The sequence below is a fragment of the Aquila chrysaetos genome, chromosome Z (genome assembly GCF_900496995.4).
Source record: "Aquila chrysaetos chrysaetos chromosome Z, bAquChr1.4, whole genome shotgun sequence".
Classification (NCBI taxonomy): Eukaryota; Metazoa; Chordata; class Aves; order Accipitriformes; family Accipitridae; genus Aquila; species Aquila chrysaetos.
In genome coordinates, this window is record NC_044030.1 from 29,004,121 (window position 1) to 29,148,299 (window position 144,179).

General features: G+C 39.3%; 2 long non-coding RNA genes across 2 annotated transcripts; one reads left to right on the forward strand and one right to left on the reverse strand.

Moving 5' to 3' along the window:
- The first annotated feature begins 34,601 nt into the window (after positions 1 to 34,601).
- LOC121232701 lies at positions 34,602 to 51,445 on the forward strand. The gene is made up of 3 exons (XR_005931628.1): positions 34,602 to 34,612; positions 36,152 to 36,155; positions 51,361 to 51,445. It is a non-coding gene; the product is annotated as an uncharacterized LOC121232701 (long non-coding RNA).
- Positions 51,446 to 65,031: 13,586 nt separating this feature from the next.
- On the reverse strand, positions 65,032 to 68,688 carry LOC115336552. Its single transcript, XR_003921821.1, has 3 exons — positions 68,631 to 68,688; positions 66,020 to 66,068; positions 65,032 to 65,127 (listed from the first exon to the last, which is right to left on the reverse strand). It is a non-coding gene; the product is annotated as an uncharacterized LOC115336552 (long non-coding RNA).
- Between the last annotated feature and the right edge of the window lie 75,491 nt (positions 68,689 to 144,179).

The window sequence follows — 144,179 nt, forward strand, 5'->3', positions numbered from 1 at the left end:
TAAAGAAATAGAAAACTATATTGAGGAAGCTGAGAATATACATAAAATGTCATTGTCAGTTTTGCATGTTTTTCTCAGTTCTGTCAACATTAATTCTATAAAAATAGGTCTGAAAGATAGCTTTCTGAGATGGCATTAATGAATGTTTGGATTATCTCACTTGGGAAGAGGTTAATAAAAGTTGTATGAAAGGCTTTCATAAGAGGGGAGATGTGAAAAAGCAAGATGTACAGTTGGACCAAGAAATTGTGAAAAGAACCACTATAACCTAAAATCAGTCTTATGGAGAAGTCCATTGTTACTCTTATTTGTTATATAATAAATACAAGTCAAAGAAGTATTCTATAAGAATAAAAACCTAACAGACAAATATAATTGGACAACACATTTTGACACAGCTGTGAATTGATTTAGTGATAAAAGCTCCTGTTAGAGCAAAGACCTTAGTTGTTTTCCCTAGAAGATTAGGTATTTACATCCAGAAGCTACCAAAGAACATTTACAGCTCTTCATTGAAGGATAAAATTTGATCTTCAATTGATTAGGTTTAAAAAGCAACTTCTCTGGTTTTCTCACAGTTGCTTCTGAAATTTCTTGGCACACATTCCTTACGACTCTTTCAGTATTTTCTACACCTTATGTAGCTGAACTTATAGTTTTTGAAACTGGGGAAATTAATAAAGAAAAATATTCTTAAAAATTACAAGTCTTTTGTCCTTTACAGACATATCTGCCTGACTTGCACATTTTTAAATGGGCAGAGTCAATAGGCTTGGATTCTGAACTTCGTACAAATATACAAACTTCACTTGAAGTAATGGTACAAGTAATGACAAATTTATTGTAGGCATACTTGATTAAAATAGCAGTATAGATATGGAGAAAACAAAATATCTTTATTATTAGATTCAAGACAACTTGGAGAGAGAGGAGAAAAAGAGAAAAGGGGGGAGAGGGGAGGGGGAAGAGGGAAAGAGGGAATGAAAGACATAGAGAAAAAAAGGTTTAAAATCAGCCTGAAGACAGTTTTCTGGTTGTCTGTCATAACTGTGAACAAGGACTTGGAGGATTTTGCTGTATTATTTTAATATTTCTTTTGTCTTTGTAAAAGAAGACACAAGTTCATATTGACAGTGATATGTTATGAAAAGGATAACTTGCAACCTTAGGCGCCAATGAGAGGCCTTAATTCAAAAGCCAGATAGGTTTATGCACGATAAAAAGCTTCTTTCTTTTAGTTTAGTGCAGAAAACATTGTCCCTGTAAGGCTGATGGGACCTGGCAATCTTTGCCTGAGGAGACATAGCCTTCACTTTTTCCAAAATCTCTAGGACCAAGGAAAGACATTACAGAGCCACATTTTCAGCAGATGTTATTGTCACAGACACACTGCTAGAGTTGGAGATGGGAGGTATGGCCAAGCAATCTGCTTCAGTAAGGTGCTGTGGAAACAAGCTCTATTTTTATTTTTTTAAATTGTCTTTGGAAAATAATTGTCAACAAAAATGTGGATGAAAATACAGAAAGGCCCAGACACAAGGTTAAAAAAACCTATACACAGAGCACTGGTCTTTTTCTAAGCAACATGGAAGGGATTCAAAGAACAAAAAGCTCATAGAAGAAAAAATATTGACGAAATCCCTAAGTCACGCTGTATATTTAAGCATACTTAGACCACAGATGGACTCAAGATTTAGGGTCTTGGCTTTGTAGTGTTTGCTGTCTAATTAAGCTTGATTTATCTACATGGTGCTTTTGTACCTCATCAATGGTATTGAAGTACAGATTAATAAGAATGCACTGCCATCACTTTAGTCCAGAGAAAAACAAGTAGAACTCTTCATCTTTGTTCCTGCATTGAAGGGAACTTCACTTTGCTAAGTTCTGAAATCCCCTTTATTGAGATCATAACCAAGAAAACAATTACTGAACAGGTATAAGAAACAAGGTTTTCTTTCCTGAGTGAAGTCTCACATCGCTAACAAACTGCTAAAGGTAATTTACACTATTGTTGCCTCCTCTTATTTTTTTCTGAAGACAATATAAACATGAACACGCTAATGAGTGTGAGGATAAACCTTCCTGTTCTGCAGCCACCAGGCAAGAATCCTTCAGGAGCTCTAAATGAAAACTGCAGAAAAAAATGTTATTCATTTGAATGCCACACTTATGTACTGACTAAAAACTAGTTTTGGTTTACAAACGTAAATGTATTAGAATTGCCTCTACTTTATTCAGAACATACACTGAACCAAGATTTTGAAATAAGCAGTCTAAAATAAATTATCCAGTGGAATCAATGCACAGGATGATACCTGGTAGTTCAGAAGGAGTTTTCCTGATCCCAGCATTCATGAGAATTTATTTTCCTATGGCTGTCTCTGTGCCCCTCCAGCTTTCTCGCTGGCTGGGCATGGAGAAGCTGAGAGATCCCTTGACATTAGTCTAAACACTACTAGCAGCAACTGAAAACATCGGTGTTATCAACATTCTTTACATACTGAACTCAAAACATAGCACCGTACCAGCTACTAGGAAGACAGTTAACTCTATTCCAGCTGAAACTAGGACAGTATCCACCCCTTATTCTATACCATTGACGTCATGCTCAGTTCCCATACCTTTAGTTACATCCTGGTCAATCATTATCAGCTTTTCCATCCCTTTGAGACATATGAACAATGATACATATATATATATATGTATACATACACAGAGATATCATTCCTTTAGTTTATGGGTTATGTTCATTAAATGTTCGTTGAGTTTATTTAGTTCCTGACTCTGGGCTCCATCTGTCATACCAGTCTTTCTGGGCAGGAGGGATGGTGCAAAGTCCTCTCAGTCGGTAGAGCAGAGTTGGGCTTCAGTGCAGTGTGGCGAGCAGTTGACATTGGACGCAGCAGGAGGATGGTGTGCACCGTTGGATTGTTGCATGCTGGAGTCAGTTCTGGTTCCATCACTACTGCGCTTCATTCAGTTTTATCACAGTTTTTTCTTGTTTAATCTAAGTGATTCTTACTATAGTACTATGGATATAGCATATAACAATTATAGTAGTGATAACATACAGTAGCAGGGTTATATAGCAACTAATATAATACATTTTAATTCTGGCTATTCTCACCCAAAATCAAATCCCCTTGAGGCACACATCGGACTTCCCCATCTTTTTACATCAGCCACCAAGTGCACCCAGGCCTTTGAGCAAAAGCAATCCCATGAATGGGTTTACCTTTGCCTGAGGCAGGAGTAACCCAGACTGTCTTCCCTAACATATTTTTTATGTGCACCACAGGGACTTTATCCCCTTCTACAGTACGTAAAAGTTCTGACTGGGCAGGGCCACCCTGACTGGCAGATTCTCTGGTGTTGACTAACCAGGTGGCTTTTGCTAAATGTGTATCCCAATGTTTGAAAGTTCCACCCCCCATTGCTCTCAATGTAGTCTTTAACAGTCCATTGTATCGGTCAACTTTCCCAGAGGCTGGTGCGTGATAGGGGATGTGATACACCCACTCAATGCCATGCTCTTTGGCCCAGGTGTCTATGAGGTTGTTTCGGAAATGAGTCCCGTTGTCTGACTCAATTCTCTCTGGGGTGCCATGTCGCCACAAGACCTGCTTTTCAAGGCCCAAGATAGTGTTCCGGGCGGTGGCATGGGGTACAGAATATGTTTCCAGCCATCCGGTGGTTGTTTCCACCATTGTGAGCACATAGCGCTTGCCTTGGCGAGTTTGTGGGAGTGTGATATAGTCAATCTGCCAGGCTTCCCCAAATTTATATTTCAGCCATCGTCCTCCATACCACAGGGGCTTTAACAGTTTGGCTTGCTTAATTGCAGCACATGTTTCACATTCATGGATAACCTGTGCAATAGTGTCCATGGTCAAGTCCACCCCTCGGTCACGAGCCCATCTGTATGTTGCATCTCTTCCCTGATGGCCTGAAGCATCATGGGCCCATCGAGCCATAAATAGCTCACCCTTATGTTGCCAGTCGAGATCCACCTGAGCCACTTCAATCTTGGCAGCCTGATCCACCTGTTGGTTATTTTGATGTTCTTCAGTGGCTCGACTCTTGGGTACGTGAGCATCTACATGACGTACTTTTACAACCAGATTCTCTAGCCGGGACGCGATATCTTGCCACAGTGCGGCAGCCCAAATGGGTTTACCTCTGCGCTGCCAGTTGCTCTGCTTCCATTGCTGTAACCACCCCCACAGGGCATTTGCCACCATCCATGAGTCAGTATAGAGATAGAGCACTGGCCACTTTTCTCTTTCAGCAATGTCTAACGCTAGCTGGATGGCTTTCACCTCTGCAAACTGACTCGATTCACCTTCTCCTTCAGCAGTTTCTGCAACTTGTCGTGTAGGACTCCATACAGCAGCCTTCCACCTCCGATGCTTTCCCACAATGCGACAGGACCCATCAGTGAACAGGGCATATTGCCTCTCATTTTCTGGCAGTTTATTATACAGCGGGGCTTCTTCAGCACGCGTCACCTCCTCCTCTGGCGACATTCCAAAATCTTTGCCTTCTGGCCAGTCCGTGATCACTTCTAAAATTCCTGGGCGACTGGGGTTTCCTATGCGAGCCCGTTGTGTGATCAGTGCAATCCACTTACTCCACGTGGCATCAGTCGCGTGATGTGTAGAGGAGACCCTCCCTTTGAACATCCAGCCCAGCACTGGCAGTCGGGGTGCTAAGAGGAGCTGTGTTTCAGTACCAACCACTTCTGAGGCAGCTCGAACTCCTTCATATGCTGCCAATATCTCTTTTTCAGTTGGAGTATAGCGAGCCTCGGATCCTCTGTATCCTCGACTCCAAAACCCCAGGGGTCGACCTCGGGTCTCCCCGGGTGCTTTCTGCCAGAGGCTCCAGGTAGGTCCATTCTCCCCGGCTGCAGTATAGAGCACATTTTTAACATCTTGTCCTGCCCGGACTGGTCCAAGGGCTACTGCATGAACAATCTCCCGTTTAATTTGTTCAAAGGCTTGCTGTTGCTCAGGGCCCCATTTAAAATCATTCTTCTTCCGGGTCACTTGATAGAGAGGGCTTACAATCAGACTGTAATTTGGAATATGCATTCTCCAAAAACCCACAACACCTAAGAAAGCCTGTGTTTCCTTTTTATTGGTCGGTGGAGACATAGCTGCTATTTTGTTGATCACATCCATTGGGATCTGACGACGTCCATCTTGCCATTTTATTCCTAAAAAGTGGATCTCCTGTGCGGGTCCCTTGACCTTACTTTCTTTTATGGCAAAACCGGCTTTCAGAAGGATTTGGATTATTTTCTTCCCTTTCTCAAAGACTTCTTCTGCTGTGTTGCCCCATACAATGATGTCATCAATGTATTGCAGGTGTTCCGGAGCTTCACCTTTTTCCAGTGCAGTCTGGATTAGTCCATGGCAAATGGTGGGGCTGTGTTTCCACCCCTGGGGCAATCGATTCCAAGTGTACTGGACACCCCTCCAAGTAAAGGCAAACTGTGGACGACACTCTGCTGCCAGAGGGATTGAGAAAAACGCATTAGCAATGTCAATTGTGGCATACCACTTGGCTGCCTTTGACTCTAGTTCGTATTGAAGTTCTAGCATATCTGGAATGGCAGCACTCAGCGGTGGCGTAACTTCATTCAGGCCACGATAGTCAACTGTTAGTCTCCACTCCCCGTTAGACTTTCGCACTGGCCATATGGGACTATTAAAGGGTGAGCGAGTTTTGCTGATCACTCCTTGGCTCTCCAGTTGGCGAATCAACTTGTGGATGGGAATCAGAGAGTCTCGGTTGGTGCGATATTGCCGCCGGTGCACCGTCGTGGTAGCAATTGGCACTTGTTGTTCTTCAACCCTCAGCAACCCCACAATCGAAGGGTCTTGAGAGAGACCAGGCAGGGTAGACAGCTGTTCAGTGCCCTCCATCTCCAATGCAGCTATACCAAAAGCCCATCGATACCCCTTCAGGTCCTTAAAATACCCTCTCCTGAGATAGTCTATGCCAAGGATACACGGAGCCTCCGGACCAGTCACAATGGGGTGTTTCTGCCATTCATTCCCAGTTAGGCTTACTTCAGCTTCCAATACAGTTAATTCTTGGGATCCCCCTGTCACACCAGAAATACAGATAGGTTCTGCCCCTTTATAACTTGATGGCATTAGAGTGCACTGTGCGCCGGTGTCTACTAGAGCCTTGTACTCCTGTGGGTCTAACGTGCCAGGCCATCGAATCCACACAGTCCAATAGACCCGGTTATCCCTTTCCTCCACCTGGTTGGAGGCAGGGCCCCTCTAATTCTGGCCAGAGTATCCGGTATTCACTTCTCGTAAAATTGGCTCAGAAGTCCCTTCAAGAGGATCAGAAATAAGATCAGCCCTTCTACTCTGTTTGGAAACTGGAGCAGCATTTTTCCTAGTAGAATCCCCTTTTGTGGTGGTTTTTCCTCGCAGCTCACGTACCCGTGCATTTAGGACCGAGGTAGGTTTTCCATCCCATTTCCTCATGTCCTCTCCATGATCACATAGGTAAAACCACAGGGCACCTCGCGGTGTGTACCTTGTATATTCTCTCTCTTGGGCAGAGGAGTGCTCACTCCTAATAACTGAGACATTGGTCCTTACAGGTGGGCAATAGGACATATCCTCTTTGAATTGTTGGAAATCCTCGGACAGCTTCTCCACAGCCGAAATGCAGGCTTGTAGGGAGGAGGAGAGATTTTCTTCGTATTGACGGAGTTAGCGAGCCACTTCATCCACTGTCGGTGCCTCTTCATCTTTCCAGGTCATTATTGCCAGTGAGTTGGCATAGGACGATGGTGCGCTCCGTACAAATTTCCGCCACATGGGTCGTGTGCATTGGACTTCGTCTGGATCTTTGGGTAATTGTGGGTTGTCCGGGTCATGATGAATCGTCTCTAGCACAGCTAATTCCCTCAGATATTGGATACCTTTTTCCATGGTGGTCCACTTGCTTGATTGACATATAACATCTTCCTTAAAGGGGTACCTTTCCTTCACACTTGACAAGAGTCGCCTCCAGAGGCTGATGGCTTGTGTCTCTTTTCCAGCTGCCTTGTCAATGCCACCTTCCCTGGCAAGTGATCCCAGCTGCTTGGCTTCCCTACCTTCTAATTCCAAGCTATTAGCCCCATTGTCCCAGCATCGGAGTAGCCAGGTGATAATATGCTCACCTATACGGCGGCCAAAATCTTTTCGCATATCCCACAGCTCACTCAAGGATAGGGACCGGGTTATTACCTCTGGTTCTGCCTCTTCCTCCTGTTCCCGTGATGACCCTGGTTCACCTTCATCCTTTGCTAAGCGAGCTGATTTTTTTGTATATTTCTTTTTCTGTACGGGGGCAACCGATACTGGTGCAGGTTGATCCGCTGGTTCAGTTGCAGTATCACTCGCCGGGTTTTGGATAACCGCAGCGTCTGTCGCCAAGGTTTGGGCAGCAGCAGTGCTCGTTGCCGCGGCTGGAGGGGCTGCAGTGCCTGTTGCTGATGTTTGGGTAGCCACAGTTCTCGTTGCTAGGGCTGGAGGGGTCACGGTGCCTGTCACCAAGGTCTGGGTGGCCGCAATGCTCGTCGCCGGGGCTGGAGGGGCCACAGCGCCCATTGCTGGGGTTTGGGTGACCGCAGTGCTCATCATTTTGTTGTTAGGTCCAGAGACCTTCTCTTCCCCTTGAGAGTGCTGAGTTGTGTCGAACAGGGCTCGATAGGCATGGGCCAGGCCCCAGCACGTTGCAGTGATTTGTATCTCTCTGGAGCTGCCGGGGTGACAGCATACCTTTTCCAAGTATTTCACTAGTTCTTCTGGATTCTGCACTTGTTCAGGGGTGAATTTCCAAAACATTGGAGGTGCCCACTTTTCTAAGTACTTGCCCATACTACCCCACACACCCTGCCACTCATAATTATCCAGCCTCGGGGCAGACCTCTGGGTGATCTTCTTAAATAGTTGTTTAACCTTAAACAAGAGCTGAACCACATTCAGGAGCATGCTAATTCCCAGCAATAGGGCTAGGACCGTGCTGGTATCAACATCCCAAGAGTATTCAAATTTTTCAAAATTCCCAAACACCATTGTAACTGGACTGAAGGAGAAAGGAGAGGGAAAGAAAGGTATCCCACTCATAGACTGGTTTTCCAAGGAGGAAAGGTAAATGGTATAATTATTAATAGTTTCCCACAGATGGCTCCCGCCGTATAAAGGTGACAATGCTGAGTGCAAATACCGGATTAATTCCACAACTGATGACTTTATCATACCATAAACCAGTGTTATACAACACATCAAAGCGAAAACCTTAATCCACCTCCCACGGATGATAAGCAGCAGAAGAGGGACTACATACAGCAAGCGAGGTGATACATAACAGAACTTTAAAACCAGAGCAACAACTCTAACACATAAATCAACATAATGACCAGCGACTATTAGACCAATATAATGAATGTTTATAACAATTTTGTTTTAACAAGCTTTGGTCAGGTTTGTCGTTATCTCAACCCTTCGAGCCCCACGTTGGGCGCCAAAATGGACTGTCGTGGTTTAACCCCACCCAGCAACTAAGCACCACGCAGCCGCTCACTCACTCCCCCCCCCACCCAGTGGGATGGGGGAGAAAATCGGGAAAAGAAGCAAATCCACGGGTTGAGATAAGAACAGTTTAATAGAACAGAAAAGAAGAAACGAATAATGATAATGATAACACTAATAAAATGACAACAGCAATAATGAAAGGATTGGAATGTACAAATGATACACAGTGTAATTGCTCACCACCCGCCGACTGGCACCCAGCTAGTCCCCGAGCGGCGATTCCCCACCCCCACTTCCCAGTTCCTATACTGGATGGGACGTCACATGGTATGGAATACCCTGTTGGCCAGTTTGGGTCAGGTGCCCTGGCTGTGTCCTGTGCCAACTTCTTGTGCCCCTCCAGCTTTCTCGCTGGCTGGGCATGAGAAGCTGAAAAATCCTTGACATTAGTCTAAACACTACTCGCAGCAACTGAAAACATCGGTGTTATCAACATTCTTCACATACTGAACTCAAAACATAGCACCGTACCAGCTACTAGGAAGACAGTTAACTCTATTCCAGCTGAAACTAGGACAATTATTGCTGTTGTCATTTTATTAGTGTTATCATTATCATTATTCGTTTCTTCTTTTCTGTTCTATTAAACTGTTCTTATCTCAACCCGTGGGTTTTGCTTCTTTTTCCCGATTTTCTCCCCCATCCCACTGGGTGGGGGGGGGGAGTGAGTGAGCGGCTGCGTGGTGCTTAGTTGCTGGCTGGGGTTAAACCACGACACCCACCCACAGGGGCGGACCCTTTAGATATAAAAGAAGGGAGGACTAGTTCTCGGCACACCCTGTGGAACTGGATCTCTATCCTGGCTGGAGAAACGCTGGACTCAGGACTGGTGAAACCCTTTTCTTCTCTCTTTCTTTCTCTTTCTCTCTTTTCCACTGTCCCTACACCTCATCCTTTTAAACATAAACTGTTGACCAAGTCTGGGAGTAGGAGTGGATCTAGCTGCCCCTGGGCTCTTCTTTGAGACGGAGTCCAGAAAGCAAGGGGGTCCACTCTGAACCTCGTGACTCAATGGGAGGTCTCTCCTTCTGACACAGTTTCATGTTCCTTTTTTTCTGTTTCTTTTTCTACACCTCCCTTCTCTTTTCAAACAGCAGCTTAATGACATGATGCAAGGTTCATATTGGTAAGTTCACTTGTACTTGGGCAAGGTTAGCTAGGTTGAATAAATGTTGATTGTTGTTTGAACTCCCCTGGTGTCATTTCACCTTAATTCTGACAAAGGAAATCCACGAACCTGAATTGCTCCAACTTTGGGATGCTACACTACTCTTTTTCTCATACTTGAAGAAATGAAGGTATAGCTACAAAGAATAGAGCAGCTACAGTCAGGTCTGTGACTGTACAGTCACACTACAACTGTGACTGTGTAGCGGCATGTAATTTGAGTGTGGCCCTCTAAATGACAACAAAAAGGCATGTGGATGCATTTTTAAAGCAACATAATCAAGTGTTGATTTATTTAATGACTCTGCAAAATCACTGAAATACATTTTATTAAACAGTTTCTCATCTATACTGACATTTGAAACTGTAATTCTAACTATATTTAATTTTGTATGATCAAGTATAACCCATATCCAAAGTCCATATACAAGAAAGGGAAATATTGTATTGCTTTCTTCTTATACTTTAAAAGTTAAAAAAACAATAGCATTTATTCTTATAGTGATTAATGTGCATACTTGCAATTTCTTCAAAATGCATCTATGTTATTCACTATACAGTAAGAAAAAAATGCACTCTAAGCCAAGTCTTCCATCAAGCTTCCTCTGCCACTTATGTCATCTGATTCTGTACCATGGAAAATTAGAGTATAGAATCAAAACGCAATTTGCAGTGAGCTGAATAAAGAATTCTGAAGCATAACTGGTTTTCCTATAAAAAATAGAAGTGCTAAATAATACAGCTATACCTTGTTATTTAGATTTTACTCTGCATTACTCTGAAGGAAAAAAAGCCAAACCCATACAATGCCTTATAGGAATGTATTGATGCCTCCATGAAAAGGTTAATTATTGAAACATGCATTAAAAAAGATTAGCATTGATACAAACATATATCATTCTTCAGCTGAAAATGATTTGCAGTTCTCTTAATATAGTGCTTGATTCTGTTATGTAGAAGAACTGTCTGTCCTAAATGTGTAGTAGTTAAGTGAACACTATATCCTGGACTAGCATTTGTCTAGGATAAATATTGAGAAGAAGGAGATTATTCTGACTGCAATCTTGTTTTGTACTATTGTTGAAAGTACAATGTAATTTAATGTAGTATAATGTAATTGCAGTGTAACATAGAATCATACAATAATTTGGGTTGCAAGGGGCACCTGGCGCCTCGTAGCAGGCCAGCTTCAAAGTTAGAGACTGATTTGAAGCTTGATCAGGTCACTCATGAAATTTTCCAGTTGAGTTCTGAATACCTCCCTCCATCCACTAACTGCTCTAATTCTAGAAAAAGCCTTAAAAAAAAGTATCAAGGCTTATAACTGTGATAAGCATTTACTATAACAACGAATAAGGTTACAGTTTCAGGGGAAGCAGCTTGTCTCCCCTTGATAGTCAGATTATCAGAACATTTCTTTACTCTTAAAAGCTCTATTGTCCTAACAGATAATAGTTTAATTTGTCAATTTTGCTTCTTTGTGCTATGATAAGCACATTCCATAAGCAAGTCTGCAGGCAGGTAAAAGGATAAAAAAAAAAACTTAACTAATATCATGTCCCTAGCAACTAGTACCCCCTTATACTACAATTCTGATTTTAAGTGAGACAGTACTTCTATGATTTGGCTGGGCTAGAAGTACATGTTATAAGACAAAGGTTGCACAAATACAGCCTCCCTTCAGCCCAGCGTAATAATTTGCTTAGGTTATATATCTCAAAACCCAATTTTAATCAGGATTTTATCGGCACCCTATAGAATAGTGACCTTCCTAGTAGTTCACAGAAATGGAAACAAACAAATTTGATGTCTCTTTTTTTACAAATGCAATGAAAAGCGCTTGCTACAGCAGTGACACTGCTTTCCTTGCGGTGAGTATTTCAATATATATTACTTCAATGATTCAAACCAGTTGATGCTGGAGATGATGTTACCGAAAAGCTCGGAATGAAGAACTTATCAACACCAATTTAGTGTAGATAAGCAGACACTTCTTTATTGACGGCCGGGTGCGCGGGCGAGTCCTCTCACGAACCACGCACACCTGTCACCAAAACAATACACCTTATATTAAGACTTATTGATGCATATTCATTAGATTTCCAATAAAAGTTATACATACTCATTAGACTTCCGGGAAATCATTAGCATACGTAAATGTCCTTTACGCAGGTGCACTGAAGGTCTCTGGTGGTCCTCAGGAGTCCTCTGGTGGTCTTTCATAGTCTTCCTCACTCGTCCGTTTCTTGACCTCTCAGGTGTCTCCAAGCAACAAACTGGTGTCCATAACGGTTTCCTTAGTTTCTAAAACAAACACTACAAGACTACCAATCTTTGTCAAAACTTCTGTGGATAAATGATTTTGAACAATACTTATGGTTACACATTATACATTTTCTAAGCTCCTAAGTTCCTAAGGCTACATTTCAAACTTAACACTCCCATACTTATGCTTCACAATTTTCTACTTTTTAGTCAAACCAAACTGTTTTATAATCAGATTTTAATTTCTTTATCTTGTTATCTAAGTTCTAAATGTTCCTACTAGATGATTTTAGCCAATTTCTCCGACCTTGGTACGGGGCTATACAGGGGATTTCACAACAGACACTGGTTGGTGGTTAAATGTATAAAATACAACATACATATGATTTTGCTAAAATGTTAAAACTAAATATGATTAATTCTAACTAACAACAAATCAATGACAAATCAGTAACAATGAGACAAATATTATTTTTATCCATTCACATATTAGTGACTTTATCCACTATTGACTATCACGTATACCAACAGAAATATATTCAAATCTCTTGATTTTGTGTAAAACTGCACATTTTAACATCACAAGTACAATTTGCATATATATATGCACCTATATCGTGATGATATATGTACATAGATATGCATGCGTATACAAAGAAACACTTAATGAAAAGAAAAGAATGGAAAAACTATGACTTTTTATAGAAAATTTATTCCAGTCAATCCACACTTATCAAAAATTTCACTGAATAATTCCTCATAGGAACAATCAGTGTAGTCCCATTCTAGCCACATCTGGGGAATCTCCAATAGCAACAATGGAAAATGTTCATGAGTGACTGTAAAATGGGCAATAACTGGTAATATTGAAGCTTTTTTAAGCAGAAAGGAAACCCAGATGTGTAGGCTAGAAGGGTTGTCAAGGAACGTGGCTGGAATATTTAAATAACATATTCTTTCCAAATATTTGTGTAATTCTTACATACTGATTCCTCAGAACTGCTTCTGGTTCATTTTAGTTTCAGTTTGCTAAAGGTTCCAAATCTAAGATGGATTTCTTGAGAAAATTTGTGGCATTAGAGAATAACTGCAGATAGTGAAGAAGTTGAACAATTATAGATGTTAATATACATTATAACGTAGATTTCACGATATGTAGGCATGTTTCTGGGACTACATTTTTCCTGGGCTGCTGTTGCATGTTCAGTGAACTAAATGGTTTCTTGTTTCATTTTTAGTAAAGAAAAATCTTAAATCTAAAGTATGTTTTGTCAAGATCTGCATTAAGTAAATATCAGTAATTTCAGATGCAAACCCCCTTTTTAACCAGAGATTATTAGAAATTCTTAAATGAAGTATATTTGAACATCTGAACATCCTCATAGGTCATAAGCAAACCTGTCTCTGTCCTAAAGGAAATTTGGGGTTACAAAGCAGAAGGCTCTAGCTTCTGGCAGTTTTTTGAAATGCTACATTTATACCATGGGTCTCAAGAGAGTACACTATGTTCCAAGTGTGACCACCTGCCCAGCTCACACCTCAGTCTATGTCAGAGCAAGACCCCAATAAATTTCCCTTGCTCTTCCTTCTCCTCCTTCTCTGCCTTGGTTTTATCAGTAAAGAAGCTTAAACATGGGGCAGAAGAAAGACAGGTTGCAGTTCTCTGGGGTCCCTACTCTAGGCAACAGAAGGACTAAAACTTAGGGACTTGCCACAGGATGCAAATATTCTATGTCCTGGAGGCTCAGAGCCAAAGAGAATCAGAACCCTCTGTCTCAGGCTAACAGAACCTAACCATATCAGTTATGGTGAAGTAAATATTTCTCATGCTTTTTCATTTTCCAAAGATTTTTTAGTTAAACTCTTCAGAAAGAACACAAACTATTGCCAAAGAATTTTTGTAAGATCAAGGATGTGAATGCTACCAACCCTATATTTCTCACTTTATAAATCTGGATTACAAAACAGAAAGCTTGCATGTACTCTGTTAAAGAAATAATTTCCTTATTACTTTCCCCCACATATATCAGAACACCTCAGTTGCTCACAACTATCAAAAATTAGAATTAAAAGACCACAGAATAATGCATAATTATAGCCTTTCTTATAATTTCTTACTAGTACAAACATTATGCCCACTTTAAAACTGAATCAATACTAAAAAGCGATAAACGTGGGGTTTCTACCTACCAAATTATGTGACCTATCCTTAAACTGTAATTTACATCACACGCTACATGCAGTAAAATAATTAAGATCAGTTTTGTAGTCTTTTCTCATAGCTTTTTATTGTTGTCTCAATCTAATCACTACATGATCCCCTCAGAAAAAGAGCTATCCTGTGAAAAAATACGCTGTTTTCTTGGGGTTAAGGAAGAACTATAGTTGAGTTCCAGTTAGGTTTTTAACAATGTTTTAGGATGCACCAATAACAAATCAATGTATAAACTCAATCTTTATGAACAGAACCTAATAACTACATGCACAAATGTTAGTTGCTTATGTGCTTTTCTCTGTTTTCATTTTACCCAAAATACAGCAGCCTTGGGAAGACAGTCACCATTCTCAGGAAGAATTCTTATGAGGAACTTTTTTTGAGGGTCCTGTGACACAGAAATGGTTCTGCATAATGTGGCGAACTGGCAGCAAGAATTCTAGGTTCAAGGAGCTCTTATCTGCTGTAGCTCTTACTATGCATGGCAGCCAGTTCTGCAGTGGCTTTTTCCATGTTAACATAAACAATGTATGTAAGTGGAAAGCAGATGGAAAAGAACAAAAGTTATCAGCACTGCTATTCTGTGTCTAAAGTCAGTCAGGTCCCACCTGACCTTTCCTATCATACTTGTGGCAAACTCCTCTTCTGTGGAGAACCAATTTTCTTTCTGGGGAGAAATTTTCTTGAGTGGGTGGACAACCAAGGGCTTATGACCTGAACATGCTACTTATTGGGTGTATTTTAAAAGCCAAAAACACTTTTCTGTTCTGCTGCATTAAGCCAAATTGCACTGCAAGCATGTTCAGCCAGTGGCAATACAAGGGATCATCATATACATTCCTGGTCTACAAGATCCTACAAGCAAGACTAGCATTTTTGAGCCAGTCCTTTCCTGCCATAAAGGCAATGTCATGGGAGCTACAGCAACTTCACTGTTGCAGTAATACTTGTCACACAGCTCCACAGCCACTCTGTGACATGTTGGAAGACAGAACATGCCTCCTTAATCTTGTCCATCTGGTTACTTAAGCTAGAAAGTCAAATGGCAACATTGCTTAGTTAATTAAAAATTAGTAGGCACAGAAAAATAGCAGCTGATTTAGTTCTTTTAATCAATAATTTCTTTGCAAAGTAAAAGAATGGTTTTAAATCCAGTGCAAGGACACTGTTTTTAGTAAAACAATTCATGGTAATCAGAATTTCGGTTGAGTTCACACATCAAAAGATATGACAAGGGAAAGAAAATTTGGACTCTTTCAAATGCTGAAATTATTATTTTCTCTTCCCTTATCTTGCAGAGAATGTGCTGCTGGATATATAAAAAAATACATACATCAGTTCATTATTTTGATTTTGTGTAATAAAATGCAATTTGTTGATAAGGCACTTCACAAAACTGGAGTGACAGTAGAAACAATCAGGTTAAATCAGCCACAATGAATATGTAATTTGGTCAGATATGTTGGAGTTACTGACATTTTGCTAAAGTTTCATTATGTTTCAGCCAAAGCTAATAATTTCATATTATTTTGAAAAATACCTGGAAAATGCTGCAAGAGTTAGAAAAAAGAACCGCCAGGTTCTTTATTGAATAAAGCTTGTTAGGAATAAAAAACAAAATACCCCATCCAAAACATATCATTCGTCATGCGCACACCACACACTGTCTGTTGGAGGATAGGTCATTAAATTATCTTTTAATTTTTTCAGCTTCATCTCTATTCCCTAGCGGCAGGAAAGGGTTTGATCTGTTTCTGCCTGCAAGAGATTGCTGAGTAGTCATGGTTGCTCATCAAAAAACTGAGATTCTTTCTCAAAGCTGTGGGTGTTTTTCCTCACCTAATTGGAGATTAACCATAATGTCTAAGAGCTGAAACAGCAAGTTTCATGAACTTGTTTAGATTTTAGGTTATTTCTATTAGTAATTCCTGAGACTGAAAGCACATCTAGGGCTGGATTAGTAGGTCATGAAAGATTTTAAAGGATGTAAATTTTGTTTTCTTGTGAAATTTCATCTTTGCAAACAGCAATGGCACCTAAAAGAATCAATCAAATGGGAAATCCATGGATGGCTAAACAACGTTCAATACATCTTTACTAATGCAGAAATAAACTGCCAGTAAAGAGTTCTTAAGAAAAAATAGCATATTCTTAGAGTTTTTTAAGAACAAATTCATCTTATGCTTGTTTTACACCACAGACAGTTTTCCTTGTGCAACACATAATTCCAGATCTTTGCAATAGCTACATTTCCAAACCTAGAGTGAACACCAACCCTGTTCATCATTAAACTTCCCTCCAAGTTCCACTCTCTATTTTTGATTGGAGATGAGTTGGCATAAATTTTTGGTTCACAATTCATTTTTCAGTGAAATAAGTATTGGTTAAAACAGACCTTCTGAGCAGAAAAGTACATTTTTCCAAGGTTTTTTTTTTTTAATGTAAGTGAAGCAAAATACATTAAAATGGAAGTATTTCAATGGTTAGAAGACAGTACAACCAATATAAGCTTTGCTTCAATTAGAAGGTGTTATTTCCTTTTGGTTGTTAAAGTTTTAACAAAGGAGCAATCAGCTTTCCTGAAAAATTAAATCACTGGTAAAAAACATCTTTTGCTCAGTGGCTTATCCAACAAGATCAATTGCATCACTGTTGTCTGGTGGGACACAGTAGCTTAGACAGGTTCTTGGCATTATTGTTGACAATGGCCATCTGAAGCTCAACAGGTGTCAAAGTATGCTGCACCCAGGACACATTCTGACTTACCTTGCCACGTCCAGCTTATTTCTACATGAAATTTGTATGGCCAAGGTGGACAGGCTGAGATATAAATAAATGAAGATATCTAACAGGATTGCTATCCACTGGATTCAGATTCTCATGGAATATTTTTCTTTTATCATGTAAGTCTCCTGCTGCAGAACTGAGCTCAGCAGATAGACTTGGGTTATTTGCATGTTTCAGTGGAGAAGTCAGACTATGTGTCATGAGAAACACTAATCAGGAAATAAACACAGCCAGAACCTGAGGCAAATGGACACTGTACACAATGTATAGTTACAATGGTCTCAATGTACACACAATTTATTTTGATTCCTACAAAGGAATACTACGAAGGAGGTATGTCTGTATGAGGTGGAACCATTTCTCATTAAGCAAGAATGGAAAAGTACCTAGGGTTAATACTCTTGCTACACATACAATATCTCCATACACAGTTTTTTCTCAAGCTTTTTAAACTCCTTTCTGTCACCAAATGCTTTTTTAGGAAAGAAATAGCAAGACACTGTGTGTACCCATTGTTATTCAGTGAAAGTCAGTAGGCAATACTAGAGTAAGCTCAAAAGAGTAAATGGCATTTAAAACACATAATTTCCCTTCTTACTCTTCAGCAGTTGTGTTCTATATAAATTCAAACCCTGATTGACTACAATGTACAGTCACATGCTAAGTGATCCACTGTGATCTGAAGGGTTTGTTACTGAAGTAGGTAAGACAGACAAAAGATGAATGCAAAAATGGAGCAGAAGGAGATGAAGTAAATTAAGTAAATCTAGGAAGGCACATCTGGGACTACAGTGCAAGTCTCTTCGTGTAGTACTGGACTCTGTAACTAGTAGGCCAAATTGAGGAAAATCTCCAATTTACCCAACTGAGAAACCTGATATCTTCACATGAATTACAGTTAAGCTAAACAGAACCTGAAGAACACCAACAGTTTGGGATTTGTTTGTTTGGTTTTTTTTTCATTGTTTCCCTTTCATATCTTCAAATAAAGAAGACTTGCTGGGTTTTGTGATAGATTGCAGGATACTATTGATATAAACTACATTTACACACATTTCAGTCCAAAGACAGGTAAACAACATTTGTACAAGAATACGTAGACAAAAAACTATTCTTATGTAAACATACAGAAATCATTGAAAATGTGAATGTAAAACATTCTGACATAATTTTTTCAACTGAATTTTATTTTGTCAGATAACTATTACACAATGCTTTGTATTAGAGTTGGAAGTGTGAATATAAATTATATTAATTTTCTCAGAGTATCTCAACCACGAAGGTTAATGTGTCAAGTTATAATTTTTGCTTACTAGAAGAATTTCTTTTGTCAAACCTATCAGCATATTTACTTCCACAGTTATATTGTTATTAAAAGTTAACATTGCATTACAGTTTGAACAGCAAACAGCCCATAAGAAAAACACATTACAGTACCTCAGGTCTCTGAGTGAAATCCTTTCTTCACTGAAGTCAATGGCAGCTTGTTACAAGGTTCACTGATGTTGATTTTTCCTTGTTTAAATTAGTGGTCATGATTCAGTTGTTCATACCTACTCTAGATCTAAATATTAAACGTTTTATAATTTTTGTAACATAATTGTTTATATTACAGAGACTGAGCAGTTGATGAATGTTTATTTGTTTGGTGATTTCATGGCCCAAAGATCAATGCAATAATAAAAAAAAATGTTCAAGGCAATTTGATTGTTTTACCACAGATATTCTCACGTTTTCTCCTGAACCTTTTTCAGAAGCACAATGGTGTCTCTGAACAAATAATTCTAAAGAAAAAAAATAGCGGAACAGGTGGATACCAGCACTCACTTGCACTTGCCTGTCACAGGCATGTAATAAACAGATAAACAGTGATTGCATACTCAAAATCCAAGAATGATAGGCATTATTTCTAGTGCCCTTTATTCTTCATGGAACATTTTAAATTCACAGCCTCTGTATTCAAACTATAGAAATCAATTTTGTTGAGTTTTAAATCCAGGCCCCGTGAATATGTGAAGTTCTTACTATACTTGGAAAGATGTCCTCAATTTTGTTTGTTGCTAAGTAACTAGGTTTGTGTGCAACAGAGGATGCTGAGATCATTACAGAGAAGAGGAATAGGACTTATCACTGCTTAGCAAAGTTATTTAGAGTGACTGAGATAGTAATATTGATAAAAAACCCAGGAGGCAAAACAGCCATATACATGAAAACAGAGCTAGACAAAGGGTCCACCTAGGCCTATAATCTCTCTATTAGTGCCCAGGATGGCATCTCTTGGTAAGAATATAGGAATAGAGTGAGCATATAGTAATACTTAGTAAACTTTCCCAACTTCCATCAGTCTGCAATTTAGGAACTTCATGAGCCAGAAGATGATATCTTGGTATGCGATAGCTTTTAATGACTTATTTTCTGATGAATTTGCCAAGATTCTTTCTGAACTCCTATAACCATAAACAATACAACTTATATAAAAAAAAATTGCAGCCAAACTCCATGTTGTGTGAGTAACTGTTTCTTTCTTTTTGTTCCAATCTGCCACCTGCTAACAGTGTCTCTACTACCTATTTTATAACAGGAATTAAACAATAGCTTTCTAATTTACCTTCTCTATCTCACTCAGGATTTTACTGAGTTAGTCCTATCTGTATTATGGCACCCATTGCAAAAAGGAGAAAGAAGCAAGGTCAGTTATTACTCTTTGCAGGAATAAACACCATTCCTCATTGATCTCGGATTCACACAAAACCAGTGTAGCAAGCTAACTGTACTTGAAATATTCTTCCTTTCTGTTCAGTAACTTGCAGATCCAAACAAAGGGCATTTGCTGCATTTTTCCTAGCCAGCAGCCTCTCACTTCTCTCAGATTAAAGGCCATCAACTTTCTAGTTTTACCAATTCAATTCTTCATGTGACTGTGTTCTAAATCGTGTCTGTTAAAAATTCAGATGTTTTAAAGCCTCCAAAACCAGGTTTCATTTTCTGTTGTTTATTCCTTTTAAGTGTGGATGCTTAGGCAACCAAAATTACAGTAGATGTGGGGAGGAAAATCAGAGGGAAGAGGAAAGAACAGAGCTGAAAATCAGAAAGGGTAGAATCTTTAAGCTGGATCTGCAATGAACACAGCACTTACTTAGAAAGTCAATAATATTGTGGAATTCTATGTTGTTATATTGATGACAGGAAAAATGCTGTCTGTAGTAGTGAACATGTTCATGCAGTTATAGGAATATACATACCATTAGAAGCTAATTCTGCTAATGAGCTCATCAGGAATTGGCATATCAGGGAACAGTTACATCCACAAAATATGAGCTGAGTGTACACCACTGGAGAAATTTGCTCTTTTTTTCAAAGAAGTTGCTGCAGTGAAATAGCTGCTTTCATAATTTAAAAAAGAAAACATTCCATGTTTTTCTCAGCAGTGTGATTGTACTGGTGTAAACCACTCAATTCAAACTGACAGAAGAAAATAAAAGAAACCATAGAAAGGAATGTCTATTCATTATTTACACCTCAATTTATAAAAATAAACTTATCAAACTCTCTAGGCATATACATCAATTTTGAAACCATAGAAGCTAAAAGACAGCTAAATCGATTTTTAAAAGATAAGTCAAAGTTGAAGGATATTCTTGAGTCATGGATGAAATTCTTATCTGATGGTATCTAACAGGTAAAACTGGGCCACCTAAGTGTTTGTCTCGATGCACCAAAGCATTTCACCAGAGTAAAGCATGTCGTAAAGTCTATTACTGTTCAGAAAAGTATTCAGTGAATTTTTCTCAGAAAAATACAAAAGCACATTTTTACATACACTCTTTTGAATTGTTTTGGAAATATTTCATTAGGCTTCTTATTTCCAATCATTTGATTATATCAAGCAATAAGACGTCTGTGTTAGCTTTAACAATGAGACTGATTTTGAAAGTCATGTTATTGGCTAAACCAATAGTTTATGTCTAAATTGCAGTGTCCAAAAAACATTAATGTTAGTTAATGTAACTAAATATCAAAAAACTGGAGCAACAATCAATGTTCATTTAGTTGCTGTATTTCTCCTTTTTTCATCTGTATGGTCTATATCAGATAACCTGTACCCCATTAAAAGTAGTATCCTTAAAAATAAGTTTTTAGGTAGTCTTTTATGAGGTAAATTAAAAAACTGATGCAGGAGGACAAGTAGGAGAAATGGAGCAGGTCTAGGAGATCAAAGGTAGAAAGGTTATTGAAAGTGAAAGTATGGTAAACTTGTATTATCTCAGTGTATTATAATACCTAAGTGCAGTATTCTGATTTTAGCCCTTACTCCTGATTAATTACGGGTTAAAGTTTGTTGAAAGGCAAGTTGTAACAAGCTCAATCCAGGCACTTTTCTGCAAAACTTTCAGTTTGCAGAAGAATAAGCTAAGACCATCACACATTTTGAAAGGAAACCACAAATTTCACCTATCTTTTTCTTCTTTTTTGCTATTTCTAGAAAATAAAACAGTAATAAAATTTCTTGTATGGAATTAATAACCAGGTTATTTACTATCTACTGTAAATGTGCACCTGATGAGGATGAATTCACACAATATTTCAAAATACAGAAAAGAAAAAAAAAAAAAAAAGAAAAGCCTCCAGAAGCTGTATTGTCTTCTATACATATCCTCATAAGTTTTTACAAAACAACCAGGCTTAAATTCACTTCATGCTCAGTCATATTCACATAGCTCTAGTAATTCTGTTCCACATAATCCAAGGAGCAATCAAAGGTCACTCTCCTGCTCCTTGGATTCCAAGCCAATCCCCTGACAAGGTTATATATTTCCACCTTTCTGTTGCACATGATAAGGTCTCTCCATTCCCACATGACACACAATCCTGACACTTAAAACATAGTTCTTTTTTCTAAGTAAGCACCAGTTATGGAAGCATAGCAATATAAAAGTCTTTGAAATGCAGTGGAGACTGGGTTTTCATTTTGCAATCAGATTTGATATCATGTAATAAAAGGCTTTTTTAGTTTTAACATTTGATCTTAATGTTTAAAGGAATATGAAGTCCTGAACTTGTTTCTCAATCTGTATTTCATTTCAGATCTCCCTAACATATAGCATTAAAAGAATCCTTGTTTAGAATCTTCCCTGCTAATCCTGCACAGCTGCTGTTGCTTACTTTAAAATGGGAGTGCATTTTTTGCCACTTTTGTTAGAGTAAATCAAACTGTAAGAGAGCTAAATGGAACACTTATTTATCATACTCTTATTGCACTAAGAGAATGACAATGATCTGGTATATTGATATACTCAGCAGTAAAGCGAAATTGAAACATTCTTCAAAGTGGAAGGCGGACATGGCTGAAGACCATTGTGTTCTGAAAACTTCATTCTGAATTTCAGACTTGTTACAATTAGAGTAAAGCATTCAATTAGTGAGAGGAGATTTGTATTTCAATCAAATAGCAGTAGATTTAATAGGATCTGGGACAAGACATATAGGTGACTTGTGCCCAGAAGTACTCTGGAGTGGGGTTCTCCTCACAGAATTACTGTGTAGGAGCACTGTAATTGATCACATTTTTTAAAACCTGGGTTCCACTTTTAAGTGAGTGGAAACTATTCAGTTAGCTCATAAGCAAGTGTTGTGGTTTAACCCAGGTGGGCAGCTAAGCACCACACATGATCACTCACTCCCCCCGGTCTGATGGGGGAGAGGGTCAGAAGGGTAAAAGTGAGAAAACATGTGGATTGAGGTAAAGACAGTTTAATACAGAAAGCAAAAGCCACACACATAAACAAAGCAAAACAACGAATTAATTCACTACTTGCCATTGACAGGCAGGTGTTCAGCCATCTTCAGGAAAGGAGGTCTTTATTACACGTAACGGTTACTTGGGAAGACAAATGGCGTAACTCCAAACATCCTCCTCTTCCTTCTTCTTCCCCAGCTTTATATGCTGAGCATGACGCCATATGGTCTGGGATATCCCTTTGGTCAGTTGGGGTCTGCTATTCTGCCTGTGTCCCTTCCCAACTTCTTGTGCACCCCTCAGCTTGCTCACTGGTTGGGGCAGTATGAGAAGCAGGAAAGGCCTTGATTCTGTTTAAGCACTGCTCAGCAATAACTAAAATATCCCTGTGTTATCAACATTGGTTTCATCAGAAGTCCAAAACATAGCACCATACAAGCTACTATGAAGAAATTTAACTCTATCCCTGCTAAAACCAGCACAGCAAGGAACCCTAGCTTTCAGTCCTAGCAGATATTTATTAGTGATAAAGGACTGAGTTCTGGACCTGATCTTTCATGAACAGTGGAAAGATGAATAATTGAAGTGTGCATTTAAATTGCACTAGAAATTACTGTGATCATACTCTTTAAAAAGGGTGAATTTGCACACAGGGATGACCTGCTGAATACATAATTTTGCCTGTTCATCTGCATATAGCTCTTCTTTATATAGCGGTCATAACCAGCTGCATGCAGACATGATGAATGCAATAGTAAGAATGTATTTAAATATGATATAAAATCCTTATTTCAAGTAATCTCTGTTACAAAAGGCTTTTTGACCATGCTATCCTATACATTCATTTTGCAGTTAATACCATATAACACTAAAATATTCAGGCAATATCTCATTTATTGAGAAAATAAATATCAATTTCTGTTAGCTTATAGGGAGTCCAATTTCACTGGGACCTTACCTGACACACTGTTTGATTGCTGTAACATTGAACAAACAGTCTGCCTATTTTCCCATTTTACAAGACTCATTAAAGAGGATGCTGAGTTAGTGTAATAGGGGGAAACTATGAAGAAAATTGATACTAGCAACATGAAACGGACCCTTACCAGTTCTGCCAGAACTGGATTTTCACCACTGCTTTTTAGACAGTATTTATTTCCAGATGAAATATTTAACTTCAGTGCTGATAATTTTTTCAAACATTTTCCGAGCATTTCAGAGATGGCCAAATGAAGACCATTCACCTAATATGTGATGCATGTCTTCTGAATCCCATCTCTCTTCCATCCAATACCACTTCCACTTAGCTGGTTAGAATGAGGAACTACAGAGACTACTGATGAGAAAATCAAATCCCAGGACACTGTATCTCCAACATACTGTACTCATTCTTTAAGCAGTGGAAGTTCCGTAAGTTCAGAATCTTTATGTCTTCACTTTGTAGCCACAGAGTATACCAGCCTTTCTCTCCAGGTCAGTTTGCAAAACTGGCTGAATATTTCTGTATACTCAAATTTAATTTGTTCCAACTTTTCACTTTCCTGTCATGTTGAGGCTTTCCGAGTTGTGGAGGAAGAGTAACAGAACTTCTAGAATTTTAACATGACCTGGCATAAGACTCCTTTCAAATTTTCCATGTGGAAATTTTCAAAGTGCAGTAACCAGTATTAGTGACATACTGCCAGCACTCTATTTCTGTGGATTTATGACGGAGGAAACATAGGAAGAAGGTTCTTTATCTCCTTACATACTTCATTATATTCAGCTAGCACAGAACACATTCATGCCTCACAAGTGACAGATGATCAACAGAACATTTCACAGTATGCATATTAGACTCCAACTGCCTTTGATCAGAGGATGGGAAGAATTCAGAATGCAATAAAATTATATGTTTATGCACACACTATGTTATATTTCTTTTATTAGTAGAAATCTAATTAAAATTTCACTTCCTGTAAAGTTTCATCTCTAGTTTATATCTTGGGCAAATAAATGGGACTTGTTAACACACACACACACACACACACCAGGTCCTAAAGAGATTGAAAATTAACTAAGTGAAATTCAGCTCATAATAAAGTGAACCAACCTTATATGAAATAGGTGAATAAGGGCACACCTCAAATTGTGAACAACAAATGTCAGATATTTGCAGAGGCGTATTGGTGGCAAACACTTTGTGAACAATTATTAGAATTCATTTATTAAAATATTTTCCAAATTTTCATGAACTCCTTCGTTGCCCAATCTAATCTCATTACATGTGGGTAGAAGATTTAACATTTTAATATTTTATATTTGCAGTGTAAATAACCTGTTGAGTCTGTATCATCGTGACATCAGATAAACATTGAAGAGTTGAAAGAATAGATGAATACATTGGTAGGAGTCTATTACCTGATGAGAAAGATATAGAATGACAGGCAGCTGCAGGACAGACATATTTTCCCTTTCATATTTTTGATATTGTAAGTCTCTTTTAGTTCAGTAGATGCTGCATACTGGAAGATCCATTTTTTCTATCTCTAAGGTTGTTGAAAAGAAGCTTTTCTGGGAAAATAGATTGATGGGTGTCCTGGTTTCAGCTGGGATAGAGTTAATTGTCTTCCTAGTAACTGGTACAGTGCTATGTTTTGAGTTCAGTGTGCAAAGAATGTTGATAACACTGTTTTCAATTGTTGCTAAGTAGCGTTTAGTCTAAAGTCGAGGATTTCTCAGCTTCTCATGCCCAGCCAGCGAGAAGGCTGGAGGGACACAAGAAGTTGGCACAGGACAGAGCCGGGGCAGCTGACCCAAAGTGGCCAACGGGGTATTCCATACCATGTGACATCACATCTAGTATATAAACTGGGGAGAGTGGGGGCGGGGGATCGCCGCTCAGAGACTGAGTGTTGATCGGCAGGTGGTGAGCAATTGCATTGTGCATCATTTGTGCATTCCAATCCTTTTATTATTACTGTTGTCATTTTATTAGTGTTATCATTATCATTATTAGTTTCTTCTTTTCTGTTCTATTAAACCGTTCTTATCTCAACCCATGAGTTTTGCTTCTTTTCCTGATTTTCTCCCACATCCCACTGGGTGGGGGGTGGGGTGGGGGAATGAGTGAGCAGCTGCGTGGTACTTAGTTGCTTGGCTGAGGTTAAACCACAACAATGGGTAAATTGTCTTCTCATTTCTGGTCTTTTCTTTGTTGAGTGGATGACCAGTACAGCATATAGACGGATTAGTGTTGGATGGATATAATATGGTTGCCTAGAGTGGAAGATATTGGAGCAGATGGTATTTGTTGCATGACATTACTTCACTTTTCATCAGAATTTGAAAACTTTGCTGCAAAAAAAAAGTATTGATAAAGTTCTGTCATCTAAAATAAATATATTCTGTGTATATATGAAGAACAACTTTATAGGTGAACTAATGTGTGCAAGATATTCACAATACCTATAATCATATAATCTGATCGTGAAAACAGAATAGAAATAAATTTCAATGTTTTCCTTTGTTTTATAATGTATTATGTCTATACATGCAATATGTAACTTCTATTCATGCAAAATGTTTTGGTTTTGTGATGTAGTATAAAGGTGACATGTTATTTATCATAACAATAAACTTGATCAAGTAAAGAGTAACAGAACTTTTTTTAGCTCTACTCACGAGAAATTTTATACTTTTTGTTGCAATACTCAAAAGGTCCCCAAATGGCCTTCCTCTCATTAAAGTCACTGCTAAAACTCCACCATCTGAAGGAGAAACAATACTATTTCTGAAGGTATCTGAATATTATAATAAGTTATTTTTTATGTTAAAGGAGGTTTGTATCTTCAATACACAACATGCAAGCTGCCTGTATGAAACTGTGATTTGTAAAGTTACCAGAAATTCTGGGAATTAACTGCTTCCAAATAAGAAACGGTTCAAATGATGGTAGCAAAATATAAGGAGCCTTGCAGCTGAATATCTATAGAAAAGGGAGAAAACACAGGAAGGAAATCAGAGTTTTCCCATCCAAAACATGGAAAAAACCATGATGAAGCTATAAAGTTCCCAGGGTGAAATCTCAACTTCGTTAAAGTCAATGTCAAAATTCCTTCTGTTTCCTTTTCATTTGGTTTCAGGATTAACTTACTTTTGCCTGGTATACTTTCTACAAGAGATCCTGTAGTTACATGTTCACCATAATAGAGCCATTTTGTCTTGTTGGCCAAATTCTAGTCAGATTTAAAATACGCCAGATAATGTCTTTAGAAATTATTTAGTGTGCCACATGATTTAATGCTTCTGCTGTATCTTGTAAATTAACAGTAAAGCTTTTTAAACTTAAAAAAATAAAAGGAATGTCACCACATCTGGTAGTCATCTGTTCTTTTTACAGAGGTAATTTTGTAATGCCATAGTGTCATTTTATTTCTAACTAATAATTGCATATTTTCAGCCAGAAAATATCATCATGTGTTCCTGGGTATGAATTGTGCCTAGTGAAATACTTGTCATTTGAGCCTCAATCTTTGCATGTGTATAGGAGTCTTGTTCTGACAAATCTGTGTATGTCACAGCCAAAATCTGTTAACAAGTCTGGGTTTTCTTCTTATTTATTCTTCTCTTTTGCTGGGTTTCTACAGCATACAGAGGCCCTATATGAAATATTCATCATCATTATTATTCCTGTCAAAGAAAATAGATCATTCAGTTCCAGTTAATGTTTTTAAGGTCATTTCCTATAATTTAAATAACAAAAATAATGCAATAACAATTTGAAGTACTAGTAGGCGCCAATTCATATAACTTGGTGAAAATCATAGGCCTGACAGGTTATCCATTTCACAACACACTTCAGATCTCTCCAAGCTTACAAGTACACAGAATTTGTGCACTTAATAACTCAAATTTTTACTGCAATGTAAAGAATATAATTTTCCCCTCAGTTACATACAGCTATTCCATTTATATTTTTCCCACAAAATTAAATCTTGCATTTTGAATTGGGTAAAAATATTTTCCCAGTCCCGTGTGAATTTTCATGATTTCCAAAAATGTCTGATTTGTGTATGGATGTGTTTGAGACCTGATATTTGAGACCTTATGAAGTTTTTGTCTAAGAGCCTGTCTGCTCTTCCACTGTAGCTCTTAGTTCTGATTAGCACATTCAGTCAGGATTCAGGGGAAATGAGAAAACTGGTATTCACAATTTCTGCACTGAATGAAGACCAGGACTTGAGCTTAGATCCCACCTCATGAAAGAACTTCAACCTTATAAAACACTGTTATTCCGTCTCTGTCAATCCTGAAATGTCTAATATTCTACAGAGCTGAGCACTTTCGGTAGGAATCAAATAAGAAAAAAAAAACCAGACTTCTGATTAGGCTAGGATGGTCATACTCTGTGTTCTGAATCACATAGCTAGGGGACAGATCTTTTGTTCTCTATTGCTTCTGGTTTTCTGATGTACAGCTAGATTGATGAAAGGTAGGATTCTATTTATGATAGTTTTTGAGTGCAAAACAAGCCATGTCACAGATGAATCAATATTTATTCATTTGAAGTAAACTTTTGGAGAAGGTAAACTGCCATTTTTTAATAGGAAAATTTAAATCAAAATTTCTGATTAATAGATTTTTTATTTCTACTAAGTTATGCATTCATAATTAAGGGATGAAGTTTGAAGAAAAAGAAATTGAATCGTGAGTAATTTCAGAAAATCTTAATTCCTCCCTCACTGTAGGATTTGTGCCCCTGACTTCAGTGGGATTATGATTTTGCCTACTTATGCTCAGGTGTGGTTTAGAAGTTTGAATTAGACAGTACAATAAAACTGATGCTTTAAAAAAAACAGCTAGAGTACTGAGACTGCTGTTATGGAAACATAGAATCATAGAATCATTTAGGTTAGAAAAAACCTTTAAGATCATTGAGTCCAACCATAAATTTAACACTGCCAAGTCCACCACTAAACCAGGTCCCTAAGGGCCACATCTATACGTTTTTTAAACACCTCCAGGGATGGTGACTCAACCACTTTCCTGGGCAACCTGTTCCAATGTAGACAACATTTAAGTGAAGAAATTTTTCTTAATATCTGGTCTAAACCTCCCCTGGAGCAACTTGAGGCCATTTCCCCTTGTCTTATCACTTGCTACTTGGGAAAAGATACTGACACCTGCATTGCTCCAACCTCCTTTCAAGTAGTTGTAGAGAATGATAAGGTCTCCCCTCAGCCTCCTTTTCTCCAGGCTAAACAACCCCAGTGCCCTCACAGGACTTGTTCTCTAGACCCTTAACCAGCTTCGTTGCTCTTCTTTGGACGCGCTCCAGCACCTCAATGTCTTTCTTGCAGTGAAGGGACCAAAACTGAACACAGTATTTGAGGTGTGGCCTCAGCAGTGCCAGGGGATGATCACTTCCACACTATTTCCAGTACACACCAGGATGCTATTGGCCTTCTGGGCCACATGGGCACACTGCCGGCTCATATTCAGGCAGCTGTTGACCAACACCACCAGGTTCTTTTCCGCCAGGCATCTTTCCAGCCACTCTTCCCCAAGCCTGTCGCGTTGCACGGGGTTGTTATGACCCAAGTGCAGGACCTGGCACTTAGCCTTGTTGAACCTCATACAATTGGCCTCAGCCTATCGATCCAGCTTGTCCAGGTCCCTCTGCAGAGCCTTTGTACCTTCAAGGAGATCAACATTCCTGCCCAGCTTGGTGTCATCTGCAAAGTAAGTGACTGAGAGTGCACTTGATACCCTCATCCGGATCATTGATAAAGATATTAAACATAACTGGCCCCTTATAACAAATTATATTCTATTGTATTCTTCATATCTTTGTGTCTCCTTAATATTTATATCCTTATTCTTATATACTAAACTTCAAGTGAACCTGCAGCATCTGCTCATGGGGTTGTTTATGGAGTTACACAACAGCCGTTGCATGGAATTGCGTAACAGCAATTGTAATGCTAACAGTAGGATAATTACTACACTACCACAGACACCAATCAGCATTCCCCAGGGAAGTACCTAGCCTTTCAGATCAAGTCACAGCATTATTCCAATTAGTGTTAACTTAAAGAAACCACAGCTGGGGACCCCAATTCAATGTCATAAAGTTGAGTACAGGACAATTTGGGAAAATTCAAAGAGTAAAACATAAAAATATTTGTTGCATGATATTTATAATTTATTTACAGGCTTGTATGTATTAATTCCCAAGGAGTTAAAAGTGACTTGATGCTCCATCCAAAAAGTACAAGAGAAGAAACAGATTTCATAAGAATTTAGTCCCATTGCTGTCTACACAAAAACTAACACACAGTTCTAGTGCAGTTATGCACTTAACCATAAAGGTTATTTAAAACATGTGACTTCAGTGAGACAAATATAGGCATGATGTTAAGCCATTTATCAAGTTTCATCATGGGCTTAACTACAGATACACGGTAAGATCCACTGAAGCTTCGTCCTTAGCCAAATGTTTACCTAGTTCTTGCCCTGTGAGAATGCTAGCATAGATAGCACTAGTTAGTTAAAAGCACAACGGATCTATCTGTTTCTATTTAGCTATTACTTGTTTCATTTCCTCAGGTAAGGGGATGATTTAACCCAGCACTTTCTGTATGCTCATACTTTTTGAATAATAAATAGCACAGTGAGTAAGTTGATTGGTACTGATGTAATACTTTTCACTTTATTATCAGGGCAAATATTTCAAAGTCAGATTTGTTTTCAGTTTATTTTGTCTGTTTATTTACAAATGTAGCAAACTTCATGAGCCCTGTGTCTTTTGGGCAATGATCTGAATGGGTTACTGTGATAAGCAAGACTCAGCTTTTTGTTTTGCAGTTATTTGTTCATGGGTGGAATTACTGAGAGGGAAAACAGAAGCAGTAACAGTATTCTTCCTGTTTCTGAAATACTTTTATGGATTATGGAGAGGAAAACATATGCACCAGTGCAGGCTGGGGGCCAACCAGCTGGAAAGCAGCTTTGGAGAGAAGGCTCTGGGTGTCCTAGTGGACACAGCAAACATAAGCCAGCAATGCACCTTTGCAACAAAGAGGGCGAATTGTATCTTGGACTGCATGAGGAACAGCATTTCCAGAAGGTCATGACAAATGATCCTTCACCTCTGCTTATCACTGCTGAGACCCACCTTGAGTGCTATGTTCAGTTCTGGGCTCCCTCAGTACAGGAAAGAAGTGGACATACTGGAGGTGAGTCCAGAAAAAGGCCACAAAAATTATGAAGGGACTGGAGCAACTGTCATACAAGGAGAGCTGAGAGTGCTGACACTCTTCAGCCTGGAGAAGACAAGCTTGAGCATGACCTTACCAATGTTTATAAATATCTGAAGGCAAGGCATAACGAAGACAGTCAGACTCTTCTCGGTGGTGACCAGTGACAGGACAAGAGGCAATGAGCACAAAATGAAATACAGGAAATGCAATCTGAATAGTACTTTTTATTACAGTGAAAGTGGTTGAATAGTGGAACAGATTGCACAGAGATATTGTGGAATTTTTGTAGTTGGATATATTCAAAATGTGACTGGACATGGTCTGGGACAACCTGATCTAGCTGACAGTACCTGAGCAAGGGGGTTGAACTAGATGATCTCCAGACATCCCTGCCAGCCTCAACTACTCTGTGATTCTGTGAAATAGATGGAATTGAAGGTATTTGAAAAGCATATGTAAATAGAAATAAGTAGTTGGTAGATCATTGTGTTCACGAGCTTTAATATTCTACTAAAAATATGACTCAGTTCCTTCAGAAAGTCATACGTGGTTCTTGTGCTAGCCTGTTCTTCATGTCAGGTAAGAGTCTTACTAAACCACTATATCTCTTCATTGCAGTCCTCCTGCAGAGCATCTATTTAGCAACCAGTTAACCCGATTTAGTTATGCAACAATGATAATTGCATGTTCCCAGAAAGGCTTGGAAATAGAGAAACATAATGGAGTGTTTATGTTTTCTGTCCAGAAACATAGTCTAATATATGACCTAAAAGTCAAAAAAAGTGTGCATAGTCAAAATAAAAGAACATAAGAAAATGTATGTGGTTGCATACCTTCTGTCAGCTTCTCCGGGAAGCAAAACTTCAAATTCTATCTTCCAAATAGTAACATTTTAAAATAAATATATACTTGAATCAGTTATTCTGAGAACAATCACATTATTTGATTTTTTTCTTGAATATTTAGCAGGAATAAAACAATAGTCCAGATTCTGGGATGTGTTTTAGAGTGCATCATGAAATGAAATTAACACTTGCAAATATTAATTTTTAGTTTTATCTTTAGTCTATTAATGTTAGACTAGAAAAGGTGTGGGATTAATTTTGAACCTGCATACTTGAAATACTCCAAATTTTTGTGGATAAATTTTACATTTGTTCTGGATGAAAAGTAGATATCAATATGGAAGTGCTATTAACCTAGCCCATGAATAAACTATAATGGAAAAACTACTTGTAGGTAAAAGAATGTTCCCTGAGGAAATCAGAAATGAAAGCAAGGAAATGATTCAACTACTAACAATTGAAAAAGACTCTGTATTAGCAGGGAAGGAGCAGAACTGGAGGGCAGAATAGAAAATGAAGTAAAACTGGTTGGTGTCATCAAATCAAGGTGATTGTGCTAAACAAAAACAGTGGAATTGAGTGCATTTTGATGGAGAAAGCAAGCTTCAAAAACTCTGTTGGTGAGAAACAATGAGATTTTCAGTAACAGCACTGTGATCAAATATTATGAAGCTTGAGGGAAGAAGTTTCATAATAGAGTTTCATGAAACCCAGACACAGAGTTGTTCTTGTAGCGGAGTGTTTCTTCTCTTCTTAGTAGCTATGTCCTCCCTGTACCAGTGTGTTTTGTGAAGCAGAAAAAGAAAGAACTAAAAGCATGAAAGAATGTCGATGACTTTGAATTCTCTTGGTTGTATAATTGTGCATTGTCTCTAAGACTGGGCATGTAAGAAAACTGGACAAAAATCAACATGGCCCCTGTGGAATACTCCTGCAGGGAAGGTTTACAGTAAAAATAAAAGCCCTCAAAACTGTTCCATATATCAGTCTGATGAGGCTGCCAGACTGATGAACAAAACAAAAGAATTTTCAGAACAAATTAGTCCAAATGTCTCTTACGGGAAATATACTTTCCACACACAGACAAGGTTTCATAAAATATATTGCAGAAGAGCATGGGATTATAGATATCACCTGTCGCACAAAAGAATGCCACTCAATAAACCACTGTGAGCACAGCCATGCTACCTGCACTACTGTTGCACATTCTCAAACACATCACAGTTTGTCTGCATGTCAGACTGCTCTCTGACACTGAAGACAGACCCCCTGAACTAACAGTAACCAGATTGCTCAAACATTTTTGAGGAGACACCCTGGAAACTGGAATTGCCCATTTTGGTACTATCCATATGTTCTCTGTGGTACACAGTCCTTCTCAGAACCACGCACCAAGCCAGAATAATGATTTACTGTATTTCACATTTGGGTGGCCCATTTCCATGGCACTCCCCAAAGCTACACTATGATAAACAATGTCTCCAATGCAGATGAAGTAGAAATGATACACACTGTTGTGGACAGGGAACTCAGGGTGACGATTCAGGTTCTCAGTAACTATAAAGTACAATTTTCCCTCATACTCAGTCTGTGCAAGGGCACAGCAAAAAAGGACCTATCAGAGCTTATTGACATGGAGTGGGGTAATGGGGGTGTTGGCTGTTTCTTTACATTTTAGTAATGTTTTGTAGGCTGGAGGCAAGGTTATTGAGCAGTGTAAGAGCCCACTGGGACAGACTCAATGGGGAAAGACTATCTTCACTTATGGAGTACCAGAAGGCTTCAGCTGCATGTTCTGCAAAAATAGGAAAACAAGGTGACCACAACAGATTAACATTTATCAAGTCATTTTATAGTAAGGTTGCCTCAAAAGTCTTTCTATGCCCTGAAGCTGTGAGGTCAGGTAAGGGCTTCTAGGTGTTCATTGAGTTTACATGCCCAGGTGCTGGCAGTGGGGGGCTGCAGGGGTGGCCTTTGTGAGAAAGGTTGGGGCTGCCCCATGCTGGACACAGCCAGCTCCAACAGACCCACCACAGGGCACAGCTGAGCCCCTCAGGCAAGGTGGTGGTGCCTCTGAGGAAACTTGTTTAAGAAATGATGAGAAACGCTGTGCAGCAGAGTGTGAGAGAGGAGTAAGAAATGTGAGAGAAACAGCCATACAAAACCAAGGTGAGAGGAGGAGGAGGAGGGGGAAGGAGGTGCTCCAGGTGCCAGAGCAGAGATTCACCTGCAGCTCATGGAGAAGGGCATGGTGGAGCAGGTATTTCCCTGCAGTAGAGGATCACACCGGAGCAGATATCCACGTTGCAGCCTGTGGAGGATGCCATGCCACAGCAAGAGGACATGCCATGAAGGAAGATGCAGCCCACAGAGAGCTCATGCAGGAGCAGGCTCCTGGCAGGAGCTGCAGCCCATGGAGAGGGGTCCATGCAGGAGCAGGTTTTCTGGCAGAAACTGTGGCCCATGGGGGACCCACGCTGGAGCAGTCTGTTCCTGAAGGACTGTACCCCATGGAGAGAAGCCATGATGGACCAGTTCTTGAAGAACAGTGACCTGTGGGAAGGAACCATGCTGGAGCAGTTTCTGAAGGACTTTATCCTATGGGAGGGACCCCATGCTGGAGCAGAGGAAAATTGTGAGGAGGAAGAAGTGGCAGAGACAGTGTTATGGACTGACCGCAGCCCCCATTCCTCATCCCCCTATGCCACACAGAGGAGAGGGGTAGCAGTGTAAGGAGTGAAGTTGAGCCTGGGAAAAAGAGGGGAGAGGTGGTTTTTATGGTTTTATTTGTTTCTTACCATCCTACTCTATTTTTATATGACAATAAATTACATTAATTTTCCCCAAGTTGAGTCTGTTTTGTCCATGATGGTAATTGGTCAGTGATCTCCCTGTCCTTATCTCAACTCATGACCTTTTTCCATCTTATTTTGTCCCCATCCTGTTGAGGAGGAGGAGTGAGATGGCAGCTGGATAGGGGTCTGGCAGCCAGACAAGGTCAACCCACCACAGGCATGTGTGTGTGCACATGTGTGTGCATGTGCCTACCAGCAATGCATGCTCAGCTTCATGTCCACCTGGACTTGGAGGCACAGAGCTGTAGCAGCTTTGTCTCTGCCAGATTGTCCCCTCCCTAACATAATCCAGCAGTGGAACAATTAATGCACGTTTATGCTGGGATTATCACTAATAGTGACATGAGGAAACGGACTCCACAATCAGTGAGATTGTAAAGTAGGTATGTTTATTCAGCGCTGGGCAGCACGGAGGATAGTCCCACCAAAGTCGTGCGCGCCGGACTCGGCAGTTCGTTTCAAGTTTATACAGTCAAGTGTTACATATTCACAATACGCCTATACATATGCACGACCTGTCCCCGCTTCATATTAAAATTAGCTCCGAGAGGTCATTTCCATAGTCTCCTGTCAACTGCCCTTGCGCAGTGCCTCTTTATGGTGGTTGTCTGGTGGTCGCAGAGATGAACATAGATGACTCCTCTTCGTCACCACTAGTAACCTTTTTTCTTGCGCAGGCTCAGTGGTTTCTTGGTATTCACCCAAGCCGCAAGACCAGTCTTAGCTGGCTCTTGGGGCCTGCTCCTGCTTCTTATCAGGAACTGTCTTTACCTCATTGGCTGGTTCTTAGGACCAGCTCTTCTTATCAAGGACTGTCTCTATGTCAGCTAATTTCAACAACGTAAGCGCTAAACATCATCTTTCATCCCCCTTTATTATGTCTACTGAGATTCTTTTGACTCCCCTTGTCTCAATAGGAAGTAATGAAACAAGAGTGGTTTTCTATTTTTAAAGTTAACACAGCCAGCTGTACACTTTCTCTTTGTTGCAAATGAAGAACTAGAGTTCTTTCTATCAGAGCTTTTTCCTTGGAGGTCCTATTTTATAAATTTACCTGTTTATGTATTTTAATCCTTCTACTTTAAAGTTGTACTTGGAATTGTATTCCTGAGCGTGTTCCAAGTGCTATTTATTGTGCCTTTCTTGAAATGCAGGCAATCAATTTCTAAACTGAAAATCCTTTTGTTTACCAAGGGAACACTGCCAGTCTGATTTTGGCTAAGAATTACAGGTCATGTTTTACTCCCAGCCCAATTATAATGCATAGCAATCTTTGTAACACTATTTCAACTTGACAAAAAAAACAGTCTTGCTAGATCTTGACATTCAAATCAAATAATTTATGATTAATGGAATGAATCAACAGGAGAATTGAACTGCAAAGAATGCTCTGTCTGCCAATTCCATAATAAATGTGTTTGTGAGTAATGTTTTATAACACTGCTAGTGGGGACTGCTAGTCTGTATCACTGAAATAAATTAACAGGAGGGCTTTGGCTAAAAGACTGAGGAATGATATGAAGTGCCATTGTCTAACACAACAATGCAATATCCAATTTACTTTGAGTTTGGCAGGATTTCCATGTTAGTTGGTGTTAACAGACTTCTCCACATATAGCCATCTTACCCCTTCAACTAAGGGAGATCAAAGCAATTCCTAAAAATCAGAAAAGCTCTGATAAATGTGTTAAAAACCAGATCATTTAAGTACTTTTGAATTTATATGTACATTCTCTTGAATATACTTAGCATTTTTTATATCCAGTCAAACAAGAATTTTTTAGCATATTATTAATTTGGCATAAATGTAACGTGCTGTATGCAATTCTTACATGTTAAATGTATTTTTTTTTAAAGAAAAATTAACTAGAAAGAAATAATGTTGTTTGGTTTGATTTCCACACACTCACAAGTAAACACTTATTAAAAGTCTCCCTACTTGCATCTTCCAAAAATACATTGGATTTTTTAGCAGACTTAAAGTTTCCTTGATCCTGGCAGTGAGAAAATGTATTATCTTCAGTTTCTTTGTATGATCTTCCATAAAATGTTGCAACATTTATTTTTTAATAATGGGATTTTAAGTCCCAAATGACTCATTAAAGGTCAAGAACAAATAATACCTTTTTTAGATTGTGTCAGTCTAAACAGATATCAACTTAAACAATTGTGACCATTTGCATTAAAAAGAAAGAATAAAGAAAGCCTTACTGGGTAAATACTCTAATTCAGAACTGAACTGTTGGTATCTTCACCTGCAATGACACACACAATGCAAGCTTAAAGCAAATCCAGCTGCAGATACACACAGCCATCCTTTTAATTAAGCAATAATCAAGGAGATGTACAAGTATCTCTAATGATATACTGTTAAATAATCAGAGACCAGTCTCGTGATTTTTTTTTTTTTACATGATGTATTTACATGACACCACTCACATGACATGCCAGATAGTCAAGATATGTAGAAAAGGTCAGTGGGAAAGGTTGCTATAAATTCTTTCAAATGTATTGGCAAGCTTTGTATCAGATTAAAATCCTATATACTAGAATAGGTCAACGGATACAGCTTCCTCTCATGTGAGAAAGTCTGTAATAAAGGTCAGAAGAGAAGTGGGGAAGGAAGGAGGCAGTGCTGAAAGCACACCATACTTTCATACCAATGTGCTTTTCTGCCCTTCATAAAATTTGCTATTATTCCCAGCTCTTGATAGTCTTTTGCACTGTTCACACTTAAATATCCATAATTTTCCCTTTCAGTACACTAAAGGGGTAACATTCTTTTCATCACCAAGTGGCAAGCAATATACTGTTCAAGAGGTTTAGACATGAATTGCCTAGTGTTGGTGTGACTGTCATCTCAGCTGTTTGTTTCAGCACAAGCATTTTTTCTTCTGATCAGAGTGTAATACCTTCTCGCCAGCATCAAAATTTTTAGTATAGCAAATACATTCATGTGTATGAAGAAAAATAAGACATGTAACTTCCATTACTCTGTTTAGTATGTAATGCAGTGAAGATTTCCTTTCTAACAGTAGTTTCAAGAAGTGTTTACTTAGTTTAACTGTTTCTTTCATAACCACGCTCACCTAGTAATTGAAATATTTAGCTGTTGCTGTTGTTTACAGATTTGAAAAATACAGTGGTCTGAACTCTACTGTATCCAAAAAAATATATATGGTAACTAAACAATTTTTTAAGACCTTACAATCTGTCAGAAGACCTCCCCACCCATCCAGATATAGAGATGGTGTTTACTGTGGTTTGTGTTGCTTTAAACCACAGAGTGAGAATATGGGGTACTTTGATAGCCTGCTCCAAAGCTAAGGTGCTGTAAGAGACTGTGTTGGACTATGTTTGTCTTGACATTGCTGCTGCACCATTACCATTTCCTAGCCTCAACATCCTGTTGCCGTGGACGAGTACACTCTGAAGGAGACAAAATGTCCCCAAAGAAACCACCATATCCGCCCGAAGCTAGAATGACAACATCCTTGGCAGAGCCTACCAAGCTGCGCTTGCGCGCGAGCCGGGTGAAGAGGACCACTGTGAACACCTGGGCATGCGCACATGGAGGAAGATGGGGCGGCATGTATGACAATGAGCTCCAGGGAAATGGGCGGGCTCTTCAGAGAAATCATGGGGACTGGGACAATAAAAGGACTGCGTACTCTTTTCTCAAGAGATGAGCAGTGTTTGGCATCATGTCTCTACTGGAACTTGGAGTTTACCCCATCACCCGCACCTAGACTGAGCCAACGGGACGTCGCTGGCTTCGTGGTGGTGGTAACTAGTCTTGCTGCATCTCTTCCATTCTCTTCCTTAGGTCTGTCTTTTTTCTTTCTTCTTCCCTCTGTCCTGTCACTATTATCAGTTGTTATAGGAAATAAAACTTACAAGGTTGTACAGCATCTGACCTCGTTTGTGTCTTAATCTCGCTCTTGTGATCATTTAAGAACCCTCCCAGATATTGGATCGGGACAGGTGCTTGCAAGAGGAATATTCCTACAAACTGGACCTTTCTTCCAAAAATCAGCTGATATATTTTCACTGACTCAAATTCTAGCAATATGACACTCTCTGTCCTCCACAAACATTGTCATTTTTGTGTAACACTGGTGAATGTGATTCATGATCAAGCTGTTCCTGCAGAAGTGAGACAAGGGGAGTCAAAAGAATCTCAGTAGACATAATAAAGGGGGATGAAAGATGATGTTTAGCGCTTACATTGTTGAAATTAGCTGACGTAGAGACAGTCCTTGATAAGAAGAGCTGGTCCTAAGAACCAGCCAATGAGGTAAAGACAGTTCCTGATAAGAAGCAGGAGCAGGCCCCAAGAGCCAGCTAAGACTGGTCTTGCGGCTTGGGTGAATACCAAGAAACCACTGAGCCTGCGCAAGAAAAAAGGTTACTAGTGGTGACGAAGAGGAGTCATCTATGTTCATCTCTGCGACCACCAGACAACCACCATAAAGAGGCACTGCGCAAGGGCAGTTGACAGGAGACTATGGAAATGACCTCTCGGAGCTAATTTTAATATGAAGCGGGGACAGGTCGTGCATATGTATAGGCGTATTGTGAATATGTAACACTTGACTGTATAAACTTGAAACGAACTGCCGAGTCCGGCGCGCACGACTTTGGTGGGACTACCCCCCGTGCTGCCCAGCGCTGAATAAACATACCTACTTTACAATCTCACTGATTGTGGAGTCCATTTCCGCACATCAGAAGTATAGAGGTATAAGAGGACATTTATACTGGAGCCTAGATTTTGTAATGCATGGACATATTGAGCTGAGATGAAGAAAAAGGGGTTGATAGGTAAGGGAAACCTGCTTGGTGACAATGATGAAACAGTGCATTTAGAAGAGTGAAATAAGAAGTGAAGATGATGAAAGAAAGGCAATTTACAGAAAGTGAGATCAGAAAGGGAGAGAAAAGGTTACTATTTAGGAATGGCATTTTGAAAACTGTTTAAGGTAACAGTGACAAAAGATATCCAGTAATCAATGGCAAGAATATTCTTAACAAAGTGATTAAACTAAATTTAAAAAGGTTGTACATATGGGTTAATTGCAGTTAGGGTGGATGATATAAATTCCAATATACCTGCTGTGAAAGTCTTTGTTGAGATACAGTCCAGATTCTGCACTGGCCTGCCAATATACATCAGATGAGAGTACACATCAATAGTCCTGTAACTGCTATTGCATCTGATTACCTAGCTGTGGTTTAGTGTGGTAAAACAGTATTATGCAATGTACAAACAAATAGTACTTCTATCTATATAACTATTTACATCATAATGTGAAAATATCCAGTAAACAATAGGAGCTTTTTTGATCTGGTCATTCTTGTTCCTTACCTTCTGGTTCATAGGTTGTGTGTGTGTGTAACACTTGTGTGTAAGTGTTAATCAACTTAGTATGTTGTATAAACCATCACGTGTGGTAAATAGCTTACAAATATTTGGCTTCTAAGAACCTACTGAGTATCATAATGCTAGAGGAAATCAACAAAGGTTTTTATTTTACTCTGTTTAAGGCTTTTTAGTAGAAAAAACTGGACTTTGTAAGAAAATGTTTATGGTAAGTATCTGTTTTCCACCTAAAAGTGTGACATTTTGTTCAAGAAGAATATTAAAGGAAACATAGTAAAAAAGCAGAAACAAAAAAACCCTGAAAACTTTTGCTTTTGACGTGGGGAAACAGACTCCACAATCAGTGAGATTGTAAAGTAGGTATGTTCATTCAGCGCTGGGCAGCACGGGGGGTAGTCCCACCAAAGTTGTGCGCGCCTGACTTGGCAGTTCGCTTCAAATTTATACAGTCAAGTGTTACACATAGATGGAGTTTTGCAATACGCCTATACATAGGCATGATCTATCCCCGCTTCGTATTAAAAGTAGTTCCAAAAGTCACAAGGCCAGCCTTGGCTGGTTTTTGGGGTGGACTGCTGCTTCTTATCAGGGACTATCTCCTGCCCCAGCCAGCCTCAACAATGCAAACATTAAGCATCACTTCTCATCCCCTTGGGCCAACAATGCAAACGTTAAGCATCACTTCTCATCCTCTTGGGCCAACAATGCAAACATTAAGCACCACTTCTCATCCTCTTGGGCCATGTCTACCTCTACTGAAATTTCTTTAACTTCATTATAAGCTAGATAATTACTAAACAGTTCTCATCTACATCCATATATCTACTATATCTACTAAGGTTCCTTTGGCTCCCCGTTTCACTTTAAATTTGACTTTCTGAAAATTGGAAATAGTACCTTAGTAGGACTTTCATAAATCATATTCCAATTCTGGCTCAGTTTGGTTCCTCAAACAAACCTTATTTTCCATGATACACTTCTGTTGAAGGACACCAATCATGTCCTGCAGAAACAATGTGAAAAGCCACTTTATGGTACATCACACATATACATAATATGTGCAGGCAGCTCATCCTGATGAACAGAAATTGAGGAATTGAAGTGAAAGTGAAGGAGTTGCTGAAATAAAAAATCTTAGAGGAAAAAGTTTCTAGATTTCTCCCTGCCTTTTCACCAAAAATAAAACTGAAAGTGTTATGTCCATCACTGGGTTCTTCTCTGCTTCGGAAAACTCTTGAAGATATATTAATATTCTCCCTCTATCTCTATTTAGGCACAACTTCTGAGTTAAGAAATATCTAAGCACACGAAGGGGAAGTCACCCTTGACCAGCTTGAAACCCTTCTATGATTAAATGACTGGTTTTGTAGATGGGGAGAACAGTGGATATGAAATGGGGAGCCAAAGGAACCTTAGTAGATATAGTAGATATATGGATGTAGATAAGAACTGCTTAATAATTATCTAGCTTATAATGAAGTTAAAGAAATTTCAATAGAGGTAGACATGGCCCAAGAGGATGAGAAGTGGTGCTTAACGTTTGCATTGTTGAGGCTGGCTGGGGCAGGAGATAGTCCCTGATAAGAAGCAGCAGTCCACCCCAAAAACCAGCCAAGGCCGGCCTTGTGACTTTTTGGAACTAATTTTAATATGAAGCGGGGATAGATCATGCCTATGTATAGGCGTATTGCAAAACTCCATCTATGTGTAACACTTGACTGTATAAATTTGAAGCGAACTGCCAAGTCAGGTGCGCACAACTTTGGTGGGACTACCCCCCGTGCTGCCCAGCGCTGAATGAACATACCTACTTTACAATCTCACTGATTGTGGAGTCTGTTTCCGCACGTCAGATATTACCTACAACTACTTCACTAAGGCTTTCAACACTGTATTCCATAAGATCCTGACAGAGAAGCAGACAGTGAGGTGGTCTGAATGCTGTCTGAACAGCCAGAGTGTACCCTTAGCAAGTTTGTTGATGACACAAAACTGGGATGTGTGGCTGATACACCTGATACCTGATGATGCATCAGATGTATATATCAGGCTGATAGACAGTCATGTCACCATCCAGAGAGACCTTGACAGGCTGGAGAAATAAATGGCTTGAGAAGACCCTCTTTCAGTTCAATAAGGAGAAGTACAAAGTCCTGCACCTAGGGAGGTAAAACCCCAGGCACCAGTATAACCTGGGGTTAACCGACTGGAAAGCAGCTTGGCAGAAAATGACCTGGGGATCCTGGAGGATACCAAGTTGTACACAAGCCAGCAATGTGTCCTTGTGACAAAAACCAGCTAATGGTATCCTGAGCTGCATTAGGAGGACTGATGCCAGCAGGCCAAGGGAGATGATCCTCTGTTCAGCACTGGTGAGGACACACTGGGAGTACTGTCTAGTTCTGCACTCCCCAGTACAATACAGATAGACAGCTAGTAGATATAGTGCTACAAAGTGCCACTAAGATGATTAAAGGATTGTAGCATATCTCATATAAGAAAAGGCTGGGAGAGAGGGGACTGTTCAGCATAGAGAAGGGAAGGCTTGGGGAGGTGGGGGACTCATCAATGTGTGGCTCTTTTCAGTGGTGCCCAGTGATGGGACAAAAGGCAACAGGCACAACCTGAAACATAGGAGGTTCCAGCTGAACATCAGGAAACACCTTTTTACTGTGAGGGTGACTAAGCACTGGCACAGATTCTCCAGAATTGTGTAGTTTCCACCCATGGAGATATTCAAAACCATCTGGATGTGGTCCTGAGCAAGTGGCTCTAGATGACCCTGCTTGAGCGGGTGGGGATCGATCAACCAGGTGAAATCCACAGGTCCTACCTCAACTATTCTGCAAGTATGCAATAAGAGTCTCTGTATCTTGCATGGCCTGGATACCCAGAGGAAGGAGAGTTGCACAGCTCTGGGACAGTCACAAGATGCAGAAGAACACATGATTCCATGCAGTGCAGAAGCACACAACAAGATGGGGAAAGTTAAGACTACTTTAATCCACCTGATATATCTACGTTGAGTGATAGAACCTTCCCAGTATTACGTTTTATTTAGTGTTGCAGTCTAATAACTAAACCTAAGACTGAGGAGGGTAAATGCAGTTACAATTAGTCATTGAATGTAAAAAGTTGGCTATCACAGCTATGGTTAAACAGCTGCACTTTGGTAGGTGGTCTGACAGGTTTATGGTGAGCTATTTGCAATCGTGTATCTTCAGATAATGACACAAGGTGTCTTACAGGACTGACTTACCTGTTTATTGTAAAAATGTCCAGGCACATGCAGTGTTTAGGTCCTGCACACCACAACACATACATACATGTCAGAGTTAGGGCTTGTGTCTCACAGGCAGGTGTGGCACATACTTTTTATAAGTTCTTTAAAGGTTTTTTTGCTTGCTAATATCCACCTGATCATTTGCATGATTGAAATGGTTGATCAATTAGTTATTGAATGGCGAACAGCTCTATTTATTCTCTGTGGTACTTTTTTTGACCAATGCCTTCTGATTCTTCTGACTAAGCAAATTATTGTTTTGACACTGCTTCATTTTCAAGCAAATGAGGAGTGATATTCAGGTTTCTTTACCTACACTACCTTTAAAACTCTACCATCTGAGAATTTGATGGTGCCACCACAAAGCGGACCCAGTAAACATACTGACAAAGAGGATATCTCCTTAGCAGGAATCCTGAGACATCCCTGATAAGCTCAGAGGAAACCTCCTTGATGGGGGGTAGTTGGTAGGACAAAGAAACCTTGATGGGTGCAGGACAAAGAAACTACAACAATTAGCTGACCTTTCTACACCCGCTTATGTATCTACACCAAAAAAGATATAAAAAGTAACTTGCTACCTACCCAAAACGAGCTTTTCTGCAAGACCCTCTCTGCATAGGCAGAGGGGACCCTTGCCTGGGACACCCGGATGACTCCAGATTCTGTGATGCAGATCATCTTTGAAGTGAGACTTCTTCTACCATCGATTAGTCTCACTACTGGGAGCTGTTTGGTGAGTGTTGTACCGGTAACATCTCACACAATATATTTATGGGCACGTGCACAGGTAAAGGTTCATAAGTGCACACTTGCTTCAGTAACTGGAATTCTGTAATAACTTGCAAGATACATATATTTGCTTTACTGTTGTAACATACATATACTTACAGACTTGCTTTCCTAGTGGTAATTTTGTAGTCCCTTGTAGTGAATATATGTATACATATTTCTTCTTACTAATAGTTATTTCTTAGTAATTTGTAATAATGAAATTATCAGAAACCCAGATGTCCGTGTCCTTGTGTATTCAGAATGCTGGGAAGCCCACATTCACGATCTTTACACACCCACAGGTTGGGTAACCTTCATAGGTCATGACCATGACTGCTACAGATTTCCATACTGTGGAACTACAGAAGAGCTTGTTGGGTTACAGTTTCAAAAGGAGCTTGGGAAGAGGGGAGAATAACAACATTCTTGAGGCTCTTTTTAAAATTAATTTTTGAAATCTGAATATTCAGAAAATTATTAATTATTTCTTACATACCTGAACTGTACTTTATTTTCACTTTTATTTTTGTTTTGAACAAATCTTTTAGTTGATCAGTAGAACAGATGAAATTACCTTTTCTCTCTCATTTACTTATTCTGTAGATTCTTTTGGGCTCTTACTCTCTTATATTTCTGCTTGAATTACCTGTACCATCATGGAACTATAATTTGAAACTTCTATTGCTCTGAAGGCAATAATTAATAACATTATTCTTACACATGCCCTAGCAGGTTTGAGTAAAGGTGGCAGTTTTTGTACTAGCCAATGTGCTTTTCTGTAGTTGTTAGCATCAGTGTTTACCCTTGTTCTCCAACATCCAATAGCTGCAAATAAACTAAATGCAACTTAACCAGCCAGTAGAACAAGAATTGCCATCGCCTCTGGGATTTCTGTCAGCACTGTTCAGTGAATTACACAGCTGAGGAAGAGGCAAGGGTTACAAGAACTAGTATGGCTTAATGCCATACTAGAAACTAGAGAACAAGTTTTGACACTGTGCATGTAACAGAGATTCTGATGTGGTCTTAATGTCAGAGATTCCTCCCAGCACACGTTGGTCCCTAAGCCAATAGGCCAGACACTTTAGATGCTTTACTCTTTTTAAATGTTTCAAATATTATAGGTATCCTCTCAAAAGAACATTGCTGCCTCTCTCCCTGGGCTGCTTCAGATCTCTTCTGGGTAAGAATCTACGCTTAACTGCTATTGATACAGTAATTTGACATGACATAGGGGAAGGGGGGAGCTGTTTTATGCCTGTTTTTTTTCCCAGGACAAATAAAGTAATCAAGATGCTGCTAGGGTACATAGTATTTTCTCCATTTTAAAGGAGGATTAGATCAACAGTTTGTGCCTGTAAGTCTTCAGTTCTCTTTGAGGAGGTTAAGAAAAAAACAAGTCTTTTTCATCAATGTGGGTTTTAGATCACTAAAGGTCAAAAATTTTAAAGGTGGGGCAGATTGGATGAGTCCTTTAAGCACTGTGTTAATATTTCAGGATAGAGGTGATGAAGATCTCCACTTCCTTATCCTGCTAGAAAGAGTCTGTAATTTGAAAATGCCATCAATTTTTTAGGTTTTTTGCTTCCTTACAACCCTGTCAAACTCCCACAGTGGCTTCAAATCAGGGTCCCACGACATTTGACTTGTTGATCTCTATGCAATTTCAGTAGTTAATCTATACTGCAGCGTGCTTTTATTCCCACTTGTTTGCAACTCAGAAATACAGGTTACTGTGGGATGCTAACAGAATTTCATAGGAAAATCTCAGGAAAGGGATCCTGCCATTAGTTCCAAGGCACCTGTGCTTCATAATTGTATAAGGTGCAGATGCCCAGGTGCTGGCAGCTGGTGGCTGCAGGGGCAGCCTCTGTGAGGAGAGACCAGGGCTGCCCTGTGCCGGACACAGCCAGTTCCACCAGGCTCCAATAGACCCACCACAGGACACGGCTGAGCCCCAAAGCCACAATGGTGCCACCTCTGGGAAACAATATTTAAGAAAGGGGAAAAAAATGCTAGACAGGCAAAGAAGGAGGGGAAAAAAAGAAACAGCACTCTTCTGGGACAGCAGGATCAGAGGAGAAGGTGCTCCATGGTGGAGCAGGTATCCATACTGCGGACCATGGAGGACCCTATGCCAGAGGAGAGGAATATTCCTGAAGGACCTGCAGTCACTGGAGAGCCAACACTAGAGCAGAGGAAAACTGTGAGAAAGAAGGAGCAGCAGAGAGGAGCTGCTGCTTACTGCCCACAGCCCACACCCCCCACCATCATTCAGAAGTGTAGAAGGGTGAAGTTGAGCCTGGGAAAGGACAGAAAGGTGTTTTAATGTTTGTCTTTTTTTTTGTTGTTTCTCACTACCTGAATCCATTTTAATTGTCAACAAATTAATTTCATTTCCTCAATTCAAGTGTGCTTTGTGCATGATACTAATTGGTAAACAATCTCCCTGTCTTTATCTTGACTCATGACCTTGCTTTCTCCTGTTTTTCCTATTTTCTTCGCCTGTCCCTCTGGGGTGAGCAGCTGGGTGAGAGTTCAGCTGATTCCCAAGGCTAACCCACAACAATAATGTAAGAAGCTGCTAGGAATAGTAGCTAGACTTTCATATAAGTCCAGTGCAATTTCTGTACTTATGTTTAAGTCAAACCTTTCTCAAGTACCATTTTAGCTTCCTTGACTGAAAGAAGACAAATTATACTGGTTTTGTTCTGTAGATTTTACAATGTCTGAAGTAGCATGTGTTAAAAAGAAATCAAAATTATATAAAACCAAAACAATTTTACACTTTTTCTTCTTGAGATTATATTCTAACATTAGTCTCTATAAAGAAATTCAGACAACTTTGATCCTTCTGACATCATTGTATACTAATCCTGACATTTCTGTGAATATTGCTCTCTGTAAGGTCTAGCAAAATAGATTTAGTTAGACCTTTAACTGTGACAGATCTGATCTAGTAAATCAGAGTTATAATCAGTAAATTTAGGTATGTAAAATATTTAATAAGTACAGATGCATTGGCAGTCAATACTCTACTATTTAATACACTTAAAGTTTGTATGGGATAAAAAGCTTATTGTGTAAGCTTACTATACATATCTTAAATGTTGCATGCATGTAAAAATGTCACTTACCAACCCACTGATGTCTGGCATCAGGTAAGGGATCTCTCAGCCTTGAGGGGTAACCTTGAGAGGCGTCCCTACTCAATGGGAGATCACTGCTGCACAGCCAGCTGCTATAGAGGGAGAGCTCAACCAGCCCTGATGGTTGCAGATATTTATAGCATAAAGAGGTTGATTCATAGCCAGATTTTCTGCTGTGTTCATGCAGTTTCAGCCACTTATCAGCCCAGTCTCCAGCCAAACCATTTTTTTTTTTGTTTTGGTGCTATGTTCTCACTGACAGCCTCACACAATAAGATTAACTTAGGCTAGGCCTACTTGCTGAGAATCTGTCTGGACCAAAGTTCAGTTAGTTCAAACAGGAGGAGTGCATCCATCACAAGGATAAAAGGAGTGAACCTGCTGATAGGAAGTGAGGTTATATAAATCTGGCCATGAGCATTCTTGAGGCCCTTGATATACAACTGTAAATGTGTAAAAAATACAAGCAGAAGGTGAAAGTAAGAAACTCACATGTCTACATCTTCATTTCTCCTGAAACTTTGCCTTGCCAAAAATTTCCATTTCAACATCCCTCATGATTTAGTTTACCCTTGCTTGTGGCTAGAAGAAAGATAGCCTTTTTATTGCTACCTTCTCTACCCTATTTCCCTGGCTTTGTTCAGATTACCCCAGCTTGCAATCTCTGGGCAATCTCTGACCCCTTCAAAGACCTTCCTGGCTCCTCCTGACCAGCCTGCAGCCTTGCTGTTCTCTAATGCTTGAGAATCCCTGTGGTCTCTTTCTTCTCAGCATTAACAACTGTGCAGGCAGAACTAGCTCTGAAATGTTTCTTCTTTATACAGTGTTTGTCTGTTCAACAGACAAACACTGTATAAAGAAGGGTTTTTTACATTTTACCCCCTTTTTAAAGGGGGGTGTTTGCTTGTTTTTCTTACTTTCCTGCCTGCTTCCTCTTTAGCCACATTTCATTGGCTCATTTGATAACAAAAGCCATCACAAACAAATGTATGAAGTCTACAACATATTGTCTAAAATGGCTGAGAGTTCAGCATGGCTCAGCATGAGTTTCAAGCGTGGTCTTTGTAAATCAGAATACAGTCATTTTCTGGGGCAGAATGCATGATATTAAATTGCCTGAAAAACAGGGTAAAGCCTGAAAACTCTGTATCTAGGTGCCCCATGTTTTGGAAAAGTCCCTATCTAACTAGATTCTGCATCAGCTCAAATTCTGGTCCTTTATAGTTCCAATCCGGGAGAAGAGGCAGAAGAGTTATGCTTACAAAACAAATCGTAATTCTGAAAATTTTTTTTGTAATGAACATGAACTGTGTATTATGACTAAAACAATGTGTTATACAAAGTAGATTACAGGATTAGATTATACTAATGTTAAATACTTTCTCAGGGAAAAGTGTACTAAATTTCTTATGAATAAATCTGTAAGTTTAAACCTGTGCAGATACCTACAGATGTTTAGCTTTAATGTGAACTGCTTTATTTCTTCTACATGCAAAGCTCCCTTTGAATGCTATATATAAAGCAGAAGTAACTACATATTGTTGAAGTAATAATAATGCTTTATTTTATTTGCTTTTTAAGTGTAAGAAAATTGACCCTTTTACATAGTAATTACATCACTTTGTTTCAAATTCTTTCGTACCCTGTGGCCACTGAATATGTTTTTCCAGATTATTATTCTTTTAGGTCTTTCACATTGCAGTTAAATTGCCATAGCAAAAAATGAACAACACGATCTAAAGAGTTTGTCCAATGGCAAGCCTGCTTTAAACTGGTTGTTTTATATCTCCTTCGGGCTTCCATGTTGTTATTCCCTTTCTTTTTTCTCTCACATTTATATTTTTCAATACTTAAGCAACCCATGTCACCTGTTCAGCTGTGTGCACAGCATTGACACCTTTGGAATTCAAAATGCAGAAATCCCATATCATTCAAAGGCAAGCAAACAGAACTGAAAAGGAAAATGGACTAATATTTCCATAAATGTCAGTGAAGCAGCAGTTCTGGAATATTTTAGAACTTTTTGCAGAATGCATAAGTGATAACAGAATTTCCCCCCTTCCTACAATAATTAAAAACCTTGATGGGTTTTTACTCTGTTGTGATATGATTCAAATAGTAAATTGACAACAAATTTTGCTTGCAGCATAGAGACACTCAAAAAAATCATCTGTGAGGGACTTTCAATTACACTCGTGCATACTAATTCTAAGTGATTACATGGCTTCAGGAAATAATGATAGGACACAAAGTCTTTCACTTCCAAATTATTGGCCTGAATCTAGCACAAGTTTAGAGTGAGTAAAGATCATCTCTCTGTTTATTGATCACTGTACGAAATAAGATTCTGATATTCATTTAGTTCCTGGTGGACATGTCTCCACAGGGCAAGAGCAACTAATACAATCAACAATAATTGACAGTATTTCATAGATTCATAGAATGGTTTGGGTTGGAAGGGACCTTGAAGAGCATCTAGTACGAACCCCCCTGCCATTGGCAGGGACATCTTCCACTAGACCAGGTTGCTCAAAGACCCATCCAGCCTGGCCTGGAACAATTCCAGGGATGGGGCATCCACAACCTCTCTGGGCAACCTGTTCCCATGCCTCACAACCCTGGCAGTGAAGAACTTCTTCCTTACATCTAACCTAAATCTACCTTCTTTCTGTTTAAGTCCATTACCTTTTGTCCTATCACTATGTGTCTTTTTACAAAGTCCCTTTCTGGCTTTCTTGTAGGGTCCCTTTAGGTACTGGAAGGTTGCTATAAGGTTTCCCCAGATCCTTCTTTTCTCAAGGCTGAACAATCCCAACTTCCTCAGCCTGTCTTCATAGGAGATGTGCTCCAGCCCCATGATCATCTTTGTGGCCCTCCTCTGGACTTGCTCCAACAAGTCCATGTCCTTCTTATGTTGGGGACCCCAGAGCTGAACACAGTACTGCAGGTAGGGTCTCACAAGAGCAGAGTAGAGGGATAGAATCACCTCCCTCAAGCTGCTGATTATGCTTCTTTTGATGCAGCCCAGGATACAGATGGCTTTCTGGGCTGAAAGCACTCATTGCTGGGTCATGTTGAGATTCTTGTCAACCAACGCACCCTAGCCCTTCTCCGCTGGGCTACTCTCAATCCACTCATTGCCTAGCCTGTATTTGTGCTTGGGATTACCCCAGCCCACGTGTGATTGGCCTTGTTGAACTTCATGAGGTTTGCATGGGCCCATCCCTCCAGCCTGTCAAGGTCCCTCTGTATGGCATCCTTTCCCTCCAGTGAGTCAACTGCAGCACACAGCTTGGTGTGATCAGCAAACTTGGTGACAATGCACTCAATCCCACTGTCCATGTTGCCAACAAAGATGTTAAACATCCCCGGTCACAATACCGATCCCTGAGGAACACCACTCACCACAAGTTACATTGAAGGTAACTTTTTAATACAGGTGCTAAGGGATCTGACTAGGAATGGTGGCCTCCTAGATCTGTTGTTTGAAAAGAGGGATGGTCTTATAGGTGATGTGATGATTGGTGGTTGTCTTGGTGACAGTGATCATGAAATGGTTGAGTTTAAAGTCTTTGGCAATATGACAAAAAATGTCAGCAGAGCTACTACCCTGGATCTTGGAAAAGCAGACTTTAGGCTGCTCAAAGAACTAATAAGTATGGTGCACCGAAAATTTGCTTTTGAGGGTATTGTGGTCCATAAAAGCTGGTCACTTTTTAAGAGCCATCTTTTAAAAGCACATGAGCAGGCAATTCCAATGTGTCAAAGGTCAAGCAAGTGGAGCAGCAAGCCAGCTTGTCTAAACAGGCATCTCCTTCTGGAACTTAGGAGCAAAAAGAATGTGTATAGACCTTGGAAGCAAGGTCAGACTACACAGGAGGACTACAGAGATGCTGTTCACCACTGCAGAGAGAAAATTCATATGGCCAAAGCTCAACTGGTGTTGAAGCTGGCCAATACTGTGGCAGATAGCAAAAGAGACTTTTTCAAGACTGTTAACAGCAAAAGGAGGACTAAAGAAAACATTGTTCTGTTACTTGATGAGGTTGGTGTGGTAGGTTGACCGTGGCTGGGTGCCAGGTGCCCACCAAAGCCGCTCTATCACTCCCCCTCCTCAGATGGACAGGGGAGAGAAAATATAACAAAAGGTTCATGGGTCAAGATAAGGACAGTTTAATAAAGCAAAAGCAAAGGTCGCACCCGCAAAAGCAAAGGAAAACAAATGGTGTTATCCTCTACTTCTCATCAGCAGGCAATCTCTGTCCACTTCCTGGGAAGCAGGGCTTCAGTACATGTAGTGGTTGCTCCGGAAGATGAAAATGTCCCCCCCTTCCATCTCCCATTACTTCGCTTTTACAGCTGAGCTGACATCATATGGTATGGAATATCTGTTTGGTTAGTTTAGGTCAGCTGTCCTGGCTATGACCCCTCCCAAGACCTTGCCCAGCCCCAGACTGCCATTGAGGGGAGCGAAAATGTTGGAGAGACAGCCTTGGTGCTGTGCCAGCACTGCTCAGCAATAGCCAAAACACTGGTGTGTTATCAACACCTTTCTAGCTACCAATGCAGAGCACAGCACTACTGTTACCGAAAAGCTCGGAATGAAGAATTTATCAACACCAATTTAGTGTAGATAAGCAGACACTTCTTTATTGACGGCTGGGTGCGTGGGCGAGTCCTCTCACAAACCACGCACACCTGTCACCGAAACAATGCACCTTATATTAGGACTTATTGATGCATATTCATTAGATTTCCAAGAAAAGTTATACATATTCATTAGACTTCCAGGAAATCATTAGCATATGTAATGTCCTTTACGCAGGCGCAGTGAAGGTCTCTGGTGGTCCTCAGGAGTCCTCTGGTGGTCTTTCATAGTCTTCCTCACTCATCCGTTTCTTGACCTCTCAGGTGTCTCCAAGCAGCAAACTGGTGTCCATAACGGTTTCCTTAGTGTTTAAAACAAACACTACAAGACTACCAATCTTTGTCAAGACTTCTGTGGTTAAATGATTTTGAACAATACTTAAATTCTTATGGTTACACATTATACATTTTCTAAGCTCCTAAGTTCCTAAGGCTACATTTCAAACTTAACACTCCCATACTTATGCTTCACAATTTTCTACTTTTTAGTCAAACCAAACTGTTTTATAATCAGATTTTAATTTCTTTATCTTGTTATCTAAGTTCTAAATGTTCCTACTAGATGATTTTAGCCAATTTCTCCGACCTTGGTACGGGGCTATACAGGGGATTTCACAGCAGACACTGGTTGGTGGTTAAATGTATAAAATACAACATACATATGATTTTGCTAAAATATTAAAATTAAATATGATTAATTCTAACTAATAATAAATCAATGACAAATCAGTAACACTACGAGGGCTGCTATGGGGAGAATTAACTCCATCTTGGCCAGACCCAATACAGTTGGTCACAAACAGGGATGAAGACAAAACAGAGACATTTAATGCCATCTTTGCTTCTTTCTTTAACCACAATGATGGGCCCTGGGACCCCCAGAGTCCTGGATTGGAGGCCTGCAACTGGTGGATTGATAAGCTCCCAGCTGACTTTGAACTTGTATGGGATTTGTTGCTACAACTGAATGCACATAAGCCTATGGGGAGCAATAGGATTCATCCCAGGGTCCTGAAAGCATTGCCCAATGTTATTGTGAGCCCTCTCTCAGTTATTTATCAAAGGTCTTGGAAATCTGGAGAGGTCCCAGTCAACTGGAAGCTAGCAAATGTTATTCCAATTTTCAAGAAGGGCAAACAAGAAGACCCTAGTAATTACAGGCCTGTCAGTCTTATTTTGGTGCCCGGTAAAGTTAGGGAGCAGATTATTACAGGAGTTATTGAAAAGCCCTTGAAAGACAATGCAGCCATCAGTCATAGCCAACACAGGTTCATGAAGGGAAAGTCATGCCTTACTAACTTAATATCCTTCTTTGACAAGGTTAGTGGACAAAGGGAAGACAGTGGATGTGGCTTTTTTTTTATTTTAGCAAAGATGTTGATACTGTCTCTCACAGTATCCTTCTGAACAAAATGTCCAGCATACAGCTAGACATGTACACAATACAATGGGTGAATAATTGGCTGAGGGTTGGGCTCAAAGAATTGTAGTAAATGGGGCAACATGTGGCTGGTGGCCAGCTACTAGTGGTGTTCCCCAGGGCTCAATTTTAGGGTCAGTTCTCTTCAAAGTTTTTATCAATGAGCTGGACAGAGGAGTTGAGTGCACACTAGGTAAGTTTTCCAGCAGTACTAAATTAGGAGGAGGTGTTGATTCCCTTGAGGGTAGAGAGGCCTTACAGAGAGATCTTGATAGATTAGAGCACTCAACAATCACCAACCATGTGAAACTGAAGAAGCACAACTCTGAAGTTACTGGAAGCTGTCCAGCTCCCTGAGAAAGTGGCAATTATGCATATTAAGGCACACCAGAAAGTGAGCTCAGATTTGGAAAAAGGGAATGAACTGGCAGACAGAGAGGCAAAAGAAGTGGTCAAAACAAAGGTAAAAATAGAAGGGGCCTTAATTCCTGATAGAAAAATCTCCCTAAAAGGTAAGCCCGAATATACCAGGGAGGATCAGAAGCTTATTACAGATTTAGAAGGGTCATATAATGAAGAGGGGTGGGCTCATACCCCACAGGGAAAACCAATCATTCCCTCTTGCTTACTGTGGCATTTGATACGGGAGGAGCATAGGAAAAGACATTGGGGGACAAAGGCTCTGTATAAACATTTGATAAGAGAAATTGTGGATATAAATTTATACACCACGGTGAGACAGGTGACTCAACAATGCGATCTTTGCCTCCAGACTAATCCTAAGAATACCCCCAAACTAGAAATGGGCCAGATTGGAAAAGGCAATGGGTCTGGACAACAACGGTAAATTGATTTTACAGAACTTCCAAGAGAAGGGGGGGTATCGATGTTTATTGGTATTAACTGATACCTTCTCAGGTTGGCCAGAAGCATTCCCAACAAGAACGGCTAAAGCTCAGGAGGTAACTAAAATACTGGTGCAAGAGATAATACCACGCTTTGGGGTTCCAGCAACCATATCCTCTGACAGAGGACCACATTTTGTCTCAAAAATAGTACAACAAATTAGTCGCCATTTGGGTATAGATTGGCAGCTTCATACTCCATATCACCCCCAGCCAAGTGGTCAAGTGGAAAAAATGAACCACTTAATCAAACAGCAAATTGTGAAACTAGGACAAGAAGCAAATCTGACATGGCCTCAGTCTCTCCCTTTAGCCCTCTTGCATATATGAACAAGAGCTAGGGCGAGGGAAGGACTGAGCCCCTTTGAAATTTTGTATGGACGACCCTATGAAATACAGAAAGGGGTGTCTGTACAAGCTGGAGGTGAAATTGTGACCTCTTACATGGTAGCATTGAGTAAACAGCTCAATAAAATCAGGAAGCATGTGGCTGGGACTCGAGAGAGATGTTTGGATGGACCTGTACATAATATACAACCTGGGGATTATGTGTATGTAAAGTCTCTTACAGAAAAAACTCTGGAGCCACAGTGGGAAGGACCATTCCAAGTACTGCTCACCTCCTTTACTGCAATCAGAATCAAGGAACAGAACGCTTGGATTCATCACACCAGAGTGAAAAAGACACCCAAAACTCCATGGAAAGTCACCACAAAACCCGATGGACACTTAGTTTTTATGGGCAACCTTGGGGACAAGGAGCGCAACATGGGATGGGAACATGTTTGTTCAACTCCATGAGAGTATTGCAAAAATAGTGAATCAAACTGATTGCTGGATATGTTCACGTTTTCCTAAGGGTCTTGGATGGGGCTACCCCATAATTGCTACAGTCTTTTGTAACACCTCTGTGATAGCAGCAGCTTTTAATAACATGTCCCTCACAAAGTACACTGAAATACCCCCTGAGAACCTTCAATGGCGAACAGATTTGAGCAAACTGTGGAATGATACCCAAAGGGTTCCGTGTGTTCAAAGGTGCCATCTGAAAAATACAACTAAGAATTCTGGAGGTAATAGCACAGACCCTAAATGTGGATCAGTCAAGTTGTTTGTTGGGAGTTACCCCAATTGTACTGAATATATTAAGTGTGGTGGCGCAAACATGTGGAACTCCAATCAAACCCGGGTTGCAAGAACCCAGGGGCACAATTCTACTAGACCCAGGGGATGGCCCACTCCAGTAGGATTAGGAAGGTATTGGATTTGTAGACAGACAGGATATAAAGTGCTGCCTCTAGGTTGGACTGGCCAATGTGCCGTAGGAACCATAGCCCCTAATACCATTATGGTTAAAAATTTGACTGACCATGATTCCCAAAACTTTTTACGGACTTATATGAAACCAGTAATAAGGCAAAAATTCACCAGCAGTCCCCTAGTGGAAAGACCAACTAGCTTTCATAGTTTTGTACAATGGCTCATTCCATCATTGGGAGTTAGTGAGTTAGAGAAAGCTCTGGTAAATCTTTCTGCCACTATGGAAATTATTAATAATGCCACAATGGATGCTATAAAGACCCTCCAGGAAGAAACCACTTCACTAGGAAAAATGTTGCTCCAGAATCGACTAGGTCTAGATATGCTCTTCGCTCAGCAAGGGGACCTGTGCACTGTAATTAATGGACGCTGCTGCACCTATGTTAACCAAAAGAGATGAATAGAAACAGATCTCTCTCAAATTTGGAAACAAACCCAACTTATACATTTAATGTCACAAGATGACACTTCATGGGTATTCACTGAAAAATTAACCTCTTGGTTGCCAAATTTGGCATGGCTGAAGCAATTGTTTGTCACTGTAATAATCATCAGTCTCTTGTCTGTGGTCCTTTGCATAGTTGTTCAATGTGGCATGTGGTGCTGTAAGAGTACAGGAGACTCTTACAGTGAATGGAAAAAGAATCAGTTGCGACGAAAACTCGACTCCAACAAATATTTTGAGAGAATGCTAGGTAGGGAAACAATGCATTAGAAGTACTAGAGTTAGATATAGTAAAAGAATTTGCTGTTTTCTAGAAAAGGGGGGACTGAAATGGGGAGCCAAAGGAACCTTAGTAGATATAGTAGATATATGGATGTAGATAAGAACTGTTTAATAATTATCTAGCTTATAATGAAGTTAAAGAAATTTCAATAGAGGTAGACATGGCCCAAGAGGATGAGAAGTGGTGCTTAATGTTTGCATTGTTGGCCCAAGAGGATGAGAAGTGATGCTTAATGTTTGCATTGTTGGCCCAAGGGGATGAGAAGTGATGCTTAATGTTTGCATTGTTGGCCCAAGGGGATGAGAAGTGGTGCTTAACGTTTGCATTGTTGGCCCAAGGGGATGAGAAGTGATGCTTAACGTTTGCATTGTTGAGGCTGGCTGGGGCAGGAGATAGTCCCTGATAAGAAGCAGCAGTCAACCCTAAAAACCAGCCAAGACCAGCCTTGTGACTTTTGGAACTACTTTTAATACGAAGCGGGGATAGATCATGCCTATGTATAGGCGTATTGCAAAACTCCATCTATGTGTAACACTTTGTTACCGAAAAGCTCGGAATGAAGAACTTATCAACACCAATTTAGTGTAGATAAGCAGACACTTCTTTATTGACGGCCGGGTGCGCGGGCGAGTCCTCTCACGAACCACGCACACCTGTCTTCAAAACAATACACCTTATATTAAGACTTATCGATACATATTCATTAGATTTCCAAGAAAAGTTATACATATTCATTAAACTTCCGGGAAATCATTAGCATATGTAAATGTCCTTTACGCAGGCGCAGTGAAGGTCTCTCCGAGGCCTGGTAAGTCTTGGAGGCGGGTAGCTTTTGACCAGGAGGTGTGTTTTGGTATTATAATGAAGCAAAGTTCGTCTAGAGTTCATGATTTCTTCATCGATGTTATGGCAACAGGTGCAATCCATCCTTTTTGACAGTAGCTATGCGGTTATCTCTAACGGCTCTAGCCAGGGACCTTCCAGGAGCCTTGTACTGCACATTCTATCTTTGGGGATTGGCTGCTGCGTTCCAAACAGGCCGTTGTCAGGTAATGTACTGACAACTCTTACACCACCCCGTTGTCAGGTATTTCTTTATCCTGTTCTCTAAGTTCTAAATGTTCCTACTAGATGATTTTAGCCAATTTCTCTGGCCTTGATACGGGGCTATACAGGGGATTTCACAGCAGACACTGGTTGGTGGTTAAATATATAAAATACAACATACATATGATTTTGCTAAAATATTAAAACTAAATATGATTAATTCTAACTAATAACAAATTAATGACAAATCAGTAACAACTTGACTGTATAAATTTGAAGCGAACTGCCAAGTCAGGCGCGCACAACTTTGGTGGGACTACCCCCTGCTGCCCAGCGCTGAATAAACATACCTACTTTACAACCTCACTGATTGTGGAGTCTGTTTCCGCACGTCAACTGTAAAAGTGAGATTTGATAAATGAACATTATGGTTGAAACAATAGACAAAGGGTAACTGGGGAGATAATTACAAAAGTGTAGTCAAGTGATTAACTAGTAATTATTAATAAGTTTTGCAGTTCTTTCCTCTTATGACTAGATGTTCCTGTACGCTAGATGAGAACAATGTTGAAACTGACAATATGTAATTGAAACTGTGTTAAACTTCAAGATGAAAGAAGAAGGACAAGAACAAAGACTTCAAGGACAGCCAACAAGAACTTCAAATGGGTCGGTGGTCACAAAAGCAGCCCTTCGAGTTAAATGGATCCTTCATTGCGTGTGATTGGATGTAGGCAGTACTATTGAGACAAGGGGAGTCAAAAGAATCTCAGTAGACGTAATAAAGGGGGATGAAAGATGATGTTTAGCGCTTACATTGTTGAAATTAGCTGACATAGAGACAGTCCTTGATAAGAAGAGCTGGTCCTAAGAACCAGCCAATGAGGTAAAGACAGTTCCTGATAAGAAGCAGGAGCAGGCCCCAAGAGCCAGCTAAGACTGGTCTTGCGGCTTGGGTGAATACCAAGAAACCACTGAGCCTGCGCAAGAAAAGAGGTTACTAGCGGTGACGAAGAGGAGTCATCTATGTTCATCTCTGCGACCACCAGACGACCACCATAAAGAGGCACTGCACAAGTGCAGTTGAGAGGAGACTATGGAAATGACCTCTCGGAGCTAATTTTAATATGAAGCGGGGACAGGTCATGCATATGTATAGGTGTATTGTGAATATGTAACACTTGACTGTATAAACTTGAAGTGAACTGCTGAGTCCGGTGCGCACGACTTTGGTGGGACTACCCCCCATGCTGCCCAGCACTGAATGAACATACCTACTTTACAATCTCACTGATTGTGGAGTCTGTTTTCTGCGCATCACTATGATAATCAGTTACAATCATTTTTATGTACATGTATACTAATCTGATTAATATGCAATTAGTTATTCTGTATAACCTGTTTGTGCTAAAGCTGTGGTATGCATGCTAGGTGGAATTATCCCCTGTGCATCTAGCACTGCAATAAAGAATGCCTGCTTTCTAAAACTCCAAAACAAGTCTTAGAGAGTTTCTTTGACTGGCTTTTCGGTATCAGTTTCTCATAAGCGCTTGTCTGCACACAGCAGAGAATTTAGGCCTGTGAGAGACTGAAAGAGTTAATGTCTCAAACATTGTGGTGGGGCAAGTTCTGCTTAAAGACAAACCCTGCACAGCAAGGAACCAAGGTGAAAAGCCCATCAGCTCAGACATCAGCAACAGGAGGGGGAGGGTGTGCTGGAGGGTGTGTAGCTCCCTGTTCTGATAAGCTGTTCTGATACAAAGATCCAACAATGGCCACGTCTGCAGGGAAGGAGAAGTTACTCCCCAAACGACCAATCACCAAGCCCAAAGGCTCACAAACTGCTCATTAGCCTAATAAATTTGGGTGCCCACCCAAAGGAGGGACAAGGATGATAAAAGGACACAAAATGAAGCTCCACATGCGCAGGCCCCCAGGAGCTGGACCTCTCAGCTGACTGGACCCCTTGGCTGACTGAACCAATGCTGGACCCAGGACCGGTGAAATCTTTCACTCATCCTTTTTCTCGCTGTCTTCCTCTCTCTTTCCTTTTCCTTTTCCACAATCCCTACACCTCATCTGTTTCACGACATAAACCGTTGACCAAGTCTGAGACTAAGAGTGGATCCAGCTGGCCCTAGGCCCTTCTCTGAGAAGGAGTCTAGAAAGCAAGGGGGTCTGCTCTGAACCTCATGACTCAACAGGAGGGATCTCCTTATTCCCTACATTGATGTATATGGTTACCCTGGGTAACACAGTTTACAGAAGTAGTCTTGTGCCAATTCCTTTTGTGAGAAACCCTGCCACCTACTATCATGCCTCCCCAGTTCAGTTTGCTTCTGTCATGAATAAAATCTTTAACAGATCGTTTGGTGTCATTCCACCTTAATTTAGCCTGAGGGAATTTCAAATTAAAGACAACTCCCTGGCCTGTCCAGTCTGGGTCCTGACAAGGCCTTTTCTTCTCTTTCTTACTATTTTACTGTTCTATCCACTTTTCACCTTTCCAGCCACACTGATACTCCCTGAGGTCAAAATTCGATTCCAGTGCTGCCTGTGGTCGTATGCAGCTGGACCCTAATCTCAAATGGTATAAGCCTATCCCCACAGGCTAGCATCTAGGGTCAGGTATTGGACTGTTAGATACATGTGGCTTATCATTTGTCAATATAGCAACTATAAAATTAGTATAAATAACATAGCGTGGGCTGTGGTAGTGTTGTGATTTAACCCTGGTGGGTAGATAAGAACTACACAGCCCCTCTCTCACTCCCCCCGGTAGGATGGGGGAGAGGGTCAGAAGGGTACAAATGAGAAAACTCATGGGTTGAAATAAAGACAGTTCAACAGGGAAAGCAAAAGCCACATGTGTGAACAAAGCAAAATAAGGAATTCATTCACTATTTCCCATCAGCAGGCAGGTGTCCAGCTACCTCCAGGAAAGCAGGATTTCTTCACATGGAATGTGTTACTTGGGAAGACAAATCCCATTACTGTGAATGTCCTCCTCTTTCTTCTTCCCTCAGCTTTTATTACTGAGCATGATATCATATGGTCTGGAATATCCCTGTGGTCAGTTGGGGTCAGCTGTCCGAGCTGTGTCCCCTCTCAACTTCCGCTGTACCCCCAGCCTACTTGCTGGTGGGGTGGCATGAGGATCAGAAAAGGCCTTGATTCTGTGTAAGCACTGCTCAGCAGTAGCTAAAACATCACTGTGTTATCAACACTGTTTTCAGCAAATCCAAAACATAGCTCTATACCAGCTACTATGAAGAAAATTAACTCTATTCCAGCCTAAACCAGTACAGGTACACAGTTCCAGACTAAACCAGTACAGGGAATTGATCTTTACTAAAGTCTCATGTTAATTTGTAGATCTGATGTCATTTTCATTGTTGGTAGTGTACCCACAGGCTTAGAGAATGGGTGCAATTATCAAGCTAAATCTAAGTAAGTATCAAGAGGAACATGAGTAAATTAATTACATTTAAATACAGTGTACAACAATGAGAGAGACAGCATAACACTGCATCAGTGAGACAGCAGAACACATAAAAAAATACATAATTATTTAACTTTTTTCTGGTTTCTTTTTTGATAAACTGTAATATCTAAGTATGAATCCCACTGTGTTTCTGCCATTTTGCAGACCCAGGCCATAGCTACTTCTATCCACCCTTTTTCCAGGGTAGACAGTAATGTATAATGAACACCAGACTGCTTCTGATCTGTATTGCAGCGGGAGGATACACCATGTGAAGAGCAGTTTGTCCCTCTTGCTGATCTATATTGTATTAATGATGCAGGGACATATGAAATATAGAGCTTTTCATGTAAACCCTCTTCTATTCATCCATTATTTATACATGTAACAACTACAGATTCTCATTAATTGTTCCTAGATCGTCTTTCTGAAGAGTGTATAGCACCTGTTAAAATTATTACACTATTAATTTGTTTCTCAAAAGTAGTATTCCTTTTCCCACAGAATAGCAAGCTGTTCAGCTTCATTAAAGAACAGTTTAGTCACACTATTGACTAATTGACTTATAGTCGAAATACTTCTGATCGAAAAAATAGAAAAAGTTTATTTTTTCAATGCAATTTAAAGTAGTTTAACAAACTAAACCTAATCTTTGTGCTTAAACTAAGAACATGTATGTACTTTTCATCATGCTTTATGTAGACTATACAGATTTCTGCCTGTTTAGAGGGATAAAATATACATAGATCTGATGTGAACTCACTTTTAATTGGTTGGGTGCTTAATTTTGTACAAGTACTTTTCCTTATTTCAACTAATCCCAAAACAAAGTCTTCTCAGAGACTTTCTACCAGGTCAGCTGCCCTTAATTGTTTAGAAAGTTCAAATATAGATTAAAATATTTAGTAGGCAAGTATTAGTGAAATGTAATTACAAGCTATAGAAATAATTCATTTTGGGAGAGGGGACAAATATAAGAAAAGATAATGAGATACTGAACAAAATAATTTCTTCTAATGATTTTATTTTTCTTATATATGTAACAACAATACAAAAAGAGCAGCAATATGTTCAGCATTCATCCTAGCACAGACAGCAGAATTTATTTATGAAATCTTCACACAGTAAAAACAAAACTTTTCATAAATACCTACATTGTAACTGCAACAACAGATCTACTATACATCACTAGCCAGATTATCACATAATGGAGTGAAATATGACACAAGGATGATACCCTACTTAGAGCTGACATAAGCTGCTCAATAATGCATATGTTAGAGTTCATCTTTGTCCTACTGTATGATACCTTAGGGTGGCTCAATACCTATTCATGAGAAGATTTCTCACCTTATTTGCTACATTTTAAACTATCACACTGTCGGTCAGATTTCAGAAGTCAGGCTTTTTCATGGCAAATTGTGGTGGGTTGACCCTGGCTGGATGCCAGGTGCCCACCAAAGCCGTTCTATCACTCCCCCCCACCTCCTCAGCTGGACAGGGGAGAGAAAACATAACAAAGGGCTCGTGGGTTGAGATAAGGATAGGGGGAGATCACTCACCAATTACCGTCACAGGCAAAACAGACTCAACTTGGGGAAAATTAACTCAATTTATGACCAACCAACCAGAGTAGGGTAATGAGAAATAAAACCAAATCTCAAAACATCTTCCCTCCACCCCTCCCTTCTTCCCTGGCACAACTTTACTCCCAGATTCTCTACCTACCCCCCCCCCAGAGGTGCAGGAGGACGGGCAATGGGGTTTACGATCACTTCATCACACATTACCTCTGCCGCTTCATCCTCTTCAGGGGCAGGACTCATCACACTCTTCCCCTGCTCCAGCGTGGGGTCCCTCCCATGGGAGACAGTCCTCCATGAACTTCTCCAACGTGGGTCCTTCCCATGGGCTGCAGTTCTTCACAAACTGCTCCAGCATGGGTCCTTTCCACGGTGTGCAGTCCTTCAGGAGCACACTGCTCCAGCGTGGGTCCCCCACGGGGTCACAAGTTCTGCCAGAAAACCTGCCCTGTGGGCTCCTCTCTCCAAAGATCCACAGGTCCTGTCAGGAGCCTGCTCCAGCGTGGGGTTCCCACGGGGTCACAGCCCCCTTCGGGCATCCACCTGCTCCGGCGTGGGGTCCTCCACGGGCTACAGGTGGATATCTGCTCCACCGTGGACCTCCATGGGCTGCAGGGGGACAGCCTGCCTCACCATGGTCTTCACCACAGGCTTCAGGGGAATCTCTGCTCCAGCACCTGGAGCACATCCTCCCCCTCCTTCTTCACTGACCTTGGTGTCCGCAGGGTTGTTTCTCTTACATGTTCTCACTCCTCTCTCTCTGGCTGTCATTTCTGTCTGTCCCAGAAACTTTTTTTTCCTTCTTAAATTTGTTATCACAGAGGCACTACCACTATCGCTGATGGGCTCCGCCTTGGCCGGCGGCGGGTCGGTCTTAGAGCCAGCTGGTATTGGCTCTCTCGAACACAGGGAAAGTTTCCAGCAGCTTCTCACAGAAGCCACCCCTGTAACCGCCCCCGCTACCAAAACCTTGCCACACAAACCCAATGCACAAATATAACAGTTTTATTTATGCTTGCAGCAGATAACAGTTTAGCAACAATTTCTTCAAAAGTTGGAAAAAATCACAATGCATGGGTCCTGAAATTATTCTATCAATTTTAGAATAGGTTATTGTCTTAAGAAAAATAAAACATGGGACTGTGGCAGTCACACAACTGTACCTTTCCTTTCATGCCCCAACCTGGCTAGCCCTCATTCACCGGTACTGTTTTTCACTGGGCCAGCAGTTTCCCATCTTTTACAGGAGTCATAGGTATCTAAGCAAGACTTGGAGATGCCAAATGTGGAAAAGTTGGATTTTGGTATTCTTTGTACAATTTTACATCATAATATTCTGCAAAACAAATCATGAAAACTGAAAAAAGATGTTTTCCTTTTGCTCTGTCTGCTGTCTTTGAAAGATTTCCTTTCCTAAATCCTTCTGACATGATAATTTTCCATCCAGCTCTTCCTTTTTTTAGCACTTGGTCCAAGTGCTATTGAGCAATTAATGTAAGACTGTGTTTCTATTATTCTCTGCACTTAGATTACCTCCCCTTTCCCACTAAAGAAATAGCTACTAATACAGCAGGAGTAAGGGCACTGGAAAGACTGAAATGCTCTTGAGTACAAAAAAACCTAGTGTATGAAGAATGATAACAAATGATCACCTGCACCACTATCTTCTGTTAAAGACATTTATATTTATTGGTCCCTTAGGACTAACATTGTCTCCGATTTGTGATACATTATCTGATATTCATGGAAACCTACAAAATTTCGTTTCCAATTTCTTCCATTGTGGTTTTACTGAAGTATTAACTCTATGTGCATGTAAATATTTTGCCAGCATCGCAACCTGAAGTCAAGAGTATGTCGTGATGGATGAAATGCTGTTAACACATAAGCACAGAACAAGGACTGCAAGAGTAATTCTCAAACCAAAAACACAGCTCCCAATCGCTAGTCCTAGTAGAATCCTAAGGGCTGCAAAAAGAATGTTGAGAGTTACTTTGGTAACTGAAGAAGCTCTATCTTTTTATTAAGTGGGTTAGATTTATTAATCTATTTAATTAATCCCTTTCAAATATAGCCAAGTAATCAAAGAAAAGCATCACTTTCCCCATTGCTTTGTAATGTAACACCAAAACGAAAATGGCAAAAAGATCAGTTATACCTTAACAAATTGAAACACAATTAGTAGTTCATTACATTCCTGTAGAAAGAAAATGATCAGGAAATTATTTTTCTCAAGAAAAGTTTTTCACAGTTCAGTTAGGCAGGACTTTACTTCACAGACTTCAGAATCAGAGGCTGTGCTCAGTGTGGAGTCCTCAATAACATGGCAGAACTAAAGAAGACTGATCCAGCTAAGGCTTGATCCTGGATGGTAATGGTTCCCTTTGATGTCAGTGGGATCATGCTACACTAATGTTAATAACATTTCTTGTAATAACAAAAATATGAACAAGAGTTAGTGGCATGTGAGCATGTAGTCTTCTCCTTTCCTGCCCAGCACATCTGCGTCTAGTCTGTGAAGTAGTATATGCAGAATCGCTCCTTTTTCCCTTTTCCTCTAACTGCAGAAAACATTAACGTATCCTGGTTTTGGAAAGGCTGCTGTAAAAGGATCCAACTTTGCACCTTTTGCACTAAGTTAATAAGACTTGACAGTGTTGGTATTAATTGTAGGTGACCTTCCCAAAAAAATACCATGTTACTATTCAAATCCTACTACATACATTATATGAAAAGATATCAAGAAGCTTTGACTTTTTATCTTAACTTCTGAACTTTTAAACACAACTAAACCTAATGTCAGTGACCTGCTTCTCTCTATCCCAATGTCTATAATCTGTTCTACCCCATAAAGTGAACTATCTTGTACTTTGGTATATAGCACCTTTAGAATGAAGCAAAATCACTTGTGCTAAACTCAGATATAACAATCTATGTGCTACAAGGCAGCACAACAACTTGTATTTTCATTCTTCAAGTCTGACTGCTAATGTCTAATCTCCAAGTGAAATTGTTTTTCCTTATCTGGATTAGCACTGTGTCCTTAAAGTTTTTAATTCAATGACTCTTCCTATGGGAAGCTGACAGTGATGTTTGTATTAAACAGAGAAAAATCATATAATATTAATTTTGCCTTTAGAAATAGCTTTTCTGTAGAAGCAACAAATTGACTGGGGAAGACACTAAAATGTCTTGCCCAGTGTGGGGGAACTGCCTCTGACTTAATACATTTTAGTCCCATTATACATCAAAAGGGAAAAATTATTTCTGTTTACTCCTAAAGGGGTTCAATGCCTATAGAATAGAAAGGACATAGCCCTTCAAAATTTTCTGAAGGTGAGATTATTAACCACTGTCCAAGAAAGATGCCCCTGAAAAAATTCTAAAAATTAAAGTTTCAGGACTTTCCAGCTGTGCCTAAAGGTCATATTTTAAATTCCAACTGTGCTAAAGAAAAATGCTTAAAAATGACACTGTTTTCTCCCTCCTACCTGAAGCTAGGCTACATACCTGGTTTTGCACTTTTGAGTAATGAAAGTACAAATTGAGGTTGAGACTAACAATACATACTTATGACTGATAAATTCTCTTCAATTCCATTGATCTTTATCTTCTCACACTGAAAGAAAAGTCACATTTCTGTGTCATTTAGAAAAAAATAAAGAATTATCTTCAATTTCTATTTAAAAAAAAAAAAATAAAACCCATGCTAGAAGTCACTGGAAATCTATGACAGCCAAAAGGTACAAACACTGTGTTACCGAAAAGTTCGGAATGAAGAACTTATCAACACCAATTTAGTGTAGATAAGCAGACACTTCTTTATTGACGGCCGGGTGCGCGGGCGAGTCCTCTCACGAACCACGCACACCTGTCACCAAAACAATACACCTTATATTAAGACTTATCGATACATATTCATTAGATTTCCAAGAAAAGTTATACATATTCATTAGATTTTTGGGAAATCATTAGCATATGTGACTATCTTTTACGCAGGCGTAGTGAAGGTCTCTCCGAGGCGTGGTAAGTCTTGGAGGCGGGTAGCTTTTGACCAGGAGGTGTGTTTTGGTATTATAATGAAGCAAAGTTTGTCTAGAGTTCATGATTTCTTCATCGATGTTATGGCAACAGGTGCAATCCATCCTTTTTGACAGTAGCTATGCGGTTATCTCTAACGGCTCTAGCCAGGGACCTTCCAGGAGCCTTGTACCGCACATTCTATCCTTAGGGATCGGCCGCTGCGTTTCAAACAGGCCGTTGTCAGGTAACGTACTGAACGACTCTTACACCACCCCGTTGTCAGTTATTTCTTTATCCTGTTCTCTAAGTTCTAAATGTTCCTACTAGACGATTTTAGCCAATATCTCCGGCCTTGGTACGGGGCTATACAGGGGATTTTACAGCAGACACTGGTTGGTGGTTAAATATATAAAATACAACATACATATGATTTTGCTAAAATATTAAAACTAAATATGATTAATTCTAACTAATAACAAATTAATGACAAATCAGTAACAACTGGGTAAAAGTAAGACACTGCTCCAGTCAGGAGACAAAAAAACAGGTAAGGTATGAGACACACAACACCTCTGGGAAGCTTCAGGAACTGCTGCCATTCAGAGTTCAGATTACCTCATTACTAGTTTTGCTCCTAGTAGCTTACATGGTTTCATGAACACTTGTGACAAACCTGTTAGTGTATCTTTTTATTTCTCCCTTTCAATCATCTTCAATGATTATAGTAGAGCCACAGATGAGTTTTTACAAAAAGATACACAATAATTTTTTTGACTAACATCTGTATTGAATTTTTAGTCTACTTAAACCAATAATTTAATTAACAACTTCTGAAAGTATGTATTCATGGGATGATAGCTAAGAATAATGATGAAGCCCTGAGAAAAATAGTATTTTCTGAACAAATATCTGGTCTATCAAAGAGTCAGAAATTCACAGAATTAAAGACACTGTTTCACTGTTCATTAGGATGGTAAGGCAAAAATCCACTGAAGAATAAGAAGTGGGCATCTGCTGAAGATCTTCAGCAGGTGATTTGCAACATTAAGGCACAAGTGGTGACAACCCTTCATGATCACAGAAGGAACAAGCAAGGAAGATGCTGCCTTATAAATGTTTGCTCAATATGTAGGGAAGAGCAAATCTTCTTTTTGAGAAATGCAATTTCACCTGCAGTAGGGGGAATTACTACTTGAACTGACCTAATTCAAGCCACAGCTAGATTGCCAAATAGCAGACCCAGCTGTTACTGGGAGAATGTTACCTCTCTCCCTTTCCAGACCTGCAAGTTTGCATCCTATTTAACAGGACTCACTTCTGAGACCCTTCTGTAACTGTCATCAGTATGGTCTTAAAATCATTAATGCTCCTGGATTTCCTGCTAGACACATGGCAAGAGCTATCCTATTATGTTTGCAGATCTGCACACAAAACTTCCTAGCAATATTTAAAGTGTGTACATTTCTTGCCTGTGTGATGGAAACATATATACAGGATAAAGAAAAAAGAACTGAACTTAACCTGCAAGATAGCTTCAGAGTTTCTGAGCAAAGTAAATAAAATTTATTCATACCATTTAGGGGATGAAACACTGGGAAATTTTAGCTCCTGCTGTAGAGAAAAAGGACAAGAAAAGAACACAGACAGTGCTGAAATGGAGTTGTCCTGGATTGCTGACCTGTACTTTTTGACTGTAAGGAGATTAAAGTAGGGCTAACAGCTGCTACTGAAAGGAGATTCACTGCAACTGCAGCAACAGTGAGCACAAATTTCCAAGACTCCATATGTCAAGGCCAGGCCTACCCCACCATGTCCTTGCAGACTGTGCCCTCTGCCTATTTTGCCAGGCCCCATTGTGGCACCCTGAATGCTCTGAAATATCAAGGTATACCACCTCGTCACAAGGGACAGTTTATCAGGCCAACATAAATTACTAACTAGACTAATTTCCCAAGAGCTAGAATTTATAGCAGTCTTGGGCAACATTAACAGCAGCTCATCCAAGTCCTTCCAGAAAGCTCAAAGCAAAAATCGTGCTGAAACATTAACTCAATGCAAACATAAAAGCATGACTTAAAGCCCTGTGGACACCAAGAGAAGAAACATCAAGAAAAGTTCAGACCTAGTATTTAGGAATGTTCACAAGTTGATAACTCACCAATAATAAAGTTTCTCTTTGTTGCCTTTTAACTTACCACAGTGACTTTGTTGACTCCTTTCAAAAGCAGACCAAAGAAATATATGTTATTAAGGATATGGCAGCAGGAAATTCAATAAAACACAGAATATTGCAGCTGATGTGGCACCTTCCAATAACCTAATGCTTTTACTTTATAGAGTCTTCACATTTAAGTAGAAGCATAGTATGGACTATGAATAGCGATTGCAACATGGTACTTCATGCAGAAGCTTTTATTATCTGCAAGTAATAGAACTTAGAAAGGGAGAAGTAAGCCAGCAGGTGCATGTACCAAATGTGTATTCCAATGTTATTTCCCAGTTTCAGTTAAAACCATTGTATATTTTCAGGAGGATACTGAGTTTGAACATTGTCCAGGTTTTGGCTGGAATAAAGTCAATTTTCTTCCTAGTACCTGTCATAGTGCTGTGTTTTGGATTTAGGATGAGAATAATGTTGATAACACACTGATGTTCTAGTTGTTGCTAATCAGTGTTTATACTATGTCAAGGACTTTTCAGATTCTCATACTTCCCTCCCAGCAGAAGCTGGGAGTGCACAAGAGGCTGGGAGGGGTCACAGAAAGGACAGCTGACCCAAACAAACCAAAGGGTTATTCCATAACATATTACAACATGCCCAGTATATAATCTGGGGAAGTTGGCTGGGGGATGCCACGACTCAGGGATTGGGGTAGTCAGCAATTGTGTTGTGCATCACTTGTTTTGTATGTTCTTTTTTCCCCCTTCCTTTTCTGTCCTATTAAACTGTCTTTATCTCAACCCATGAGTTTTACTGTTTTACTTTTTATTTTTTGATTCTCTCCCCCATCCCAGAGGCAGGGAGTGAGCAAGCAGCTGTGTGGTGCTTAGTTGCTGGCTGGGGTTTAACCATGACAAACATGAACCTTTACGGAAGTACCAGTGATCCTCAGAGGCTAGACTGCTCACCACAGATTTGGTGTACTTGCAATGTAATAGCATTTTCCCCTGTATCTGAGGGAATTTTAACATTACACACTGTCCAAGTAAACATCATAGTCATTAAAGTAAGGACATAATGATACATAATGATAAGTAGTCCCTGAGCAGTTAAAAGCAAGAGCATGCTGGCACGCTGTTGAGCTTTTAGATAATCACAGAAAAACCATGCAATATTTTATGTTTTATCACTGTGTTGTGTTGATATGGTCAAGGTTGCTTTATTTTGTAAAATTTATTTATTTTTAAGAAATAAAGGTATTTAGATACAGCGGTGATATTTACCTTGATATAAAACCACTTAATAATAACAAAGATAAAAATTTGCTCAAATAAGCATCTCAAAATCAAAAGATATATTGACAGTTGGGAGCTGATGCTCTAAAAAGAAATAACTGGTTGCTGAACAACTCATGTGTAATGGAATACTCTGTTGTGGTGCATTATCTTATATATTTAGTTCCAGAAACACCAGCATTTCAATAGTTTAACCAGAACAATAACATTCAAGAATAAGAATTCGACAGTAAGAATTCAACAATATACCTATAAGGGGATTCATCAGACAGCAAGATCAGGCATAAGATAAAAACAGCAGATATAATTGTTCACACATCCATGCAGACCAAATTTTTCTGCTTGTAAAGAGAAAGTTATACAACGTTACACTCAGCAAGGCAATTGAAAACTGTTCATTGTTTAATAAAACAAATAGGTTTTGAATTTGTATTATGTTCTATGAACTGAAAAATTTGGGGCTTTAACCCTTGGTAATACTTGAACATAAATCATATTTGTACTCAACATAAATAAAGCCACTGATTTCAGGGTTGCTGAATATAAAAAACACTAAAAGAAAGCCAATAGTAGTAACTCATGAGGGAAGTTAAATCCCAGAATCTAATACTTTAGATCATTGCTTATGATCTAAAAAGAGTGCTCAACAAGATTTATGTTTATTTTCTCCAGAGGAGAAAAAACAGTATTTAGAAAGATGAGGCACATTTTTAAAAATAGACACTTGGGTGTGTTCTCTCCTAAGACAAGTTCTTTCTCTCCTCCCTCATCAATGCACTGTATTCAAAGCAGGTTTTCAACTGTTTCCTTTCTGAGAGAAGACTATTTGGCAGTTCTGGTTCATTTCCATTACCAGACTAAATGAGTTTCCTTTCTTCCTTTCTACTTCTTTATTGTTTAGGGATTTGGGGAGGAAAAAAAGTTGTATGTTCTTGAAATGTTTTTTAAATAACTTCAATACTTCTGTTACATATTTGATTTTGAATATTTAAAGTGTACCCCTGTGAAATGGGGATCAGCCTGTCCAAAGGAATTGTACTGCCTGTCTCTTGGGTGGAAGAATATAAAAAAACGTATACTTATTCTGTAAAACAAATTACACATTATAATGAAACAATTGTTAGAGCCAGAGTGTTTCCACTGCTCTACTCTAACATATTTCTTTACTTTTGCTTTTGGAGCAAAAGTTCTTCTTGCCAAATGCATGTTACTTACAACTGTAGCATTACAGGGACCAGAACATTGACCAGGCCTCTCACTGAAGATTAGCAAATAGTAAGTAAAGCTTAATGAAAAGTAATTTTTATATAACATGAAATATTCTTTAAGGCAAGTCAAAATATTCTATGAGATCACTTTTAAAGCATTATGCTTACTTGCTTTATAAGCAATTACTGCTTTTCTTACTATATTATCATTAGAGCTTCACAAAAAAATGTTAGGGAAAAAAAACACCACCAAAACAACTCAGATATCTGGAGGCAAGAAATATTTTTGCTTTGTTCTGAAAAATATCAGAAGTTAAATCCATGTAACTGGAAAAGAAAATCTTATATTGTTTCTCAGTAGTAAAGTGAGGGGGGTTCTTTGGGAACAGGTAGGCCATTTTTCCACTAAAGAAAATGGATTGTGAAGAACTTCATAAGATAAAAGAAATCTGCCATTCAACTCTTATGCCCTTAAAGCAAGAATGTAATGTCAACAAAATATATGAAATCAACTGAGTTATCAGTACAAACTCACACTCAGATGTATTTTAAAACTTTGTTTTAAAACTGTTTAGCTGAAGTTTTGTGAATTAGTTGAAGCAAAATGTGTAATATAGACTATGTTCACTTAGGGTACCTCACCAATTTTCCTACATATATTTATATCAGAAATAGAGGGCTACAAAGAAACCCTTGGATCTACAAATCCAATCCCCTCTACCATTTGAATTCAGATTTTTCATTAATCTCTTGCAATTTCTTCATGCAAATAAAATTTAAAGGCCATTAGCTGTCTAGATCTAATGAGAAAAACTGAATAGTGTATTAAGTTAAGACACATCCATCAAGTATATGAAAATATAAGTTTACAATGAAAATAAAGTCTTAACTGAAATTTTCTTCTTCATGATGGAGATGTGCTATCATTTAAGTGATGAACTGAATTTTATGAATCAAACTTTATAACTAACAAAACAAACTGGCAGCAAAAGAAGGAATGCAAAAGCACTCTTCTTGTCTACTGATAAATAAGAGATACAGTTTTGAAGGTCAAAGTTACTATAATACAGTTGCTGCTCCATAAAATGTTGCAAGAATATCACATTGATACACAGCATCTTTGCTTACAGGAAAGAAAACTTACACATCGGTAAAGGAGATATTGTTGTAGCTTTTTCCACAGTTTATTTATATGTACCCTTATGGTTAAAACAAGCCATTTGATATTTCTGTGAGTAGAACTGGTCAAACAATAACATAACAAAAAAAATAAAGAAAAAGAATACACAGTTTTGAATAGAAATATTAGTTTGAAAGAATTCTTGAGGTCACAGATTTCATCAAGGAGCTTAGCACTGCTGTAAATCATAACGGCATTTCTGAGTCCTATAAGCATTGTGAATTTTAACAGTTATTTATTTGGAAAAAACCAATTAATATTTAAAAATACTTTCTTATTCATTGTACTCCAGTTATGACTTGCAGTTACTACTATAGCGATTTATTAGAATTAATAGCAACTGGTACTGTTCAAGAAATGAGTAACAATGTAAGCAGCTCAGGGAGAACAAAAATAAAGCACACCAAACATACAATAGTAACAATAGGCATTAAATATTTCTGGTAGTGAGTTCAAAGAACTTTCAGACTTGGGACTATTTGTCCAGCTTATTCTGCTAATAGTTAGAAGTGATACAACCATTAAAAGAAAGTCAGTGCCAACTAATGACAAATATACTAAAAGAAGAAAGCCAGACTGATTGACAAGTAAATCTAAGCAGCTAGAAGTCTGACTATGGGAAAGGATGAGAAGGTAATTTGTTTGCAAGGCTGACCAATTTAATTAAAAATACACTTTTATATGTTGTCTCAATTCGTATAGTTCACAGATCAAGATCAGGTTGTAGATGGGCTCCAAATGACTAAAGTCTCTGTCTACTTATCCGTAAGAGGCTATATCTATACTGTGGACCAATACGGTATCCAGCTCGTCTGTCTGAATACATGTCCCATTTGCCAGCTGAAACATTTGCACAGCCAAGAAGTGTGGCCAGGTGGGCCAGGAGGGAGCCGTGTCAAAATCCCAAAGATCTTCTTAAGAGGACTGCTGGAGACCCAGGAATAGAGGATCAGCTAACAGCAGCAAACACTAGCCATTCAGCATAGACACGACAATGTGTCTTATTATTTGAGCACCAAGAGAACAAATCGCTGCATTATGCTGTTACACATTGTGAAATCATAATATCTGCAGTTTGTTTACACAGGCAGAAGTTATTTAAAGGTCTAGTTTGATTCCCAAAGTAGAGGGGCACGTCAGGTTTAATGGTGTATGAGTATAAGGGAAATAGTTCTAAAACCCTGATGAAATAAGTCATACAAGTTTGGGGCAGAGACCTGCTAACAAGCAAGCATTATCCACTGTGAAAAAGTCACAGAAATTTGGACACAAGATAATGGGGGAGTGTTAATAAACCCATCAGCAGTATTCACTATTTTATCTAAAGGACTGCTGATATTTGCTGTTTTCAAGAAAATATGAAAAAGTAAGAAAATTTAAAGTAAATCCATTTCTAAAGCTTCCCATCACAGAGGCAAGTGAACACGGAAACCCAGGCTTCTGGGGTAGCTTGCTGCACACATGCAAATAATCTGGCATGAGACTTTATGGTATATGCTGCAATTATGTACCTTTACAAGTAATTCTGACATCAAGAAACTCTAGTATATACTGGAATTACATCCCTTTTCTAGTTATTTTGACATGGACCTTGCCAAGCATCTGGCCTCTGGCCAACCGAAGTGTAGGCTTGACTAACATACTAACAAAGTCAAATTACTTCTAAAAGGGAAAACAAGTATCCTTTAAAGGCATTTGGAAAGGTTAAGATTCTTATGCTGGTGCACAATGCACTGCTGAGAACACACTGATAGATCTTTTGAGATTCAGTGCAGTACTTTTTCCAGGGCACAAGCTCATTAATGATATATAAAGATCAATTTTGCATTACATAGGCAAAACTATCATGTACTTACAGAAAAAAAACCAGACAGACATTGATGTGGAACAGAAAATCAAAATGTTTCCTAGCTAATTCAAAGTTCACCTAAATGTTGCACAGCTGATTTTTATATTACACCTTTCTGACACTGAAACTCAGGCTGCCTCGTTTTAACTCGTATTGTCAAATCTCTGGCACATGCCAAATCAGAAATATAGGAACTACAACTGTTGATACAGCTTCTTTCTTTTTTTCCTTTCTGATTTTGATTAACTTCTAGAAACTAGAAAAGGATAAAAGAGAATACATAAAAAAACTGTAATGAAACAACACTGAACATGGCGTGAGGGGATGAAGAAATAAGTTCTGCTGCCATTTGCACAATTTTGGAAGCTTCATTCCATTATTTTGTCCACTTGGGTAAGGTGGTGAAATGAAAGCTTGAACACACAGAAACCATAATAATTCTGGTTGGGAGAGACTTTTAGAGGCCATCTAGCCTAAGTTTCTGCAAGAAGAAGCAGGACTATTGCCAAAACTGCATGTTTATAATCTGATCATGCCCTTCCATCATGATTACTTTCAGAATTTTATAAAGTACTTCATATTCTGGTGTAATTTCACCGGGTTCTGAATAATAAGTCAAGTCTGTGTCAAGTGATTATCATAGAATCACAGAATGGTTTGGGTGGGAATGGACCATTAAAGTTCATATAAGCCAACCCCCTGCCATGGCCAGGGCCATCTTTCATGAGATCAGGTTGCTCAAAACCCCATCCAACCTGACCTTGAACATTTTCAATGATGGGACATCCACAACTTCTCTGGGCAACTTATCCCAGCAACTCACCACCCTCATCATAAAAAATTGCTTCCTTATGTCCAATCTAAATATACCCTCTTTTACTTCAAAAACATTGTCCCTTGTCTTGTCACTACAGGCCTTGGTAAAAAGTCTTTCTCTGTCTTTCTGTAAGCCCCCTTTATGTACTGAAAGGCCACAGTAAGGTCTCCCTGGAGCCTTCTTTTCCCCGGGCAGAACAATCCCAACTCTTTCAGCCTTGCTTCCCAGGAGAGGTGTTCCAGCCCTCTGATCATCTTCTTGGCCTTCCTCTGGACCCAATCCAACAGGTTTTTCTTGTACTGTGGACCCCGGAGCTGGATGTCTCCAGGTGGGGTCTCACAAGAGTGGAGTAGAGGGGGAGAATCAACCGCTTTGACCTGCTGGCTGTGCTTCTTTTGATGCAGCCCTAGGTATGATTGGCTTTCTGGGCTGCAAGTGCACACTGCCAGCTTGTGTCCAATTTTTTGACCACCAGTGTCCACAAGTTCTTCTCTGCAGGGCTGCTCTCAATCCATTCATACCCCAGCCTGTACTGATACTGGTGATTGCCCTGACTTGGATGCAGAACTTCACACTCGCCCTTACTGAACTTCATGAAGTTCATTATGACCACCTGCTTCCACCTTTCTGCCACAAGTAACCCAAGTGAAGGATATTTGTTAGGATTAAAGTCACAATTTTTCCTACTTTTAGATGACTGAAGTACAGACACATATGTTGGATTTCTTACCATGAGGTCCTTAATCCATAAAAGTCATCTCTTCTTCCAATTCTTCCCACAATACCACTACTTCCAGCACCTGCTAAGATGAAACAGAACTCTAGCACCAATTTAAAGAGCACTTTAAAATTAGAATAAAGCACGTAAAATCAAAGGAATTACTAAAACCCTAATACAGCATGGTAAGTCAGCAGATGGAAAGCCAGAAAAGCTGATTTCATTTATTATCTTGCCTTGGGCCACAGCTTACAACAGATAACACACACACAGATGTCTCAAATCAATGCCAGTCAGCTTCTAGGACTGCAAAAGAGTGACATTCCTGCCCTTGGGTGAACAGGGGTGTAAAGAAGGAATCTGCTTCATGCCAGACAGTCCATTCTTTCAAACTAAAACTTCTTTTCTTAGTGTGACCAGAAACAAAGAAACAGGGTTAAGAAGCAAATATAGCTGTGAAACAGAGATGGTAAATTAGAAATGTAAGGCAGAAAGGATAATAAACAGCAAATATTAGCATAAATCTTCTTTTTATGTGCATATGAAAGTATTTATCATGAATAAGGGGAACACATTTCTGCTTAGCTGTACCTGAAAAAAGGACATTTTTTGATGAGTGATGCGTATGTGTAGCTTTGAAATTGAAGTGACTGATTATTTTTGTGGCATGTACCTGGGAGATGGGAGAGAAGATACTGTATTTGTCTTACAGTAAAACCACCAGTCAAATGGGGGATTTGACCTACACTGTAGTAGGATATTAAAAAGACAGGACAAGACATTATAGCTGACTTTCTAAATAGATGTTCTGAAAACAAACATGAAGGTTTTTTCTCTAAATAGTTATCTAAAAATTATGATTACATTAAATCACCGAAGTGTGACTCTCTCAAGCTGAGAGTTATCTAATTAAATAACACAATACTAGTAACTGTCAGCATGACCCTACCCTCCAGAGTGTTTTGTCTGTTAATGCAATAAAAGCTTAAATGACATAAATCTTTACACATGCATTGTGCTACCTCAGGAAACTTGCATTCTGCTCTTACAATTTCTACAGAATCTCTAGAACTACACCCTTAGTTTAACTGAGTTATTCTAGATTTATAGTATCTTGTACAACTGTAGTTAGCACTCCATCTCTCTTCTGTATACAAAAGTTACCATTCAGGTTAACACTCCCACAGTAAACCATTACTCATCTACAACTAGGTAAACTGAGACTACATCTGGATACATAACTGCAGCACAGGATGGCTTTCTTCATCAAGATATTCACAAGCTAGCTGGGACTACAGAGGCAAAGACATGGCAGCCTGACTATGATGCAAGTAGGGTACCCAGCACTAAGCCAGCCACAGGACAACCCATGACTCCAAATTGCTGTTATTAACCAATACAGCTAAGGCAGCACAGCCACCTTCAGAGTTGTAACACACTTTAGGCACACTGGATGTTGCTATTTCTTTCCCTAGTTTCCTATTTATAGAATGAAAAAAAAAAAAAGAGTACATATATTAATTTTTCCAAGCACAAAATAAATTAGTATCTACAACCATTTGAAAGTTTAAGCATGATTAACTATTTTTTCAAATATAGGTATTATTTTTGAGATACGAAAGCCAGGGAGTTCAGAAGCTAAACTGAGATACATACTCCCACAGTGTACAGTTTTATCCTCATTTTCTCATTCTTTTCATTACAGAAAGGACTGTCATCTTTCCATTAGAACTTGTCATGCCCATGGGGAAAAACAAGTTATATTCTGGGCTCCAAGGGCAGGTTGTCTTGTGAGATACTTGCAACTTGTAAATTACTGCTGTGCTGTAGATACTACAAAACCAACATCTCATATCTTAGCATAACCTACTCACATTAGACCGACCTGAGTTTTTGGTGAAGCTGTCAGACAGGTTAATCAGGTTTGCATGCAGTAAGAAGAAACCTCTGGTATAAGAGATCATTATCTTAAACATGAGTTGCCCTGTACTAGACAATAGAGTGAAATTCTCCGTCACAAAATATAATTCATTGCAGTGTCAGATTTTCAGAAACAGATGAAAATCACACTTCAGAAGAGAGCATAACAAACAGTAATTTCTTGAATATTACACTTCCACACAGCCCTCTCAATTAACTGTCAAATGTTACCACTACATGAAAAGCCCTCAGCTGAAGTCTATTTGGAGACATTCTTTGCAAAAATCAGATGACTTCTTTTTACAAGTTACAGTTAAGAATGTCATCTGCCTCTTAGGCAATATTGTAACTTAAGCTGAAAAAAAAGAATAATTTCCTTAATAACAAAGAAAGTAGCTCAAGCTACACTGTGTAACATTTTAATAGTACAGAACTAGAAGGGAATAGCATGTCATCAAAGGTTTATGGTATAATTGCCGTGATGTCACTGCTACACATTGCCTATGGAAAATGGGGGGGGGGGGTGTGTAATTTAAGTGCATATGGTCTAATCTTATACAAAAAGAATCTTAACAGAAAAAAAGTATATCTGCATACTTTATCAGGAAATGTTTTTAGTGGAGGGCTGATTTTGCTGCTGGTTTTGTCTGGGAAAGTTCTTGACAAATTGCTAGGGATGCCATTTCTCAAGAAACTTGAGCAACTAACGTCATTTTTTTTAAGTCTTATGCAATTTCCAACAGTGAAATGCATTTTGAATGATGGCAAGCTAAGTAAAACCACACCTGTACTTCATACCTATCTTATTATTCTTCATTTTTACACATCCCTCATTTTTACACATCTGCTGAATTCAGCAGTAGTTGTTTTTACTGTTTTCTTCCAGGCACTGTTACTGTTTTCTTATAGATTACTTACAGATATTATGCAATGTTAAAGTATTTGTTAGACAGATGCAAAAAAAATTTAGGACATCTGTATACAAATTTGCAAGCTTATATGAAAGCATGTAGTTTCATGACAAAACTGGATTTTCAATGTCGAAAGTAGTTGAATGATTATTCACCACTTCCACAATATATGAAAGGCAGGGCACTCACTGAAATTTTCACACAGATCAAAGGTGCTTTCCTGTGTTGTCATTGAAATGCAAAGAGTGAAAATGCTGTATCTAGCCTGCACCCAACTGAGCTAGATCATTCTGGACTAGTGCACAGAACAAGGTACTTCCTTCCCTTAGAATGCAAAACAATACCATCAGGAATTAAAACATTCACTCAAAGCATTTTTTTGCTTTGCAATAATGTCAGTACTATACAAAATAAAATGGGAGAGCAAACAGAAATGTATTTCTTGTGTCTTATTTAAAAGTGAGAAAAAACAAATTGGAAAGTAACGACGACAATAAGAACAGCTCATATATAAGTCATACTAGGAAGTTTCATTTATAGTTACACCAGTCCTGACTCACAAGCACAACTTAAGGAAAAGGAAGTGTCAGCTGTAACATATATAAGCATTGAGGTAACTTTACACAAGCTGACTGAATCATAAGCATTGGAGGGAGCAAGTGTTGCAAATACTTTGATAAAGAGATTAAAATTTGATTATATAAAAGAGTTTGATTTGATTAAGAAGTAGAAAATTGTGAAGCATAGGTATGGGAGTGTTAAGTTTGAAATGGAGTCATAGGAACTTAGGAACTTTAGAAAATGTACTATGTGTAACCATAAGAATTCAAGTATTGTCCAAAATCAGTTAACCACAGAAACTTCGACAAAGATTTGTTGATTTGTAGTGTTTTGTTTTAAGAAACTAAGGAAACCGTTATGGACACCAGTTTGCTGCTTGGAAACCCCTTACCATTCCCACCTCGATCTAATTATCGAGGATTCCAATCAGTAGAGTTAAGTGAGATTAACCAATGATTGTTTTAACATAAGAATATTAATAAGATGGTGTGACTGAAGGACTAATTATTAGAAAGGTTAAATTTAAGAATAGACATAGTATGCATTTTTATATAAACTAATATAGGTGATGGTGAGAATCGTACTGCGTAGAATCACCTAAGAGAGGTCAAGAAGCGGACAAGTGAGGAAGACTATGGAAGACCACCAGAGGGCTCCTGAAGACCACTGGAGACCTTCACTGCGCCTGTGTGAAGAGACATTTATATATGTGCTAATGATTTATTGGAAAGTTAATGATTAAGTATAACATTTTCCAGAAATTTAGTGAATATGTATAACAGGTGTGTATTTAACCTGTACAGTTAGACTAGACAGGTGCACACGATAGGTGGAGCGATCCCCTGTGTGCCCAGCACTGCAATAAAGGAGTGCCTGCTTCTTAACTTCTCATTGCTGTTAGGGAGTTTTATTCCGGATTTCGGTAACACAAGGAAGTCTTGATTCAAATTTTATTAATGTCTACACAAGAATAATGCAGAGAGACCTCGAGGCACTCTGCCTAGGGACTGAATAGACACAAGACCCATTTTCCCCAAGTTCCAGATGAAAGGTCAGGCAACAAAGCTATTAAACTCTTTTAAGAGGGAGGCTTGGCACTGCAGAGCAAGCATACAATACACACTATGTTATACAATAGACCTTACCCTACTATTTATTTCCTACAGGACTATTGGACTATTTATATGCCTAACGCCTTTGTGGAATCAGAACTTAACTTATCTGGCCAGTAATCAGCAGACACCACCACTCTTTCTTTTCTAGGTATGATTACCTATGTCTGAAAAATAGGAAGTGTATTTTCTTCCAGCAGTAAAAAGTAACAGAAACTCAAAGTCCTTGTTAAAATGAAACATTGGTTTCCTAAAGAAAACCAAAAAAACAAAAACTGCAAACCCCAAATTTTCATACTATTTACCCATTTATCCAGCACTAATAATATTCTGATCTTATCTTGAATTTTTTCTGAATAAAACCAAAGGAGTATAAGGGAAAATGTTTCTACAAGAGGAGAAAAAAAAAGATTTTTTCTCCAGGCAGTTAATCAAATGAAATTTTGCACAAATCCAGTGTATTAGGTCCCTTCCTCCTTCTTCCTCAGGTAAGATTGTTTTGCGCCTTGATTTGTAGATAAAAGGTATAGTTTTTGAACATTTGGTTGAGTTATTTTCTTTAAACTCTGTGTTAAGTAATACTCACACTAATGTAAGGTGATGAACTTCAAGCTTTTTCCATAGAATATGAAATTAATTTAAAAGTGAAAGAATAGGCATCAGGCCACATAAATTTAGTAACTCTTTTAAAGCACAACACCAGTCCACAGCTGGACCTGTTAGTTATGTGCTTGTCTGTTTATTGCCACCAGTGTTATGCTCTATCTCTTACCCTGGACTTCACTAAGCAATTAGTGTTGATTTTAATTCCAAGGAAAACCTTGTGCAACACATAATTGCTTTGTGTGCCCTTTGATTATTACTAGAAAACAAAATGGGGGTCACCTGAAAAAGATAAAAGAGAAGACCTAGGATTACATAAGAATACCATAATGGTTGTACATCCTCATTACAACCATACTCTTCATACCTGCAGTTACTTACTGGCTTTTTGCTGGTAGAAGCTTTTTGTTCTTCTAAATGTTATCAACACTAACTTTCAGATGTTTATTGCCTTGCCATCCCAAGTCCAAAATTACAAAACAAATGGGAAAAAAGTAGCTGGCATAGCATAAAAAAACTTCACCAGTGCGCTGATTATTTTGGCATTAAGCTATATTGCACAAGTAGGTAACTATCAAGGATGACAGAGCCTGAATATGAAATTAATTGAGACTGCTTGGAGTATGGGGTACTGTAGGATTCCTTGTGCTTGAGATTTGAATCCACATGACTTACTAAGGCACACAGATTTACTTCTTTCAAATGTTATTTACTCTTCCTTTTAGCTATGCTACACGCCTGATCTTCTGATACCTTTTACTGTGCCTGTGTAAACCATTAAGTATGAATTTTACTCTCCAACATTTAGATTAGAAGTCAAAGGCAGATGCCTCTAGGACACTAAATCACTCAGAAAATGGAGGACATAAAATTTAAAAATTGCATGAACTGGTCCCAGCCATCTTCATCCTGTGGCATTTCAATTTAACCTTAACTGAATACCACACAGTCCAGGAAGAAACAACAGTGGCAATCTGAGTGGGCATAACATTTCTTTTATTCAAAGGACCACAAGCTATTTTCCTAAATGTCCTTTATTAGATCCATAGAGTCAGAAAGGAACGTAGAAGAGGTCTTTCTTTTTTGACATATGTTTCTTTAGTACTTGTTTGATTTCCAACTAAAAGACTATTCTGAAGAAATATCCTTGTATGCTTGCCCTTGATATCTGCAGACCATCATTGACAAAGACAGGGTATTGGTCTGTCCTGGTTTCAGCTGGGATAGAGTTAATTGTCTTCCTAGTAGCTGGTACAGTGCTATGTTTTTTAGTTAGGTATGAGAAGAATGTTGATAACACTGGTGATTTCAGTTGTTTCTAAGTAACATTTAGTCTAAAGTCAAGGACTTTTCAGCTTCTCATGCCCAGCCAACAAGAAGGCTGGAGGGGCACAAGAAGTTGGGAGGGGACACAGCCAGGGCAGCTGACCCAAAGTGGTCAACAGGGTATTCCATACTATGTGACATCACATCTAGTATATCAACTGGGGGGAGTGGGGGGGGGGGGAATCACCTCTCGGGGACTAACTGAGCGTTGGTCGGTGGGTGGTGAGCAATTGCACTGTGCATCATTTGTGTATTCCAATCTTTTTATTATTACTGCTGTCATTTTATTAGTGTTATCATTATCATTATTAGTTTCTTCTCTTCTGTTCTATTAAAATGTTTTTATCTCAACCCACGAGTTTTATTTCTTTTCCCGATTTTCGCCCCCATCCCACTGGGTGGGGGGAGAGTGAGTGAGTGAGTGACTGCAAGGTGCTTAGCTGTTGGCTGGAGTTAAATCATGATATGGTCTAAGATCTGTCACTGGTGTGGCTTTTCTTATCATAAAAACTTTCATGTCACCTTAATGAGTAGACACAGGTTAACTGCAAGAACCTACATCAAATTAAAAACAAGCCTGGGGTGGAAGTCTCGAGGAAAAAACAAACCTCTCAGTCTGTCAAAATTCCAGTATTGAAAATCCATGTTCCCCATCACATGGCAAGGAGGAGCAGCACAGTTAAAGACTCCCCTTACACAGCATTACACGAAGGACATGTCAGGCCATGCAATGTGTGGGGTGCCAGCTGAGCCCACCAGGGAAGTTTGAAGCATTTCTGTGAAAACATATTAAAGCAAGGGCAGAAAACTCTGTGGAGGGAGGAGGGAACACGGAAGTAATGAGAGAGCATAGAGAGGAGGCGGGGACAAAAAAAAAACGAGTGGAATACAAAGGTGTTCACCAAGGCCAGAGGAGGAGGAGATGTTTCATGGCATAGCAAGTATTTGTGAAGGTACTGTGGCCCATAGAGGACTCACACCACAGCAAAGGAAAAGAATGAGTAAGAAGAAGGAGCAGGGAGAAACTGCTACACTCTGACCACAACCCTTCCTGTGCTGCTCATTGTCTTGTTGAAGGGACTGAGTGTAAACTGTGGTGCTAACAGCAGGGTGAGAGAAGTCTGAAGGAGTGAAGTTGAGCTTGGGAGTGAAGCTGAGTCCAGGAAAGAAGGAAGGGTGTGTTTTCCCTGAGTGTTTTAATGTTTGTTTCTTTTCTTTTTGTTTTTGTTTCCCAGGACTCAAATCAGTAATTAAATAGTTTTATTAATTGACAATAAGTTAAGTTCCCCAAGTCAAGTATGTTTTGCCCATGACAGTAATTAGTAAGTGATCTCCCTGTCTGTCTCAACCTAGGAACTTTCTCACTCTCGTTCATCCTATTTGCTCCCTCATGCCACATGGGACAGGGGCACAAGGAGAGAGCAAGTGGCTGGCTGGGTGCTTGGCTGCACCCAGAAGTATTAGTGCTGCAAGAAGTGTTTCAGACAGGAGAGAACTGAGCAGGAGTCTCCTAACTACTGTTTTACCACCACCGGATGCAAGCAAACTCATTTTATTATCACTTGCAAGCTAAGGCATTTTAGTCTGTGGGAAACAACATAGCAATAAACAGATGTGAGAGGAGCTGAAGGACACAACAACACTGAAAAAGATCTCGTCAGGCAACAACACGTAAAAGACAACCAGAAAAAAGAGAAACAAAGAAGTCTATCATGAGCAAGAAAGCTGTATCTTTTTTACTTTTATCCCTGGTCTTCTCTCCCAGTTACCCTAATCACAGTTGCAGCAGCACCAGCAGCAGTTTTATCAGGCAGACTCCCAAAATTATCATGGCAAGCTGCAGAACCTGTTTAGTGCAGGCCATATGGAGTACTTCAATTACCGCAAAGTGATTCTGGAAAATTTCCCAGAGCATACATATGCCCCTTCAGCATTCTTCCCTGCAGTGCAAATTAAAGGAGAAGTTTGACAATGCATTGTAACCACTGGGTCAGGGCTTACTCCATACCATACTGGGACAGTGGTATGTGTAAATTTAACAGAATCTTGTACGTGCATATCATGGTCTATGTCAATAGCATGTTCAACAAGCACAGGATAAGGTTGAAGAAAGTAGATTTACATTACAAATAAAAAAGAGCAGGACACAGAAGGGAGCAGTGGAGTGATTTTCCCCACAGAAAATAGTCCTACTTAGCAGACTTCTTCCTGTTTGATTAATAGGAAATGGTAATATTGCAGAGACTAGATGCTGGCACATAAATTACATGCTTTACTTTTATTGTTAAAAATAAAAATCACATTTGCCTAATATTAGCTGATATATATGTCTCCCAAAGAGGCATTTCTTAGGCACTTTGTAAAAAAAATATGAAGACCCTTTATCTGCAAGTTTTGCAGTGCAAATAATTCTACAGATCTTTGTAACTTTCTCTACAATATCAGTTTATACCAAGCAGCACAAACCACATACTTTCCTGTGCATCTTATGGACTTTATTACAGAAAGAAGTCTCTATAAGACTTCTGCAAATACTGCTGTCCAAATTGGAGCATAGTATTCACCTTTAAGATTTTATTTTCCATTTTTAGAGTCAGCAGAGCTGAACTGACTTCAGAAATAATAACAGTGAGCTAGTCCAGCCCTTCCATACAGCATTAGTACTTTCATCTATTGCGAGCTGTGACACCATTAAGTGTTAGATGAAGGACATATAATTTAGGCAACTATAGACAAAACATCCTCTCTGCTGCATCCTCTCTCAACAACCAGGTCCAGCTCCCAGTTATTTGAAAGTCCTGTTGACTTTAACAGCAGATGGACCACCTCCTGCAAACAGTACAAAGCACATGCCAACAAATAACACTTATGCTGTGTTTGATAGCTTTAGAAAGTCACTGATGTAATGAACAGGTTAACTTTGTTCATGAAATCGCATGTGGGGGTAGGGACATTCTTCACTTATCTAAAACCTGTGGAGGTAGGGATATTCTTCACTTATCGAAGACCATGAGTATCTGTTGAGTAGACAATTGCATACCGATGATTAGCATATGTAGAGAGACGTTTACAGAGCATGAATGGGACTTAAGTCACCTAAAGAACAGCTGAAGAAGACTTCGGCCTTCATCCCAACAACCACCAGAAGGCAAATTATGACCACCTAACACCTGATGGCACAAGATACCGAAGATACAGCCAGCCATCAGGTATCAGAGACTAAAAAGACTGTATAAATAAAGAGGCTCTTCCCCAGTTTCAGTGCGAGCTTGTGGCGGAGCACTGTCTCCCCGGCCGCCCAGCGCCGTTTTGCTCTTTTATCGCTTGCTAATAAATTTGATCTTTTATTTAATACAAATTGGCTCCTCCAATTTGTCACGAGCGTCTATAACAAACTTGGTGCTGTGACTCGGATCCAGGTTCTTTGGTGCGGACCCTTTCAAGCGGGGAGGCGCCCTATCCCCTGATAGCCCCATCTTGAAGAGGTGCCGCCGCCATACCCTGGACCCACAAACCCCTCTAAATTACGATAACTGAGCAAAAGAACCTGCAGGACCCCTTAAATTTTGTGCACGAAGACCAAACGAAGACCCTGGGAGCGGGTGAGTATATAAAGCGTGAGTCGTTTGGTTGGGGTGGTTATCCCGAGGTGCGATTGTGTGAGAGGTCTCTCTGAGATCACACGAGTGTGGACCCTCCAGTAGTGCGGTTCTCGTAGCCCGTGAGGGAGCGAGTCACGACAGAGGGGAAGTGAGTGTGTGTGTGTGGATAAAGGCACCTCGGAAGATGGGACAGAGGAAAAGCAAGCCCTCTGGACCCATGGGGATGGGGAAGGGAAATAAGTTACCAGACATACCCCCGGACAGTCCCCTAAGCCTGATGTTAAGATATTGAGACAGTTCACCAAGGAGAAAGGATAGGTCTAAGGAAAAAGATGTTTAGTTATTGTATTGAGATTTGGGGTGGAAAACCTCTCAGCAATCCTCATGTACTCTGGCCTGTGTTCAGGCCCTCTGAGGACTGGGTGTGTCAACAATTAAATATATGGGTAAACAATAAGAGACCACCAGCCAGCCCAGAGGAAAGTGAATATGCTGCCTTATGGATTTCCCAATCCTGGGAACTGTCATTCCTCTTTGCCTTAAGGGAAAACAGACCAGATAAACCTCAAAAAGATGATGAGGACCCCCTTTGGCCCCCTCCCTATGCCCCTCAGGCCCCTCCTCCTCAGGACCCACTCCAAGGCCAGGAAATAGCCCAGGCCCAGGAAGGGTCAGATTCGGAACTTAATTCCTCAACCCCGACACCCCCTCCCAGAAGGTCTGCACGCAATAAAATAAGGAGAGGAGAGGAAAGATTGTTTCCTCTTCGAGAAATGTTAGTGCCTGGTGGGGATGGACAGGGGAGACCGAGAACGGGGTATGTGGCAGTTCCCCTTAATACAGGAGATGTAAGGGAATTTAATCATAGAAATGGGGATTCAAGTAGACGTGGAAGAGGAAGAGTTAAAAATTAGGCTTTGTCCCCTTACAGAGGTGGATGAGAAACAAATTAACCCCGAAACGGTATACTCCCGAAACGGTTGGAAAACTGGATATTGAACCATTTGAGGTGGTTATTAAGAACCCCGAGATTCCAGTGAGAATTAAACAATATCCCTTATCTAATGAAGGGAAAAGGGGACTAAAACCTGAGATCGAGAGACTATTGGAAAAGGGGGTACTTGAACCCTGCATGTCCCCTTTTAATACCCCGATTTTACCAGTAAAAAAATCCGATGGTAGCTATCGGTTGGTGCATGACCTAAGGGAAATCAATAAACGGACTGTCAGCCAGTTCCCGGTAGTGGCAAACCCACACACCCTGCTGAGTCAATTGGGATCTGAGAACCAATGGTATAGCGTAATAGATCTTAAGGATGCATTCTGGTCATGCCCTCTAAAGGAAGAATGTAGAAATTATTTTGCCTTCGAGTGGGAAGACCCAGACACTCATAGGAGACAGCAGTTAAGGTGGACTGTACTCCCCCAGGGGTTTACAGAATCCCCAAACTTATTTGGACAAGCCCTAGAACGGGTTCTACGGGAATACCAACTGCAGGATGGGGTTGTACTAATACAGTATGTGGATGACTTATTGTTAGCAGGAGAAAATCAAGAAACAGTCAGAAAAGAAAGCATACGGTTGTTAAATTTCTTGGGCCTTCAAGGCCTCAAGGTATCACGGCCAAAACTACAGTTTGTGGAAAAGGAGGTGAAATATTTAGGACACTGGATAAGCAAGGGGACTAAGAAGTTGGACCCCGAACAAGTAAATGGAATTTTATCACTGAAAGCCCCGAGGAGTAAACGACAGATTAGACAATTGTTGGGGCTATTTGGGTATTGTAGGCAGTGGATTGAAAACTTTAGTGCGAAAGCACGATTTTTGTATCAAAAGTTAACTATGGATGGGTTGCTTAAATGGACCCCGGAGGATGAAGAGAGATTAGAGAGTCTCAAGGCTGATCTAGTTAACGCCCCTGTCTTGAGTCTTCCTGATGTGAGGAGACCCTTTTATTTATTTGTGGCCACTGAGGAGGGGACAGCATACGGAGTTTTAACCCAGGAGTGGGCAGGGAAAAAGAAACCTGTAGGGTATATTTCCAAATTATTAGACCCCGTCAGTAGAGGGTGGCCCACCTGCTTACAGGCAGTCGTTGCTGTAGCCCTGATAGTGGAAGAAGCGAATAAGGTAACATTTGGAAGTAAATTAAAGGTGTTCTCCCCCCATAATATTCGAGGAGTTCTCCAACAAAAGGCTGAAAAATGGATCACCGATGCTAGGCTTTTAAAATATGAGGGGATCCTGATCCATTCCCCTAAATTGGAGATCAGAACAACGAGCTTGCAGAACCCGGTGCAATTTTTGTATGGAGGTCCTGAAGAAGAGTTAACACATAAGTGCCTCCAAACCATAGAACAACAAATGAAAATTAGGCCAGATCTAGAAGAGGTAGAATTGGGGGAGGGAGAAAAGCTATTCGCTGATGGGTCATCTCGAGTAATAGCAGGGAAAAGGAAGTCAGGATATGCAGTTGTGGACGGGGGGAGCCTAAAAGTAAAGGAATCTGGACCCCTCAGTCCTAGTTGGTCAGCGCAGGCATGTGAGTTATATACAGTACTTAAGGCATTGGAACTTTTGAAGGACAAAGAAGGAACCGTGTACACTGATTCAAAATATGCGTATGGAGTGGTACACACTTTTGGAAAAATTTGGGAGGAACGGGGACTTATTAATTCTCAAGGAAGGGGTTTGGTTCATGAGAAACTGATTGTCAAAATTCTACAAGCAATAAGAGGGCCCAAGCGAATAGCTGTAATACATGTTAAGGGACACCAAAGAGGAACAACCCCCGAAATTCGAGGAAATAATCTTGCTGACCAAGAAGCCAAGGAGGCAGCACTACTTGCTGTGACCATCATCCCGCTGGCAGGTGAAACGCCAGCAACAATCCTTAGCCCACAGTTTAGTAAACCAGAAATGGATAAATTGAAGGAAATGGGAGTAGTGGAAAAAGAGGGTAATTGGGAACTATCCGATGGGAGACAAGTATTACCAAAAGCACTAACATGGAAAATAATGAGAGGTATGCACTCAAAGACTCATTGGGGTGTCCAAGCGCTGGTTGATCAATTCGCAATAAAATACATGTGTATTGGGGTTTATAATGTAGCCAGGGGAATCGTACAGGGGTGCCTAACGTGTCAGGGGATCAATAAGCAGCATCTTAAAGAAAAAGTACAAGGGGGACGGGAATTGGCACACCGACCATTCGCCAAAATACAGATTGATTTTACTGATCTCCCTAAAGTAGGGCGATATAAACACTTACTTGTATTGGTGGACCACCTCACTCACTATGTCGAGGCATTCCCTGCTGCTAGGACAACTGCCAATACAGTGGTAAAAGTACTTTTGGAACATATCATAACTATTGATTCAGATAGAGGCCCACATTTCGTTTCCAAAGTAGTAAAAGAAGCTCTAGCCCCCTTTGGAACTAAATGGGAGTTCCATACACCTTGGCACCCCCAAAGCTCCGGGAAAGTAGAAAAGCCAGGTGATATGGTATTAATCAGAGCCTGGAAAGAATCCTCTCTAACTCCTAGGTGGGAGGGGCCCTTTCTTGTTTTACTTACCACAGAAACTGCTGTCCAGACTGCAGAACGAGGATGGACGCACGCCTCACGAATTAAAGGACCTTTACCCAGAAATCAGTGGGAAGTAACAAAGACTTCAGAAGACTTAAAACTAGTGATAAGGAAGAAAAAGGAACTGCATGAATGAATAAATCCTTTTGGAAGAACGGTAAAACCTAGTTTATACCAGTGGTTCCAGGTATCACCTGGAGAGAATTTACAGGTGGTGAACTTTACTCCTTGGCGTACAGAACGGATACCTCATCAAACCAGCGGAGCTGGTATATATACATAAATTAGCAGAAACTCCTCAATACTTACCTTTTTATGTACTTACCTTTTTATTGTGAAGTGAGGACTAAGGTCCCTAGACCACCGGAATATTTAGCGGGATTCCATGTTTAAAGCATCGTAACCATAACCATTGGAGTTGGGTGTTTTGTAACTGTACGGTCAGAAATGGTATTGTAGTTCTAGAAGGGGACATTATTATTTTATGAAGTGTCAAGAATACCAATTCCCCATGGAGACCAATTGAATAGAGTGGAAATTAATAGACCAATTTGTGGGTGGGAATTATTAGTACCTGAAACTATAAGGCGATGTGCTATCAGATTCACATGGAAGCGGGCTAGATGTTATCACTAGAATAGCGTCTACTCTTAAATAAAATTTGTATAGGGAATGCTGGTGGACACACTGCAGGAACAGCCACCCATTTAGGGACGGCTGTACACAGTGTACCCAAAGGAGAAGGGGACTAAACACTTCTGCCTTACTGGGCGGGGGGTGGGTAGCTACAGGAAATCCCTAACCAACCCGAAGTTCCTATAACCCTGAATCCTGTGAGTGTCTTGTCATTTCCCAGGTAATATAAAATATTCTACACAGTTCCCGGGGAGGAGCTAAATCCCGTAAGGGATTTGCAAGTGGAAAACACACCCTTAAGAAGTACGACTGCTGCCGAGAAGATGAGAAACCTCACTGCTCCAGGCACCGGAGTAGGCGAAGTAGGCAGAGGCATACGGAAAAGGGAGTGTGAGTACACCGTGAGATCATCGGCGGGTAATGGCGAAAAACAGACACTTCGAGAGGAGGAATGGACTCTGGGAGCCCGACCAGGTATGCCCTGGCAAAGAGATAATCGGGAATTGACATCGACACCCATTGGTGTTCCTTGGGAAACCCCACCAGCAATCCGTATTTGGATGATGTTACTGTGGTATTTGCTTGTTGGGCCTATGGTATCTGGCAAGTTAGAGATACAATGGCCAAGCTACGGGAGGGGTTAGAAAAACGGAAGAAAGACAGGGAAGCACAACAGAGCTGGTATGAGTCTATGTTTAATTATTCACCCTGGTTAACCACCCTATTGTCAACTATTACAGGACCCCTTTTTTTGTTGATCTTATTTTTGACTTTTGGGCCATGCATTTTTAATAAGTTGATCGCTATTGTTAAAGGGCGCTTAGAAGCTGCACACTTAATGCTGTTACGAAAACAATATGAACAAATCGAGGATGAAGGAATTAATCCTATCCTCGGGCAGGCAAAAGAAGTATTAGATTGATTTAATGAACAAAATCAGGATAAAATAGAAAAGGGGGGATTGTAATGAATGGGTTAACTTTGTTCATGAAATCGCATGTGGGGGTAGGGACATTCTTCACTTATCTAAAACCTGTGGAGGTAGGGATATTCTTCACTTATCGAAGACCATGAGTATCTGTTGAGTAGACAATTGCATACCGATGATTAGCATATGTAGAGAGACGTTTACAGAGCATGAATGGGACTTAAGTCACCTAAAGAACAGCTGAAGAAGACTTCGGCCTTCATCCCAACAACCACCAGAAGGCAAATTATGACCACCTAACACCTGATGGCACAAGATACCGAAGATACCAGCCAGCCATCAGGTATCAGAGACTAAAAAGACTGTATAAATAAAGAGGCTCTTCCCCAGTTTCAGTGCGAGCTTGTGGCGGAGCACTGTCTCCCCGGCCGCCCAGCGCTGTTTTGCTCTTTTATCGCTTGCTAATAAATTTGATCTTTTATTTAATACAAATTGGCTCCTCCAATTTGTCACGAGCGTCTATAACAACTGACTTATATAGGCGGAAGAGAAAGAAAAGCACACACTCCTGACATTTTACGAAAAGTAAGGAACATAATAGTACATTGAAAATTCCCACAAACTTCTCCCTACCTTTTAAATGATGGGAGTGTGCTGGTTTTGTCTGGGGTAGAGTTAATTTTCTTCATAGTAGCTAGTATGGGGCTATGTTTTGGATTTGTGATGAAAAGTGTTGATAATTCAAGGATGTTTTAGCTACTGTTGAGCAGTGCTTACACAGAGCCAAGGATTTTTCTGCTTCTCACACCACCCCGCCAGGAAGTCGGCTGGGGGTGCACAAGAGTTTGGGAGGGGACACAGCCAGGACAGCTGGCCCCAACTGACCAAAGGGATATTCCAGACCATATGACATCATGCTCAACATATAAAACTGGGGGAAGAAGAAGGAAGCTGGGGACATTCAGAGTGATAGGATTTGTCTTCCCAAGTAACCGTTACATATGATGAAGCCCTGCTTTCCTGGAGATGGCTGAACACTCATCCGAGAGGAAGTGGTGAATGAATTCCTTGTTTTGCTTTGCTTTGCTTGCACGTGTGGTTCATGCTTTACTTATTAAACTGTCTTTATCTCAGCCCATGAGTTTTCTCATTTTTACTCTTCCAACTCTCACCCTGTCCCAATCCAGTGTCGGGGAAGGTTCTGATATGATCCCAAGAGCAAGATTAAGACACAAACGAGGTCAAATGCTATATACCCAAAAGAGCTTTTATTATCAAAAGCATCAAATGTAGAAAATAGTAGCGATATGCTAGAAGGGAAGAAAACACAGAAATCAAGCAAGCAGTCAGGATAGAGTTGCAAGAATAGTCACAACCATGGATCCAGCGGCGTCCCGTTGGTCCTCAGTCTTCAATTCTTTGGTGATGGGTGTATACCATGGCTTGTCTCCATGGGTTTTTTTACAGGGCATCATTCGATGATGCATGTACATACATACTGTTCATGCACTCTTCACGTGCTGCAGGTTTCGTCTATCACACGACCTTCACGGGATCAACACTAGAAACTGGTACCTTATCTCAAAGACTACAGTTTCCATGACAATGGTAGTCTCCACATTCCTGCATGCTTCCCTGGCTCCGTCCTGTCTCCTCCCCCAGAGGCCTCAGTGGCCTGATAATCATCCTCATGGACAGAGGAGTGCCCTGCTTAAATGAGCCATCTCTGGGATAAATCACAGCAAACAATCCTTGAGATGAATGGCTTGAGATGACAGTTCAGACTCTCACAACAAACAATCTTTGAGACAAATAACTTGAGATAGCAATTCAGTGTCTCACACTCTCCCATCCCATCCTCCGTGGAGGGAGTGAGCGAACAGCTGCATGGTGCTTAGTTGCCAGCTGGGGTTAAACCATGACAGGAAGTTTGTCTGCTTACGCTTTCTCAAACATTTGTAGACTTGAGTGACAAAGACTTATTAAAATGTATTAATATTTCTATTTCCATGCCTTATCAAATATTAATAGGTAAATTAGCCTAGACTTCTAGATCTTTTACTTTTTTTCACACAACATATGAAGAATTTTAAAGAATAAGAGAATCGTGAGATTCAAAATCACAAACTAGACTCACTCCTTGAACTCCCACCACCTTCTTATAAGAGCTGTTCCTTAAATGTTTCAATCAACTCTTCTCCAAGCAAGCTGGCAAAAAGATTCTCTAACAGCACATTCAAGCATTGTTCCAAACGTTTTTCCATGTGATTCTCTTGGATTCAAATGATTAGCACCAAACCATTCCTACCAATGATCTGGAAGAAAATACAAAAGTTATTGTTGATGAAATTTACAGCTTATACAATCATTCTCAAAAGGGTAAACAATGAGAACAAAATGGTCAAGAACAGTTTGGTCGGTCTGACAAATTAAGCCTATTCAGAAACTGGTTTATGATCACGAAACTTCTCAGAGGTGTTTAAATAATATTTATGAATAATAGGGCTCTATGATTTTTAGTATAATTAAGTTTAAAACTGTAAACCTAATATAAACCAGAGAACAGTGAGAAAAAAGAGAAACTGATTTTTCTTCTTTTTCATTCTGTTGTCAAGCATTATCTGATTCTGTATCTGTTTCTTCTGTCACACTATAAAATAAATCTGGCATTTAAAAAAAAAAAAAAAAACCAACCTACTGAAATTACTAATACAATAGAAAGAGAAAGAACAAAAAAACCCAAACTACACTCTAGCACTGGTCAGAAACAGTGAAGAATTTGCATATCTAACAATACCTTCTTCCCAAGTGAATCCAGAACCCTAGAATTGCATACACTTGGTACCTCAGGACATATCTCAATGCAGTCAAAAACATGGACAGAAGGGCACCCAAGATCATCTTGCACCTGACTGGAGCAAACCCACAGGGAAACTGACTGAATATGCAATACAGAGCACGGGCATTAGAAACGTGGAGAAGGAGAAATATGATCTCCAGTCTTTGTTCCCAGAACAATTTCTGTGTTTTAGTCAAATTCTTGTTTAAGCTTTAAAAAACCAAATCTGTTAACCATCTACTTAAGTAGACAGTGGTTAACTTGATTTTGTCCCTTATTGGCTATTTCTTGGAAAAAAAGCAGCAACTTTTTATGAAAAGCCCTAACTGTCTCTGCCCATGTTGATGCTTTAAGAAACTCTAGAGCATCAGGCCCCTCTGAAGATACAGCATGAGGAACAGCTAGTTCTTGAATTCTGATCAAGCTTCAGAATGATGCAAGTGCCAAGCACATTAGCTCAATCAAGGCTATGGTCAGCTTGCTTTGTATATGGCAGAGTTGTCTGGCTCAACATGTGTGAGAAGTTTGCAGAAAAATAAAAATGAAGACATGTGTGTCCAGCACAAGCACTCCAATAATCAGAGCTTCCCGTGTTTTTTTCAAGTATACAGTTTTGAACTAGACACCTAAATCCATGAAGACCTCTAGGTTAGATTGAGAAACCAGTTTTCTTCTCCAGCTGAAACATGAGCCGATTTATGGAAAAGAAAACATAATGAACAGGAGTCTATATATGTCCTCTAAAGTTGTCACTAAACTATCTGTAACTATTCAACAACAAAGTTTTCAAGCTGGTTGCACCTCTAGCCTGCTAGAATAGTTTAGTCTGGACCATTTTCACTTATTTTGCTTATGACAATGCCATGTGCAGCTGTGTCTAAAGATTTAATTCTGTCAAGGTTTGTTACACCTATTTCAATTTCCTGTCCATAGCCCAGTTACCCTTTCAAAATAATCTAATATCCCCTTCTGAAATGATTTATTCCTGACAAATTCCTGCTGGCTGTTCCTGGCTGAGCCTACTGTCTGGCTGACAGTAGGCTCAACATGAGTCAGAAGTGTGCCCTGGCAGCCATGAGGGCAAACCTCATTCTGGGGTGCATCAAACACAGCATAACTGGCTGGTTAAAAGAGGTGATTATCCTGCTGTATTTAACGATGGTGCGGCCTCACCTTGAGTGTTGTGTGCAGTTCTGAGCCCCACAATTTAAGACAGATGTTAAGATATTTCAACGTGTCCAGAGGAGGGCAACCAAGCTGGTGGAAGGACTGGAAGGCATGTCCTGTGAGGAGTGGCTGAGGACTTCAGATTTGTCTAGTTTGGAGAAAAGGAGGCTGAGGGGGAACCCCATTGCTCTCCACAGCTTCCTGAGGAGGGGAAGTGGAGAGGGACATGCTGATCTCTTCTCCCTGGGATCCCGTGGCAGGATGCCTGGGAATGGCTCAAAGCTGCACCGGGGGAGGTTTAGTCTTAACATTAGGAAGCATTTCTTTACTAAGAGGGTGGTCAAACCCTGGAACAGGTTTCCTAGAGAGGTGGTCAATGCCCCAAGCCTGTCACTGTTTAAGAAGCATTTAGTCAAAGCCCTTGTTAACATTCTTTAACTTCTGGTCAGCTCTGAATTGGTCAGGCAGTTGGACTAGATGATTGTTGTAGGTCCCTTCCAAATGAACTATTCTACTCTATTATCACCTTCTGGTCCTATGGGACTTTCTTTTCTCCTCCCTCCACTCCTAAACTCTTACAGTGAGATTTTGCTATTTCAGAGTGGTTTAGAGTTTCATTTCCAGTGCAGCGAGAGGAGCAGCCAACTCTGAGAACACAACAAGTTGGAACTTTCTGGGGAATTTGCTTTCCACCAAAAATATCTGTTTGCAAGAACTCCACCCTTACCACCCTCTTTTTGAATCTAGGTCTTCATCAATCTTTCTGTTGAAAATAACCTCATGTCAAAAGAAAAGACAGTCCTTCTGTTGCCTTAAAATAAGCAAGAGCTCAGTGGCAATGAGTGGCACCTCTAGAATGTGTCCCTCACATTTTGGAGATGCTACTTCTTAGCTCTCAGTTCCCTGTCATTCACATCAAAACTTTGAATTTGTGCTCTTCCACCATTCAGCTTGCATCTTCATCAGTAGGTTCTGAGATGTTTTATACCACTTGTTTCCATATTCTCTCTCCCTTATTCCCTCTCTCCACTTTTTCCCCTTCTTTCCCTTCCTTCATCTGCCTTTATTCAGTAAAAACACTGAAAAGCCTCTAGAGAAGGTTCACGTGACAGGTTCAAAAGACAGGAAAACCAGTTCTCATACTATTCTAATTGCAAGTATGGTATTAATAGTATGGCATTAATTTATGCTCAGAAAGATCCATTTCCTTTAAGGGCAAAGGATTTTCACCTTTTCACATGAAAGAACTAAATCCAAGAGAATCCAATCAAGTTTTTCTCTTCTGTGAGACCAAATTAGAAGCAAATTGCTTGCTCTATGTTCCTGTTCCCTAATCTATTCATATCACTATTTTGCTGCACCATATGTATGACTTTTTAACTTGAAAACTTTCTACCAATCCAATTATTTCTGACAAAACTTTATAGACATACCTGACTGGGAAAAGTTTTACTTAAAATGCATCATCATAAAACTATTCATTTCTTCCAAGATAGGTTACAGAACACTTATTTTAAGTCTTAGACTGTGATAAGGAGGAATCCACATAATACAGGTTCCCCATCACTAATGCATTTTGTAGAACTATTTGTCATCTTTTAGAATTTTGTATTCATCAACTTTAAAATGTAGTTCAGGACCCACCTGATGCCTTTCTTCTATTCTGCCCTATTCAATTACTTTGCTAAGTTCATCACATACAAAGCTTTAAAAATCCCCAAAACCTTAACTAAATCATATTTTTCATTAGTTGCATTATAGCTTCTTAGGAATAGCATAATGGCTATTTTATGAGGCTAAAGCAAAAAAAATACTTTTCTTCTAGTGAAAAACACTGCAGCACGGATGAGCAACAACAACTGTGAGAAATATTTTTAATAATTAGTAAATAACATGGCCAAAACACATCTTATCTCTTATTTTTCAATGGTAAAAAATTATTTAACTGGAAAACAGTTACCCCCAAGGTGTAATGTATGCATATGGATTAACTGCAATAAAAGCATCTCTCTCATAAATAAAAGTTGAAGTAGGTGGTACTTCATAGGCTTGTACTTGAAATACAAATTGTTTGAGTAATTTCTATATAGCTTATGTAAAAAAAAATGCTAGTGCGCTATTTTACTTTCTTAGATGCACAGTTTTCCTATTAATAGTTTCGATTCTTTAAACAATCTTAGATTTCAGCTCATCTAGCTACTAAGAAATAAGGTGCGAACAAACTTTTAAACTTCTTTTAGAACAGAAGATACTTCCCACCTTCAGCAAGCACATCAGATACTTAGCATCTGGACAGTGGTTCAATTAAAACACAGCAAATAACTTTAAACCTTTGATGAAATCCCAATTTACCTCAAGTGGAACAGAAAAAATCTAAACTGGTATCAATAACATGCTTCTACTTTGATGTTGGTGCATTTTCCTTATCTGTCATTTCCAAAACACAGTGGAAAAGGCAGAAGACAGTGGATAGGTTTAGAGGACACATACTCATAACTGATGACTCATTTCAGTGACATGATCTGTTGTGCATTTTCAACCAAAACCTCTGTGGTGATGTACCATTTCTCATTTACAACTGCCTGTCTGTTCCATTTACACTTAGTAAGTAAGTGTTTCATAACCAACTCCTTAATTTTTGTTAATAAATAACATTTCATCCAGGTTGGACAAGAGTTGCTGTTGAACATGATACAGACAATTTGCTGAATAGATACTTTTTTTTAAACTACTTGGCATGACATCCAGTATTTCAATCGTTAGTGTGTAGAAAGAGTTACAGCTGGTTTGTTGGGGTTTTTTTTAAACTATGCTAGTAAGAACATTTCTCTTAATTTAGTGCCTTTTTGGCAAATATGTGACACATAGTATTTATTCTGTAAGCCTCATACATACACAAACACTTTCTGAATTGCAGAGAAACATATTTGCATAATGGATCAGGCATCTATCAAGCAAGAGCAGTCCAGCTGCTATTCTGCTAGATTCTCTCCATACCATCTGGTTGGCATCTACCCCATAGTTATCATGCCAACAAACACTCCTGGACAATAAAATATCATAGCATAGTATCATTTGGAATCCACAAGAAGTAAGCCTCTCAGGCACAGCACACTGGTTATAAGGCCAGACTGTCTTTAAAACACATGTCATTCACAGGACTCTTTAGTAGCCCAAATAATGCATTACACAACCCACAGAACATGTGTCTTATTTTTATCTATCTCAAAGAATTATGAAAATATTGTTGAGAATCACATACTGTTTAAAAAAAATAAAACCAACCATGCAAACAGCTACCACTATTTGTTACATGGATAATATTCAGCTATTTAAAACTGGAGTTTAGCTTACAAGTCAGTGGAATGATGTTTCAAAACATGACCCAACTAAGAAGGTTTAATGCTAGTAAAAAGTGTTACATACACTTGAAATTGCTCAGCTTTGGAGTCAGGGTCCTTTATACCAGTCTTAACCCATTCTGCATACTTACATGTCAATACACCTCTTTCTATGAGTTCACTTTTTACCCACTGCACAATGATTCTATATGGGAGAATATGTTTATTCAATTAGTATTGTAGTGCTGAATAAGATGTTAATTTCCTTTAGCCCCTTCAAACACCTACTGTGTTACCTGCTTGTGAATCAAAATATCACATTTATCCTTCCTTTACCCAGAGCCTTCAAGCCAAGTGACTTCTCTTCATGCTGTAGCATACCCTACAATCTTTTTTTCTTAGACCTTTGTCGCGTCCCAAAGTTGGAGTGACTCAGGTTCGTGGATTTCCTTTGTCAGAATTAAGGTGAAACGACACCAGGGGAGTTCAAACAACAATCAACATTTGTTCAACCTAGATAACCTTACCCAAGTACAAGTGAACTTATCAATATGAACCTTGCAACATGTCGTTAAGCCGCTGTTTGACAAGGGAAGTATAGAAAAATGAAATGGAAAAAGGAACATGAAACTGTGTCCGAAGGAGAGCCCTCCCATTGAGTCACGAGGTTCAGAGCAGACCCCCTTGCTTTCTGGACTCCTTCTCAAAGAGGAGCCCAGGGGCGGCTAGATCCACTCCTAGTCTCAGACTTGGTCAACGGTTTATGTTTAAAAGGATGAGGTGTAGGGACTGTGGAAAAGAGAGAAGGAAAAGAAGGAGAGAGAGAAAGAGAAAGAAAGAAAGAAAGAAAGAAAGAAAGAAAGAAAGAAAGAAAGAAAAAGAAAGAAAGAAAGAAAGAAAGAAAGAAAGAAAGAAAGAAAGAAAGAAAGAAAGAAAGAGAGAAGGAAAGGGTTTCACCAGTCCTGGGTCCAGCATTGGTCCAGCCAGCGTAGAGATCCAGTTCCGGAGGGCACACACTGAGAACTCATTCTCCCTTCTTTTATAGAGTGTTAGTCGATGGTCTTGACATGCGCAGTCCCATTACCGGGGTTCTCTGGAATCGGTCGGAGAGCTTTGGGGGGGGGGGGTTCATCGCAGAGTTGCCTCTCTTTTTCTGCTGGCATGACCGCTTAAGATAGAAGCACAGTCCCATCCTCCGTGGGGCCTCCTCCTCCAGGCACATATGCTGTGCTCCTTCTCCTGGTCACTTAAGATAAGGAATTGCGGATTTGGAGAAGCGCGGTCCCACCCTACGGGGGGCCCTCTCCTCCGGCCACATTGTCTTGTTCACAAAACTCCAGCATTTTTACAGAGGCCGTTTTCTCCACCAAAGTTCTTTAACAAATGTTTGAGACATTGACTATAATTTGTCAGACCATCACAACCTTACAGTTGACCATATTAAAACACATTAAATTTGTCTAGACGCCATTGCCCTACACAACCAGTTCCGATCACTTCGTACAGCTTATTCTCTTCTAGTTTTTCAGTTTCTGGATCTGAACACTTTATTGGTATTGGTTGTTCTCCAATATCTATAAAAATTAAATCAGCAAGATGTTGGAGACAATGGATTGAAACTTCGAGCTAGGCAGCTGCACTTCTGTGTGCTAACAAGCTTTAAAACAATTACATCTTGCACATGTTTAGACAAAAAAAGGGTTTGTTTATACTGGTGGACAGACATACATGATCTAGACCCCAGCATGATGTCTTAATAGGCTATGAAGACTGGTACAGAAAATCATGATGGCACATGAACAAGGGTGCAGAAATTGAAAGTAAATCTTGATCAGAAAGATGTAGCCAGACAATTAAAATCTGAAGGATATACATTCTGCTTCTAGTTCTCTAGAAGTATTTTAAAGTGCAAGTTCAAGTTCACATTTACAGTGTGAGGGAAAAAGGCTCACCAGATATTGCTGACTCTGAAAGAAGAAAGCTTCCCAAAGAAGCACTTGAGAATAAAAACAGAGACAATGTCAAAGTTCCAGAAAACAAATTTAACAAATGATTCAATCAAAATTTCTCAGCTACATAGATTTGTATGAACTTTAAACAGACTAAAGACTCTGAGATTTTATTTTAGAACATTCCTTTGGTGCCAGAGTTTCTTCATAATTTTGATTTGTTTATGACCACTAAATTAGTTGCACTAGTAAATTCAGAATATGGAAACCAGAAGTCACAGGAGTTTATATCTTGAATATTAAGGTGCCCTTTTTTTAAAAAAAGTAACTTATTTGCTCCAGGTGACACTGTTAAAACATTTTTTTAATTCTCTAGAGAACAAGATAGTAAATTAATAAAATGATGAATGATAAGTATTCATTAAAATAATATTCTGTAGGTTGAGTGCAGATTTTAAAGTGTTTGGAAACTGGAATGATTACCACAAGAAAATCATCCCCACTTGTAGAAGATCTTTCAACTCAGGCACTCATATCTGGCACAATTTCTCTGGCAGAATCTGTACACATCCTGAAATCTGAGCCAAACTCCACAGAATGAAGAAATGTAGATAATATAAGTTATCCACACACAAAAAGGTGAAAGTTTCCTATTTAAAGTTGTTTTACACATTTAGTGCACAGTTAGTTCTTTCTGACAGTAGACCAGAAAGCACAGAAATAGTGGGGAGGGGAGGGGAATTGGGAAAGAAAAACACACAAACTTTATGTCACACAAAGAGTCAATACATTTTATAATAGCACCATTTTGCTATTGTTGCTTAGGAACTCAGGAAGGATCTTTTGTTTTATATTTCAGTGATCCAACAGAGAGTAACTGGCAACAAAAGATATAAGGGGGTTAGTTTTTATTTCAAGGATTTTGTAGACCTATTTCTCAGAATGTCACTGAATAACACATCAGAACAACATGAGAGGTACTTCCTGATATCAGTGTTCTCTATCAGATCCCATGAAATTGTCTTGAATTATCTGATGAGGACAGATGGGTGGTTTACTTGCACAGTACAAATGCCCACACAAGCTGTATTTATTAGCTACAATACAATTGCCATGTATACAGAGAAAGGCACCCATGGGGCATTTCATGGGAAATGTAGATGACTAGCAATAGTAAATCCAAAGCAAGATAATCTTGAGAAGGAAAAAAGGATGGGCATGTAACAAAAGAAAGAATTCTTCTTACACAATTCTCTCTTCACAATTCTATAAACCTTTAAATAATAAAAATCTGTTCCTCTCTAGACACTGAGAAAAAAGGATGCATGACCTATGCTTTCTTTCATTGCCACCTGTGCTGGTTTTGGCTGGGATAGAGATAATTTTCTTCATAGTAGCTATGGGACTATGTTTTGGATTTGTGAAGAAAACAGTGTTGATAATACCGAGATGTTTTCATTACTGTTGTGCAGTGCCTACACAGAGTCAAGGCCTTCTCTGCTCTCACACCACCCCACCAGCGAGTAGGCTGGGGGTGCAAAAGAGGTTGGGAGGGGACACAGCTGGGACAGCTGACCCCAACTGACCAAAGGGATATTCCAGACCGTATGACATTATGCTCAACATATAAAGCTGGGGGAAGAAGAAGGAAGGGTGGGGGGGACACACTAGGAGTTATGGCATTTCTCTTCCCAAGTAACCATCACGTGTGATGGAGCCCTGCTTTCCTGGAGATGGCTGAACACCTGCCTGCGGATGGGAAATGGTGAATGAATTCCTTGTTTTGCTTTGCTTGCATGTGCGGCTTTTGCTTTACCTATTGTACCTGTCTTTATCTCAACCCATGAGTGTTCTCACTTTTACCCTTCTGATTCTCTCCCCCATCCCACTGTGAGGGAGGTGAGTGAGCAGCTGCATGGTGCTTAGCTGCCAACTGGGGTTAAACTATGACATCACCTACCAATATGTTCCATTAAAGTGGTGTCACCAATGAGCACCAGTGACACCAACAAATGTCACTACAGAATATACTGTTGTGTTACAAGTTTTGTATTTAGTCCTCTGCTCTCACAGAAAAACCATTACAGTAGGTTTCTGGAAGAACTTTAGTTTTGTTAACTGTACAAAGTACTATTTGTTGATAGCCCTTATAACAGAGAAGGGAAATTGTATAAAAAAAAACCCAGAACAAAAACCAACCAAACAAACCAACCCCCCCCAAAAAATACACAAAAAAAACCCCAAAAAACCAAAAAAACAAAATGTGCAAAAGGCAGACCTTTTATATGCAGCTGCACAGTAAGAAAGCTAACACTACCACCAGTGTTAAAAGATGAGAGGAAGAAAACTGGACAAATGAAAATACAGAGGGAAAACTGTCCTAGCTGGAGTCACAGCTTTCCAAAAAAATGGTGAAAATAACTATGTAAATGGCTACCCAGGCTAGAATAAAAATTGCCCTTATCAAATGTTTAACACAATGTATTAAGTCTTGAATATAAAGCAAGTCAAAGCTCATGGCTCTAACTGATGTGTTGGCACCACTGTGCAATATTTGGGCAACTATATTATCTCATGTTTCTTTGCTGTGGCAACTGAAAAAACATGGGACATTTCTGGCATGACAGATGAACAGTTCCTGGATTATGCAAGAGAAATACTTTGGCTGAAGGACCTATATCCTTCACCACCCACTTGTACTACCTCTCTTTAGTATGCTCACTATGGTATCACTGACAGCAAGCTTAGAGTGGATCAGTACACGTACAATACCACCACAGCAAAACAGACTGGTCATTCTTCCCCAGATATGTGAATCAAGAGCAACTGCTGCACCATACCCCAAAAAATGCTGTCAGGACTGGTGAGCACAATGTATTAAAACAGTTTTGAGAACCATTCTCTGGAACATCCTGGCAATCCAGAAGGTAGTGTCAGAAGTAACAGAACTCCACTATTGGCATCAGTCTCAAAACCAAGACAGGAATCACTTGTATAATATGGTAATGTCACAACTGTTTTCTGTAGAGCTTACAAAAAATCTTAGTTTAAATGAGTTGCCAGTTGCCAAGAGAAATGTCAGATGAAGCATCCTGACACTGCTGTTGCAACTACTTGATGGGATGTTGCAAGGCCTAATTCTTAGTCAGCTTTAAAAAAGAAAATCGTTGAGGCATTAGACTTCTCATAACAAGTGTATTATTATGCTTTGAATTACATTTGCTTTTAGTTTTTGCATATCTCAATCTGATCACATCACTGCCAAGATTTGAATGTATTTGTATTCTACAGAAAAAGTCAGGAATAAAAGTACTTCTTGGCTATATACTAGATATGTTTAGGTCTTGAATATTATATCATAGAGCAAAGGTCATACCTAGAACTATCAAAAATAAGTTTACCTTGACAGGAAAGCTGGACATGCAAGGTAGACTAAAATAATTTGCAGCACAGAAAACATTAGTCCTATCTTTTTGGGTATTGTGCTATTTCGTTTTACCTTGCTTGCTACACATACAGTTGTTATCAGAAGGCAGTGGGATGTCACAAAATATCTTGAATGCAACAGCTTAGATGCTGCAGGCTCTTACGTGAGACTTAAGACTGAGATCCTGGATTACTCTTCATTCATTACTAGCTGATTAATCATAACTTCATATAGTCACTTTGACTCAACTGGCTTGTAGGAGTTACAATGTAAATGTGAATAGCACATTTCTGCAGAAGTTAACCGTTTTGTCTGTTGAAGTTATTGAGCAAATTCTGACTCCCATTTCAATATCAGTACCAAATTTATACTTCTGTTGCTGGGAAGCCATTCAGAATAAAAAGAGGAAGAAGATCATTTATTCCTGCTGACTACATTCAGTATACAATATTATTAATTCACTTAACGTCTTTAATATGTCTGAGGATTCCCAAACTCTACTATAATTTCCACATTATGTCCTTTTGACACTTCTGAACCTAAATATTCATTTGTTGATGCATTTTAGTGAGTAGATTAAGCACAAGAATTTCTACAGCAATTGATCTTTTCTGAGAATCTATATATGTGTTCATTTCTACTAGAACCTTACATTAAGCATTTCACTTTTCTTTGCTCAGCGTTGGAGAGTTTCAGAGAGCTTTGCTGCAGCTGATCAACATTACAGAATCTCTGTGTCCTGGTTTCAGCTGGGATAGAGTTAGCTGTCTTCCTAGTAGCTGGTAAGGTGCTATGTTTTGTGTTCAGTATGCGAAGAATGTTGATAACACTGATGTTTTCAGTTGTTGCTAAGTAATGTTTAGACTAAGTCAAGGATTTTTCAGCTTCTCATGCCCAGCCAGCGAGAAAGCTGGAGGGGCACAAGAAGTTGGCACAGGACACAGCCAAGGCACCTGACCCAAACTGGCCAACGGGGTATTCCATACCATGTGATGTCCCGTTTAGTATAGGAACTGGGAAGTGGGGGCGGGGAATCACCGCTCAGGGACTAGCTGGATGTTGGTTGGTGGGTGGGGAGCAATTGCACTGCGCATCATTTGTATATTCCAATCCTTTCATTATTGCTGTTGTCATTTTATTAGTGTTATCGTTATCATTATTAGGTTCTTCTTTTCTGTTCTATTAAACCGTTCTTATCTCAACCCACGGGTTTTACTTCTTTTCCCGATTTTGTCCCCCATCCCACTGGGTGGGGGGAAGTGAGTGAGCGGCTGCGTGGTGTTTAGTTGCTGGCTGGGGTTAAACCACGACACTCTGTTTCAACAAAACTTAATAGCCAGTTCCAAGTAGGTCATGTAAAAATGTCTTAAAAGCTCTAAAACCAGAAAGTTATTCTAGAAAAGTTTACCAGCTCCAAGACTCTGCGTAGGCCTTTTTGCTTGCTAGAATGTAAGTTTTTCTCTCTCCTTTACTGCAGAGAACCAGCACACCTACACAGACACATTCAGACAGGCCTACTCTTGCTCTACTTGTACTCTAAGCCAGTTGAACTGAAGCATGACCCAAGAAGCACCTTTGCTAGCATAGCTCTGTGCTGTCCACAAGGCATACAGCACTAGCTCAAAAAAGCTAGTGCTACTTCCATATAGAAACTTGCTAGCATGGAAAATAGGCATAGCAAGTACAGGTCTGCCTATGTAAGGTCAAATAAAATACCAATACTCACATTCAAATGACAAGAAATTGATTTTCAGTGACAATAAAACAGAAGAGGTACTACTGATAACAGAAGTAAAAACAGGCATTCATTGCTATTGTGAACAGACATTAACTGTGGTAGCTGGAACACACTGCGGTATTTTATTCAGTCTTGCAATTGCAAGGCAAGTGAAGTGCTAATGATCAGTACTGTCTCCAGTGAGGCAGCTCTCAGTGCCAAAGTCACTTCATATTCCAGCAGCCATGAAACTTTTCAACAGCAACAGAAAAGGCCAAGTCTCACAGTGTTTCTATCTATGACACACTACTGCTGATTTCATCTTCGGTTGCCTGGCTGGAGTTTTGTGTGTGTGTGTGTGTGTGTGTGTGTGTTTGGGTTTTTGTGGTGAGCTGGGGAAGTTCACTGAGAAGTAAGAGGAAAAGATACCTTTAATAACCAAACACCAGAAGGTTGCAGCCAAGCCAAGCCATTCATGCTTGTTTTCATTAGAATGACTGGCATCTAATGACCAACATAAAGGCTTGACAGTGATCAATGATTTCAGCAAACCTTCTTACTCTAATGGTCCAATTCAATGAACTAGACAAGAGAAGGAAAACTGAAGCACACCAAATTATCTATATACATCAAGCAGTTCCAAGGAAACCTGAAATACAGCTGTTAGGCAGTATTAAACAATGCTTTTTTTAAAACCTTGGTCACAAGCTGTTATAAAGCAATAATAAAGGCTCATGTCTTGAGAGGGAACCAAGGGACTTTTCTAGTTAAGGCAAAATGTTAAAACAAAGGCTTATGACTGCAGTTCAAGTGACCGTATGAGGAATTATGTAAACAGTGACAGCAATGGGCCCTCACAAGTCCCTGTTTACTGATCTCAAATAACCGTGAAGATTTCCATCAGTAGTCTTAGAAATATTATTTCATCAGAGTTAACTAGCTGAACATGAAAAGTTGCAAGCAGAAAGTAATGGTTCTTCCTTCAAGGAGAAAGAGTGTGCAAGACGACAAATACATCTTAGAAAATCCTGACAAGACGGAAAACAGCAATAGTAAAGCTATTGAATGGTTGAATCTATACATTCTGTCACTCTTCCCTTTGCTTAATAAATAAATTAAGGGCATAATACTAAGGATCACAGCCTTTTGTATGATGGTGGCAGATTGTTAGCTTGATGAACTAGCTTTGGAGATAATCTTTTTTTGGAGCTGCATTTTGTTTCTGGCTTCATCATTAGAATATTCAGCAGTTCTGGACGCTTCACCTCTCTGCCTCTATTTCTTCTCCTAGTCTAATCTTTTCCTATTATGTTTCCCTATACTTTTATTTGCAATTAACGTTCACTTCCAGTATCTCTATTCATGGCTTGTAACACTTTTTGTCCATGTATGACCCAAACATTAAAGTCGATTTGAGACTGTCTTCCAAAATTAATTATTTTATTACCATTGATCCTAAAAGTATTCATCGCTGGCTTGTTTTGATACATCAGTGCAGTGCATCAGTCAGGAGAAGAATCCTGGGTAATATTTAAGTCAACTGATATATCTTTACATTATGTTACTAAATCCACTTTTTAATCACAAAGTTTCAATAGGCAATTGGCTTTCATGGCTAGGTATACAAAGCAACAGACAATCGTAACAATTTACAAATGGCTGGTAACTTCAGCTATATTTTTGTGAAACCATTCTGGCTATAGGATGCCTATAAACATTTCTCTCATGTAGATATGTTCTCTATGATTTGCTTTGACTTTCAAGTTTGAGTAAGCTTCAAAATGTAACACAACTTAGTCAAAACCTTTCACCTGTTTTCTAAGAAATTGCCTGTGATATGCCCACAGTTAGGTGCAGCTGAAAATTGTCTTTCAGTGAGCCTGCAATGCTTTCTGAATTTTCAATGAAACCTGAAATCATTTGACTCTGATTTTTTTGTATTTCTAGCATGTATCTCCAGCTATTGCCCTGAGCAGCCACGCTTCTTAATATTCAGTTTGGCTTGAATGCCCATAAATGATAAAGAGGCCTAGAAAAGCCTATTAAATGCATTCCAAATTTACTCCCAAAAGAGCTAACAGACATAAAAACTGCTAAAAAGGTGAAATGATACCATATATGATGTAAAAAATTGTAATGAGACTAAAAAGTTTATTTGTTGAGGGCAGGCTGAAAGCTGTGTTACCAAATACTCAGTGGTCTATACAAAGAGTTGACAAGCTCACTCTTCTGAAGAACAGAAGCAATTTACCTCAACACTGAGAACACCACCACTGAAATACACAACCTTAGTTGAGACTTCAGGAAGAGGGGAAAACCAAGATTTTTCAAACACTGCTGTAAGGTAAAAGATCAAAAAGGCATAGAACGAACTTTTCTGCCACACTGTGGAGAGGTCTGCACTCTATGTGACTATGATGACCAGATTTGTAAGAACATGAGAAGAAAATAATACCTGCTTTTTTTTCTTCCTAAACAGCATTGTGAAGAGAGACCAATGGTTGGAACATCACAATTTGTGTTGCAAAGCTGCACACAGCCATGCTATTCATCCTTCTCTCATCTTCCACAACAGAGGGAATTCCCCACTAGCATTGAGTCTGTAGACAAATACACTGCCCTTCTCCCAGCCTGCAGTGCAACAGGTAGTCAGTAAAGCTGGTGTCCATAGTCCCTGTAGTCTCATTTTTAGGATAGATGCAATGAATTGTAGACAACAAAGTGCAGCAAAAACCAGATACTTTTCCAAATTTTGTGTGAACCAGATTGAGCACAAAGGGCAAAGAATACAAGGAGCTACCTAAAAACCATCCCCTCCTGATAAACTGGAGCAAGTTCAGTGGAGGGCCATTGAGATTGTTTGGGGTTGGAGCACTTGCCCATGAGTTGAGACAGACAGCTGGCCTTATTCAGCCTGGAGAACAGACAGCTTTGGGAATGTAAGTGCCCATAAGCTGCTTAGTGAAAATGCAGCAAGGTTTTTCACAGCAGAGCATAGCAGGAGGATGAGGGACAATCAATATAAACTGAATCAAGAGTGATTCCAAATGAAGAGAAGGGAAAACATTTTTTTTCACCCAGGAGGACAGTTCAGCAGTGGTTTTCCATGGGGGTGCTGCCATCTTTTTCCTTTCTTGGAGGTTTGCAAGACCTAACCAGACAAAGCCCTGAGCATCCTGGTCTGAGCTCATAGCTGACCTTGTTGTGAGAAGGGGTTGACATAGAGACCTCCCGAGGTCCCTTCCAGGCTGAATTATTCTGCAATCCTACAAATATCCCAAATTTCTGAGAAACAGCAGCTTCAGAAGTTTCATTCATCAGCCATAAATTTGCCCACCCTCATTCACCATTTCTTCTTTGTCTGCAACATATTCTTAATATTTATCCTGAGCAGAACAATATACTTGCTTGTATTATTCTACCAAAATCTAATTTTCATCTGTCAAAAAACCAAAGTGAGGTCAGATGACACTGAAAGAAATCTTTTCAAAATCAGTTATCTCTACAGGTTGGTTGCCAAGTATTTCATGGTGCCTTTATTTTTTTTTTTCCATTATACAAAAAAGGCCTGAAAGTTTTGAAGAGGATTTTTATTTAACGTTCCAAAAATTAATGGTAGAGGAGAACTGCAATAGAAGAATACAATGTCAAGATAGTGATGAAGGAAGAATCAATAGGAAATTAAAGAGATACTCAAAGAGTAAACATATATTTGAGAAAAAAAATGTTGTGGTTTAACCCCAGCTGGCAACTAAGCACTGCACAGCCACAGGCTCACTCCCCCCTAGTGGGATGGGGGAGACAATCAGAAAGGTAAAAGTGAGAACACTCATGGGTTGAGATAAAGACAGTTTAACAGGTAAAGCTGCGCATGCAAGCAAAGCAAAATAAGGAATTCATTCACTACTTCCCATCACCAGGCAGGTGTTCAGCTACCTCCAGGAAAGCAGGGCTCCATCACGCATAGTGGTTACTTGGGAAGACAAATGCCATAACTCCAAACATCCCCCCTTCCTTCTTCTTTCCTGTTTTGGGTTTGTGTGGTGGGGTTTTGGTGGCAGGGGAGGGGCTTCAAGGGTGGCTCCTGTGCAAAGCTACTTGAAGCTTCCCTGGATCCAAGTCAGACCTGTCTCTGGCCCAGGCTGAACCCATCAGCGACAGTGGTAGCGCCTCTGGGATAACATATTTAAGAAGGGGAACCTGCAGTGGATAGGGGAGTGGGATGTGAGAAAAACACCTCTGCAGACAGCAAGGTCAGTGAAGGAGAGGAGGAGGTGTGCCAGAGGAAGGGATGTCCCTGCAGCCTGTGGTGAGATGACAGGTTGTCCCCCTGCAGCCCACAGAGGTGAACAGGGGAGAGGATGCCCACCTGCAGCCCGTGGAGGACCTCACACCGGAACAGGTGGATGCCCCCAGAGATGGCTGTGACTCCATGGTAAAGCCCACACTGGAGAAGACTGTCCCTGAAGGACTGCAGCCCATGGGAAGGACCCACAGTGGAGCAGTTCGTGAAGAACTGCAGCCCATGGGAAAGACTCACACTGGAGAAGTTCGTGGAGGACTGTCTCCCATGGGAGGGAACCCACACTGGAGGAGGGGAAGAGTGAGGACTCCTCCTCCTGAGGAGGAAGGAGCAGCAGAGATAATATGTGACGAACTGACTGCAACCCCCATTGCCCTGTGCTGCTGGGGGGGGAGAAGGTAGAGAAAATCAGGAGTGGAATTGAGCCCAGGAAAGAGGGAGGGGTGGGGGGAAGGTGTTTTAAGATTTGGTCTTATTTCTTATTATCCTTGTTTTGATTTGATTGGTAGTAAATTAAATTGATTTTGTTTCTTCCCCAAGTTGAGCCTGTCTTTTGCCTGTGACCATAAGTGGTGAGTGATCCCTTCCTGTCCTTGACTTGACCTATGAGCTTTTCTTTATATTTTCTCCTCCTCATCCCACCGGGGCCAGGGAGGACTGAGCAAGCTGCTTCGTGGTGCTTTGTTGCCAGCTGGGCTTAAATCATTACATTCCCCCAGCTTTATATGCTGAGCATGATGTCATATGGTATGAAATATCCCTTTGGTCAGTTGGGGTCAGCTGTCCCAGCTGTGTCCCCTCCCAACCTCTTTTGCACCCCCAACCTACTCACTGGTGGGGTGGTGTAAGAAGCAGAACAGGCCTTGGCTCTGTGTAAGCACTGCTCGGCAATAAAGAAAACATCTCGGTATTATCAACACTGTTTCCTTCACAAATCCAAAATGTAGCCTAATACCAGCTACTAGGAAGAAAATTAACTCTATCCCAGCCAAAACCAGCACACAAAAAAAAAAAAATTCAAAGAACTTCTGAAACGCTTTTAAAGGAATCCCATGTGATGGAGTGTTGGGCAATATCTACTGTAGGATCAAGGAATGTGTATGCATAGAAGGAGAGTTCTTCAGCATTATATGTGGGGCTTGCAAGAAAATAAGAAGAGATGTTTAAAACACCTCAGCCTATTCACCTGTAGTATCAACAGAAGGTTGTTATTGAGGAGTAACTCATGTCACTAAGAGTATTCAGTAACAGATCTTACACTAAACAAAAATTTCTAGTTCTGAACAGTTAATGAAAGTTTAATACGTATACTGTTATGTTTATAAAAAAAGGACTGTTATAAGATATTGCTGAGCACCAGACAATAGACATTACTGACAGTACCATACAGATTACTGATGTACCATGCTCCAGCACAGGCTTTCCATGGGGTCACAGCCTCCTTTGGAGCACATCCACCTGCTCCAGTGTGGGATCCTCCACAAGCTGCAAGGTGGACATCTGCTCCACCATGGACCTCCATGAGCTGCAGACGGACAGCCTGCATCACCACAGTCTTCACCATGGAGTGCAGGGGAATCTTTTCTCTGGCACCTGGAGCACTTCCTCCCCCTCCTTCACTGACCTTGGTGTCTGCAGAGCTGTTTCTTTCACATATTCTCACTCCTTTCTCTCCCGCTGCAGTTTCAGTTGCACAGCAACTTTTCCCCCTTCTTAAATATGTTATCACAGAGGCACTACCACCGTTGCCAATTGGCTCAGCTTTGGCCAGCAACAGGTCCATATTGGATCTGACTGGAACTGGCTCTATCAGACATGGGAGAAGCTTCTGGCATCTTCTCACAGAAACCACCCCAGTAGGCCCCCTGCTACCAAAATGTTGCCAAGTAAACCCAATGCAGCTATATATGTGTGCTTTGTGTATGCATGTGCATACTGGCTAGATTTTCAGTTTTGCTACTGGTTGGACCAGTGGGCACAGAGCTGAGGCAGCCTCAACTCTCTTGGGTTGTCATTGCCAGCCTGATATTTCTCTTAACAGTTTCTATTTATGTATCTATCTTCTATGAGCTATTTCACCAGCTATGTTCCAGCTCATGCTTTTACAGAAGCTCAAAAGAAAAACAGACCCTCAAAGAAAATGACAGAATCGTTGCTCCTACCTCCAAATGTAATCCAAATGAAGTTTCAATACCTTTCTCAGAGTTAAAATGGATTTTTTTTGTCTCCATTTTATGGTGATAAACCGATGCAAATTAAAAATGAAGTTCAGAGAGTTTAACGTGGAGTCCCACATTTAAGATGCTTGGGAGTTTCTGTGTCAGAGTACTGAACATCGCAAGTCACTTTTTGTAGTTTCCTAATCAGAGTATATCTCCTATTGACCTCAGTAGCAGCTGAATACTCAACATTTACCCAAGAGTAATCATGGGTGCCCCAACAAATGAGGAATACCGTTACTGCCCATTTTGAGATGGAGTGCAAGTATCTTGCTCCCTATTCTACATAAGAACTCTATGGTCTATACAATGAAAGGAACGAATACCTCAAAGCTTATCTCCACTGTGCAATAAATCTCTCTGTGCAGGCATTTACACTACATAATTTCAAATTCCTGAAACAAAATAAAATGGATGCAATTCAGAGCACTGCCTCTTCCATTATGAAAATCAGATTCCTCTCTTGAACAGACTGACATTGAAGAAAGGCATCTTTTCAAACCACTAAAATAATATTGGGTAAACCCAAACATGTAGAATTCTGAAATTTCCTGAGAATTAAACGTATCACAGAGCAAACTCAAACTTCACTGGTGTGGTATTAGAACTCATCATTAGGTAAACTTTCCAAGTTTAAATGGCAAAGACCTTTAATTTCTAGAACAGTCTTCCCAAAAATAAAACTCTAACCTTTAAAAGACTGTGACCCATACTCTGTGCTGCCCCAGAACAGCAAGCTTGTCACCTGTGAAGTGTTTTCAGCCTTCTCTACATGGTAGTTTTAAGGCTGGTGAGCCATTTTTTCTCCTTGTTACATAGAATAGAGACAAGAAACTGAGCTATTGATTTTTTTTTTTTCTTTTCAAATACATGAAGCATTTCTAGCACAGTCTTGATAGATGAAATGTTAGAATATAAACAAAAGGCAAAGTGTGAGTGGAAGTGTATTAGTGTTCCTTTAAGAAGTCAATAAATAAATTTTCACTCTTAAAGACATTGAAAATCTAGTTGCATTCATGCATAAATAGTTGGCTTTTGCAGCCTTGGTAATTTTTCCCCATTTAGTGCCTCTTACTTGCATAGAACTTTTAAATCTCTCATATCATTCTTAAGCATCAAAGTGATTGGACAGGATTAGGTTTTGCCCTGTAGCTTTAAGCTTTTAGACCACAGTCTTTCAGCTGTTTCCACCTGACACAGAGGCAGAATTTTGGTGGAAATCTCTAAGGCAAAGCAATCCATCCAAAGGCACAGACAGTTACAGATTGGTGTCTAATATCTTATCAGTATCTAGAATAAATTAAAGGTAAAAAGTCATTGGGAAAATCACTGTTGAGTGGAAAATGGAAATTCTGGAGTGTTCTGAGGATTACAACAAATTTAGTGATTACAGATGTAAGTCTGAGTCTTTTCTACTTTAGCACTACACAGTCAATTGATTATCTGTATTTTTAAAAATGCATTGACCAGCAGGTATAAAGAAAAAAAAAAAAAGTTACTGTACTAGTCACATGGGCAAACAGAAAGCAACCAATATATTCAACAATAAAAGCATTATGGTATAAATATAGCAAAGCAAAGTCTATGCAAGAGATAAAAGTTCAGAAAATTCATGAAGCTGTATTTGTCCACTGCTGAAAAAGTGCATTTTAAAAGTCTCTATGAAATAAAACTTCCTGTTAGATACTATTCTACAGTCCTGGATTCATAACATTCCCAAAAGAGAAAATTATGCCATATTAACAAAATTCTGGGTTCTGATTCATCTGTTTTTAACAATGTATTAAGTGCTGCATCAAAACTTCAGTATGACTGTGCAGAAAGTGACCAAGCAGTCCATGCTGTTTAAAAAGCTAAATAATAAGACTCTAGCACAGCTACACAGAGAACTCTACATTGTTGAAGATAATAATAATGTCTTGTTCTCGCCAGTTCTGTAAAAGCATAACTAAATACAGCTATGTCTCAAAATACACTTTTCAGTTCAATAGTGGATGATAGAAGGTAAGTGCTGCCTGAAAGGTTTTGCAAAAGATACACATGATGCTTTTAAAAATAGGTATATTCCTGACTGAGGCATGTAGCAGCAATGGGTAACCATCCAAAGATTTTTTAAAAATCAGTTTGGAAGATTATTCAAAGCTCTACTGAGATACTGCATTTCTTTTACATGAAAAACAAGCTAAAATCCTCAAAAGAGCTTTTGCAAGTGTCGTGTTGATTTTTTTCTTTCAATTCAATCAAATATATTTTTAAAATATCTTCTGTTGTGATATTTTTAAATTTTTCTTTCCAGTCTGCAATCAGAAGAACAATATAGAAGCAAACAAGCGCTGTTTACATTATAAACTGTCTGGTTTAGTCTAATTAATTGGATCTACCACTCAGTTAATAATTAGGTTAAGATGGTGATTAGGGTCTTCAACTCCATCACAGAGAAAGTTTTCAAATGAAAAGATTCTGTCTTTCAAATGATTCATAGCCTAAATTTAAGATATAAACTACCTCACACTCTTCTACTTACTAACATTTGGAGAACTGGATTGAATGAGAAAATTACTATCTTTGCTAATATGACTTTGCTGATATGAGAACATATAACAAAAGAAAGGATGGATCAGTGGTTGCAGTACTAAAATGGAGATTGGAAAGACAGAGTTTCATTCTCTGTCTCAGCTTTTTTAAATAAACCATTTAATTTCCCTGTCCTTTAGTTCCCTGTTGGAAGAATTAGCATTTCTTTACCTCCAACCCTCCTTTACTTTCAAAAGATTTAAGAAATGAGCTGAGAACTCTGGAACAAGAAATACACTTCATTTTGCTATTTAACTGAAGAGGTCAACCCAGGAAAAAAGATTCCTAGCCACCAAGTATATTGACACAAATACAGTATAGACACATTCCAAAATGAAACAAGTAAGAGGAGGGGGAAGGGGAGCGTAACTCTTCTCTGTTTCAGAAGTCATTCAACTTGAGATAATCCAAGCAAATAAAACAGAATGAGTAAACCAGATCTATCAGTCCACAAGACAAAAGCAGGCGACAATGGACCTTATCTAAACCAACTGTATATCATTAGAGTGCCATTGTTAGGTGGTCCTTCTCAATAACACTACTCACAGAATGTGTGGCAAGTTTTGATTAGTGAAAAGTGGTCTTTAACAACTAAAACAATAATAAACTTTCCAACACAGATCTTCTTTCTGAATCCTAAATCAGAAACACTGACAGTTGGATAGAAAAAGGAGAAGATGTCATGTTAATAAAAAGAAAGAGCCTCCTCTACAGATGTCGATAGGAGTCCCTTGATCAAGGCCTTGCTGCTCACTGAAATACTTCACAAAAAACCTTCTTTTTTTTTTTCCCCAAAAAATAGTTGAAAACTCTGGTTAAATGTAGATATGTGGAATTCTAAATATGTGTTCACCTCTGTTAGCTAACCAAGCTGAAAAGAAAGAAAAAGTGCAAATAATTTCAAAACCATTAAGTACTTTGATATAGCTCTTGACAAGCCCTTGACAAGAGTCAAGAAAGCAAAAGCTACTAGGAAGTTCTCAGTTTCAGGCATAAGCTTTGTCAAACTTTAAGTTTCATATTATGTATCCATATTCCACATCACTTAAAATATAAAGGAGACATTTTTATTTATCAGTCATTATCACTTTACTGTACAAGCCTGAAGAAGAAAGCCTTAGACTAATACTATTAAAATATAGGAAACTGTTATTTTTTCCACTCTGTGTTGTACATAAAATGAAAAAAGAGTTAATCATCAGTATTTTAAGATTATTATTGTGGTGAAAACACAGACTTCCATTGAAAGAGGAAAGATTTCCATTAAAATGAAAATGTTACAAAATTTCATTGTCAATGCCACCAGAACTAAAAAATAGTCTTTTGGAGCTTCATCTGTCTTTGTATGCTATAATAGCTTGAATTGACTGGCAACTATGTAATTAAATTGAAGCTATATACACTGCTGCTATGGCATAAGGCCTCTGCACTCTAGTCTATGCCTTTTGGCCATGCAGAGCTTTCAGTCGTCACATTCAGGTGTTAGAAACGCAATAAATATTAACCACTTTATATTTAACCTTTCATTTTTCTTTTGCCATGAAATGTCTGAAGAAGAATCATATTAAGAACAGTAAAAGCCATTCTGGTACACAGAGAGCATGCCAGTCCTCATGCCAGTAGCTACATCATGGTTTTTATTGTGAACATCTGAGTAAGTTTCAAGAAGCCAACTGGAAAACATTACACTAGAGACCAAGGTGTTGTCAGTCAACAGCAATTCCTCTAAATACCAAAAATCTGTTGAATCTTATAAGAAGTGTCACGATTTATTACAGGCACAAAGGAAGCTGCATGTCTATCCGGGCAACAAAATAATGTACTACTGTCAGTTATTAGAAATAAATGTTTGAGGATTTTTGGTGTAGCAGTGAAGATACACTCATCAAAGATCAGAGACCAGTACTGATCTTTGTTTATTTCTTTTCTTTCCCATCCTATCTCATTTGTAAGACTCTGTTCCTTCTTCAAAGTGACCATCTCTAGAATGTGAAACTGAGTTGTAGGAAAATGATGATTTGCCATTAGTAAAGAAATTCTTCCCCATGAAAATGGTCAGGCACCAGAACAGGTGCTCAGAGAGGTTGTGGATTCCAGCCCTGAGCATTTTTGACACTTGATTAAGCAAGGCCCTGAGCAGCATGTTCAAACTTTGAAGTTAGATCTGCTTTGAGAAGATTGGGACTACAGGACTCCAAAGTATTAGGTTACATGAGAAAAGTCGTATCTGCACATGCCCAGGGGAGCACTGGGGAGCAAACCTTAAAGACTGGGAGGGGTTATTGCCTAGCAGTTTGGGACATATTATAAGATGCAGGGGAAAAGCATAATGTGTGCATCTGTGTGTGTTGCTGTGTGTCAGGGGAGTCTGCACCAGAAGCTGGGCCTGCAGCCTGGGGTCTCATGTGCCCAGGTCCCAGCAGCTGGAGAGATCTGAGATCCAGAGTATGCTACTGGACAGACTGAGCATCTGAGTCAGTTCTTGGGGGATCCAGACAAGTGCATACATGTATTTCCCACTAACAGGCCAGAGAGGAGAACAGGTTGAGGCCATTGATGCTTTTTTTCATTTGTAAGAGTGCTGTGTTTTCTGTCTATGATCTGTGTGGCCTTCTGCATGTATGTGGACCGTATACACATATCTATGTGTGCCTGTTGGGAATACATGCACAGCATTGGTACTGGTTGGGCCTAGGGGCATGGGGCTGCAGCATGCTACTGAATTCAGCAATCCCTAACACAGAGAATCATTCCAAGATAATTTTTCTCTGATTCTATGAGTTCTGAAAGAATCTGAAGGGAAACTGGATGTCTGAAGTGAATGTCAGGGAAAGTGATAGAGACAGAAGCTAAAAAAGGCAGCTTCCCTTTCTGGGATGAACATGGTGACCTCCAAAGAATTTCATACTCTTATAATGATGTCTAGATTTTAGGTACATAATTTTGAAATTCAAGGAACAGGAAACTAGCCTGTTATGACCTTTAAGATCAAACACAATACAAGAGGTTGTGTAATCATTTTTACTTTATTTCTTTTGGGGAGCAATAATTAAACTTGGCCTGTGTGCATGTCTTTCGCTCCCTCACCCTGATTCAACAGTGAAAGTTAGCTTTGTTGACAATCAGTACCTGACTTCTTTTATCTACAGACTTAAAAAGCGGCATTTAGTTCAAAATAATTTTAAAGGTTCAAACTGTAAAGCCACAAGTACTAGCCAAGAAAAGTCCATATTGTACAGGGAAATTAACCAGGACCTCACTGTAGTATATGAAGTAGGCATGGAAACAGAAAGTTGCAGTGAATTATGTTGCTCATTAAATAACATTTCTGAATAGTTTTGCTGTAGCTTCATACACCTCACATTGCATTAAATCTTTCTAGAAGAAAAAGACACAAGGGTCTCTTTAGGCTTTTGACACTTACATTTAATGAACTTTTCGCTAACACACTCATTCTCATGAAGCACTTTGGTAAATTAAATGGCTCCATACTCATTAATGAATAAATACAATTTCTCTGATTCATTAGCAGCAAAGGTATCTTCTAGTTCCAGGGGAGTCTAAAAGAAAATCTGTCTTTCCCCTGCTACAGCTCCTTTAAGTGACAATAACATCATAACAGTTCATATGTAATACAGGTGTGTCTTTTTTCAGCTATAGACACATAAGAACAGAACAAACACATAAGACTACATGGTTCAGCATTAAAAAGGTAGGTGAAATTCAGTGTGGTTTAATGCATTTAACATAGTAATGAAGTAATGAACATGAGAAATAAAGCCAGCTTTACTTTTAAAATCAAAGCTATTAAGATTACCTTTGCCATTAAGGAATAAAATCTTGGGGTTATGACACACAGTTCCATGAAATCACCAGCTCAGTGTTCAGCAGAAGTCAAAAAGCAAACCATAGATTAGGAATATTAGGAAAGGAACAGACAACAAAACAGACAATACCATAATACCACAGCATAAATTAATGTTTCTTCCAAACTTGAAATCCTATATGCATAACTGCCCTCAACTCAGAAAGGACATATTGAAACAAGAAAAGGTTCAGAGGAGGGTAACAATATGTAGAGATAGGATATCTATGAGATCTGCCAGACTAGGTTAGGACTCTTCTGTCTGGAAAAGAGACAAAAGGGGACAAAATGATGGAAGTGTAGAAACAAGCAATGGTATCATAAGACAAAAAAATCAGTCTCTTCCAGTAGGAGTTCCAAAGAACTTCAAGCAAAACAACTGAGGGTCAGATTCAACAGAAATTAAAGGAGAGGGATCTAGAGTGCAGAAAAGCATAAAGAGCGCTGTGGATGCAAAAAAGTTTTTATGAGTTCAAAGGGACACTGAATAACTACTTAGGGTTATTAAGTAGACTGGCCATATTGCTGGAAATGGTCAGAGGCTGAAGACTGCTCAGAAGAAGCATCATACATGCTTGCTCTCTCCTTATTCTTCCATGAGTGGTTTCCAATTCCCCCTGCTGGAAAAGGATTCTGAGGGAGGCAAATTGGTCTGGATCAGTACACCCACTCTCACATTTTCCCAGAGTGGGCTAAATTGTCATCCAAAGCCTTACCTTGAGCAATGCGATCTAAACAACCCACTCCCTTTCTGATGCCCAGTCTGATAGCCCACTTAGAGGTGTGATACGTAGTATTTTGGGCACTTATAAAAACCAACTTTCAATCCTGACCCATTGCACATTGGCATGAAACTATCATCAGTGACCTTAAAGGCAACTGGTAGACCAAAGATAAAACAAGCCAAGAAATTTCTGAAAGTCTTGTACAATGATTCCCCTCAATAAATACTCAGAAGGTCAGCATGTGTTAAAATGTAGGTTACTTTGGCTACTCAGATAGTAGCACTCAGTAAGATTAAAATTAGCTCATACACATGTACTAACTGCAGCTTCCTGCTCAGCTGGGACAGAATGTTTGTCCTAACTTGAATCTCTAAAAAGGTTATATCTATCTTTCCACTTAAGCCAAGCTGGATATTCTCCTCTCCCCACCCCTATTGAGCATCAGTAATAGTGACTGTGTAGCCATGCAGCAAGTTGGATTAGTGTACTGATCTGCAGGAAAGCAAACCTTTTTCTTTTTTTGCTCAGTTCACTCTCAGTCAACTGACTGAACTCTCCAGACACAGTGTGTCCACATACTCAGTAAAGCTGATGCAAAGCAGGGGACAAGGCTGGCCCTGTCAGTGGCAGAATGGCCTTAAAGCAGAATGGCCCTCTGGCTACGAATTTGTGCATGCAGTTAGTGTAAGTTTAATGTACAAATCTCCTTACCAATATGGTGGAAGGAATTAATTTATTCTTCCAAATTAAACCTTACAGAGCATAAAAATCCTTGTCAATGAGGTTGGAGCACTATTTTATTCTTCTCCTGGAAATTGGTAAGAGGGAAGGAAAAATGATAATTAAGAACACTGCTATGCCTATTTGAAGGGGGAGCTGCATTCAATCAGCGTATCAAAGCAAGCTGCATTTCGTGTCCTGCTTCTCCAAAATAACAAAATAGCCCAAAATTGTAGATGACCGAAACACCTCTGATGCTATTAGAAAGATTTACCAGAACAGAGAGACACAGTAGTTTCAATATATGCTGATGGCATGGAGATAATTTTGTTAGAAGATCTATAGATAGGAAAAAAGTAATCAAACATAAAGGCATTTTAGAGTCTCTTAAATTGAAAACTGTTGGGAAAAAAGCTTTTAGTTATCATTTCAGCTTTTATATGGCATCTTTTTGCAGCACCCTGGCACTTATATCCACTAAATTATTCAAATTATCTATGCTACAACAACTACAAAATCTAATCAGGCATGGAAAGCCCAATACCATAGATAGGATTTTAAAGTTAAAATGTGGTTAGATGCAAAACAAAATAAAGACAAAAACAAATAGATGAAACCTAAAGTTAATTTAAGTCATTACACCACTAATTAAAAGTGTGACCTTTTTTTAATTCATGTCATGCGTGGGTAATTCAGAAAAATTTCTGCACAGTATGGAAGTATTCAGTGTGTAGAATTTGGAAACATTATTTTTTGGTCTGTAAAAGCCTAGTAACAGATGGTGTTTTAGAAGGGTTGAGAGCTGGAAAAAGGAGAAAATTCTCTTTGAAACAAAACGGTCCTGTAAGAGACAGCCTGTAATGTGTGCTTGTATTTGCTGGGTGTTACATAACTAATATGTTCTCTTAAACATCAGAACAAAAGCAGGGTTTCAATAGGCAGCACTAATTTCAGATTACAGAAAAAGAAATACAATCAAATACAATATCCATCGGAAAGAAACTACCTGGCTAGAAAACTTAATACCTGGCTAAATGTACAGCTCTTTCTAACTCTATCACAGCCAGGAGGCATGTTTGGAAGACACATCTTCATAACTAGTATTAGGTCTATCTTACAGTGATGGGTTCTGTACCATAGGCCTATTGCCCTTTACTGTGTCATTTGTTTATGTATTTAGGTAACAACTTGCTCATTAGAGCAGCTCTGAGCAAGTTGAAGCATGTAGTGTTTTGTAAATGTGGTGCAGACTCATTGTATAAGACATCTGTACAGATGTCTTATAGCCCTACACTGTCGCATTGGTGCTTCACTGCAGAGCTTGCTCTTAAGACAATTGTGGGAGCAGTGCATGGATTCTTCCTAGTCTGGGTTTATTCTAGCCTAAGAAATGCTTTTTAGTAGCTAGTACTTTAAAATTTAAGATATTTGCCTTCTCTTGCTTATCTTTTTATTCCTTATTCCTTTTGCTTTTATTCATAACAATATCCCCTTGCATCTCACCTGTTGATTTGGTTACCCTTTGCCTCCCATTCAGGACAGAATTTAAAATTTCATTGATTTCTGAAAATTAACAAACTGTTTTAATTTCTTGAATATTATGAGTTGGAAACATGGCATTCAGATTTCTAGTATATGTATACAGCATGATCTCCCTCCATTCTCCATATTATCTTCCATTTAACTAACATGTTTATTATTTCATCTAAACTCTGTGTTTAAACTCTACTTGGTTTTGACCACAAAGGAAAATCACAGCATATATTTGTGGTTTAATATGTAAGTATAATTTTTTAATTAAAACACTCAGGCTATAATATAAAAGTTGACTCTTGTTAAATATGTCTATCTACTTTTATGATTTAAAGTCTTGATATACACAAAGTGGAAGGCTGCCTTTCTCCTCTGAGAAATATCAATGGATAAAACAATGATAAGCCCTAGGAATGTAGCAACATGGAAGATACAAGTTGTGGGAAACAAGTACTGCCGTGACATCAAAATCCTAATTTCATTTTCAAGAGGAAGCCAGTTCCTCAATGAAAAATAAACTGCCTAAGCAAATTAAAAAATTATGTTTGGGCTCACTGGCTCTCATAAATGTACAAAAATTACCACGTTCTCTATACAAGCCCGCTTTAAAACAAGACAATTATCTATAATAAAAAATACTGGAAGCTCCTCTGACGTAAAAAAAAAAAAAAAAAATAAAACAATACTTCAATGTGGCAAAGGAACACCAATTTAAAGAATCAACAGCATCACTGATTTCAAAAGAATGTAACATACTGAAAACATTGCAGAATATATTTTTGTTCATCATGGTCTCCGTGAATTTGACACTGCTCTATATCACTTTGTGCCTTAATTAGCCAAATACTTCTGCACAGATAAGACCACCTACATAAATATAAGACACACATTTTCTTGGGCTTTCCAGTATTACTTGAAACTCAGTTGATCTTCCATACCAGTACTGCCAGATTCTTTACTAAAAGCACTTCTCATGATGCCAACTAGGCTAACACCAAAAATGTTCCCACTGCATTGAGCTGTAATTCAGTGGTAAACTGTAACATTTGTCCCTCGAAATGTATCACATCTTTCCACCCTTTCAGAAAACTAGTGATAAAAATAAAAGCTTGACTCCTGAGATTTGCCAGCCAAAACCACAAATATTTGATCAAGGTCTGTAATGAAATGGCTGTAGCACTAACTGGACCATCAGTTAGAGCATAAGCAGAGCCAAGAGCACCAGTAATAATATATTATCAGTACCTTCACATGCATTCAGCAAGCCCAATAAAGGTAGACATCTTTAAGGGGAAGCCTTCAGTATTCAAATGAAGACAGCAGTTAAGTTCAGGCAAAGGGCAACTCAACAAAATAATCTTTACCTCCCAATTGTATCAAATACATATCCTCACACTTCCCCATAAACCCTATGAAACAAGCAACCTTTGCAATATTCTGGAAAGCTCATTAAATCTAATTGATATTGGACCAAGGGCTAGTAAACTCAAGGGACTACACAGAGAACATCTTTCCCTAAGCAGTTCCACAAGCCACCATTGTGGGATATATCACTGAGTAAAAAATAACTCTGGACACACACAATGTACCTTTAAGCAAACACACAAAGTTTAGACAGAAGACATGCATGTAACACACAAACCAGGGTTGCTTTTATTCTGCCTCTTCTTGTTAAGGACAGAAACAACTTTTCTTACCCCAATCTTTCTTTAACCATAACTTCAGTGTTATTCTTTAAACAGACTGGTTCTAGATTATAAATATATCTATGAGGAATCATGTGGTGTTCATGAGTATTTCTGCAATCTATTAAATTACATGTTAACTACTCATCAATGCATTTGAAGTCCACTTCAAATAAGGGTTAAACAGAAGTCTGCAGCTCAGATAAGGAATGGCAAATCTTTCTGCAACAGACACACCTGAATATTGTGACCAAAGTTCTGGTGGTGGTTTAGCATCTTTGTCTTAGCTGGCCACAGATTCATTCAACTACATACCTTCAAATCTGTTTATCAGCTACTAATAATGTTCAGATTCAAGACACTCAAAATATCTGAATGAGTCTTGAACAATACCTGATTCAGTATGGATTTGTCAAAACTTGAATCCATCATTCTTGCAATTTCTCTCCACTGCCTCCTAACAATAATTATTTTTTAGGTCTGGATTTTTTTCAAAGCTTTCAGCACTAACACAATGCAATAAGAACAGAATTCGGATGTCCTTTTCAGTTATTTTTCAGTATTCAACATATAAAGCTTTTATCTTTATTGACAAGAAAAAAATATATCTTTAACTGAGATAATAAAGGGTGAAGTAATAATTTTCTGAAGAGAAATAGAACAGGGACTTGCTCTTTGAAGGAGCTTAAGATTTTTCTGGTTGACACTCACTCTTCACAAGCAGTTGCACATTATTTTAAGTTACATAGTGGCTTTGTTACTGATTTGTCATTGATTTGTTATTAGTTAGAATTAATCATATTTAATTTTAATATTTTAGCAAAATCATATGTATGTTGTATTTTATACATTTAACCACCAACCAGTGTCTGTTGTGAAATCCCCTGTATAGCCCCGTACCAAGGTCGGAGAAATTGGCTAAAATCATCTAGTAGGAACATTTAGAACTTAGATAACAAGATAAAGAAATACCTGACGACCACGTTGAGCCACGGGGTGGTGTAAGAGTTGTCACCCTGATACGTTACCTGACAACGGCCTGTTTGGAACGCAGCAGCCAATCCCCAAGGATAGAATGTGCGGTACAAGGCTCCTGGAAGGTACTTGGCTAGAGCCGTTAGAGATGACCGCATAGCTACTGTCAAAAAGGATGGATTGCACCTGTTGCCATAACATCGATGAAGAAATCATGAACTCTAGACGAACTTTGCTTCATTATAATACCAAAACACACCTCCTGGTCAAAAGCTACCCGCCTCCAAGACTTACTACGCCTCGGAGAGACCTTCACTGCGCCTGCGTAAAGGACATTTATATATGCTAATGATTTCCTGGAAGTCTCATGAATATGTATAACTTTTCTTGGAAATCTAATGAATATGTATCAATAAGTCTTAATATAAGGTATATTGTTTTGGTGACAGGTGTGCGTGGTTTGTGAGAGGACTCGCCCGCGCACCCGGCCATTAATAAAGAAGTGTCTGCTTATCTACACTAAATTGGTGTTGATAAGTTCTTCATTCCGAGCTTTTCGGTAACAGCTTCACCTATATTGTTAATAATATCACACCATTATTTAGTGACTGTACCTAACTGAACATGCACATCTTCTTTAGCTGTCAATCTTGATCTAAATCATTATTTTTTTTCCCTTGTGCCTAGCCTATTAGAACAACATTCACTTCTTAACAACAGTGCACATAAGAAAAGGAAAAAACCCATGAAATATTCACTCAATGCTATCTTCTCTCCATTCCATGTCTCATAGAAGTTACAGTTAATAAAGAACCTCACCGACTGACAGAGAAATTACATGCTTTGAGAATTCGTAATTGTGGTGTGTTGCAGGAACTACACAGGAGTAAGCCAGAAATTCTGCCAAAATCTCATTTTTTTCAGCACCTAATAAAAGGAGCTTTTTTTTAATTCTGCATTACAATTGATAGAACTTGCCATACTACCAATTTTAAAGGACTCTAATTAAGCACAGTTTGTTCTTTGATCAAGAATTTAGTGGGAAGAAAAATTGCAGCCCTAGATGAATAAAATGAAGCAGATGCTAAATTCACTTTTTTCAAAAATAGTCTAATATCTGTGCTATGTGTGGCACAGAAGTGGCTATACATAGGTACTTTCACTAAATTTTTAGAGCATGTAAAGCCAATAAAAACAGAAAGATTATCGGGGGGGGGGCAGGTAACACTTCCTCTGGATTGCTGTTTTAGAACTGAAACACCTTTGAATTACATAAAAGCATACCTTACACAACATTTTTCTTTTCACAGTTAAACAGGCACTGCTGAAAAGTAAATCTTGCTGTATGCTAACTATTTTTAAACCTACCATTATGTGGGTTCTTCAGGTGTATGTCTTGCATTCACACATGCACTAGAGAAATACAGAAAAGTTATGATGCTTGGACTTTTGTTTCAATAAAACCCAGGTGGTCTTTTTGTTTATTTAAGAGTTTCCGATTTCCTCCCCTATACTCACTTCACGTGCTCTCTTTTCAAAATGAAAAAGCACGGGAAAAAAACCCAAGGTGGCCATGTGTCTCAGTGTGGTTGAGATTTGTTTTCCACAGCGGCATGTGATATTTTCCGGTTTGGCTCTGTCAGTGCTTTTGACATACCCGCGCATAACGTTTGTGGCCATTACCCCGCCTTTCTCGGCGAAGCAAGTAACGCGCCTCCGCCCGCCGGCGCGGGAGGTGGCTCCCCCGGGGCGGGGCCGCAGGCGGGGCCGGGCGCTGTCGCCGCGGGCTGGGGGGAGGGTTGAGCAGCGAGTGCCGTTGGCGACACCTGCTGCCCGCCAGGCGGAATCGCGCTTCTGACGACGCGGGAAAGCAGAGGGGCTAGGCTTGGTGGTGGTTCAGCTTCCTGAAGGGCCTCTTTTAGCGCCTGTGCTTTCATTCACGGGTTTAGCGTCTCCAAATCCACCTCCGAGTACAAAAGTATGAATTCCCCTTTTCTCAGTGATTTGGCTGGGTTTTGGAGAGGAGTTTCTTTCTATTTTTTTGTTACCTTCATCTTGAAAAATCTGATGAAGTCCGAATTAGGTGTGAACTATACTGTCTCAAGGTATATTTTGCCTAAAGGATTGGACTTTTTTTGAGTGGAGAATAGTTGCAATATGAAACAATCACTATTTTTCTGTTCTGCTTTACAGTTCCAGTTTTGCAACATGCCAGTTGCACTGTCTCAAACACAGTTTGAGTTACAACTGAGGAAAAAATTCAATTCCTAGTTGTTTGTACACAAGACAGTATACCTGATTTTGATAAAATGCCAAAGAAAATGCATGCTATGATGGACGGGGAAGAAAACCTTACTATGTATGACGATATTTCATTTGAGACAGCACTATTGACAATGATGACAAATTTGAGTAGATAATATAAACAAAGCAATTATAATAAAGCTCATGTTAGCCAAGGATTTACAGGGTACTGAGTGTGCAGGGGCACAGAGCTGGCAGCAGGAGTGTCTCAATAATCAGTAGCAGAGAGGGCGGCTCACATGATCTATCAGTCCAAAAACATCTGTAAAAGTACATGCAACATTCTGTTATCAGCAGAGCAACACAACTTTAAAAGCTTGACATGGAAAGCAATAAATTTATGTAACATTTATTTCACTTTGAGATAAATCACCAGCCATGCCCCAGAACAGTACCTAGTATCAAAAAACAGGTATGTTCTAATCTACACTGGCACACCAGCAACACACAGTTATGTTCAAAGCAAATCAGCAACACAAAACTCAACAAAACAAAGCTCCAGGCTGGCCAGAGAAGACTTGTAAGCATCTTCACAGGAGCTGGAGCACAGCTCAAGCAGTCAAATAGGAAATGAATCTCATCAATACAGAGATGTTATAGGCTATAAACCCAAATGTGTTTGTGTTTAGAGATGACTGGGGGTTATTCTTGCACTTAGATAGCTCCATGAGTGGAGATACAGCTAGAAGTATAGGGAAAGAGAGGTGTTGTAACTGAGAAGTGGTTAACCTTAACCTTAAATCATGTTTCAAGAAAGACACCATTCTTATTAAAAACACAAGAGTGATACTTATAAAATTCAGAGTTCTAAACCTGTTTCCATCATTGACTCTCTTCCTTTTGAGAGTCCTTTTATCTCTAAGTTTTAATGTTAGTTTTCCCTTTGATAGACACTAAGTATGCTGTAGTTTTTGACAAGCAGGTCAAATGATTTTAGTATAGCACTTTAAGATCTTTCTGACAAAAAAAAAAGAAAGGGGTGAGTACAGAAAGGGACAGAACTATGTTTCATTCCAGCTATTTAGCAAGTGTACCACCTAGTTTGTTCATCTATTCAGTTGATAACTGCAGAGAAGAATAGAGATTCACCTGTCATTTCAAATTTAAAATAAGCAGGTGTATAGGAAGGTTGACATAAATCAAGCCAAAGGCTATAGAATACTATAGAGGGATTTATTTATTTACTTATTAAAACAGCATCTAGCATACCAATAATCAACCTGTAATCCAATAGGGACCATGAACCTATGTTAATGCATTTATTTGGGGCACAGATTAGAATTAATTTTGAATCACCATTTCAATGCTTTAGAATGCAATTTCTAAACTGAACCACCTGGAAGGATCCTGCAACATCTCATTCATAAATTTAGTAATTGTTAAAGCTTAAGAGCAAATGTTAGCATACTACTACATGTTATTCAAGTGAATATACAATTCCATTTTAAATACCAGTTTTACCAGACTGTATAAAAATTGGTTATTAATCAAATGTATATTAAGAATTAGTTTACATGTTTGCATTTTACATTTTGTAGTTCTAAGAAAGTTAAAAATAAAATTACAAAATTGATTTGTGTAGGTTATAATACCTGCCTCCAGGTATAAGAGATTATTAGTCTTCAGAAATATGAGCTAGACTTGAAAATTGTAAATTGGTATTCCCTGTGACCCTGTTAGATTACTTAATAAACTCAGATCAGAAATAGTACGGTTATAAAAATTATATTAACAGACTCACAATGTGCAATGAGAATAGATTTGAAAGTAAAGTTTCCTGAAGCTTTAAGCTCTATAAGTGAACTCAAATGCCACCTACTGACCAAACTGACAGGAAGGTTTTTGTTTGTTTGAAGGGCATTATTGTCCTATGGTATCACACAGAGTATATCAGAAGAAAATTCACAAATTCTGCAGACATTATTCCCCAAAGTGAAAAGTACTAAATTTCACTTTCAGTCAACATCAACCAAACTCCATATTTAAAACAGCAGCTCTCAGCGAGGAGGCAGGGAGTGAGGCGTGAAGGAGAGCAGGAAACAAGCCTATTTCACAGTTATAACAACAGTTTTGAAGATATAATAACTAATTGTGCTGAGCTGTCATTTCTAAGTACCATGATACTAAACAACTATGGAAAGTCTATAAATGACAGCACTGTAGAGATGCACTCAGAGATGCACTGTGATCCCAGATGCACCTTACACAATTTCTACAGACCATTTTTCATAAATGCCTTTTTACAAGCACTTGTTAGCATTTTACAGATGAGAATCTTGCTGCAGTGATTTAAGACATAATCCCGAGCTGTTTATACTAGCTTTCTGCCAGGCCTTACACTTCTGTAAGACAAAAAGCACAAATGTCTGCCTGCACTTCAACCATCCCAATTCACAGTCCAGAAATGTCACTAAAACCTGTCAATGCTGCCCTCCAATGGATGCATGCTGGTACATGCCGGGGAACACTAGCTATGTAGTCCTGAAGATCAGCTGGCAATAGTCAAGTGGTCTTTCATTTCTATGGACAGAATTGTGTTCATGATATGTTGCACTCAGGATTGTAAAGAACCACAAAGTGTTCAATGAACAGTTCCCACCAAGTTTTAACATGCTTTGCCATCCAGCTCCCTTTAAATTCTCAGCCTTAACCTAGTAATGAAACTTCAGCCTCCCAGAAAACAAAATAAAACAAAACAAAACAAAACCCCATACATTAAAAGCATATTATCTCACCGTTTAGGTAAAGGTGAAGGAATCAAATTTCCTTGTCAGGGAAGGGAAATTATCTTCACTAATCGTACATGAAGAAAAAGACTTACTCTTCCAACTTGTTGAAAAATTTAAGTTACGCAAACTTTAATTAATGAACACAGGTTGTAAAAGATGAAAAAATTTTAATAATTCTGAAGTCCATGATACTACTGTTTGGGTTCCAGGAGTTTAAAAGAAGAATGCCACGCAGTCTCTGAAGAGAACAGGCTTGAAGAGGCCTGCACTGGTATTTTAGGTTCATTTCTGACTTGACTTGCTGCTGATGTTAATTTCAGCTACAAAAACAGGAGTGAGCAGGAAACGGTTTGTGTAGACCTACAAATAAGAAGGAAGTATGTTAGTAACAAGGTAACATCCATGAAATTGCCATCTCAAAATTGGCTCTGTTTCTCCTTTAATAGACTATCATTACGTGCATGTAGAAATGTTCCCAGTGTCTCAGTTGTACCATCTGCATCAAGGATCTCCTCTGCTGTACTCCAGAGTGTGGTCAAGCAATGGTCAAACATCTACTTGAAGGCTGACCAATATGAGGAAGAGACTATGGATAGTCTCATAGGCAAGCTATTTTGAAACTTTTAATCTGGGTTTAACACATCCTTGCAGCTTTCTTTTAGTGAAAACATGTCTCAATGTTCCAGTAGTTTGATTACAGCTCATTTCATTCAGTAATAGAGACATTCAAGGCTCAAAGTGGACAATTCACAGCAGGCTTGAAACTGTAAGAAGTTTCACCTCTTCTAGCCAGCCATATATCCTAATAAAATTGAAAAAGAAAAATGTAATTTTGTCTTAAGTCTAGTTTTCTTTCCAAATCCAGCATCCTTCGGAGACAAAAGATTTTTGTAAGATGGGGTCTCAGGGTCTTTGAAGTTGTTTTGCTTTCTGGTCAGACTAATACAGAACAATAATGAAGTTTTTTAGCCATAAACTGAGAAAAGCAGTAAGACTACCCTAAAAAGAAACACAACACATGACTGCTCTGTTTGTGAGATTCAACTGAACAAAGCAGGATTTGGACTTCTCAGCTTTCTTTAAGGATCACCTGTGTATTTTTCAGTTTTGTTTCTACTATCCACGTTACTGCTAAGCCTGACTTCACATACAGAAACTCAACATCTTTTCATTAGAGGTACAGGTATAGAATAGAAAAAAAAAATTAAAAGCTTGTAAAGACTAATTTGCTGAGCAAAACCAAATGCTGTCTTATTAAGATGTCACAGAAGATGACAGTGTCCTGACATACTCTCTGGAACAAAGATTATAGAGATAGGTGTACACAAAAGGAACCCAGACAAAAAGGCAAAGCAATTAGCATTTGGGGGGGCTTGGCAAGTTTAGTACTATTGTGTTAAATACTCTGGATTTACAACATTGTCGTGGTTTAAGCCCAGCTGGTAACAAAGCACCACGGAGCACCTTGTTCAATCCTCTCCCCCAGCCCTGGTGGGATGAGGAGAAAATATAAAGAAAGCTCATGGGTCGGGACAAGGACAGGAAGGGATCACTTACCATTTATGGTCACAGGCAAAAGACAGGCTCAACTTGGGGAAGAAACAAAATCAATTTAATTTACTACCAATCAAATCAAAACAAGGATAGTGAGAAGTAAAACCAAACCTTAGAACACCTTCCCCTCACCCCTCCCTCTTTCCTGGGCTCAACTCCACTCCCGATTTTCTCTACCTCCTCCCTCCCAGCAGCATAGGGGGATGGGGAATGGAGGTTGTGGTCAGTTCATTACACGTTTTCTCTGCCACTCATTCCTCCTCAGGGGGAGGACTCCTCACTCTTCCCCTCCTCCAGTGTTGGGTCCCTCCCATGGGCTGCAGTTCTTCATTAACTTCTCCAGCGTGGGTCCTTCCCAGGGGCTGCAATCCTTCAGGCACAGGCTGCTCCAGCATGGGCTTTACCATGGAGTCACAGCCATCTTCGGGGGCATCCACCTGTTCTGGTGTGGGGTCCTCCATGGGCTGCAGATTGGCATCTGCTCCACCGCTCACCTCCATGGGCTGCAGGGGGACAGCCTGCCGTCTCACCACAGGCTGCAGGGGCATCCCCTCTTCTGGTGCACCACCTCCCCCTCCTCCTTCACTGACCTTGGTATCTGCTTAGGGATTTCTCTCACATTCCAATTTCCTCCCCTGCTGCAGGTTCCCCTTCATAAATATGTTATCCCAGAGGCACCACCACCATTGCTGATGGGGTTGGCCTGGGCCAGAGGCGGGTCTGACTTGGAGCTGGGGAAGCTTCTAGCAGCTTTTCACAAGAGCCACCCCTGCAGCCCTTCCCCCCCCACCAAAAACCCCTGCCACACAAACCCAAAACAAACATTATGCCCTGAAATTAAAATTCTGTCTCTGTTCTCTTTAATGAAGAGAATTTTGGAGCATTTTCTCATTGTCATGATGAACTATCCATTTATGCAAGTCACTTTCCATCTTGATCTGAAAATTCCATTCTGATTCATATCCTTTTCTGAATATATGCTTTAGCAAATCAAGATCTACCTCTTTCTAAGCAGTAATCATTTTGATCTCTAACGCTATTCATGATTCTACTTCTTAAAGCGTTGAAGCAAAAAAAAGCAGGATGAAGATGGTGTTTCTATTGGCCATGCATTGCTGTGTATTAACTACAACATATAACAGTTCAGGACCAAGACGGTTGTAAACTAAGGCGGTAGTGCGTATGCCCTGTTAGTTTCCCCTTTCTCTGTTTTTGTGTTCTGGAATTCCAGTTTTAGGTTCACTTATGCTACTATGTCAGGATTTGCTTGTAAACTAGCTGTGTTATTCCTTTACTGCAGTTACTTGCTTGACTGGTGTTATGGACATGGTTTTTTTTTACTTTTTCCTCACAACTGATTCACAGAACAATGACATTTTGGCAGCACATATAGAATCAGAGTCACAGAATACCTCAGGTTGGAAAAGACCCATAAAGATCAAGTCCAACTCCCTGCTCCTTGCAGGACTACCTAAAACTAAATTATATATATATCTTATCTGAAGGGTGAGGAGAAAACAGCAGCTCATTTCCACAATAGCGAGGAGCCCTAGAAGCCTGCTTAACCTGATCAAATCAAAGAATCAGTAACTGCTGAGTAACAAACCCAATGACTCCTCCTTTACATTTGAAGAAGTTACTTGACAGCCTGGTTTTGTCTGGTCTAGGTGAACATCTAAGATACTACCTCTCTCTCCAAGGTGTTTTAATTATGTGATGTGAAAACAGGCATTCAACAAATAAAAAAAAGAAGACAAAATCTTGCCACATTGGGGATACTAAGCAGGTGATTAATGTCTCATGCAGAAATCAATTCAATAGAACCATGGGTAGCGTAATACCAGCATTTCTCCAGCCTTCAGGTAGCACACTGTTTCAGTATTATATTGTCAGTCTTTATTTTAAGTTCTGGTTCTTTAAATTGCATTTGCAAAATACTGGCAACACTGTAAAATCATTTTGCTATTTATTTACAAACTCCTGCTGAATAAAACACAATTGCTCAGAAGAGATACACTCTAACGGTTATTTTGTTAATGCTTAAAAATTGTTGTCCCTCAAACCAGGTTCATTTACCCAGTGTGCAAGCCAATAACACACAGAGTCGAGGTATTTTCAAATTCACTTCATTGATGTGCATGAATGGATACCTGTCTCAAGACAGCACACCTTTGTCTCAAAAATCCCCACATTTATATACTTAAGTAATACATATTCATTATTATTTCCCTTAATGATTGGTTCTTTCTTCTTCGCCTCTCATGCAAATTAGTGTGCAGACTCTATCTTCTTCCTTCATTGTCTTCTTTTGAGTAGGTGATATCATTTGAGTAAGTGGTCAGTGAGTCAGTGTTTGCAATCTCCCCCTGTAGGAATTACCTTTTACCTGCTGCTTACTCTGTCTTGGCAGTTCCAAGTGGTTCTTCAAGGTTTGTTGATCAGACCACAATCCAGTATCTTTCCTGACATAAGCATTCTACCTATCTACAAAGCCCCATTGTCTAATAGTTTATTCCTAAACCCTAAATCATGTCTAGTTATTGTTTCCCTATTTTAAACATTAACTGATGGAGCAAGGGGCTGTACACAGGACTGTAGCAGCTCCCTGGTTATTTCAATCATATTATACATACTAATTGATAACACTTATCAGCTACAGGCAACTTGATAAAGAATTATCTGCAGCCTGACAACCTGTATCTCAGAAATTTTTGATGACTACAGACCATCAGAGTCATTCCCAGCCTTTCAGAGAGTAGATTTCATTTTATCCTCACAGTATCACTGCAAACGTAAGGAAATGATGTGATTTACAGATGGGAAATCAAAATCTACAGAAAGATTAAGGGACAGATTATTCAGGACACCCCAAATGAAGCAGCAAGACTCTTTCACTTTTCATGTCCATAATCAACAACTAAGACCTAATGCCTGACTACACCTAGTTCCTGCTTACACCTATTTGGATCAGAGGTATTACTCTCGCTGATTTCTAAGTCCTCAGAAGCACCTCCTCCTCAGGTATAGCTTAGCAAGGTAAATATTACAAGAAACGGTGGGAAAGACATACCACTTCTTCCTCATTTCCCTGTCTTCTGTCTTCCCAGCTGCATGGAACCACCACTTAATTTATGTTCTCTGTGAAACAGTCTAACTGACCAAAGTGCTAGAGAACTAATTCAGTAAAGCAGTGGGTAATATCCTGCCATTTCAGTGAGTTAGGTCAACTTGGTGAAGAGTCAGGGCTTGTGTCAGAGGAGGAAAAACAAAACCTCCCCTTCAGTAACATCAGTTGCATGTGCAGTAGAGTCTCTCAGAATTTCAGTGCCAAGATTGTTAGGCAGTGCCTTACTGATTGTTGTATATACTGTATGTTAAACAACTTCAGGAGGAAGGACCAATACTGCAACTTTACCTCAGAGCAATGGAAAATGCAATTTCTTGGAAACAGCAAGTAGATACTGCACTCTAACAGAGCTGCTGTTGACTGTTCTGCTGTGCATCCCATTAGTGCAACTCCTGTTCAAATCAGGAGCAAGCTTCCTTTTTGAAATAAAAACTGTCTAAGAAAAACAACATTTTCCTCTTAGGGGAATTTTATGCTCACAGCTGAGAAGATATAGAACAAAATTAAGAAAACTAGTAATCCCACTTTAACATCTAAGGTAGTTTTCCAAAATACAATCTAACTAAGCTTTTTAAAATATTAATCTAAGGAGACAAAAAACTATTGAAGAAATACTAGTAAGTCTACTTTGCAAGTTTTACATTGACACTGCCTTAAAGTGCCAGTCTGCCACAGTGCAGATACATTGATATGTTAAAATCTACATAGCTACCTATAGAAAGAGCTAAGATAGTAAAGTCAAAGATAACTGCTTACCGCTGTATAACCAGAAGACAATAGGTAGTAATATGCGATCAGTTCAATCTCTCCTGAAACTCCATTAGTTGATATTACACAGATATCCAAATGTTGCATGTCTGCTTCCTATTGCTAATATGATAGCCTGTTTCATGTTGACAATTCATTTTCAGTGAATAAAAATAATTTCTTGAATCGAGCTCTAACAAGGTAGTCCACAAAATGTAAACAGCACCTGAATCCCTTTGCTTCCAAATAATGTTGAGCTTAGATACAATATTTTATAGGAAGAAATAGAATCATAGAGTCATAAATCATAGAATCATAGAATCATAGAATCATAGAATGGTTTGGGCTGGAAGGGACCCTGAGGATCATCTAGTTCCAATTCCCCCTGCCATGGGAAGGGACATCTTCCACTAGACCGGGTTGCTCAAAGCCCCATCCAACCTGGCCTTGAAAACTTCCAGGGATAGGGCATCCACAACTTTTCTGGGCAATTTGTTCCAGTGCTTCACCACCCTCAAAGTAAAGAATTTCTTCCTGATATCTAATCTCAATCTACCCTCTCTCAGTTTAAAACCATTACCCCTTGTCTTATCACTACACTCCCTGTTAAAGAGTCCCTCCCCATCTTTCCTGTAGGCCCCCTTTAAGTACTGGAAGGCCACTATAAGGTTTCCCCGGAGCCTTCTCCTCTCCAGGCTAAACAACCCCAACTCTCTCAGCCTATCCTCATAGGGGAGGTGCTCCAGCCCTCTGGATCATCTTCGCGGGCCTCCTCTGGACCCACTTGAGCAGGTCCATGTCTTTCTTGTATTGGGGGGCCCAGAGCTGAATGCAGTGCTCCAGGTGGGGTCTCGTAAGAGTGGAGAAGAGGGGGAGAATCACCTCCCTCAACCTGCTGGTTATGCTTCTTTTGATGCAGCCAAAGATATGGTTGGCCTTCTGGGCTGCAAGTGCACATTGCTGGGTCACATTGAGCTTCTCGTCAACCAACACCCCCAAGTCCTTCTCCACAGGGCTACTCTCAATCCACTCATCACGCAGCCTGTTTCTGCTTGGGAGCGCCCCGACCCATGTGCAGGACCTTGCACTTGACCTTGTTGAACTTCATATTGAACTTACTGTGCTGCCTAGACCTGTTTCCTTGCAGTTCTTCGACTGTAAGATGATAACAGGTTAATGATGTAACAGTTACTCAAAAAAGCTTTTATAATAAGCATATTCTACTCTACCCAGGCATGTTCCCTGCTGTAACTGTGCTTTTCTTCAAATCTCTGTGTCTTCCATTCCACAATGTCTATGAGCACCAAGAAGAACCCAATCTACCTTCAAGTTACAGGAAAAAAAGGGTGAAGCAGGGAATGTCCTGCTTACAAGTAAGAGAAATAGACTGTAGAAAACAGAAAATAAAGAGTAGAGATCAGTAGAAAGCAGACCTACATTTTCATGCACTTCCCCTAACACGTGTCCCAGGGTGACCTACTGCCATTTTTGTTTGCTGTTGTAGCAGAATAATGTGTCAAGTGGGCTAGGCATCTGGCCAAGGTTTTCATGAGTCACCCACGTTGCTTCTGAGCAGATCACACAAGCCAAACAGCACATAAGTATGTGAAAAGAACAGCATCACTGACAAAGAGATAGCCTGCAGAGACTAGAAAAAAAATCCAATGGAAAACAAGCGTGTTGAAGTCACATGCAAGAACAGAGGATTCCTCAGAAAAGGATGAGGGTTGTTAAGAATGTGAGTAGTGGTCCATCTTGTCCAGTTCTCACTGACAGCAGAAAAAACAGATACTCTTTAGGGTATATTCCTACCTTTTCCACTTCGATTAACTTAGAGACCATTGTCCATGATTTTTTTTTAATCCCTTTTGAACCTGTTGATGCTGTGTGTCTCTATAGTCTACTTCAGCAAAAGTTCACTGCCAGTTTTGTAGAAAAAAGTGCTTTGCTTTACAAGTTTTACATCATGTTCTTATTAGCTGTTTGCTACTAGTTCAGTGAGTGCCTCAAATTCTAGTCTTGTAGGACTTGACAAAAATAGTACTTACTGTATTTGCCTTATCCACCATATTCATGATTTTGTAAGCCTTTATTATATTGCCCCTAGTCTTCTATTCTACAACAGCTATTCTACCAGCTATTTCAGTCTCTTCTTGCAAGGCAGTTGCTCCATCCTCTGAATTATGAGAGAATAGCATGAAACACTGGAAAGAGAGAAGGAAATCAGGTAAAATGTACCATTTCAGGGTTTTAAAAGTTCCTGTTTTCATATTTCTTAAGAAGAGGTGGTACTTCAATCCAAGTGGGGGCAGGGGTGGGGAGCTTCTGTTTTAGGGAGACAGAAGAGACTGTTTCAGAAATTTTAGTTGTCTTGAAGTGTTCATTTAATAACAAGTTATATTAAAATGTTGCATGGAATCAATTTATTGAAAAAAGAGTGCCCATGCACTTGCTGGGCAGAAATAACTTTATATAAAAATGCAAATATACAGAAAAATTAATATACTATTTCCTGCAGGTGTAGAAGTTATTTTAGTGTGCAACAGAAATTATAGAAAACACAATGTGGCCTTAAGATACCTTGTTGCAAAAGCAACACTTTAATTCGAAAAAGAATATGGTAATATAGAGATTCCTTAATTAAGCACTATGCATTCTCTTCCACTCCAGAACTGTATTTATTATTATGACAGTGAATGAAGATGTATTTAAATTACACTGGATTCTGAGATTTTTCCTGTATGAATATATCATACTGGTCTATCATGAACCTACCCATACTGGACATAACAAAATGGAAAAAACGAGAAAAAAAGTCTTCCTATGAAACAGTGGAGGGACTAAATTCGCCACAGCACCGTACTTCCAGATACATGTCTAGACCTGTTCTGCAAATGCAAAGAGCTAACTAAATGATGCATATCTAGAAAGCCACACAGGAAAGTCCACAGCTGGAGATTGTCCAGGCAGGCAACCTAGTGTGAAGACAGGCTCTGAGCAGCAGAATCAAAGAACACTGGCCCCTTCCAGATTCAAGGAAAGGCTTAAGGTAAGACAGTCTTTCATATCGCATATGGTTTGAGATCAGCTCTCTCTCACTTGCTTTCAGAACTGGAGTAGGCTCTCTAATCACTAGTTACTGCTGTCACTGCTCCTAGAGGAAAGGGTTAGAGGAAAGCAACTCAGCCCTGGTGAGGTAGTCTTAACTGATCACGGGAGCTCAGGACCTGGCCTAATAGTAGGTTAGTTACATAATTTCACCCCAGAGGGGAGATGGCATAAAGACAGCACCTAAAGGAGGAGCATATTCCAGACAGGCCTGGAGGGCTCAGAAGTCCAGTTTGCTCTAACTGATGCACAGTACAAAAACGCTAGATTTGGCAGCAAGCTTAAGTGACAAGGCCAATGAGGTTTATTCACTGGATGAGCTGTAAATTTCCTGAGGCACTTAATATTAAGTTATTGATTTACCTCCCTACACGTCAGTCATATAAAAACCTACTACTTAAAACACCTTTGACTCATAATATGCCTTAAAACAAAAACCACTTGCCTTTTATTTCAACTAGATGCCTTTCCCTGCTTCCATTAAATGACATCTTAGGTTTAACCATATGTGGCTTCTATGAAGTTTCAGGGTTTAAACACCCCTGCATCATTCAGCTTTATGTGTCCTCCCATCTTTAATTTTTTTGTTCCTCAGGCACTATTATTTCATCACCACCACCTCAGCTGACAGGCAACATCAAGACTTGCTGCACATCCTCTGTCTACCATCTGGCATTTGGGACATAAATTAGAAATACCCATTTTGTTTAGAGTCTTAGGAAAAAAAATAGCTCAGAATTTACAAAAATTTGTAATTAGACTATCTGTATTTTCTTTTACTGTGGTTAATTATAGGAAGGATATTACTCGTGTGGTTCAAGTCAACAACTATTCAGAGCTGTTAGCTTTGTCCAATTACTGCTTATTTGAGGCCATTATAAACACCAGTAATGTTTGCAATGTGATTCTCTAATTCTTAGAGACAGCAGGTGTTAATGTAATCTAGGGCTCATTTACTGAATGAAGGGAGAATTTATGTGTATGGTTAATGACTGTTAATATTCCAGACAGACCTGCAATTATTACACTATGCACAAGTGCTGTGTTTTTGGTTACTCTGCAATGCTAACATATGCTTTTTTTTATTCTGAGCTGTACTGTCTCTGGTGTTTCTCTCACAAACTCTACTTTTAGCTTCTTTGAGATGGTTTTAGTCCCTTTATTATGGAGAAAGTGTAATCCAGGTGCACCACTGAAGCTTAGAAACAACAGAGAAAAATTCATTTTCATTTCTGGAATGTTTAGCAGACACTTAAGGATCTTGCGCAAGTTACTTTCTCAAACTTCTAATATTATTACAAATTATTACCATACTGCTCCACATAAAAAAATGTCAGAATAGGCTTCATTATTTTAAAATACTGTAGTATTTACTGAATTATTTACAACCTAGCTTCGGGATAATACACAAAGATTTCATCATCTTCCCTGACCTCTATTAATTGTGAAAATCTCACCTGTCAGAACAAGCTTTTTTTGTTGCATGTTTATAATCACTGACTACAATGAAATCAAACTCAAACTTGATTTTAGTTTTCAGCTTCTTCTGTTGTATACTACTGTCAACACCTATTACAGACTGCTGAGCAACAAGTATAAATTGATACTCTTTTCAGGCAAAGTTTTCAATTGGGCTACCTTTTATTTCTGAAAAAATTTATTTCCTTGTTTTGAATTCATTCCTATTCATACAACAGGAAAACCTAGCACTGTCATTCTGTCTCTGAAGAAAACATGGCCAAGTTCCCAAGTCTGCTCTTGCACCTTTACCTAAAAGGGCCAGCTTGTCATGAACACCTCGCGATCTGAGACTTTACCTCAAATTGCAACCATCTTATATACCCTTCCCAAGTGCCTAGTAGAACTAACAATCAATTTTCATCTTTTTCAAAAAAATGCAGCTCCAACCACAGCTAAACTGCAACTTGAACTCTTTCTTACTGACACCTTCACTTCTGGGCAGGCAGTTTCCTAAGACAAAGTAACCAGTTTTCTGATAAGCCGAGGCTTAAACTTTTCCCTCTCACCCAAGAAAAATCCTACCTACACATTTCTTTTTGTGCACTCTTACTCCTGTTTGGTGCAGGAGAAAAGATAGCTTTCCTGGAAGCAGTTCCATGTGTTCTGCAAACACATGTAGGTAAGTTGTTGTGGTAAGAAGTTCTCAGCTTTTCGCCTTGAGACGCATTTCTGGGGACTGCTGGGACACACAGTTTAATTACCCAACTGTCAGTCTGGATTTTTTTCAATTTTTAATGAGCAAACTCTCATTCTTCCTTTGCTTTATGACACAGCAGCCACATCACTAACATGTCTTATAAAAATGATTGTCAGGGTTCTTTCCCTTGACCTTTGAGAAGAGTAAAATAGGGTGTAATAGTTTAAAAGTAAATGAATTAACTGCATTCCTATTCCTTCAGCTCATGTTCACTGGTGTGCAGGTACTCTTCAACACTGAAAAGACAGTATGAAGCAAAAGGCTATAAACCCATTATGCTAATGAAGGAATAAATCGCGGCCTCTAGAAGCCTCTCTATTGCTTGTAGCTATCTACTAGAAAGAAGCTGACAAGCAACAGAGCATTAAGAAACCTTCTTCCCTGTTATTTCTTGTCTTGAGAGAGACAAGAGATTGTCATCATTCTTTGCTCTTCTGCTTTTCTTTGGTTTGGAAAAGCTGGTGCCAAGCAATAGCGCACATTTTATTCCAGCACTGACTTCATTCTACTTTCTCCCTTGTCTCCTCTGAACACTTAAGTGTTCAAACTCAAGCTAGTTTACTGCACTCTAATGTATGTATGTTACAAGGAATCCCGATTAAAGAGCAATTTATCTGAATAATACACACAAATTCCCGTAACTTCACAATTAACGAAAAAACAGAGCACCTACCCAGAAAATAACCACACCCTTCTACCCTTCAAATAAACATCTGCTGAAATTGATATATGTCTTTGGGACAAATTACAGTAAATTCAGGAGACTGGGTTTATTAGAAGTGCATCTAAAGGAAAATAAAAAGGAATATTCAGACAAGCAATGAATTTAGTCCTTCCTGCTCTTCTTCTGTTTACTTTAAACTTTTTATGTTCTTGAAATACAAAGAAAGATATATTGGAGATGGCTAATCATTGTGTTTAAAAACAAAACTTATTTGGGAAAAATTAAGTTTGCTTAAAGTGTTCTGTTATTAAGTTCTGAATGGGTTAGAGTGAAGAGAACAAAAACCCTGACAGTCTATTTTCTCTTGATCTTTGCAGAATATTGGAAGTGAAGTTTTATCTTTCAGGCCTTGACCTGACAAAAAAAAGAATGGAAGAAAACAGAAATTTTTAAAAATCTTGACAAATTATGAAAAATAATAGACTTCTTTTGCTCAGACAACATGAACTTTATCTTTTTATTCCTTGGCCATTTTGACTAATTATTAGAAAATTTTGAAAGGTTGTCATAATCACTTCAAGCACATCTGTGCCATCTAGGAGAAATAAATAGTTTAAACCACACCAACAGAGCTTGAGATCTGACAAGCTGTTCTTCAGCTGAACATTTGATAACAGTAGTCATTATCTTGTTCCACTGTCAATGTTATTGTTCTCTCTTTAGACATGTCCTTTTGCTATATCCATGATTTTTTCTCTCACTTGGTTTTCCTATCCTCCTCTTAAAAAAAAAAAAAAAAAAAAAAAGGAAGAAGAAAAGAAAATCAGAACAAAAATAAAGATGATTTAAGGACAACTAGAAACAGAATAGGATAGGTATACCCAGAGTCCACTTCTATCCAGAAGTGGATTTATCTTTTTTTTTTAACTCTGCCTTCTTTTCCGCACTCCACCTAATTCTATTCTCCACATTCTTTTTATTATTTTGAGAATTCACAAGTAATTTATTACAAAAGGAATAGCTATTTAAAAAAATTTTTTAAAAAGACCAAACCTATCAATCAAGTGCTTAAAAGCAGCCTTTCATTCTATGTACTCATATAGAAATTTTAAAAAATAAATACTCTTAAGGAAAATTTAGAAAGAGATGTTTTCAGAGTTTAACAAAGATCATCCAATACCGAAACTTATGTCAGCAAAGTCCCGCATTGATCGCCTTGTGTAGCAGATCGAGCTGCTATAATGCATTAGACAAACGTCCTGCAATGATTTTCCGTTTCATGTTTGAATGGGCAAGCCAACGCGTCACTTGAATGTTTATGTATTTTTTCACTAGAGGGAGCCAAAATCTCTAAGTATGTAGTTTTAAGTACTAACGTTTCCAAAGTTTTCAGTACAGTCCCATGTCAGCAGCTACTGTTGTAAAGCAAACGTGCTACTTCAGGTATTATTTTATTATTATTATTATTATTATTATTATTATTATTATCAGTAGTAGTAGTAGTAGTAGTAGTAGTAGTATATTGCAGGATACAAAGGAGGAAATTAAAAAGATACATTTTAGTCCTACTGGCTCAAGTTCACAGAAGTTTAGGCAGCTGAACTTAAAGTCTTGGTATATAGGAACAAGTTATGTATTTGCATTTTAATACTAGTAAGGAAGTTACTTTACATCTAATCATCTCATGTACTAATTCATGCTAAGAACAGGCCTGTCTCAGTGTCACTGTTTTCAGTGACAGAGGATAATCCAGAACACATGTTAATTTTATGGTGTATTGCTAATACTTGTTATTGGATATGCTTATTTGAGACTCAGTTTCTCTGAGGAGCCAAGGCAAAGCAGGGGTAGTGATTATATGGAAGAAAAAAGGTCTGAGGAACAGTATAACAAACTAATAGTTAGGGTAAGCCTTCCGACATTCAACATTTGCATTCTTTCTCACAGAAAGATTTTGTACAGGACCTCAGAGAGGATGAGGAATTTTAGAACGGGGTCAGCCGTGCTGCAGTGCTAGTCCAGCTGGGCTGAGATGTACATTTTGTAGTAACCCAAAGGCAGTACTCACCAAGCAAGCATACAGCAAACTACAGAACCAAACCTAGCTTAACTATGTACTTAAGATTACAGCTAGAGAACATAGTACTAATTTTGAGTCTAACACAGACAGTGCTCAAATGTGCCTTTAGGCTGAATAACTGATCTTCTCCATCACTTTGATAGTGTGAAAAAGGCCAACATTTTTTTTGTATGGATCTGTGATGATTCCAGTGATGTTGCAATACCATATTGGATTTCTGCTTGGCAAAAGATTTCGTACAGAGGCTGCAGGAACTGGATTTGGGGACTTGGGAGTTTGGGTTTTTTTCAAGTTTTTCTCTTTTTTTTCCTTAATAACTTCAGAATACTAAGGCCTTTAAGTTACTGAAAATAAAATTTACTTTTTCTTAGCTATATAATTCTCTTCATTCCTCTAAAAAATATTTGATACAAGAGAGTTTTCATTTGTTACCTATATTGCTATGCTCTTCTGTTTCCTATTTGGTTTTGTCTAGGACTAAGAACAGCTCAGATCAACCATAATGTATACAGCACCATGCATTGTTGTTTCTTTAGGTGATTTTCTATATGAAAGGGAGATAGGGGTATTAGAAAAAAGAAAAAGAAAATAGAATCTGAGCACTGGTTAAACTTGAAAACAACATGTCCTTGGTTTCTAATAAAGAAGGAAGTTACCATGTTGTGTGCCAGGGGAAATGTTAATTGCCCACATTAAAATATCTTTTAGATGCTCCTTACCAGGGTGTTCTTTTTTTTTTTTAGTCAGTTTCAATTTTTTTTACCTAAATGAGTTTTTGCTTTCATCCAATCTCATTGTCTATGAGGGGAAAAAAATGAGGGGAAAAAAATTCAAGACAGTGGGGAAAGTAATTATTCTTTACCAAGCAAAAATAACTCTCATAGATCTGCTACTGTAGCCAATGGACAACAGAGCCATAACTAAGGTAATTTAAATTAAGTTAGATAGACCTCCTCAAAAACTGAAAGCAGACTTTGATGTCTAAATTGCACTGCATTTGTGCTTTGAACTTACAGTCACATATTTGCAAAGTTTTGAGAAGATTCTAAGCTAGTTTCAAGAAATGTTGTAAATAATTTGGATGTAAAAATTCAAATTTCCTACAGATAATAGGAGTTAAGGGCAGGTAACATTTGTTTAAAGTATTATAAAAAGTCACCTAATTCTAGTCATAGCACAAACAAAACTAAAAGCTAAATACATAATACTGGCTTTAGCATCTAAAATCCCTTCAATTTTCAGACCTGGGTAATGTTGGATTATGAATCCATAATCAGTGTCTACATATTAAGTAACTACTAGTGCCAGCTTCAGCTCCTCTACCCTTATGATTTGTGACAGTCATTTTAGCCCTTCCACTGTATTAGTGAAGTTAAGAGCACTTTCTAACTGTCTCTGTTGTTTATACAATCTCCTTGTCTAGAGTACCTCTCCAAGGCACAACAGCAAAAGCATTGTCTATGCTATCACTCACCTTTGCACTGCATAAGTTTCAGTATAAACACAATGCAGCTGGGGATAATTTCAAGGGAAGCTGTCTCAGCGAACTGTACAGAAACAGTAACTTGCTTTGCATAACAGAACTGTGCTTGAAAGCACTTTAGAGATCTAATAAAGATCTGTGCGTACAGAAAATAGGAAGTAGGGACTAAGCAGTAAAGATGTTAAGACTGTCTAATAAGTGGCATCATAGTAGAATCATAGAATCATTTAGGTTGG